We start from the raw sequence: 113,351 nt of genomic DNA, 5'->3' as shown, positions 1-113,351 counted from the left end.
TCAAGTTTTCTCACCGCATGTTACCTTGAATTCTTAAACGTTTTCCTAGAGGCAATTTAAACGTTTTAAACGTTTTCCTAGAGGCAATTTAGAGTCACCCATTAAAGCTAAGCTGCATGTCTTTGGACTGTGGGAGGAAACTGTGTGTATATACACATACAGTTGAAACCAGAAGTTTACATACACTATATAAAAAGACACATGCTTTTTTTCTCACTGTCTGACATGAAATCAGACAATCACCTTTCCTGTTTTAGGTCCGTTAGGATTACCAAAATTATTTGTATTTGCTAAATGCCAAAATAATGAGAGAAGGATTTTTTTAGACAATTTTTTATTACTTTCTTCAAAGTCAGAAGTTTACATACACTAACATTATTATGCCTCGAAACAATTTGGGAAAGCCCAGATGATGCTGTCATGTCTTTGGAAGCTTCTTATAGGTTTATTGACAACATTTGAGTTAATTCGAGACACACCTGTGGATGAAACACACTGCTTCTTTGTGTCAAGTCATGGGAAAGTCAAAAGAAATCAACCAAGATATCAGGAAGAGAATTGTGGACTTGCACAAGTCTGGTTCATCCTTGGGTGCAATTTCCAGATGCCTGAAGGTGCCACATTCATTTGTTCAAATAATTATACCCAAGTATGAACACCATGGGAATGTCCAGCCATCATACCGCTCAGGAAGGAGACGGGTTCTGTGTCCCAGAGATGAACGTGCTTTGGTCCAAAATGTGCATATCAACCCAAGAACAAAAGCAAAAGACCTTGTGAAGATGCTGGCTGAAGCTGGTAAGAGTGTGTCATTATCCAAAGTGAAACGAGTACTGTACCGACATGCGCTGAAAGGCCACTCTGCCAGGAAGAAGACATTACTTCAAAAGAAACATAAAAAAGACAGATTACAGTTTTGTCAGACCAAAAATTAAGGTCTTTGTCCCTGTGTGCATTTGCAAACTGAAATCTGTCGTTTTTATGTTTCTTTTGGAGTAATGGCTTCTTCCTGGCAGAGTGGCCTTTCAGTCCATGTCGGTACAGTCAGCATCTTCACAAGGTCTTTTGCTTTTGTTCTTGGGTTGATATGCACATTTTGGACCAAAGCACGTTCATCTCTGGGACACAGAACCCGTCTCCTTCCTGAGCGGTATGATGGCTGGACATTCCCATGGTGTTTATACTTGGGTATAATTATTTGAACAAATGAATGTGGCACCTTCAGGCATCTGGAAATTGCACCCAAGGATGAACCAGACTTGTGCAAGTCCACAATTCTCTTCCTGATATTTTGGTTGATTTCTTTGGACTTTCCCATGATGTCACACAAAGAAGCAGTGTGTTTCAGGTGTGCCATAAAATACATCCACAGGTGTGTCTCTCATTAACTCTAATGTTGTCAATAAACATATCAGAAGCTTCCAAAGACATGACAGCATCATCTGGGCTTTCCCAAATTGTTTCAAGGCATAATAATGTTAGTGTATGTAAACTTCTGACTTTGAAGAAAGTAATAAAAAATTGTATAAAAAAATCCTTCTCTCATTATTCTGGCATTTAGTAAATAGAAATAATTTTGGTAATCCTAACGGACCTAAAACAGGAAAAGTGACTGATTTCATGTCAGACAGTGAGAAAAAAAGCATATGTGTCTTTTTATATGGTGTATGTAAACTTCTGGTTTCAACTGTAGTTTTAAACCTAAAAGTTCACACCAGGTCAGAGAAACAAGTTTCTCATACTGTACTGCTCAAATTTAAATGCTAGAAACAAAACAACTTGAATTTCACATTATGACATTCAGTTGCTTGTAACATTTGGATTATAATGGCCTTTCTTTACTTACATATACATACATACATATAAGACGAGCAAATATGTAGCCTACTGAGAAACTGTACTATCCTTACAGGGGCATTTCTTTCTATAGAATTGCTTAGAAGTAGCAAAGTAATAAAAAAAAAACACAGTCTGGATACTGACATTTGTATAAGCAAACTATCACCTCTGTGAACTAAACAGAAACGTGCAGTTAAGTGTCAGTGGGGGAACAAGTATTCAGATCCCTTTAAAGTAAAAGTAAAACCGCGTTGTGAAATTACTCCACTATAAGTAAAAAAAAAAAAAAACCTGCTTATTTATTTAAGTAAAGGTGCAAAAGTAGCAGCATCAAAATGTACTTTAACTATTAAAAGTAAAAGTACTCATTATGCAGAATGGCCCCACTTGTTAGTCTAGATTATTATATTTGATGCATTCACATGAGCAGCATTTTACTGTTTAAATACGTAGTATACCTTAGTTGTTTGAATTTATAAAAAATGCGTTTTTAATTGATTGTCTTTTTTCATGTTAAATATTGACCTGAAAAGTAACTAAAGCTGGCAGCTAAATGTTCTGGAGTAAAAGTACAATATTTGCCACCAAAATGTAGTAGAGTAGAAGTATAAAGTTACATAAAATGGAAATACTCAAGTAAAGTACAAGTACTCACTATTGTAATTGTACAGTACTTGAGTAAGTACTTAGTAACATTTCACCACCGTTACTTATGCAGTACCTGTGTGTGCACTGTGCAGGAGTTAATCACTAACGATGAGTAGGCTACTGTGTTCCACTTGCCGGCTCTCTGTTGAGGGTTGGCCCGGGCCCAGCTCGCCTCCTCTGTGGATACGATAAGTCGTAACTCCGCCCCCTGCTCCTCCGTGGAGCTGCAGTCAAGGATGTTGGAAGAGAGAAAGAGGGAAGTAGTGACACACTGGTGGATAGTAGCTGACAGTATTTGGACTTAAACCCTCTGCTAATGAATAACAACCTAGTTATTTCTTCTTGGAGGTGAGTACACCGATACTCTTCACATCTTAACGTTTGTTTCTGGAGCCGTTTAAAGCCGTTAAAAGTTAACTCAAACTGTTTTGAGTCAACGGCCATTATCGAGGTTTTTTTTTTTTTTTTTTAAATTAAAACATGTCAGATATCTCAAAACGACCGCGTATATGTACTCTGATAAAGGAAGTTTTGGTATTATGTGGTTATGTGTGAACTAAAGTATTTTTTAAAGTTAAAAACACATCAAAATGACATTTACAGTGTTAGGCGTTTTCATCCGACGTTAACGTCAGACGCGCCGCTGAAAGCACGTCTCGACAAGCCAGCCCTTTGTTGCTCCAGCCCGCCGGGACAAATATACACGAATACCGTGATTCGTCTCAAATTTCCTCCTGTTAATCCATGTGAAGTTAAGTATAGTCACCATGTGCCGACAAATCCATTTGTTGTTACACCCCTCCCATTTGTTTTTCAAAGAATCTAAGAGGGAGTGTTCACCGACAGGGTGTTTAACGAGGAACCTGACATTATCATCTAGCTATAAATTATGACGTAAATAAATTACACCTTTTTTTTTTTTAGAAGATTACCAGCAAGAAGCGGCACCATTGCTGGTGAAAGTTAAGAAAACATACAGTTTATATGTATTTTTATTTACAATATGGCGTTTACTGTATATAGACATCCCAGTAGTTCATTCAATTGCTGCTTTAAAATTAATGCAGGCACAAAATGTGGGAATAACTTGTTTTAGTAAGTAAGTACATTTTATTTATAAAGCGCTTTTCACAGGAAAAGCAAACCACAACGTGCTTTACAAGGGTATAAAACAACATACAGGCAAACACAGAAAAACACAATACATCAAGAAAACATAGTTAAAGCCTGGACGTCTAGTTGACCAGGTACATACAGTCAACTAACGCCAGTTGTGTCTACACCAAATGCAGATAATTCTGTACTAGTTTCTGTCTACTAGCAGCTCTCAGAGGGGTCTGTGAGGATAAGCCTTATCACAATCTGTCTTTGGTCTCAGTCAGAAATATGTGTAGGAGTCCTCATAAAATTGGCAACCCGTTTTTGCAATCTCGTTACATTGAGGGAATTGTAAGTTAATTTCTAAAACGTGTAAACTGGTTGAAAATGTAGGTCAATGTTAATCTGTGTTTGTGAGTTTACCTCCTTTGCTACCAGCTATTGCAGATGCATTGGCTGGTGGTTTGTAGTTTGTTGCAGTGGAGTGTACTAAGTTCTTTTCAATGGAAATTTAGTACCCTTCCGTTTTTGGTCAACACTGACATATAGATACTTGCTCTGTGCATCACCTCTATTAATAATGTATTGACAAAGTGCTGTAGGCCCTCACAGAGGTAGGCAGAGTGGGCAAAATTTGAATTGCAATACTTATGGCAGCATAACTGCAGTGTTTGTCTTATGATATTTAGTTTTTTCATTATTTTGATTTACAATGATAGCAGTCTTTTATTCTAATTACTCACGACACGGGAACACTGAAGGTGCTGGTAGTCATTGAATACAGCCATGTCTTGTATGATAACTACATCATAGGAAACATTGTATTCAAAGTATAAAAACATTACTGATTTGAGACCTGTTGGCCCTTTCAGTTTGCTGTTATGCTTACTATACTGTTGTGTAAATGAGAAATTCTACTTTAACTAACAGCCAAATGTCAGCCTAAATATTTTGTCATCCCATACATGCAGTGCCCAGGTAAAATTAACCCCTATATGATCTACTGTTTGTGCTCACATCTGTGTACAAGAGGTAGCACTCTTCATTAGCACATCATACTATCTTTGCAGCTGTGAAGGCAATGCAGAAAAAAGAGGAAACATATTGTATAAGTATAGAAGGCAGGGTTTATGTTGTACAGTAACTGACAAACAGCTGCATCTGAATGGTTGAACTGGCATGTCGTTTGCACCACCTGTCACTGAGTTAACAGACCGTGCAAAGGAAAACTGTGACCCAGTGCAAATTATAGGTTTACATTCTGTGTCCATAAGGTAACATGAGTTCAGGCAAAAGGTCATGTCAGAATCAGCAAGCCAGCTCTCTCTCAATTTTAAACAAGCATGTCAAACAGATATAATTGGACACATTTGGAAGTTCTGTTTCAATGACCATTTTTCTAGAAATAAGAATTTTATATTTAACGGAACCTCCATGTCTAAAAAGTGTCCATACAATTCTTTCTAAGGGCAAGCAGAAAGCAACTCTACTGGCTGCAGAAAGAAGTCCAGTTGTATGGAAGTCTATGAGAAAATAACCCTACATCTCACTTATTTTTTATCTGAGCAAACATCAGCTTATGTTCTCAATCGCTAGTTTCAAGTCTTCCTCATACGGCATGATGTTCATTTGGGGAATTATGGTCCCATTTAGAGTAAAATAGACAATAAAGCAGGGTATACATTAGGGTATGGCTAACTTGTGATTGACAAGTTGCTATTAAGTTGGTGCACTGTGTTTTCCTCTTCACACTTTGACCTTGACTTTCACAGTGTGTCTTCAGTTCGTGAAAAATGTCTTGTTCAACATTTGGTTGTACTAAAAGACTCCATAAGAACTTGGCTGATTAATTTTGAATTGCTAACCAAGATAGCTAGCTTGTACTAACTAGCACTTCTGGTTCCAAATCCGAGATGGCGATGGCCAAAATGCCCACCTGCTTCAAATTAGTTGTCCACAAACCAATGGGTGACATCATGGTGGCTTTGTCAACTTCTTCTAAACAGTATGAGTTTAACATGGATCTAAACAAGTGTAGTAGATTCCTACAATGACACAATGATCTTCAGGGTCCTTAAGTAAGATGGTTTACAAGACCGATTGTTGCCTCTTTTGATTAAAGAGAGTGTAGTAGAAGAGACTGAGTCTGTTCAGAGGTTTCGGTTTCTTCCCTGTTATCTCCCCGTCAACACTTTACCACAGTCCATTTAATCTAACGAGAATATGGTGCCTAAGTAATGTTTATCTAGTTTCACTGCTCTTATAAATTAAAGTATGAAAACACATTGGCTTGTCCACTTGAATTCAAGGACAGTCACAGAGTCCCAATCTAATTCTGTCATCACATCCCTCTAGCGGCTTTCCTTCCATGATCTTATCTGTTTTTAGCTGGTACACCATGACACACCCAGAAAACATTTAGCTTTTTCCCTTTTTATAATAACAACCAATCTTCAGTCAGATGAGTATCAAGCTGCTGGCGAGGTTGTTGGAATTTGTTTCCCATACTCCCATGCCAACCTTCGTTCCATGGTGCATGACACATTATCTCAAAATATTGGGACACTCCAGAAAAGCTTTGAAAGCCAAAGACTCATAAACCTTAAAAGGATTTCTGTGGATACTGGCTTTGCTTTAAAGCTCTCAATAGTGCAGAGAGTGGAATGTATTGACCGTTTGCATTTATTGTGGCTCAGAAACTGCTCATTTTCCTCTATGATTCTTGTGAGATCCACAAGGGGACAAAATGTCTTTACTCATGTTCTGTCTAGCGCCACAGCTAATTTGTGAAAATGAGTGAGAGTACACTTCTTTGTCTTTCTCAGTTTTAACAGCCAGGCTGGGCCAGTTGACAGGACTTTCTCTGACAGAGCCCTCAGAGGTTGTTATGGATGACACATTGCAATGTAAACACATGTATGCATGCACTTGTTGCACGAAGGCACATGACCGAGTAGTAATAGGTTGTTTTATGTGTACACACTAGTCACACTGTATGAACACTAGTTATTTAGGTCACATCTTGTGTGAGGAGCTATTGGACTGGGAACAAGGCTGCTGCTCTGGTGTTGCATAGTAGCTCACTGATGTGCAGGTTTGGGCATGCAGACTCTTGGAAAATGTTGCAACGTTTAAAACTATCTCTGGAATGGTTAGGTTGAAGCCAATGCCCTTTTTAAGCTCAATTGCCATAGTGAACTTGAATAACTTTCTTCTAATAGCTTTAAAATGGAACTATTGATTTGTTTGAGCCACCAAAGTGCTATTATGAGCCAAAGATGGGTAATGGGATATGTAAAGAACCACGGTTTTGTTTAGAGTCATCATCAAGAGATATTGTGGTTGGAAGTGAAGAATGAGGGGGCAGTTTCGATTGTTGCTCTGACTGTTATGAAGCACACATACAGGCACCACTGAAACTCACACGCTCTCCTACGCCTTCAGTAGCATTCAACTGATGAATCTCCTGCAGGCATAATGACTGCCTGCTCATTCCTGATGAGTTTGAACCTCAAACTCGTACCAACAGTGCAGGCAGACCAAATAAAGCATGTTGTCCATAATGTTTGTATGTAGATTATCAAGAAGATGTCCTTTTGTTGCTGCCATCAAAGACTTTTATGATCTTAAAAAGGTCTTAAAGCAGACCCTACTCTTTGTTTTCAAGGCATTCTGCCAGCTGACAGCTGGCCCACAGCCATGTAGATGTAAGCTCTTTTATACTCAGTCCTTTCTGGTTTTCCCTTACAGCATGGGACTTTTCCAACAGCTCAGTTTGTTGAGAGGGATAGGAAAAACTCAGTTTGTCAAACATGGAAACAGGAAAGAAAGTCTGCATGGATTAATCTAGAAAGATTTGGACTTTCAAAAAGAGAAGCGTTTTGGGGGATCAAAACCCAGTGTTCAATTTATCTGATTGTTTACTGCAATCATGCAATGTTTTGGGAATTGAAAACTTTATGACTGTTGGAAATGTTGTGAACTTCACTGGAAATGTATGAGCAGACTGAACACACAGTCCTCCCCCTTACTTTTGTTCTCAAGTCAAGAGGTGGCGATTGAAAAAGAGAAATGACATCAGAATGGAAACCACAACTTAAGTCTGCAATATATTATAGCACTTCCTTTTTTTTTAGGACTGTCGGTCAAGTGGAAAATGTTGAACTGACTGTGGTGTAGAAGGACTGACCCGGGGGATGCCAAAATCATCTTAATCTTCTAAATAAAAATTTCACAGATTAACTTTTTTCTGTTTTTATTTTTGAAAGAATTTGCATAGTAGATTTGTTTGCTGTAGGAAATTTTTGCCTATCAGTGTGAATACACAATATCTCATGTTACTATTCTAGCTCAAATTGTTAGTGTGATCAAGTCCCACACACATTAGCACTTGTTGTCCACACACTTAGTAACTGTGTGAGACGTAGTCTGTGTGAACATTGTCTAAACATCACTTGTATTGAATTCAACACTCTGTGCTGTCTTCAGTGTTGATAGTGAATTAATTAAAAATCCCACTGATATTAATCCTCCACTCCTCCTGCACTGGTGCATCATAATTTTAATCACACTTGTTCTGTAAGCCTCTGAGTAATTGCATGTGTGAAGTTATCTTTAATGGATTTTTGGATTGCTGAGTCGATGCATAAATGTTCTCTTCTGGTGTTCTGAGAGACAAGTATTGGTAAACCATAACAGCACTCGGAACATGTGAAAAGCCTAACATGAATCCATGCAGATTAAAATATATGACAAACATTCCATAATGTCTTTTAGCAGATGCTTTTATCCAAAGCGACGTACAAATGAGATTACATGTTGAAGTAGTTTAAAACACTGGTGGTAAACAACAGCTTAGTGTTACACATGCTTTGTATATCTCCTTGTCAGGATCCACAAAGGAAACTTAATGAGTGTTCAGAAGAAGTGATGAGGCCGATTTCTCAAGGTCAGTTCCTCATTTAGCCTCCCAAGAGTTTCAGAATAAGACCATTACAAGCACTGGCCACAATAGCTAATTCTGTTGTGGACATGCACAGTATGATGAGAAACTTGCTCATAATCATGATCTCAAAATGACTCATTCAGTGTTGAATTGTCACTGTACAGTTCACAGTTATGTTCAGGGAAATGTCTGTGATTACTGTAGGTGAAAAGAGTCTGAATAAGGAAAGTGTCATGTTTCTGAGACAAAAGGAAGGATGTTGTGTTGTGCAACTGAGGTCTCTATTATCACGTACACAAGTGTTAAATGCACTAGCATGTAAAATGTCAAACACCACCATTAATGCTTTTATAAAGCTTGAAGATGAAAGCTTCCTTTGTAAGTGCTAACACTTGTCTTAGATCTTGGTTACTGTCACCCATAATGTAGATTTGAAGCTTTCTCAACTACTACAAGTTTCTCTGGCAAGTCATGTAAATGCTTAAAATGGAAAAGTAGAAAAAAGAACTGAGCTTGGCGCACACAACACTTAAGTTCAGGCAGACTCACTCTTTTCTCCACACAGTAAGCTGCATCAACAAGCTTTGTAGTGTGGAGGCGCATAGTGTAGTTTCTCAGCAAGTCCCTGAGCTCAGATGTGAGAAGAATGCCAAAAATATACAGCGAGTGAAAGAGTTTGGTTTCTTTCGAAGTAGGTACAGTTGATGTAATGTTTTAACACAATAAACAGAAAGTATTAAGCTGTAGTTCTACCTAAAGCTTCCATGATAATAGTAGTTTAAATCTGATACAACCCAGTATGAAGTATTGGTCTTTTACAGTCAGCATGTGTTTCTACACTATCAAAAACAATACAACCACATTTAAGACCATTTTATTAAGCTAATGTAGACATGCCTGAAAAAGGGTTGTTTCTTGATGGCAACCCTAGTTTTGCAAAAACTCTCACAAGACTCGCTGCCTGACAGTCAGTGTCCAACTGTAACGATTTCACAGTTAATGCCTAAACTTAACCATTTTGAGAATAATGCCTAAGCATAACCCTTTCAAGGTCAGTGCCTATAACCTAAACCATTCAAGGTCAATACCTAGCCCTAACCATCTCTTGAGTATCACAAATCTAGTTTAATGATCTAGCCTCAACCCTGGAAATGCCCCCTTGTACCCTCGGCATGTTTGTCAGGGGCTGCCTACACTTACAATACAGTAAGTCTCACAAAGTGTGCCTGGCCAATGTGGAGTGGATAAACTGCTGTGTAGTCAGAGTGGAGCGATAAAATGAAATAAAACATGATATCTTCCCTACACCCCTACATACTGCTTGTGTATGGGGTTATTATGCATGGGGGAAATTTGTCCAGACTGCATTTGCAACGTGTTGCATGTTTCCAAAACTATCAGCTCTGAGTGAATGAGCAGAGTCCAGCCGGTCTAAATAGTGAATAATACTGCTGTACATATCGGTCAAATGGGAATACTCACAAACAAACACAGTGATACATGCTCCGGGCAGGCTTCTCTCGGAGGGGAAGAGACTAAACCATGGTGACACACTCTCAGAGGGACACGTGATTTCACCAAACACGTGGTGGTGGTGGTGCTGGTGGTGGGGGTACAGTCTTACTAATAATGGTCAAGTGGTGAACTGTGTAGATGAATCAATGAATTGTCTGGAGCTAAAGAGGCAAACAGACACTTGTTGTGTCATGTGATTTCATTAGCTATGGATGATGTCATTGTGGACATGCCTCTTCCTTGCTCTGACTCATAACTCTTTGGGATCTGAGACCGCAGTGAGTGAGCTGACAGGTTCACTCTACACATTTGATGATGGGGAATCTCTCATTTCAATTGTCTTTCCTGGGATTTTCCATTTTCTTTCGCTTTCAGTTATTGAACTAGAATGAAAATAGACCTTTTCAATGTTGGTTGTGCACAGTTTTATAGACCAATATGACTATGGGAAGGTACTCAGAAAGCTGCTTTCATACAGTCATGGAAAAAATGATTAGACCATTGTTTTCTTCAATTTCTTGTCTTAACCAAAATCATTATCAAGAAAACCATTGAAAATGGCTAGACATGAGCTCAATTAAACTCTTATCAGCTATTTTTGTTATCATTAGATTTACATTCAAACAAATGTACTTTTGTACTAGTTGTACCAGGTATTAAAATGAACAAGAAATAAGAGAAAACAATGGTCCAATCATTTTTTCCATGACCGCATATATACTTATATATTTATACTTTTACTTCTCTTCAAGCTTAAACTGGACTTAATTTGACTTCCATCTTTCAATTCCTGCCATAGTTATAGTAATTCAAGTGGAGCATGACATACCGTATGTAATCTCCCCAGTACTCATTTGTTACATTTGAAAATTAAACATCACATTAGCTTGATGTGGTTAGTACATGAGAGAGATGCTCAGATGGTTAATGATTAGAGGAAAATTATCCATGACATATTAATTTAGCAAATATGCCCTTATGTTGCTACTGCCAGCTGACACACAGACACAGCTGGAGAATATCATAGTCATGGATTTCGTAATGATAACTCATTCTTTACATAGGTTTCCTGCTGCTGATATTTATCAGATCATATGTCAGAACAGGCTTGATGCTCAATACCAGTGTCTCATTCTCAGTTTTCTGCCTGTGTTATGGAGCTGTTTACCATTTTTTTCTCCCATTTGTAGGTGCTGCTGTGGTCAATGAGATAATCAGAATATTAAATTAGCTCATCAAGAATTGGTCCATTAAAAATTATCTCATTACCTGGAGTGTGCCACATAACAACAGATGCCATTTATACACACTCGTGACTGAGTTGCATGCTGTTTATTGGATACATCTCCATGCTCCATGTCGGAGGTTTTAAACTCAATTTTCCTGAAGCCACTGACCATGTTGTTCTCTCCTTGGAGGACCACTTAATTTGATAACACTAAGAAAAACAAATGCATTTTGGTTTTGCTTTGCTTTGCTTGGTTTGTGTTATTCAACAATACATTTTCGTAATAACCACGCTAAGGCTGAGCAATTTATCTTTCCCTCTCTCCTCCCTTGTATATAGCTCTGTATGTTTATCAGACGAATGGCACTCGTCCAGATTGTACTCCTGATTAAGGCCAGCGTTCATGTAAATAAATGTGAAAATTAGAGCCCGACCAATCCAGGATTTTGAGACCGATACAGATTTAGGAGGGGAAAAATTCACTGGTTACCACTATTGCGGCTGATACTGTGACTAAATTAGAATGAAAATAGACCTTTTCAATGTCAATTATGCACTGATTTTATACACCAATATGACTTTGCAAAAGTACTCTGAAAGCTGCTTTCTTAATCAAATAATGTATTAAATAATATTTTTTTTAAATGCATACATTATACATACAATATAGAATAGAATATATCTTTATTGTCTGTTCAACAGAGCAGAAATTTGTCTTTCGACACGGCTATAAAAATTCATGCAAAACACACAACAATTACATGAAGTGAGATAAAACAACAACACTTCAGTAAAAACACAACATCAATAAAAAGAATGATTGTTAACCGATTCCAGAAATGAAAACTTTGAAAATAAAGAATAAAAATAAATACTTAAATAAACATTACTGTTTGTCAAGTATCAGTCAATTACTGACCATTTAAATAAGGAGTTAATGAACATAAATAAATAGCCAAGAGCATTTTGAAATCAGCTGAGTATCAATATTTACATTTGTTGATAAAATCTTAAAAAACAATAATCCCTGTGCCTGGTTATTGCCTTTATGTTCTGTAGGTTTCTATTGCTGTTATCTTCCCTCTGGAGGATACAATTTGTCATCCACTCCCCTTAGTTATGTGTAGTACTGCTTGTCTACATTGATAGGCTATGATCAGCAACAGTCTACCCGCCGCTTGAGCACTCTGTCCATTAGCTAAATTCCTAGCTATTTCATTATCTAAGTGGGTGGGTTCCAGCCCCTGCCCACTACTCCACTAAACCACAGGCTCGATTGCCAGTAGCCTCCTCTCTGTCTCGAGAGGACTGAATCAGGCTTTCTGCCCAAGCTTGAAATATTTATCACACGTAATTGAACAGATCGTTGGAAGGATTGAAATATACACCCCTATTGGCATAAAGGCACTACAAAAAATGCTGTTTTTTGGGGGGGGTTGGGGCAAAGCAAGTGACATGAACAATATGTAAAGCCCTGTCTAACTGTGTCTTAGCTCTGTAGTGGAAACTAGGCTATTGACTGAGCTGGTGTCAGATTTCCCTGCTGCTGCCATTCCTGCCGCAGACACCCAGGGTCTCGCATTGATTTTATAAACCACAACTCCAGGACAACTCCAAGGCTTTCAAGACCGTAATGACATAATGGATGTGTTGGCCAAGGCTTGAGTCATTATAGGTTTATGCCTGCAATGCCTTTGATTTCTCTGGAAATATTCAGTGTAATGCTACAGGACATTCTTAGTTCCAGGAATAGACTGGCCGGTATTTTCGCCGTTGACTCTGATTGGTAAAGACTGCAGGACGGAGATAAGTAAGTTTAACAATATTATTTAGACCCTCAGCTGACAGAGAGACTGGTTATGAACCTTATTACATCAACTGCAGATGTGGTGTATGGGTTATTTTTGTGGTCCAAAGTGTGCAGCAACATGTGACGTAGTCAGTAAATATGACGTTTTGTTTGTAAACACTGACTGTATGGCACGGTGACAATCAATTCGCTTTTTAATAGCTGGGTGTAAAATGTGTTTCGGACATAAACACATTATCTCATTCAACGCAGCTTATAATTAATTTAAAAATAGAAGAAGCTTCAGCTACTCGATCATTATTACTCCAGTATATGCTATCAATAATATAATTGCAAGTCTGTTTTCAGAGGAAAAGGATATAGATTACCATCCACCTTGGGGAGCTCTATTGATTGCTGTCATCTGATGTCATCGGGTGTCATCCCCAACAGCCTAACAGCTGGTGTATCAGTTGCTTTTTCATTAGTGGTCCGAGTGTGTACATTCAGTGCTGCAAAATACATTTCAGATTTATTTAGTTAGCTAAAAAAACATTTCCGTTGAAATATATTTTGAATTTGAAATTGTATTTATTTATTTTTATGTCTCTGGTTGGGTTCCACAGTAGGGATGGGATAATATATGGTTTTATCCTCAATGGCAATAAACAAAACGCGTGCAATAAGTAGATCATGGTGAATTTCCATTATCGGGATAATCATCAACGATCATCAATGAACATGCCGACCTTCCACTTCAAGGTTTGGTATCTCAATCCTATTTAAACAAAAAGGTCCAAAGTTCTCTCTCCAAAGTGAGAGATAATCTATGCCATTTGGACTTTGGTCAGTATTTTGTTTAAGGATGTATTTCTGAAGTCAGCAGTTGTATAGTGATGCAATTGATGAACTTGTTGTCTATACTATAGAGCCTTATTGAAAGAATACAGGGATTATCATTATCCAAAAAATATTATTATTATTTTTTTTAAAAGGTAGAGGATGCAATGTTTTTTCTCTTAACACAATGCCAGGTAAAATGTTTTATTGTTCTTATTAAATTACTTTTAAGCCTATTTTGATGATTATGTGCATAATATTCTCAAACACAATTATTTGGGCCAGGATAATCGTGACATGAAATTTTCATATTGTCCCATCCCTACTCAACAGTACTGTGTGAACAAATATATCATGACATGATCAGTCAGTAGAAATACTTTACTGTACAGTGTTGTGGGTGTATGCCAAATACGTTCTCCCTTTTTAATATTGCTCTGCAGGCAATTCTGCAAATCAGTGAGCAGGACTGCTTTTGGTGTTTTAATTAAATAGTTTTCGCATCAAAGAGATGAAGTACATTGATTTGTCAGGTATTTAATTCACTATATGAGACAAAGTAATACATGTGCATCTGGTTATTTTATAACTTAATGGTTTCTCAAATTAATTTTAAGATAACTCATAATATCACGATTAACATGGCACTATTACAATATAAAATGACAAATGTCATACACATATCTACATCATCCACTCCAGGGTTGGAAACTTCAATATTTTTTATAGACAAATAAATCTTTACAATTCACTTAAAAAGTAAATGTATTTAGTAAGTCTAATTAATTTAATCAAAAGTAAACTACATGTAAATACATCTAAATTAATTAAGGGGCTACATGGAGGTGTAGTGGTTAGCCTCTCGCCCAATGTCTGCTGGGATTGGCTCCAGCCCCCCGCGACCCGAGTGCGGGTAAGCGGATAAGGAGAATGAATGAATTAAAGTACATTTAAATAGTCTTTAGGTCTTTTGTAACCTCTTACACTTTCTTGTTTGTCTTTGCATTGTTGGGAATTACATAAATGTATTATTGTTTAATAATAACACAATTAATACACACCTATGTTTATTTATTCCTTTTTTAGGCGCATATTCATATTGAAACATCCTGGCTGACACATCCCCTTCTTTTTCCTCCCGCCCCTTTCTTTATAATTACATTGACTTAAATCAGTTACCTAAGCACTGTGAAGCAAGACACGGTCTCTATCCTTGATATAACACCATTTCTCATTTGCTGGATGCGAATGCAGAGCCTTTTAAAGATCACTTAAGAAATTGCCTATAAGGGCAATCAAAAAGCAAGGGAAGTTGGCAATGATTTTTGAGCAGATTAAACTGGAGGGGAGCCAGCTGTGTCTTTAGAGACTGTTTGTTTACATAGACTAATAATTTTCTTTTTGAGTGGTATGTGGGTCTATAAAGGAAAGGGTTGGCTCCTCTGGACTGCAAACATTTGGCACAAGAAAGACTTCATGCATTTTTTATTTATTTTATTTATCCTTTATTTATTTTCTCGAGGAATCATTGAGGGCAACCCCTCATTTATAATGCTGTCTAGAGTACAGAAATAAATATTTAAGTTTTAAAAAACATTTTTAGCTCTCTTTAGCTCTCTTTTTTTTCACTCATATTTTCAGTGATCCAGTTTACATTAAAGCATAGAATTCATTACACTATATCAACATATATTTACTAGTAAAGTGTGTTTGCAGTACTCGTCAGTTCATATTTCTTTGCTGAAGCATTTAATTTCATCCCCTATCATCATAATTATAGACATTAGTCACAGATTTTGTTTGCAAACACCAACATGTCTTGTCATGTCTTGGTGGTTAGGAATATATTTTGTCTTATTGTTTTAAAAGTACATTCATTATAATTTTCTTATCGCCAGCACTCTGACAGGATGGCATCACTAGGGGGGGAGGAGCCTCCTCCAAATGGAGGTCAGCCAGATAGCCGTCTAAAGAGCAAGAAGCCGCCCAGCCTTGTAATAGCAATCCCTCCACCTGAGGCCATGACGCACCACGACCCTGCAAAACAGGTAAGCTCACCCTGTCTTTCCCTCCCGGCCAGATTGTCACTTAGAAGATGTGTTATCATGAAGAATAACCACTTCCTGCCATATTGCTGTTGCTATTGCATGTGTTAATAAAAAAGCACTCTTAGCCTCTAATTTCTATCAGTAATCATGAATTAAGAGTTGTTTCTTAATAACATTATAACCCCAAAGAGCAGGATAACAGCTTGCTGCTGACCATGACTGCAATAAAGTTCACCGTTTCTACTGTTTTTACCTCTCAATCCAATGGACATGTTACGTAAACAAAACATCAGCCTTTTGTTTATAGAGTAAGATTTGGAAAAAATGAAGGAGGCATCAAGCAAAAAACAAAGTAATCATCAAAAATGAATCAAGACTCTTTCTTTCACTTCCCCATTGATGTTATAACTGTTGTAAAAATTTGTATTAATCTGGGGTTTTTCCAACGTTTTAATCATATTAAGCAAATATGTCCCTGTCTGCTGCATGTAGAGGCACTGGCTTTGGGTTACATCAGACCAGTGTTTCTGCTAAAGGCTGGCAGGCTAGATAAGGTTAACTATATCAGCTATTCTCAACCTTGGGGTCCCGACCCTAATTGGGGTCGTGAGATGATTTCTGGGGGTCGCCAAATCATTTTGGAAGTCAGCTCTGTCTCCACAGTGTTAAAGTGTTCGTGTGTTAATGTGTTTTATTCCTTTGGTCATTTAATGTATTTTTTTGGTAATTTTGTGTCTTTTTTTTATCATTTTGTGGTCAATTTGTCTTTTTTTTTTATCATTTTGTGGTCAATATGTGTCTTTTTTGGTCATTTTGTGTCTTTTTTTTGTCATTTTGTGTCTTTTTTTAGACAATTTGTGTCTTTTTGATCATTTTGTTTCTTTTTTTGGGCATTTTGTGTCTTTTTTGGTCAATTTGTGTATTTTTGTGGTCATTTTGTGGTCAATTTGAGTCCTTTTTTGCCTAATTGTATGTATTTTTTGGGTCATTTTGTGTCTTTTTTTGATCTGAACTGTGCGCGTGAAATTCTGAGTGAGCGGGGGTCACAGACAACATGCATGTTAAATTGGGGGTCGCGACTCAAAAAGGTTGAGAGTAGGGGTGGGCGATATGGCTCTAAAAGAATATCACGATATTTCAGAGTATTATCGCGATAACGATATTCTTGACGATATCAAAAATACTGAAAAATATATAGAAAATTATTTTGTAGTCCATATAAATAAATAAAAATTGTACAACAAAATAAAATTCAATCATAAATCTAAATGTAGTGTAAATTGCAAATCTCAACAGTTGCCAAATACAAAAAAATTACTTACTTGAGTATTAGTGAATAATAATAAAAAATAACCTTCTAGGGGGTCTGGGGGCCCCCTGGGAGAAAATTTTGTACATTTTATAGTACAATGTGATCAATCTCGTCCACTTTGAGAGCTAAATGTGAGCAAACACCTCACAAACACATCATTGCCTATTTTAATTAATTATTGTAAAGGAGAATAAAGGTTCTTCTATGTTTTATTTAAGGCATCTTATTTTGACAGTCTTCTTGTAATTTCTGTGGTGGATTCTGTGCTCTTATTTTGAAAGCTGCATTTGTGAAGCGACAGGAACTAATAGTAGCTTTTTGTGATTAAAACAACTTTAATTGTTAGCTAATGTTAGCTCGCGGCTAACGAACGGCACAATGCAACAGTGTGTTTGGACCATTTGGACCTCTGACAGGACATGTTGACAGTATTTAGATCGGCTCACGCACACGCAGACGCACAGAGAGAGAGAGAGGGGACGGGACTGATACATTACAGACAGGTAGGTGCTTGTTTTGAAGCGCAGTGGGAGGGCAGCTCGGTATATTCAGTGTGTGTGTGTGAATGCGTGCGCATGTCTTGGAGGAGGACTGAGAGGTGGGTCGGGGTTTAGACTGACTGACGGGTGACAGACACTGCTGAGCAGAGACACAACGCAAAATAACTTTATGTTATGAATAGTGTAGATATACTTTCAGTAGCTTGAAATGTGACGTTAGAGCAGCACAAGAGACTCTGGCGGGCCGCCAAGGTCTAGGTAATTAATAGGAAATCCTTATGCCACTTTGTCAAGAAGTAGGTCATGTTGCCAATATCGTGATATGCATTTTTTTTACCCATAAAAAAAATATACCGGTATTATCGTGAACGATACGATATGGCACACCCCTAGTTGAGAGTCACTGAACTATATGTTAAGATAAAGGGAAGTACACATGACGGGGAGTCAGACACGGGTCAGACGTATTTCTGCTGACCGTACCTTTGACTTTGGGGAACTGAGAATAACAGCATCTGTGTCGGACAGGTCAGCTAGACGTTGGAAACCTCCCACTATAGGAGGTATATAAGCCAATAGTTTTGACTATCATGTGAGCCTTTTTCTCTGTAAACTTACTCGTTGTGTTGCATGATTTAAACGCTCCTCTTGTACAAGACTTTAATTAAATTCAACTTAAACTTTGATACTCTGAATCCAACTGTCTTTATTGAAGGGTCACTCTGAACAATTCCTATAACAATAACTACCAATGATTAAGTGGTCAGTGTAGTGTTGAATATTCAAATAATTGTTAAAAAACTCTAAACCGATCAGTCTTTTTTTTTTTTCATATCAACTGGGGTCTTAATTAACTCAGTATGCCGATTTAAAGTGCAATCAGAAGGTTGAATCTGGATAAAAACATGCTCAGCGGTGATTATACGTCAATTACGTCAATTCAGAAAAAGGCTTTTGATACTTCCTCACAACATGTTAATGCAACTCATTTAGCTCACTCGGTTTGATGGACTCTTTTGAAGGAGAAGCCATACTTACTAATCATTTGACTCAGAGTTTGCATATACATAGGAATGACAAGAAAAGACATGTAGCAGTCCAAGTTCAAAATGTATTAAAACATGTCAATGGGATAGCATGCTCTCATTCTTTTTCTCTGAATTTGCCATTTGTTTTGGACAGCTGCCCTGGAGTTTATGGGCACAAGGCCATTCATTTCCCCCTGTTAACCTCAGGCCTATAGCAGAAGCTATGGCATTTCAGCCACACAAAGTACAAGACCATCAGAGTTAAACTGAGCATGCTGCACTTAAACTGTCTCTAAAGAGCAACGAGTGTTATGAACATGCAAATAAAGTGTGATTTGGGCGTGTGCTGTATAAGAGAGAAAAGAAGAAGCAGAAAGAGGCCCCACACTCAGGCTACTAACCGCAGTGTTTCCATGATGAAGACAAATTTTAATAATACTGTATTTGGAAAGGAAATTGTGAAAGGAAATTTGCAAGGTATAATTCTATGTGTGCTGTTATTGTTAGTTCAACCGGAAAACAAAAAAACTAACACACCATTTATAAAGCCATTAATCTAGGCTCTTTTCTGTCAAGCCTATAGAGAGATTCAAGTGCACAAATCTTGGATAAAATATCAGATCATGGAATTTATATGTGCAATCATTTGTCATCTTGATAACGGCTTTACAGTGGCAGAAACAGTGTTTCCCCCGTATCTCCACAAGTGTAGCCAGAACCTGAACATATGGCTCACTTACAGCTTGCTTCCATTACCTCACAGAATGACAACACAATTAGCCTCACCGACTGCAGAGTCGCTGCAGGTTAAGATAATGGACTCTCACAGGATTCACTGCGGCCAATATTATTGAACAACACTATAAAAAGCATACACAAGTAGGTGTTTAAGAGAGTAGAGCCCTTTTAGCTATCCTCCACCTTGAAAAATATTGACTGGACACATTAAACATTCACTCAATACAAATATCTCAATCCTGAGATTTAGTCTCGCACTGACCTTGAGAATTGCATTCATAACAATAATTACTTAATTACTTTCTTACATGATTAAAAGTACTGTGATTTAATACTAATTTCGTTAGAGGTGCTCCTGGCAGTCCTGCAGTGATAAGTTTAGTTTTTTTCTGATAATTGGCCAGTAAAGTACTGTAGGCGTCCATAACTATCCACACTGCTGCTGCTTTCCTAAGATGATTGTATTGTTCTTACGACTGTTTCCATTCTGTGTAGACACTATTCATTATATCTTGACAAAAAAAGATGTACTGTATTTCTCCTTTCCTTTGGTCAGCCACTACGACCGTCCCTGAAAAAAAGCATGAGTGGTCAAGCAACGGGTTCAGTGTCAGAGAGCATGAGAGATGGAGCAGGAGAGGGAGGCTTCTCCTTCAGAGACAGAAGGGCAAAGTTTGGAAGACAACAGTCGCTGTCACAAAGCATCCGCAGGTAAGATGAAGAGTTTATTATTTTTGTTCATATTGCTACACATTCAGGTTGCTATTGAGAGTCAAGACCACACAGTTAATGGATGAACGTCATGAGCTTGTAAAAAACAACAATCAGCAAAGCACTTTTCACCAGTGATGTTCCCTACATGTCATTCACCCTAAAGCGTCAGATAATCCACTAGTTCCCAATCTGGGGTCCCGACCCTCACTAACGGTCACCAAAATGTCACAGGCGGGTTTCGTCGATTTGATTTTAAGGGGTATAAGAAAACTATCTTTCTATGCATTTCTATATTTGGCCGATAGTCCAGCATTTCATCCATTTCTGTGAAGATAACTAAATTAAACTGTTTTTTGTAAAATTTTAGGTTATTATTAAAGATATAAACATTAGGGAGTCCTAACACAGAATTGTCAAAAACAAGAACCTTATAAGGCATGTATCTAATTAAATAAAATAAGCATAATGCAGATATGGATTTATATCAAAAGTCCCTGAAGATCACAAGAAAACATATCTCTAATACAGTATTCACAGGAAATAACATTTACACAAACTTCCTTCAAAACTGTTCTTGTCAAGTCAAGTCAAGTCAAAGTTTATTTATAGAGCACATTTAAAAACAACCTCAGTTGACCAAAGTGCTGTACAGTTATTAAAATAGAATAAATCATACACAACTGGGTATAAATAAAAACCAATAAAAGAATAAAATACTAAAAACAGTAAAAACAATAAAATAAAATAGTAATAAAAACTCAATCCAAAACAGAGTTAGAGATACAAAAGACAAATATTATGTTCACTATCTGGGTTAATTCTGTTTGTCAGTTGTTTTGTACTGGTTTCATAAGCAAAATGTCCCAAAAGTGTCATGAACAGATGCTTTTTATTTGTTTTCTGTGATACTGAGGCCACCTTCTTCTTTCTGTACCTGAAGGAATACAGCCCAGTGGTTTGGGGTGGGGGAAGACTGTGAGACCAAGCAGCAGCTATGGCACAGGAAGAGCCTGCGTCATTGCAGCCAGCGCTACGGCAAGCTGAAGCCCCAGTATAGAGAGCCTGACACGGCCTCCAGCATCGACCAGGGCCCCAACTCACCAGCCACAGCTAAGATGCCCAAGGTACTCTGCTTTCAAGAGAGGTGTACAGTTACTGCAACCTCCAATCCATCCATTCATTCACATCCTGATTAAGGTTTTATTCAACACAATTTATTTAGAAACATCTTTACTATCCTTATCCTATTGCATGAATAGATTACAATATCCTACCATGTACATATATAAGTAACGCAGACAGCAAAAAGAAACAGGATGAGACTTAGCAGGTTCTGAGTTATGTGATGTTTTTACTTTCCACTCAATTTCATAACCGGCCAACTTATATTAGTATTAATGATTTAAAGTTTTGACACTGAAAGGTTTTTTTGGAAGGACAGGAGGAAAAATCAATGGTAAGAGAAGGAGATTGTGAGCAGAGAAGGAAAAATGTTTCTGGCTTTAATAAAGTAGAGTGCTGCTGTACGGGCCATCTGTGCCGCAGATGAATCCTGTCCCTCCATTCAGTCCCCGCCAGACAGATTTACTCATCTACTCATCATCCGTTGTTTAATTTTTCTTTCGTTCTTTATCTTGAGCCAACACATTTGCTCATAATCTGAAGACCAAGGGGAATTTCCATTGACCAGCATTGGGTTTTTTTTCATTCTCATTTTGCACTACATACATGTTCATTCAGACATACATGCACAAGAGCAAGTCTTTCTTTTATTTTCAACCCATTAAAGATATCCTTTTTATTTTATTTATTTTTATTTTTATTTTATTTTATTTTATTTTTAGGCCAGAGTTGAACGGGTGACCCTCTTGCTGTGAGGCAAGAGTGCTACCACCACCACCACTGTGTAGCCCCATTTACAATGCAATCATTTTTAAAAACTTGGGGAAGGAGTGATTGCATTTGTCCTCAAACATCAGAGAAAACAAATCATTATAAAGCAGCTCTTTCTCAACTTGTCACACTCAGAAGTCTAGTAGGTTTTTGCCAATGTTATACTAATGCCATGGTAAAGATTAAGAATTTGACCAAAGGATTACCTTAATTTCTGTTTTCTTTAGATTGTGGATCCCCTGGCACGTGGGCGAGCCTTTCGCTGCCCAGATGAGATGGACGGTCGCTCCCCCAGGACGCCCCACACTGCTCAGGGAGGTCCGGTCACGCCGGGCGTTACCTCCCTCAGCTCCTTCACCAGCCAGCGCTCCGGGTACAGCCGCTTCCCCAGGCGTAAGAGGGAGTCCGTTGCTCGCATGAGCATCCGAGCTGCATCCAACCTGATCAGGGTGAGTGGGGTACCAGGAAACCTGTGTGGGTGTGGGTGTGGGTGTATTCCAGATAGGGAAGTTTGACTTATTCTACAGCAACTTTAATTACACAACATACCTTTAATGTTTAAATTATTATTACCGTATTTCTAAGTAGAGTTCATCTGAGATTGTGCACGTGTAAAATGACTCGGTGCATATGTTTTTCAGGGTCACGGCGGCTTGACAGGCTCCCAAACAGGTCGCAGTTTCCCCAAGAGGAGCTTTGTCAGGCCCAGCTGGATGGATGAGGACACCGTGGACTCTGCAGATGCATCAGAATCGCTCTTCTTCAGCAAGGTCAGCAGCCACTCTTTCTCTATCTTCCTGTCTGCACCTTGTCAGCCATTCTCTCTTTGCTGCAACTTTATTCAGCTTTTTTTCAATTCTTACTTCCTTCCCTTCCTGTTTGTCACAGTCACAATTCCCCTTCCACTGTGTTCTACTTTCACTGCTAATCTCTCAGCTGTCTCCTGTTAACGGCATCCACACTTTTCTTCTGTTTTTACCCTTCTTTTCTTCCTCACATCAATATCTAATAAACTAATATTCACCTTTATATAACCTTTTATATGTAAAAACCTATTAGAAAACAAAATGTCTGTAGCTCAGAAGCTGCTCATCATCTCAGATGTCCTGTATTTCCTCCTTGATTCTGCTACAAAAGGAACAGGACTCTATTGTCTAAACACATATGAGGCTGGGCTGCGAATTAATTTCATCCTGCACTTTCTCTTCCTTTTCTCTGACTTCTATTACCTCTCACAGGTTGATGCCCATGATGAGATGTACTCTATGGCTGATGACGTATTTGAATCGCCTCCCATGTCTGCAGCTTTTGGTCCCATCGAGCCTGACCAGAAGTTTCCAAGCCTGTGAGTAAATCCAACTGAAAGTCAATGAGCTGGTGTCACTGATGCTCTTATAGTCCTAGAGTGTAAGAATAGTCAGTAATTCTTACTTACGCACACTCAAATGCTTTGTTCCAGCTATTAACCTCCTGAACTCCTAGTCGCCTCAGGGCATTTTTGTTACCAGACACATTTTACTCTGTGGCCTCATTTTTCACTGCAGTTACCCACACCTTTGTGAAAATCATGGCTAGAAGCAGGTATCACTCAAAATGGCTTTTATGAAGTATAACACAATTATAAAGCCATAAATACAATTATAATTTATTTTAAGTGTTACTTATACTGGCAACAACACACTATACATATTGATCTATTTACATTTTTGCAACCACTACTTGCTACCTGTCTCATCCTGTCCTATAATGTGTAATATTTATGAAATATTCATATTTTAAGCATATATTTGGTTACTTTTCCTGACGGTCACACATGAGTATTTCAAGGACAGTAGGACATTTTAAATCCAGCAATATTTTTGTTTTTTTACAGTTTCTGGCTATGATAAATGGTGTCATTTTGGCAATTTTCAAAAGCCTTTAAAACCAGCTTGTGTGTTGTGGAGTCATCAAAATGTTATTGAATATGAAGATTAAGGTCTGCCAAAAGGGTATGGCTTTAGAGATCAAGATTAAGATTCCCTTATCGGTCAACTACATTACAACTTCTCTATGCAAACTGTAGCAGAATCGACAAGTTATAGTCATGCACAAACTATTTTACTTGCTTTCTCTTTTAAATGCAATCGTCTGATATCTACTGCTTTATCTTTCCACCTTTCTGCTCCCTCCACCACTCTTGTCCGACCCCAGTAAGGACGTATCACGAACGCCCAGGACACCAACAGCTGCCCAGGAAAAGAGTCATCCTCGTCGAGGTGGTCGCATCGCCTCCCAAGTAAAGCACTTTGCTTTTGACAAACACAAGCGTCAGTACGGCATGGGCGTCGTGGGGAAGTGGCTGAACCGAAACTACCGACGCAGCCTCAGCAGCAACGTCCAGAAGCAGCTGGACGACTTCCCCAGCCACAGGTTGGGAATGAGTAGTTGCTTTTTGTGTGTCACTATCAGTCGGTGAGAGAAAACTAATCAGTAAAATCAGCTAGTTGTCTGTTCCATTTCATTTTTGGGGGCACTGTTAACAATAAAACGACGTGAAACTATAGTTATCTTTAGGGGTATAATGTAGAGTGGCTTTAGGAAGATATGTATGATTGAAGACATATTTCTACCCTGTAATATGATGTTTGACACCAGGACTGACAGTATGTGTGGTGTAGTCTTGATTTTCACCTGATTAAAAGTGATGCGCTGCTGTGTATTTTAGGCCCTACTTTTCCTACTGGATCACATTTGTCCATATTGTCATCACTCTGTTGGCCTGTTGTACATACGGTTTCGCCCCTGTGGGGTTTGCACAACATTCTACATCTGAACTGGTGAGTGAAGCTCAAAACTTTTATGTTAATTTGCCGTTTTTTGACATGATTGCTTGCATTTTGCTTCCAAGATGACATTAAAAAAAAACTTGCCAGTGGCTGGTTATTTTTTTGTTTTTTTTGTGCGGGAATCTATGCTATCTGTGTGCACTTACATAACCTGCTCAATCAATACATGTCTGAAAGCATTAAATATTTAAACGCCTTATCCAAGTAAACAATTCATTAAAAACAAGATGCATTTCAGAGACTTAATGTTTTTTCTTTCTCAGAAATCTTAAATGAATATTGACCCGTGAACTTTAAATGTTTTGGTACTTAAATGTTAGCAGATAATTTACCAACTGTGTCCCTCTGTCGTCCTCTGTAGGTGCTGAAGAACAAAGGCATTTATGAGAGTGTCAAATTTATCCAACAGGAGAACTTTTGGATTGGTCCGAGCTCCGTGAGTCACCTACGAATCTCAGTTTAGCTGCTGTGTTACACAATATGTTTATCTATATATCTACCGAGATGGATATAGAATGCAATTTATGCCAATAGTAAAAATAAAATAAAAAACATTAAAAACATTATAAAATAATTCTCTTGAAATAAATGCATGAGATGACAAATATACAAAAAATAAATATATGAATAAGTACAAATAGTTATATAAATTAACTGGTTTTATTTAAAAAGAATACTTATATTTCTATTTCATTATTCCACATTTATTCACAGTTTCACAGTGTGTTGTATCAGTGGGTGACCAGACTATTTTTGCCTCGCTGATGCATGGTTATACCGTCATTATTTTGCGATTTTATCAGCTACTGCATTTCCTGCCACATACCGTTACTTTCATCAAGCTCTAACCGCCTCTTGCCCCACACTGTTTTATCAGTTACTCTTTGCTTTGGCCTAGCAAGTTACTTCTCTAAAAAAGAGTTTGTTTCCTGTGTGAGGTTTGGCTTGACAATGAAATAATGTGGAAATATGTTGACAACTTGTTCTGAGACAGAGAAACATAACCAACATCCAGAAATAACACATGTAAGAAATAGAGAGAGTTTTTTCTCTCCGTAGATCACCTCACTATATGTAGATTGTCAAGTTTGTGCATCTTTGCAATTATGTACTTATACTCCACTTCAGGAGGACCTGATCCACCTGGGGGCCAAGTTCTCACCGTGCATCCGAAAGGACACACAGATAGTCAGTCTGATCCAGAGAGCCAAAGACCTGGAGAAAGAGTCTGGCTGCTGCGTTCAGAACGATAACTCTGGATGTGTGCAGACGCGCAGCTCCGACTGCTCGGTCAGTGGCTTTCTCCTGCACCTTCATACTTTTTTGTTTATTTGTTTATTAACTTGTCAGTAAAATAAACTTTGCTTGCAAACAAAGTCAAGCAAATATACATTTAATAAATATGCACAGTAAATTATAAAAGAAACACTCAAAAGGTAATTCAATGTGCTTAAGGTACACACAACTATAGCCACAAAATAGAGAAAGCATACATTCTCAAACACACACATAAGTTGCAACCATTTGCAAAAAATCCCTGATAACAGCCATTCTTAAAATGAATTAACAGCCATTTGATTGATTTTCCCTTGAGTAAACAATAAACATTTTGGATATGAATTAGAATTTTTTTTTTTTAAGTTTCTCATCGGAAAGAAACCCAATTTGAATATTCTCTGGATTGCACCAAAAATAATCTAAATGAAGATACATTTTGAACCCTTCATAGAATGACCATTCTTTCCGTACTTCTTCACAATTTTTGCCATTACTGTAATTCATCAGTCTAGAAAGAGTTTTAAATGTAAGTGCAACATTATTTAAAAGAAACGGATCCCTTTTTTCTCAATAAAAAGATATGTTGCTTATGGATATCTTGTTAGGTAGATTAACATTTCTTAAGGATTTAAATTGTGAACTGATATCTTCATATTGAGTTTTGGGTGTTTTAAGATGCCATACCATGGATATACACAATTATTACTCTTCTGTTTATTATTTAATTATTTCCTTTTTCTGTGAAATAAAAAAAATGACTGTATATGCAGGAGACGCTGGCCACCTTCATTAAATGGTCAAATGAGCAGGTGGACGTTCCCAGGTCCTCTGGTTCTGTCTGTCACCAGGATCCCAGGTGAGAATATGTATGTGTTCGTTGTGCCACATATGTCACGTAGAACAATAATAAAAATCAAATGAAAGTTGTCTTTGTGGATTTGTAAGTAAATTGGCAGCATTTGTTCATAATTTCAAGTCTTCTTCTGTCCTTGTGTGTTGCATGTTGTGCACAGAGTGTGTGAAGAGCCTGCCTCTGCGGCGCCTCATACATGGCCAGATGACATCACCCAGTGGCCGGTAAGGGGAAATTCATTTTTTATCCAAGTTTTTTTTTATATATATATATATATATATATATATATATATATATATATATATATATGATATATATGATATATATATATATATTGATATATATGATATATATGATATATATATATATATATTGATATATATGATATATATATATATATATTGATATATATGATATATATGATATATATATTTATATATCATATATATATATTTATATATGATATATATATTTATATATGATACATATATATATATGATATATATATATATATTATATATATATTTTATTTTTATATATATATTTTATATATATATATATATATTTGATATATAATAAGCAGGTGTGAAAAAAATGCTGTAAAATTAGAAAGCTTTCAAAAATGTTAATGTTAATAGTTTTTTATCAATTAACAAAATGCAAAGTGGATGAACAGAAGAGAAATCTAAATCTTATCAGTATTTGGTGTGACCACCCTTGCCTTCAAACCAGCATCAGCATCTTCTGGGAATTTTTTCACATCTGCCTAAGACTTTTGCACATTACTCTAAATCCACTATAGCTATCCAACATCTTAGAATCAAGCGGGGACAAGCTTTTAAGTTTTACTCAAACGAGAAGACGTAACTATATAACACATGTATATACACACATATTTTGGAACATTTCTCCATAAGGGAGAGACCATGGACACATTCCCATACTGTATTCTACAGTATGTCTATGTAACGACTCATTGTGTGTCATTTCTCCAGGTGTGCACATATCCCAAGAAGTGGAACCACACAGGCTACAGACACATGGACTGTAACATCAAGGGACGGCCGTGCTGCATAGGAACTAAGGGCAGGTGAGACGTGTGTTTTTTAGGGGCTTCAAGGTCTGCAGATATCATCGTGATCTTCTGTCCCACTTCTTAATCAGCTGCGTTGCCAGGTCATGTGGAGAAAATATGAATTGCATTTTTCTTGTCCCTCCTGTAGATGTGAGATCGCGACCAGAGAGTATTGCTCTTTCATGCACGGTTACTTCCACGAGGATGCCACGCTCTGCTCACAGGTAGTGTGTGCGCTTGTGATATGTGCGTGTGTGTCTGTGTGTTGGTATTTTATTACATTTCTGAACCCACACACTTCTGTCGTGCAGGTCCACTGTCTGGATGATGTATGCGGCTTGTTGCCCTTCCTCAACCCTGATGTTCCTGATCAGTTCTATCGTCTCTGGCTGTCGCTCTTCCTCCACGCTGGGTACGCGCCGCACACCTCACAAACCTCTGCAGACAGAGATTTATTTCTTTTCAAGTAAACTTTCTTGAACACATTTAGATGGGGCTCTTAAAGGAGCAGTGTGTAGGATTTAGGGGGATCTCTTAGCAGAAATTAGATAAAGCAATATTCATTAATATGTTTTCATTAGTGTATAATCAAACAAAAGTAAGAATTGCATGTTTCCATTATCTTAAAATTAGCCTTTCTTATCTACATAGGGACTGGGTCCGCCATGTTGCATAGCCATGCCTCTATAGTAGCTGAAAACAGAAAAATAGAGAGGACCTTTATCTCATTTTTACGAAACATTGCTATGGTGGCAATCGGCAACCTCACCACTCGATGCCATTAAATCCAACGCACAGGTCTTTTCTAATTCCTATTTTGTTAATTCATTTCTTGTGTACAGCTGAGTCAGCCACTCAGTATGTAGTCACTGCAAAAACTGTATAAGTGCTCAATAGCATTGAAAGAATGTTTAATATGCCTTGACAAAGTGTTAAGCCGATTACACTGAGTCAATGAGCCGTTTTAGTCGCTTGCTATGAATAATTACAAAGTGCGCTCTCATTGTCACACATCCTTCAGGATTCAAACTTAATGAAATATTTCTAAATGAGGCCCCAGTGCTTCTGAGCTGCTCACTCACATGTATACTGATACTTAGTGCTAATACTCCGCACGTGGGAAATCCCTTGGGTCGGCTTTTACAACAGGCAAACAAACAAGCCAGTGGAGCTTAATGTAAAAGGTGAAGATGTTTGAAGCATATGTCAAAATGCATGTTTGATATAAATACCAGCAGACTGCATAGATGTTTAATCCTCTGACGTGTGTCTGTGTGTCTGTGTCTGTGTGTGTCTGTCTGTGTGTGTGTGTGTATGTGTGTGTGTGTGTGTGTAGGCTCTTTCACTGCCTGGTGTCGGTGGTGTTCCAGATGACCATACTGAGAGACCTGGAGAAGCTGGCAGGTTGGGTCCGTATCTCCATCATTTATATCCTCAGTGGTATCACTGGAAACCTCGCCTCCGCCCTGTTTCTGCCCTACAGAGCTGAGGTGAGTTCTTCACACGAATACACACATAAATAAAGTGTACATATAATATATAATAGACTCTAAAAAACCTGCAGGTGGTAACATGGGGCAAGGTAAGGTTTGGGCATAGAGGCTGGAGCAGTGCAGTTTCCGTTTTTTGTAATCTTTTTTTTTTTTTTTAATACCTGTGTGTGTTTATAAAAGTCAACCAAAAGGTTACATTCAGTTATGTAAAATATTTGGGTGTGCTACAAGTGTACAGTAAGGCCCCAATAGTAAAAACACCATGAAGAAAGTCTGTGGGAATCAACTGAGGAAGACCCTCTTTTTCATTGATGCCCACCATGCATAAAGACATCAAACCAAAAAATCATTAAGCAAACCAGTTAAAATAAAATTCTAATCATATAAAACAACAAACAATATCTGTTAAAACCGTTAAAGGTAGATAATGGACAGTTATAGAGTATCCCAAATCCAAGCAATGTAAGAGTATTCAGTTTTAGGTCATGTTGTAGGAGGTTCCAATACCAAAAGCAGTCTTTCTAAGATCAGTCCTGGCACAAGGTACCTGAAGAACCAGCACACATATGTAATATACAACTCTATGATGGTAATTTACTGGCCAGAGCTTTGAAGATTTAAAGATATTAGTGATTATCACATCACTTAATCAAAGAAGAGCAATCTAAATTTTATAGAATACAGTGGTGAATATTAAAACACAATCTACAGGTTCAAATGTGGAGACAGCAGCACAGCCCTAGAATAGTTGATTCAACAATTTTGTTCCTACGTATCATAGGAAAGTAAACATTAAATCTGCTGTAACCTTCCAGGTGCACAAACTCAGAGAAAAAAGGTGAAAAACAGCTTTTCTTGCCAAGAGATTTTCAAGAGAAGCTGATTTACTTCCATTAATTAAGCACTCTCACTCAATACATGCTGATATGCACAAGCACGTATTCACACAGTGAAATACACGTTATAATGATCTCTGACAATTTGGTGAGGGCTGCAGCTTTGGCTCCATATTTCACATCTTAACATCCCAGACATTTAAACCAGCTCAGACTGTTATACACGATGCATTTATCTTTTTTCCCTCCTCTGTGTCACCTCTGCAGTATTTTTAGACCTAATAGCTGGTCTTTCTGTGCCACATGAACATAATCAGCCTTTTACCGCTCATGCTGTAACAGTTACAAAATTGAAAGCTAAAAACAATTCACACATTTCTCATGTAACTACTGTGTGTTTTCCTGCTGTCTCCACTCAGTGGCTTAGCACAGCTTACCTTGGCTCACTTACTGGAAGGGAGTTTCTCGAACTGGGGATTATTAGAGCAGACCTGACTGCCCCCTTCTAGAGAGCTCTGGGGGGGCACAGGAATCACCTCGCTGTGTATTGCCTGGACGAACTAAGCTTAAGTGGATAACACATTATTAGACTATTGTTTTTACTGTAGTTGGGTTATTCCTGTGAAGAAAGCAGTGCCAACAAGTCTTTAACTATCTCTTAAAAGAACAACCTGTGCTGATATGTACCAACACAGACCACAACTGTAAAAGGTTAATGAATACAGGTTAAGTTTAGGTTAGTTTTAAGTCTGTGTTTCATTTTTAATGTTAGAGACAACACACACAATGATCTATGCTGACATACACCTGCCTGTACACCTGCAGGATGAAGTTGTACTGTTTTTCTATGTTTTATTTGGAGACTGCTACCTTAATTAATCCACTCTATAACGTCCTGTCGGATGTGCTGATGGAAAGCTGAAGCAATCCTCTCGTCACACAAGATTAAGTTGGTGTGAGTCTGTGAGAGACGGTTGCTGAGTCAACTAATAAGGTGAAGGCTGTTCACACCTTTAAATCGCTCTGACCGGTCGATGCACCTCTGTGTTCTGTCATCTGTCAGGGAGAAAACATAATACTGAACCAGGAGATCCACTGATATCTGAAACAAATAATTGTGTATTAACCGTGACGTCCGGAACTGCAACAATGCCTTTTTTTGTTACTCCACCTCGTATAAAAGTTACTAATTCAAAAGTATAATCTTTGCAAAAAACAACATGTTGATCTCTACAAATCTCTGAGGGTGAAAAGAACACAGCCTGGATTACCTACTTTTTACTGGCACGTCTGTTCTCCTCAGTGTGTCTTAGTAAAGCTCACTTTCCCCTTTAACAGATTAGTCTAATGCCATTGTGTGGGCAAACAAAGGCCACTGCTACAGTTCTTCGTGAATGGGACCACGTTTTCTCTTTTAAACAAAAGGGATTGTTGCAAAGAATAGACTTGTCTGGTGAAGCTTCTGGTCTGTACACCAATATGAACACAAAAGGCTCCTCCTAGCACACCTGTGAAAGAGTTCATGATGAATAATCGTCATGGATGAGTAAACAATGACAGATTTTATTTTGCTTCTTGGCCTTTGTATTTGTGTTTTGATGTCATCGACACATCTTTCATCTCCTTCATAAGCCGTCACCAGTTGATTGATAGATGGATGGATAGATGGATGGATGGATGGATAGATAGATCGATCGATCGATAGATCGATATAGATCAATAACAAATAATAGCCTGGTTCATTACATACTGTCTATGCACTTTATGTGTTCTTTATGCACACTGTTCATTGCACCTTATTTGTTTCATAGCACCAACATTTTTATACTGTATATTCATATTTATTCTGCACTGGAATTCTATTCTACTCCTTCTTTAGACACTTTATATTTTATTTTATTTTTATATTTTATTGCTTGAAGTATGCCTAGGTTGTTCTTTTTATTTAATTTAAAAGTATATCTATCGATCGATATACTTTATTTATCCCAAGCTGGGAAATTACAGTGTAGCAGCAGCATTACACACATAGACAATGACAACACAATTAAATAAAAAGAACAACCTAGGCATACTTCAAGCAATAAAATATAAAAATACAATAAAATATAAAGTGTCTAAAGAAGGAGTAGAATAGAATTCCAGTGCAGAATAAATATGAATATACAGTATAAAAATGTTGGTGCTATGAAACAAAAAAGGTGCAATGAACAGTGTGCATAAAGAACACATAAAGTGCATAGACAGTATGTAATGAACCAGGCTATTATTTGTTATTGTACAGTGTGATGGCATGTGGAAGGAAAGATTTTTTATATCTGTCCCTATGACAGCGGAGCTGGAGCAGCCTGTGAGAGAAGGTGCTCCGCTGTCTTTCTACTGTGTGATGGAGAGGGTGCTGATCATTGTCCATGATGGCCAGCAGTTTGTTCAGTGTTCTCCTCTCCACCACAGTCCCAAAAGTCTCCAGCCTGAGACCGAGTACAGGTCTCTACAGTTGTTCTTGTCAGATATTTGCGTGATGTGACATGAGGTGGCTCTCTCAGTATGACGTACCTTGACGTGTGAGCCAGAAATCCCACCATCCAGCTCTGCTTAGCAGTGACCAGCTCACACCAGGAATAACCAGAGGAAGCACATGCAAATAAAACATGGGGCGGTCAAGGCGCTTAAGGAGGCAGTTTAAGTGGATTATCCTTTTAACTGTTGAGTTAAGGGGACCCTGCGGCAGCTGTGACTGGAATAATGACAATTCTCACAAGTAAAGCAGATCTGAGACAAGCAGATCCACATCAAATCTTATTATTAGATCAGCTGACTCAAAAATCTCTTTCCTGAACACAAAACATGAAGCTGAAATCTGTAATTGTTTTAAATCAGGGCTGTACCAGTTTTAATATTCACAGTAAAAATTTCAAGTCATCTGTCTGCACTAGATTTTTCAGTTTTGAGGCCAACTAAATAACTATCTGTTGAGATAACTTATCATTTATATGTAATATAACTTGTACTAAAAATTTCAAATAAAGGAAGTTCATTCATTCACTATCCTTAACCGCTTATCAGAACTCGGGTCGCGAGGGGCTGGAGCTGATCCAAGCTGATATTGGGCGAGAGGCAGACACATCGACCCTCTTGCTGTGAGGCGAAGATGCTGCATACGTAGAATGTGTGTTATTCAATTTAACAAGTGTGAGTTCTACCCAGACAGATTTAGCATCACACTGTAAGCAACATATGCTGAGGTGGGTACAACAAGCAGATTGGTGTGTGAGACAGTCACACGATGACGGGTACAGTTAAAACGCAGAAGCTGGAAGATCCACTTGCTGGTGACCGGTGAGCTACAACGGCACATCCAACATGCTAATGCACATTCAGGTGTAGTGACCTCCGGTGTGATAAATGTTTGGGCACTTTGAATGTTTTAACGTGACGATTTTTGGCAGCCAATCGCAATGCTGACACAAGCATAAAAATGATATGACGCTACTAACAGGTGGCCAAAATAAACTAACTGTTTTGAGACTTGAAAATTGTTGGTACACAATGCAACATCAAATAAATCATAGCTCTTGTTGTTTTTAGACATTTTAATGTGGATAAGTTTTGGGGTGGGTGAGTATGTGCAGAAAAAATATTTTACAAATTACAAATATTCCTTATATTAATTGGGTTATTGAAGAAACAAACGATGGATACACAATAGTTTAGTTTGATTAATGTGCAGCAGTAAGTGACTCCTAATGGGCTAAGTTAGCAGAGGTGTCCCTCGGGTCACTACTCCAACCTTTAACATTTGTTGAAATACTTTCTAAGTCAGCCAACGGTGAGTGACCACAGCGCGTGTTAGGAACGTGGCAGCCTGCGTGAGAGCGTGGGTGCTGTTGTGGTAGTTAAACATCTTCACAGATTAGCCATCTGCCTCTGACCAGGCCAAGCCTCCAAACTCAGCCCTGACGTCACTCTAATCTGATCACCTTTACTGCCTGACCCAGAGCTCAGACTGCGGTTCTTCCACAGCGTGGAAAGAGACTGCGTGTCGCTACTCCTAAAATACTGTCTCTGTAGGCTGTTTTTGTCCTTTGTTGCGTGAAATTTAAGACCAACACATATAAACTGAAATCTTCAGTATGACCCACTTGTATGACCATGTGTTGACTACCACATAAGTGGAGAATACACTCACTGTTCAGAAGACAAATTGCTGACATTGAAACAAATATAAATGGTCAATGCTATCAAGGTCACTTAAAGCTCTGTGTCAACAGTAAGCAGGATGTATGCATTTTATCTCCACAACGTCAGAGATGATGTGTGTGTCCACTGCTCAGTCATACGCGTGAGTCTGTACGCATTGTGAGAGGTATTTTATACGTAAGTGGGAATCCCTCCTTTGTTAAGTTGGTGTTAAAGGCATACTATGCAGGAAATTTTGCTAACTGTTACATTCAAACCTGTTCCCTCCTCCCCTGCTCAACGGAAACTGAATACAGTATCAGGATTATTTTCCAGGACAGTGTCTAGCATTTCTGTAGTTTTGTGCCCAGAAATGTCCCAATGGCAGCAAAACGAAAAGAGAAAATAGACAGTGTAGTGCAGTGTCTCTGCAGATTCAGACACCACGACACACCCTCTAGTGGGTCACAAGTAATGATTGGGAGGGATATTTTTGTTTTAACTCTGTTATTTGGGTAAATCCTGCTTATTATATCTTATAATTGAACTGTGGCATCTTGTGTTTTCTCCCTGCAGGTGGGTCCAGCAGGCTCTCAGTTTGGACTCCTGGCTTGCCTGTTTGTTGAGCTGTTTCAAGGTTGGCAGATAATGGAGAAGCCATGGAAAGCCTTTCTTAAGCTGCTGGGCATCGTCCTCTTCCTCTTCATGTGCGGCCTCCTGCCGTGGATCGACAACATCGCCCACATATTTGGTTTCCTCAGCGGCTTGCTGCTCTCCTTTGCCTTCCTGCCCTACATCACCTTCGGGACCTTCGACAAGTACCGGAAACGTATCCTCATTGTCGTCTCGATGTTGGCCTACATCGGGCTATTCTCTTCACTCATCGTTTGGTTTTATATTTACCCGATTAACTGGCACTGGCTGGAGCATCTCACCTGCCTGCCCTTAACGAACAAGTTCTGTGAAAAGTACGACATAGACCATAACATTAACGATGTGGTGCACTAGTCTCCACTGAAGACCTGACTGTGCTACTGATCCACTATCCTACAGCCAATGACCTGGTCAGCTGTTACCAGGTCAACTCTGTGGCCTTTTAAGAATGTGGCAATCATGTTTTTATTATTCGAGCACCTGATCAAAGTCAATGTGGATGGAAGTGTCATCAGTCTCTTCTCCTCAGCCAGCTGACACTTTTTTAATCCTGTGTCAAGTCTGGCACCGCCTGGTATGTTAATTTGCTAATGGGCTAGCAGATCCTAGGAATCGAGGACAGGAAAAGATACTCAGGACGTCAAAACTGCATATTGCTGGATGGAACCAAAGGAAAAGACCCACAGAGCGAAAGACTGACTGTCTGTCTGGTTCCTTCAGTTCAAAGTCAGTCTAAATAAGCCAAATGAATCACCTCTGACCTACAATCACTTTCCCCTTTAACTCTGCAGACGACAAACAGCTGAGATAAAAAGGAATTGAGGTGAACTGAGATGCATCAGAGGCCTCCTGCCACTTATTCATGTTTTCAGTAACACTGGGTTTTACACTACAAACGCTGTCCTTCAGTCCTGCTGCTTCTGTATGTTTTAACAGCTGTGAAACGCTTTCTTTTATCTTTGCTTTTTTTTGTATGGATGCAGTTGGCATGTCAATATTCTGTGAAATGTGCTAAAGGTAACAAGGTGTTCCAGGTATAAACTGTGCAGCTGGAATAGTTAAAGTGAAATATCAGTGGTCAACTAAGGTGAGATTTCTATCTAAAACCACTGGCTGCCTTAAACAGACTATGCCATTTTGCAAAGATGCCTCATTTGATGTTTTTTAATTCTGCACACATTTCTGACCCGAAACCTACCAAAGCAACTGTACATGCTGCTTCTCTATATATGCATGTTGTTTTTAAACAATCACTCAGGCTACGTTCAGACTGCAGGCATATCCAATTAGTATATCAAATCAGTAGGGCTGTACATGTTTTTAATGGTATTCAGTTTAAATAGAGGCAATCATTTTCATGGTTTTGAGAGGGTGGGGATTTCAAAATTGAAAAACAAATACCTACACAATGAATGAATATTCACATTGTAGAATATTCGAGTCCAACACTACAAATCACATCTTTAAGATAGAGTGTATGCACTGTGGTAACAATGTAGGCGTCCACTACGCAAGTACATTGGGGACTTTCTAAAATCAATCTGGATACAATCTGAATATGCAAAAAAAAAAAAAATTTGGGCTGGCAGTCTGTACAAGGCCTTAATTTTCTGTACGTCACTGCCACAAACACAAGCTCTCAGTCAAACTTGACTTATAATGTCTCATTATTTTCATATGTGTGCGCTAACACAGTGGTGCCTGAACCATTTTGTAGATTTGCTCGGAAAATAAATGAAGAACACAATATTTATTCCAGGAGTAATTATGTAAACAGGCATTTTTGTTAGATCAGAGAAAGTTTTGTACTGTATTTTTTGACTCACGTGAAAGCAAACCAGTCATAGGATCACAAGATGTCATTTATGTTTCACCAGAGGCTTAATATGTTACTGAAATTACCGTAAAAGGCTTCGTTTTTACCACTTACACACTAGATTATTAACAGTAGTGTTGCTGCAGATATAGGATTTTACTCGGACAAATCCAGACTAAACCTGGACAAAGTCTTGACCCCGTGTAAACACTTTCTCACTTTTTTCTTTCTGTCTGGACGCCAGCTGCCAATTGCTCGGGTTGCAGGCCAAAACCCGCAGTACATTGTTGCTGTTGTGATCAGTCCCTGATGATGTCATGAGTGTTTTTTGAGAAGTTGTAAACACCTGAAGTGAAAGAGATTTCTCCCATGGGATGTTATTTGTTGTTGTTTGGTTTCTGGCATGTGTTAACCCCAGCTGTTAAAGCCTCCGTAATGACTGTTGTGTGGAGGATTATGTGAGTTACTAAGTGAGTTATGAGATTATGTGAGTTTGTCTGTGGAGCTGACTCACTGATCATCTGGTGTTGTTGAGAGCATGAGCTGTTAAATGCAAAATTGGGCGTATGTTGGACAAAAAGTTTCAACTAGGGATGGGAAATTATGCTGTTATGTCTTCTACTTGTAGGTCCGATTCTTAATTGATATCCTTATTGATTCCTGTTCAAATTTCTGTGTGGAAAAAAAAAACAGTTTTTCAGCTTCAAAACCACACAAGATTTCTTAGTCAAATAAAAATCTACTTAGCCTGCCTGCGTGGCAGCAAAGTTTTAATAACCCAGGGTTATTTATCCTTGGTGATGGATGTGCTGCGCGGTTGGGAAGCCGTAGCACTTGATCGTATCCATTATCAAATACATGACATTCCTGGAATTTAAGCCTGTGTGGCGTAGAAATATTTTTCAGCATATTGTTGGTGTTTCCACATTTACTTTAAGCAATCATTTTACTAACATTTCAAGCATCAGTGTTTTCATCTTTCTTCTTGAAACGAAGTCACACATTGGACTGTTTCGTTCTCTCTGCCTTGACTCCTTCTTGTTGCAAGTTTCCAGCAGCATAGATGCAGAATTTGACTGTCAGAAAAACATAGATAAAAGGAATCCATAAGCTCGAAGGCAGAGGAGTTCTCAATTCCCATCCCTAGTTTCAACACCTCTATGTTAAGATTGTAAAGGCCATCTGTTAAAAACATAGGACTCCACTTTCTAATGTGTGAACAATCCACTTATTTTAGGAAAAACTCTTCATTGTGCCTTGTGACATGTAAGAGTTTGATCTGAACCGGCACAACCCACATCGTCAGTCACGACTGTCTGCAGCAGGTACACTGCTGTGTTTGCTTTGGGACCAAATAGTTTCACCCTTTTTCAAATTTTATTTAGAGGAATAAAAAGGGAAAGTTTTAAATACATTTCAGGTCATGGTGAAGGTACTGCTGTTTTGTTCTGCTTCAGTTTTATATGTGAAGATTTATGTGTGCTAACACAGTCATGTCAAAATAAATGTCACTTATGTAATAATGAGGTTGTGTGTGTTGTTGTTCTCTTAGTAACAAAAGTTACCCACTGAACATTTAGTTTGTTTCTGTCATCAATTTATCTAGGAGGAGAAAAAAAATCATCCCATGCAAGGAAACTTGCACTTTTATTGCAAGGGAAACATATTTTCTCACGGATTATTATTTTTATTTATTTTTTATTTGGTTCATGCATTACAAATGCATTTCTAATCAAAGCCCACAACTCCACACAGACTGGAGTCCGTGGTGCATTGATTGGTCAAACACAACGTTTGACTGAGGTTATGTAACAAGCAAACTCATTTTAGCCCAAACATCGATCTTTTCCTAAACCTAACCAAGTAGTTTTGTTTAAAATTCACAACGTTATCCAAATGTTTAAAACTGCGACTGTAATCCAGGAGAAATTATGTTCACTCAAAACTTAATAAAAAATATAGTTTCGTGGTAGAAATGTAACTTAGAACTTCCTAGATTTAAATTAATGCATATTTAACAAAAGGCACAAATTTATAACTACTCAAATCGTACGACATGTTCAAATATGAAGAGCTCCTTTACAGCCTCGGTGGTGAGAGACCACAGAGTAATTATCGGTATCCGCTGAAGAAAGTCCATATCCATATCCATATCCCTTAAACAAAAAAGAGCTGAAACATACATGCTAGAAAATAGAATCTTTATTATTTGAAGAACAAAACAGTATTTAAAAAAAAAAGAGAAACCACACACAAAATAACATTTGTCTTGATTCAAGACTTTGGGAGGCAGAGGTGGTGATGGTCTACAGGAGGAAAGGTGAGAGGAGACTTTAGAGAGGAATATTGAAGTATACATTAAATATAATTAAATATTTTTTACGTATATACAACAGATAATGATGGAGACAGACAGGACCACTCATCTTAATATAATACAACATGTTCAAGGTAATTCATAAACATATTATCTGATGTTTGATTGCTGATATCCCTTCCTTTGTATTTGTAACACAGACATCTTGAAGGTTAGCTGTTTACTTTGGCATATTACTTTATAGTTGTACCCATATTAATGCATTAATAATGGGTCAATACTGCTCTTATTGACTAAAAATATTGTCCTTTTAGGTTTCTGGCTCTCTAGAATGTTAGATTAGTTAAATAACCAATATTTTAAAAAAAGAGGGCAGAGAAAGAAGAAAGGCAGCTGCGTTCTATTCAATACAGTGACACTTTTCAAAATAAAATAGCTTTTTACATAAAAAATGTAATACATTCTTTCAGGACTTTGCTCTAAAGATATGCTTTTTTTACACTGAAATTAAACTACAGAACAATATATTTGTAGTTTCCCAACACTTTTACCAACAGCTGTTGCTGGCAGCTGGATTGCGGCTCTTTGTTCTCGTCTGCCTGCAGACTTACAGTGAGAACAAACACCTCGCCGCCTGCTGAAAGGGTCTCACACACAGTGATGATCACAAACACTGCGCAGGGCGCTGGCATGCAGACAAACTGCTCAGATGTCCCCACATCTGTTTCCAACAGGGAGAGTCCACTTTAAGTCCTTCTGTCCTCAACAACCACTGTTACGACGCATGAAGGCGTGGCCCCGAACTGGATACATCATCTCGATGAAGGCGAGTGGCCCCACCGTGATTTCACTGGGTCCCTGCACCTTGAAACCCGACTTCCTGTAGAAGGGGACCAGGAAGTCTTCGCACATGAGCACGGCGCGGCGGACGTAGGGCAGGCAGCGCAGATACTGCAGGTAGCGCCACATCAGGATGGAGCCTTTGCCCTGCTGGCGGAAGGTCCGGTGGACAGCCAGGACGTGGATGTGGACGGTTGTCCCGTGAGGTTTGTGGAGGGTGAGGGCGTCCTGGAAACAGAGAAGGGGAGAGGGGTTAGAACAGGTCACCTCTTAATGTTATGCCCCCTTTTATAGAGGCAGGGGGCAGAGGATATTTAGGGGGACATAGCAGGTCAACAGTAGATGTACACTATGTGAAAGATGAGAACCTGAAGATTAATTTGAGATGCAGCTCAATCAGTGAGTCTATAAAGGTTCAGAACATTATGGTGTTCTATTTAAAGTCCATTCTCAATAATGTCTCATAGGTTGTAGCAGCAATTCTTCAATTTTTTGATAGTGTTTGTTACACATATTTGGTGCTAAATGTTTGTTTTTTTTCACTCTAGAATTGACTTTAAAAAAGGTAAAAAATTCCCATCTTCTCTAGTTTGTGGTCGTAAAGTTTCGCAAGGCTGTGATTATTATAGAGGTAAAAAAATGGTCTCAGCCTTCCAGTGACACCAGATTCAGGCAATTCACAGTGTTTAGGGACTACAGTGTGCAGAAATATTTAAATACGATAGGCAAGAATAACACAATTGTACAGCATAGGAAAACTGCACATTTTTTGCCCATCACTGTATGAGATTATCATAAAATAGGCATGTCTGAAAAGGGGAGACTTGTGGGTAAACAAAGAACCCATTTATATTCATATATCTTGAGGTCAGAGGTCAAGGGACACCTTTGAAAATGGGCATGCCAGTGTTTCCCATCTTTGATCTTTGATGCTTCAAAATGACATCAAAATATAGTTTAAAAAGTTGTCCCGTGTATCCTTTACACTCTTAAGGACATTTCAAATTTCCTGTCCAGCAAATACGAAATATCATTGTACAGTTTGCCATACGACTGTGACATTTAGATTTGTATATGCAGAAACATTTCCACCACATTTTAATACTTAATTACATCTATTTGTAGTATTTTATCCTAATATGTTTTGCATTTCTAATCGTCATTATTATTCTTTCTTGGACAAACGCCTCAAGAGTACGCTACCCTGCATTTCACTGCACATTGAATGACCGTATGATTTTTTTTTAACCATTTCAGAACAGTACGTTTTTTCAAAGTGAAGCTCTGGATCTTTCGACTGTAATAATGCTGACGCTTACTCCCACACATCAGGCAGATCTGTGGGACATTCTGGTATAAATGTGCCCTTAAATCCTCTAAAATATCTTCTGTTGATCTGTTTTGAACCTTGTCTTGCATTTTCCTTTGCCCTGAGGCAAAAGGTGTCCAGGTGTCCTTCGCTCTTACCGTGGTAAGCCTCTCCTGGTCCCACAGTGAGCCGATGATGAAAGCCACCAGACGTCCCTCCTCGAACCAGCCAAGAGACAGCTCAGGACACAGGGTGAGGAAGTGACGCACCTCGTCCAGGTGGAGAGGACACTCACCGGACACTGAGATGAAGGCTGTGGGCACAAATTAGACATGAATCAACTTGGATGGCAGAGAAGTGGGCATAATGTCCCCTTCTGTCATAAATAAACTGGATCACAGTCAGAGATGTAAAGACACCTGAACTTTTTAGGATAGTGTCCCACGCATCATAGTGAGTAAATGTAAAATATAACAACTGGAAGAAGATAAATGTGTTTTTTTGTAAATGGGGCTAATTTGTGTTAATAATGGAGTTGTTAATATAACAGATATCTTTTTTACATGAGTGAAAACATACATTGTTGAATGTTTGTTTCCCTTTTAGAGGAAATAAATTGTTGCTATGTGCATGAAACAACTGCCCTGTGGAATGTAACTAAGTACATTTATGTTGTATTCAAGTATTTAATACTTAAATCCAGTTCAAGGTACTAGTTCATTGCTTGAGTATTTCCATTTTCAGAGGTTAATATTTGTTCTTTTTACTGCTCTACATCTGTCTGGTAGCTCTACTTTTACAAATTGGGTTTTTTACTCACAAAAAAAGAGCTGAGTTTAATAAAATATTTTGTTTTGTTTTAATTAAATGTCCCAACAGAGTGAAGCTTAAACTAGGTGGTAACCATTTTGATGTTTGAATTCACATTTTATGTAAAAACTTTTCATGGTTCCAGCTTCACAAATGCAAATATTAATTTTTAATTATTTTAATGATTTATTGTCAGAGAGCTTTTAGTTATTTGTTAGTTAATTTATTCTTTATATTTTGTATCAGGCTAAGCCACCAAGCAGTGTATAAAAAATAAAATGTGTTCCACCTTAAAACACAATAAAACACAAACAGTAAATGCATCAGTTTTAATAATATAATATTTTTCATTCTGAAACTAACCATTCTACATAATAAGATTTTTTAACTTCCGGTGTATTTTTATTATAACACTTTAACAGTAGTGAAATGAAATAAGTACGTTAACTCAAGTACTGCAGTTATTATTTGAGTGTTTCCGTATATGTAACTTTATACTTCTACTCCACAACATTTTAGTGGGAAATATTGTACTTTTTACTTAATTACATTTAGCTGCCAGCTTTAGTTACTTTTCAGGTCGAGATGTAACATGAAAAAATACAATCAATATAATATTATTATGCATGTTTATAAATTCAACCACATAACAGTATATTGTTAAAATTAACCCTACATTGACAGCATTAAAATGCTGCTTACTTAAATGCATCAATAATAATAATAATGATTTATTTGGAATATATTTAAAATAATCTGAGTGGGACATTCTGCATAATAAGTAGCCTACTTTTAGTTTTGATACTTTAAGTACATTTTGATTTTGTAATTTTACATAAGTAAGTTTTGAATGAAAGACTTTTACTTCTAATTGAGTACTTTCGCAGTAATTTTTCTTAAGGGATTTGAATACTTCTTCCACCACTTTAAGTAAGTTTTGAACGCAGGTAACAGATTATTTCTACACTATTATTACCACTTAAATAATACTAGTAAAGGAATAGTAATACTAATAAAGGAAAAGGAGCCTGCTCACCTTCTCTCTCGATCTCGAACACGCTGATGGCGTCCTCCGGGCTCAGGGAGCGGAACTCGCTGGCCGGCAGCGTGTGGCGGCGGCCCTGCGGCACCGGGGAGCGCATGTGGAGCGGCCTCATGAACGGTACCGCGCTCACCACCGACATGCTCTTAACCGTTTCTTACACTAAAAAGAATAAGAATAAGTTTTAAAGTAAAACGGACTGTTTGGCTTTCCTGCTACTCTCTTCTGTAACTCTTCGTCTTAAAGCCTGATCCGTGCGTAACAGGACTGCGCGTGGAGACTGAGCAGAAAGCTGCGCGCCTCCAGTATTTATGCCCTCTGTGCGCGCGCAGGGGTGGCCGGTTATAATCCTGAAGTGAGCTGGATGACCAATGAGCAATTCCCCGCGAGGTAGCTGAACAATTAAGCCGGGGTCAGGGGGGATATCGTTGTGATGATCCCCGTCATGCCACCATCAGACCTTTTGGATTTCGCCGATCATGTGTTTGGAGGTCACACAGCAGAAAGCGACCATCACCAGAGCACTCTCAGGAGCAACTATCGATAAAGTATCTCACCTGTGTGATCTGAGTGGAAGACATCTCGTGCTAGATAGATTTAGAAAGGCAGGAGCTATTCTGATTGGATATTTAGTCAGTGTCGTTTAATGTTAGGAGATTGGGTGATGGTGTTGCCTAACTGGACCATCTTAAGGACTCGACTTACCACTCCTCATGTGATTTCTCTGAGGGAGACTTTCCATCCCTGTGTTAGGTCGAGTTCACGATTTTTTTCCACGCTTTGTTTTTCCACGTTCTGTAAGAGGATTACAGAACGTGTAGGAGTTTGTTTGTCACCTCGTCAGTGTTGAATAAGCTGCATATGTGAGGAATTTACTTCACAAAACTTTCCCACAGATGTTACCCAATTGTTATCATCTGGAGAGGATAGCAGCAGAGCTTTTACTGCATGTTTTCCAATTATCACAAACTGACACCAAGAGCAGGTGAACTCCTTGTAAGGGGAAATAATCTCCATCTCCAGGTAAACACTTAAATGTGTAGAGCTTCACACTCACTTTCACACTGTATTTTTAGATATTAGAAGGTTTCACATATTCTAAATTAGGACCAGTAAGTGTCAAAGTCTTTGTCAGGTTTCTCTAACAAGATGCCCTGAACAATTGTAGTTGTAGTAGTCATTTATTTTAATCTTTATGGTCAGTCTCAGTCTATGGTCTTAATGTTCATTTACTAGTCAACTGATTAACCTTCCTGCGATGCTGATTTTTTTAAACAAAAAATAAATAAATAAAAAATAGTTGTGAACTCATACACATTTTATTTTGTTGGTGGGGTCTATTGTAAATTCTACAATTTCACTGTTGTTTTTCATGCACTGGTCAGTTTTGAGATTTTGGTTTATTTTGCTTCCATAACATGTCCTATTTCAGACTAGTGGAAAGAACACATCCAAAATACACATTTAGGTGTTAATTTTTCTACATTTTGTCTATTTGCATCTGTAGCTGTTTGTCAAAAGTCAACATCAGAGAATGCCTAACTTGCATATTTTAAAAGAACATTTCTGAAAATGTGTTATGCAAAAAATACTCTGAGTAATTAATACAAAGATCTCACATACACCAAACTTTGTAGTTTCATTCCTACTTATATTTGGATGGTTTGATTTACAGATTTAAACCTGGTTTTGTTCATATATCATTCATAGCCTGATTGATTGAACCTGGACTTTTTCCCCCCTGAAAAATGCCAAAAAATGTATTGTTTTTTAAGAGACATTTACAGTGCCTACTGATTAATATTTGATGTTATTGTATTTTCTGATTTATTTGATATTAACTAAACAATATGTTGTTGTTTTTTAAAAACCCAACTTTAGAATAACAACTCTTTATAACACATTTTATGTACCTATACTCTTTAGTTGTGGTTAGCATTATTATTATTATTATTATTATTATTATTATTATTATTATTATTATTATTATTATTACGAAGTGTTTTACAATAACAGAATACATTCATAACTGGAAAATTATAAGCAAGAAAAAAAAATAAAATTAACAGGCAGTTTAGATAGTCATGATAAGCTTTCTGGTGAAGGTATGAAACATAATATTAAGGGATCTATCATAAGTTAAATAGTTTTGTTTTAAAGACATTATTTAGTAGAAAACTTAAACTTACCTGAACCAGTGCATCACAGATTGAGGACCACAGCGCCGCTCAGTGGTCAGGGCGTTTATTACGTAATGACGTGCTCATACTGCGCTAGTTACGCAGCACTCCGTAGCGACGTAAACACGTGCACCTCGCTGCTTCCAGGTTACCGTTTTTTTCAGTCCACCGTCATCCTCGCGCTCCAGCATCACTCCCTGACAACAGCAGCGATGGCGGAGCCCGCAGCATCGGATGCGGCGGCAGAAACAGCAGCATCCACGACCCCGGGTCTCTCTCCCGCAGCCAGCCCGGGCTCGGAGCCTCCATCCATGGCTCTGTCTCCCACCGCGGACGGCTCCCAGCGGCTGCTCTTCTCCCACGACCTGGTCTCCGGGCGGTATCGCGGCTCAGTCCGGTTTGGCCTCGTACGGATGATCCACGGCGAGGAGGACTTTGACTCAGACTCGGACCTCGATGATGGCGGAGGGAGAGGCGGTGGTGGTGGCGGCGGAGGAGGAGGTGGCGGAGGAGGAGGAGGAGGACGAGTCCCGTGTGGTTCGGACACTGAGAGCGCTGTGGACACTCCGAGTCGGCCTCTCTGTAGGGGATTTGTTCGCGTCCAGTGGTACCCTGAAGGAGGGAAGCAGGACATCAGGGAGACAAAGGTAGAGCTCACCAGCTAATGTGTTTACACTTAGCCTGACACGAGGGCTGCTTTTAATTGCCTGTTGTGGCTTTTTGAAAGACATGAGTCGACTTGCTCGCCTGTTAGGGATCAGGTCCACTTAATCCATCTGCCCTAAAACGCAGAATCTAGCTCGCTAGCTGGCTAGCATTCAACCTCACATGCTAAGCTAGCAGTTTAGCTCCCAGGCTCATGTCACTCAGCTGGTGCTGGCAGGCTGAACAGGGCTGTTCCACCTGACTGCACCCAGCCGCTCATACATCAAATACACCCAGGGTGCAGCTATATGTCTCTGGTGGTGTACCTACAGGTTTTTTGGCAGGTGCAGGACCCTGAGAGGAACCTTACACCTATTGATTAGCTCATCCATGACTCCGTGTAGCTCCTCAGGGTGTGACTTGGCCTGGGACCAAGCATTGTCAAACAACACAGTTGATAGAGAGGCTGTTAGTTTTTACAAAATGACTACACCTGCATGTTAAATCCGTCATCTTCAGTAACGGACAGCTAACTGCATAGATGAAGAGAAATAAAGCCCTCATCTGATGTGATATGTTGACAGTTTTACTAGTAATGTCCACCTTTTTGCAGCTAAAATCACCCACATTTGAGCTAAAAACAGTAAATTAATTAATTGATCAATTAGCCAAAAAGAAAGACCAGCAACTATTTTGATAATTGATTCATCTGCTTTTGGGCTGTTTATCAGACAAAACAAGATTTCAAGATGAAATTTGAATAATTAGTTGCAGCCCTGATCAACAGAATCTCCTAACTCTGTCCCCAATAAATGCCATTTTTTATATTTTCTACTGTTGCAAGTAATTCTTATATTCGTTATAAAATGAATCTGCCCCAATATTTTCTTGATCAATTATTTGGTATAGGGCTGGGCAATATGGGCAAAATACTCAGCAGTGACAAGGGTAATTGCATATCTCAATACCGATATATATCCCAATACAGTGTGTTTTCTGGTAATTCAGTAATAAAAAACGTAACCCCATGGTAAAGCCTATGTTTATATACTCCATGTTAACAATGTAGCAACTCTGTTGTTCGCTTCAGTCTCGCTCCCAGGTGCAAGAATCCTAACGTAAAGTGTCATCCAGATGATGTAAATATTGCAGCAACACAGTTTGGCTGCTGGTTTTCCAGCTTTGCAATAGACAGGATATATATATATAAAAAATTGATTGTTTTGACCATACATATCATGATGTCAACCTGCAAAAAGGTGATAAAATTACCCAAGCCAAAGGTGACATCTTCACCTCCAACCAACAATCCAAAATCAAAACATATTTTTTTTACTGTACAGCAGACTTGTGAAACCAGTGAATATTCACATTTAGGAATCTGAAACCAGGTGATGATGATCATACATTTGGGCTGAAAGTGATTCACACACAGGAATAGTCAAAGCCTTCTACAGTAATAAACTTTTCTGAATCATTAAGGTAGAGATATTATGTTAAAATACTAATTCAGTGTTTTACTTTATAATAGAGATACATTAACTTAGTTAACCTGCTTCTTGGATCAAATGTAGCACTTCATTTCGGTCAAAATGCTGTTGTTTTGCCTGTCCAATCTTGGCAACTTTGATTTAATTAATCACTGAACATGATGGGCATCAAAAACTAAGACTGAATACCAGCGTCAGAATTTCAGGCTATTTGCCTGTTAAACACAGCATCGTCATGCCTTGTTTTACTTTGAGACGAAGGGTGTTCAGCTATTGTCACACAGAGTTTTATCTTCTTTCTTTTTTTCATTCTACAACCATTTAAATTTATTGGTAAAGAAATGGGAAATCTGCTGCCATCTGTATTCTCCAGAGCTTCTCTAGATTTCTCCTGGGCTTTGTGGAAAAGGGGTCACAGGACGGGTCTGGAAAAAGCTCACAGAAGCTTGTTTTAGAGACACAGGACGGGACCAGAAGAAACCAGTTTTAGGGCCCACTGTGGCCTTGCTTTGTCTTTTGTGCTAAATGAGTAAAGTTCTGGTCCGAGTGTCATTCAATCTCTGTCACAACAAAGGCGCCGTTAAACAATGACGCCGATGTTTACACGCCTCGTGGACTGTTAACACTGTGCCATTCCTAGTCCTCAAAAGATCCAGTGTGTGCTGGTGTACACATGCATGGAATCATTCTGTAGTTTTCTCTGTTTTTATTATGTAGGTTGGTTGTGGGGTATGTGTTTGTGATTTTTTCATTTGCTTATCTGCGTGCACCACATGCCCTGTCTCAGCAGGCTCCGTCCTGGTTGCATACTGTATATCCTGAGAGCCTGGTGAAGACTCTAATCAATAATTCATGACTACTTCCTGCAGTATGCAAACTTGAACATCTTCAAGATGATACTACAACATTTCAACTTATATTTATTCAGCATGCACACCTCAAACCTTTTCTCTCAGGAGCAATCAGTGGAGGAAAAAATCTGTTGCATTCTTCAGGCTTTCTCCTGGAGTCAATAAAACCAGATTTTTCGCAGCAAAACTTCGTTTTATTTAATGCATGAACATTGAGGCATTCTGAGTTAAAATGGGTCCTTTGCTTCTATCATTTATCTGACCAGAACATGCCTTTGTATTTTATATCAAACTGAATGGTGCACCGGGTTTTCTAGAACAACAATAAACGAAGTATAATACTTTTCTTGCAAGTCGATTTTCTTGTGAGCCGATTTAAAACATGTGTGACCAACTGTGGCTGACAAGGAAGATTAGACTCTAAAAACACTTCAGTACATCATTTGTTGTGTTGGCATCAACAAATTTCTCTGCGCATTTCGAAGATTCAATTGAGAAAAGCTTGATGGAAACACCCAAATTTGATCAAACTTTCGAAAATGTGCTTAAAAAATGTTACGTTTGCTTGAGGAAGTTTTTTAGTTTTTTGGAAAAATAGTTAATGTGCTAAACAGGAGATGGAATCGCTTTTTCCAAATAAGTTGTGACAAAGCCAACATTTAACTTACATGACTGATCAGCTATTTCCGCTCTGCCGGTCAAGACTAGCTGACATGAAAAAACAATTATACAATTATAATTATCTATCTCGCTCAATCTCTACTGTTAACCGATGGATTCCCCTACAGCAATACATTACACTATCATCTTTTGACCAAAGAATGTTTATGCAGCTTTGTTTATTCGCTCTAAATCAGTTGATGGAAACATCCCTAATTCAAATTTTCTTGAATGCAACATTCCAAAATTGTGCTTCAGATTTGCTTTACCTTTAATGGAAACATGATTTATCACACAACTACCACATGAGACGGACACCCTTTACAGGTGGTCAGTAAAGAGCAGAGACGGCAGCGCTGATATTGTTCTGTAATGTGTGATATTAAAGTTGTAATATCTCATGACTCTTTTAAATGGAAAATATAATTTCATGTGTTAACAAATGGGTCACAAAGTTACAGGAAAACTGTTCACTAAAATGCATTTCTAAAAACATTTTAGGTGACAAATGGGCAATGCAGTAACGGTTGTGAGTTGTGTTGGATGACAGTCATTCTATCAGACCCGCTGGTTGGCCTGGCCTGTGCCACAGCCGGTGGAATCCGTCTGAATGGGAGAATAACCAGACTGATCTGCCAAAGCCATCAGAAAATGAGCTCAGCAGATTCGTCTGGTTCCCTGGCTAGAAATTACCTATATCTGGATAAATTTTGGCCACGTTGCCAAGCCCCAATCTCTACAAGTATCTGTCGACAGTGGGACAAGATTTTGGTACTGGAAACCAATCACTCTTGAACAGGCTTTGGTTGCATGTAGGTGGACAGTCCATGTGGAGAGCGAAAGAGGCAGACGGTATTGGCCGAAATGCAGTCTCAGAACCCACTGGCTATTGTCTACTGACAATTAAGCTTTCTTTTTCCTTTTTTTTAAGCTTTTTAAAAATGTATTTATATGCCGATCTCATCTTTTTATAGAGATTAGTCTAAATGTTGCCAGGACCTAAAACATCTACAAATAGTCCTGATGAATTTGCTAATCAGACTGTACCGGATAACCAGAAAATAAAAGACCTAATCCGGATATCTGTTATCTTGATGTCCGCAACCTACACTTGATCCCAAAAGATATTGGCGGTGGCCTTCATTGTTATCTGATGTTCAGAGATTGCTTTCTAAGGATCTAAGTCACTGCCTCTCAGACTAGCTTGTATGAGCAGCCTCTGAAGTGTGATAGGCTGAAGTTCCACCAGTAGCCTTGAAATGGGAGCATGTCTGCAACATCTCGGTTTTTTTTTGCACCCTATGAAATCTTAATAACTATCTCCAGAGAAGGTGATGGGGCTTAGATCTCTATCTCGGTGCAGGTATGAATGGGGACTCCTCAGTTGTTGTCAGCTGCACTGCTTGCAATTTCTCTGTGAGTCACTCAGGAACATGTCTGATTTAATTTCATCGCCAGCAAGGCTTCAAAGTGTTACCGTAGAGGGCCTGAACAAGCATACAGAGTGATTCCCCTGTCTTTTTCATAGAGAGCTATACCTTATAGTATTATTGTCTGATATTGGATGGTGTAGTAATCGTTTGACAACTTTTTGCTCACGTCACTTCTCGAGGGGTCTGTCAATCAAAAGGATAACAAAAGACCTTGGTGATGTGGTGAAGTAGTGTAGGATCATGGGAGTTGTTGCTTCTCCCAATTGGAATTCCTTTAATTTTCATTGTTCAGGAGGTTTAAAAAAATAACTGAATTATCGACATATTGACGTTGGCTCAGCTTGTGTCAATGACAGCTTCTGGTAGACACCCACAACGCTGACACTTTCACAGAGTGGATATGATGCAATTGACAGGATACCAAATGAAACTGACCATTACTTTTATTAAATTAGGGATTTCGCTGGCTTTGACCATTGTTGTTGTAAATACAATACACAACTCAAAGAGTTGCGACTTTCAGATGTTTCACCTTAACTTGCGGCTGCAAAAGCACACAGGACCAGATGCTCAATGCTCATTTGAACCTCTTTTCAGAAGGTACAGGAATAGATGCACAATCCTCTAAGGACACTGTCTTTGCTTGATCAGCAGTTCAGTACTTTGGTTGTGTATTATATTATATGTACTATTTTCCTCACTGACCTCAAAACAATACTCACAGTATTGTTACTGTGAGTTACTCAGTACATTTACATGACACTTGGAAAAAAACGAATTATTGCCTTAAACTGACTATACCTGGACAACTGAAGTGCATGTAAACGTGTTAGTCCAACAAATGTCAGAGTTCTCCAACTCTGATTGAGACACCCAGATAATGCGATTGGAATAGGATTTTTGGCGGCATGTATGACAAGACAACGCATGTGCGCATGCTCCTCCCCCTGCGCTGGCATACGACCCCGGAACAAAAACATTCAAGAAAGCCAGTCACATTAGCCGTTCGCAGTAGCCCATCACATTAGTTATTATCAGTAGCGACGGCACAAAGTGTCAAACTGAGGTCAACCGGAAAGGGGGCCATATTATCCCACTGAAACGACGCATATTGCCACCTAGTGTTGAGGAGGAGGACAGAAGTCCGATAAGATGCCAAAATAGATTTTTAAGCATAGCTCGACTGTTGTCCACTCCACACTGACCCCAATTTACTCCTTTTTGTAGGCTAACATGACATTTAACAGCTAAAGGTGTTGGTGAACTGCATTTTGACAGTGTGGCGTGGTGCGTTTGTGCTGTATGCTGCTGTGAAGGAGGTATGAGTTCTTTAACATGCAGCCTGTGTAGTGTGGCACCCGATTAGATATATTTTTTCCACCAACTGGTGATTATTTTCGCAAAAGGTATATTTTAAGTGATTTCTTTTTCTTAAGGTGTAGTTTTGTTATTCATTGTGGAGACAGTATATAGCGTTTTAAAAATACATTTCTAAATGTGGTTTGAAGAAAAACTCTTTTACTTCGCCACCTGCTTTGGGCCTGCCACAGTCCCCAGTCAACATTGCCAAACACACAGAGCCCTGTTGCTGCAGCACAACCTTGAATTTTCCATCCAAGGACAGAAGTGCACTGCAGCAGCAGGTAGCTAGCGATGGGATGCACCGAGGGAACAGCAGTGCAGCGGGTGTCTGAGATGACCCTGAATCAATCATTTGGTGACTTAAAACAGTCAGGAACGCTTTGCTGGGACCTCCAGAACTATTATAATGCAACTCCTGGCATGATAAGGTGATGCAGCAATCCTTTGCTGCTGGTTGGTTTGTGCATTAATTAAGGCTCTGAGAAGATCGGCATGAGGGCGGAGGGGTCGAGGTGAGCTGTGACGCCCTGACCATAGGCTCCTCCCTGGAAGCAGCAGCCTTTGCGACTGTGGGGGTGGAGCAGGTGGAGTGAAGGGAGGAGGCTGGTAGCGTAATAATGATGACAGGGAGGGTGCAGCAGGACTGACTGCTGCTGCTGACTACTGCAGAGACACAGTGGATAGAGGAAAAAAATAAGTGAGAACTGTAAAGTGGATGGAAACGATGTGCAGTAAGCAACTATTGAATACCAATTTAAATGTCACCTGGGTCTCAAAGCCAGGAGGAGAAAGTTAAATTATTAATAAAATAAAAAATCTTGACTGGAAAGGATGTGAGGGGACAGGCGGGCCGTTTGGCACCAGATGGCTGTTATGGTAATGTGAAGGCTTTTAGTCCTTTTAATGGTAAGGTCCCACCTTCTGCTTGCTGAGCCATTTTAAATTCCCAGCGTCCTCTGTCGTGCTGTCTGAGGCAGAGCAGCAAAACTATTTCCTCCTGTCACAAGTCAAGTTGGCAGCACTATGGTACAGTCCCAAAGCTGCACTTTCCTGAATGCTGCCTCCATCAGATTGCTGTGATTTATGCTTAATACATCCCTCTTGGGTCCATAATCCAACTGACACATTTGAAAAAACATCAACATTTTATTGCCTTTTTACACTGTAATCATTCAGTTTTACTGACACAGGAAGTCCCGGACAGTCATGTTTATTTATTTTAAAAATGGTGTAAAAGATTATAGCTCTACCGATATGGGTTTTTTGACAATATACTATTTTAGAGGTGAAAAAATCACTTATTACTGATATTGTGGATGGAAAAAACAGACCTATATGGATTGTGCACCAATTTTTCACCAATATGACTCTGCAAAGGTACTCGCAAGGCTGCTTTGTTAAAAACATTACTTTATTAGAGAATATTTAACATAATTTTGCATTATACATACAATTTATTGCATTGTCAATACAACAAATGGTAAACACCATTTCTAAGTCTCCCCACACATCATTTTCTGTATTATATATTCTGAAAAAAGTATCACCTCCTATTGGATGGCATATATGCTGATACCAAAAGATAGGCCAATATCATCTGATAATAAAAATATGGATGTGAACACTGACCTCCACCAAGGCCGATGGTGTATTCACATGCTCCTCAGATGGTCCCACATCCTAATTTGGAAAGTCGTTTTTGTGTTTTTTTGCTTGAAAAATACATTAATAGCTGTTTTAAGTATGACAATCAAGAGCAAAGGATACAAATCAGATGAGCCATGACATGTGGTTACAATATTCATTTTTCCAATTATTCCAACACCACCTGAATGCAGCACAAAAATCAAAAGCGAAAAATAATGAATGTATCTGCCACATATCATTCCTTTCTTTCTACAAATTTGAATGGGTTTAATGAAAATCAGGTCTGTAATTTTTCAGTAATCATGCTGACAAACAAACAAATAGACAAACTGCACAAAAAACCTCCTCAGTGGTAATAAAACCCACTGAGTGTAATGCTTTTTGACGTGAACAAGGAGACTCCTGGGGGTTTTATTGCTTTTATCTTCTTATTGTGCTGATAAGTCTTTGATTCTCTTTTAGAGACCTCAGCTGCTCACTTAGTCAGATTGTAACAGCATCCACAGTCACTCTGTCCTTCTAGAGAAGCTTGTATTTATATACAGTATGTGTGAGCAGCCAAAGAAGACATTTCATGTCCGTGGCATGTTTGTTGACAGCTGTAGTAGCAGAAGGGTTTCAGGCATTGTTGTGTGGCCTCCGCCCTCTGTCCTGCAATCCCAACATGGAAAACATGATGTCATCCATGAGCCATCAATCTCTTTGGCACTTTTTAAATCAGAGGCAAATCTTTGTGTGGATTTAGACAATTCAGCACAACATTATTGCTAATGTAACAATGTGCAGTGCGAATTTCACTGTTTGTAAATCAGTTAGTCTGTTTTCCCTGATTTCAATGTCTGCTGAAAATAAGTCGGAGCCTGTGGTGCAGGTGGTGGATGCTCTGACCTAAGGGTGACTCCCATCTGTCAACCTGGCCCTGCCCCTGCCCTCATCCATCCAGCTACAGAAGTCTGGTCACACCCCCGCTGACCTACACAATAGAAACATCTCTGTCCTAAAAGGGCTGACGGCTGAATTACATTCAAGTCACTTTACTGCACAGATTTCCTTCAGCTCCCATCCATCTTCAACTCGCGATCACAGACATTGTTTTATTTCCTATCCAGACGTCTCTAAACACGTTTCAGTTGCAAGACTGCCGAGCACTTGGAAAGAGATCGTCTTACTGCTGAAATGCTTTTAAGATACAAATGGTGACATTATTGGTTCTCGAAGGCATGGAGTTTGCCTAAAAGCATCATATGGATAGGAGCAATATTTCTAGGCTGTTAAATGCATCTTTCAGTTCAACAGAAATGTTTGTCATTAGCCTCTATCCTGTAGCTCTTTATCTTCATATATTCTTACCATGTGGAGCTTCTAAATGAGCATACACAGTTAGTGTGTGGTTTAAAATGGCTTTCAGCAGTGTGCAGAAGCTGCAGCAGCTCTCTACTGAGCAGACCGAAGTGATCAAATTTAGATATTTCTATTTATTTAGTTTAAGCACGCTAATTTCCTTAGCACCTAAGCCATTTATTCTGTCTGATTCAATCTGCACAATGTTCTCTTTCAAATAATTGTATTAATCCTTTATATACTTGTGTTAACCTTCCACATTGCTAATGCCATTTGATTAGAAATTATTCCTGAAATGCTTTTGTGAATTTAGCTGCAGTGGCAGTAAGGTTATGGCTTTTGAAGCTGACCTAGTGGCTAAAAGTAGATCACCCATAGCTATTTAAAACTGTACATTCTGCTCCATATTTGCCGCATCAACACCCTCGGATGAGCTTATGATTATCGATATGTCATCCTTCAGAGCTGTTTGCTCAGGTGCCGTCTGCAGGTGCTCGAGGTAGGCTGGCAGACATTGATGTAATCTGGGACACGAGGCTGCTGCCAAGGCCCACCCAACAGTGCTTTGGAGTGCAGAGCCTTAGTTATGGTTTTGAGCAGGTGCCAGGCAGGCACAGGAACACACAGGCAAACCAGTTTTGTCATCAGACTTTGAGGTTTCGTATGCTTCATTTTAAACAGGAAAAGCAGCTCTGCATTGCTACTGTTTTATCTGATCTGATGGAAACCTTACAGCCCAGACATTGTCAAAGTCTTGACAGATATTTTATACAGTCCTTGTCATGTGGTGCACTGAAATGATTTGCCATATTTAAAGCCTTTCAACTGCAACGACTTTTGTAGAAGCCCATTAGTGAATAAAAGATATCAGCATATATTTTGACTGAGACTCTCCGGTCTAGTTTTAGTTTCTGGGCTGTGGTTCCCTCTTTCTGAATAAGTAAAGAAAAGGTAAAGCTTCTATTCCTGCTGTTAAAACCCCACAAGTCCTAACATGTCATTATAATTAAAACTACTATTGTTGGAAGTCGTGTGGATTATTCAAACTAATAAACACATACTGTCGTATCCTGATCCTTGTTTCTGGTGTACACAATGTCAGACATACAGTAAAGGGTCTCAGGAGGTGGGCCCCAGCCTGGAGCTCTGCAGCTGGACCCGTCTTGCAGAAGCGCATGTTCACTTTATTATTGTGGATACTGATTACAGGTCACTGGTTATCTTCAGGTTGTTGACAGTGGAATTTGTGCCGCGTTGGCCACTTGTCTTGATTGATGCACATCTGTGGCTTCATGTTGAACAAATCCAAACCTGCAAATAAATTCCCAGTGGTACCGCTTCTAGTTACGGCCCAGAGGACGATGTCAGCAGCTTGTATTTACAGTATAAATCTGATCTGATGGGGACACAACATGACCGCCCCTCCCCGCCCTTTTAACTCTCATCTCCTCCAATCCTTCTTATATTTCTTTCTTTCTCTTGACTCCACCCCCCCCCCCCCACCCCCGCCACACACACACACACACACACACACACACTCATTCCTCCCCTCCTAACCCACGCTGTTAACCTCCCCCTCCTCCCCCCACTGTGTTCACTCCTTCCTCTCCTCCCTCAGTGTCCCAGCAGACCAGTGTGTTGGAGAATGTTGACGTAATGTGCTGCTAACTGGATGGTTGTCCAGCTCCTGCCCTGAGATAATGGATCTCATTTGATCCACTCTTTCTCTGCATAGAACACACACACACACACACACACACACACACACACACACACACACACACACTCACAGGAATAGACAGACTCTGAAGTGACTTGCCTATAGCTGCTGGAGCCTGCATCCATCCCACCAGCCCTCCTTCCTCCTGTCTCTTCTTTCTCTCCCTCCCTCATCTTCTCATCCTCCCTTTTTCCTCTGCAGTATTGAGCCCTGCCCAGTGGGGAGACTGTCTGCTCTCCCTCCCTCTCTCACTCTTTCTCTACCCTTCCTACTTCCTCCCCATTTTTTCTATCTCACTATCTGCTGTGTTTGCTGTGCTGTAGTCTATTTCTGGCTCCTGCTTTTCTTGTTTCCTCACTCTTTCTGTCTCTCTCCGGGGATCCGTCTCGATCACCCACTTGTTGGGCTGGCTGCTGCCTCCTCTGTGCCTTGTTCAGTGCTCATCTTCATTTTCTCCCCCGTCACACCCTGCCTACCCCTCCTCTCACCCCCCAGCCATCTCCTCCACCCGACTTTTTCCATCTATTTCTTCATCTCCGTGATTGACTCTTGAGTATTCTCCATCCCCATCCTTCATCTCCCACTCTCTGTCTCCATCTTATATTCTCAGCATCTCTGTGGCTGTGTCTTTATCTCCCTTCTCCTCTTCATTTCATATTCTGCTTGTTTATGCTGATTTCCTTCCTTCTAATGTACAGTTCTCTGTGTCCTGCAGCCCTTAGTGCCTTTCTCCAGCTTTATTATCTTCTTGCTTTGGTTCTTTTTCATTTAATCTCTGAAACTACACTGTACGAAGATTGCTCTATAACAGATACTGTGTGCTATTAGTCCGCTTGTCATTCCCTTGCGGTCTCTGTGGGTAAAAGGGCCTGTACCTGCTCTCTTTTTAATAGAGCTGTGCACCCTTCCTGTGTATCTGAATCAATAGTCTTCGGTCCGGCTGCAGCCAGGAGACTGCATCAGGGTGTGAGGTTTGATCGATTATTCAGTTCTTATTGTTGTATCAATTCAGTTCTTATTTTGGTGTTTTTGACTCATCCCTTTAAAGCAAATATTATTTTCTTGTATTTTTTGGTCAAATTCAGATGGAAATGTAACAAGACAGCAAATTTTATTAATATTTTTGTTAAATAAACAAAATAAAAAAAAGTCACAAATATCTCTATCCCTGCTAAGTTAGAGTGTAGTGTGACGACTCGCGCTTCATTTTGTTTAGGAAGTGTTGCTTGAGGTCCACCAATGAGGAAACTGTGACAGAGCAGTTCTCCTGACCAATGGTGCTCTAACGCATGCAAACAGCTTGAGCTGTGAATATGTAATGAAATGACAGCACAGTGTATCAACATATTTCTTTGAATGTGTGGAGCGTAGAGAGCATAAAGATGGACAGCAGATAACTTGATTGCTTTGCAGTATTCATATACAAGTAGGCATGTGTTCGATTAGTTGACTCATCATTTGAATATTGCTGTTGCTATTGCTGAAATGATTTTATTATTGTACACATTTCAATTACACATTGACATGCTGTCTCATCTGTGGAAAGTAATTGGGGTTGTATAACAAGCTGCAGCAATTATAAAAACAACCCACATAATAGTCATGACACTATGTCCTATTTTCAGGGCTGAATGTGGGGCAAAAAAACACTCACGTCACTGTATCTTTACACCTTCATCATTCCCATTAAGTTTGATTACTTAATTTTTTTTCCGATCAACTTCAGCCTGAGCAAAGGTTTAACCAGTCACAATCTAACACCTGTGTGTGTGTGTGTGTGTGTATGTGTGTGTGTGTGTGTGTGTGTGTGTGTGTGTAGAGCCTTTTAAAAGGCTGGATGAATGCATTCTTAAGCACATTGTCAAAAAAAAATAATGCTCTATATTGTTCTATTATTAGGCGATGTATTTTATTAGATTAGATTATTATTAGCTGTAACTGCTTGGATTATCTGATGATTTCCTGGAACTGGTCCTGGCCTAAAAATAGTTCTGAAAATGTAAAGTGCAAACTAGCAATAGCATTTAAATTGGTGAGCTTTAGAGCAGCTGAGTCTGGCTGCTGTTTCCACTCGTCTCCAGTCTTTATGCTCCAGCTACATCTTTATCACACAGCCACATGAGTACATATCAATCTTTTTATCTGACTCTCGGCAAGAAAGCAAATATGTGCCAAAACAGAATTTAGGGTGAGGATCCAGAAGGCCTTTTTTGAAGAGAATCTGATCTCCTCCTGCTGGTGAACAGTAAATTACATCAAACTCTCCGAAACTCTAATGATGTAGCAGAATCATGATTTGCCTGAGGCTGAAGGCTGATGTGTAGGATGTAGATGACTGCACTTTTGTTTTCACAGATCGATATTTAACCGAATCTGTGGGTGGAATTTCACTACAGGCAGATGTTTTTGTATCTGTGTGTGTGGAGAGAAATACAGTATGTGCACCTGTTACTACTCAACCCGCTGTGTTTATTTGACTTCCTGTTGTGTTTTGTGGATCAGTTTGCTTGTTAGTATGGAGCTGAAACTGAAAGATGAGCAAGCCGTGCATAGAAAACTGTCTGTCAGAGTGGAGAACAGGCGTGGCCCCGAGCTGCAGTCCTCTGCAGTGTCTCTTCCTCCTCCTCGCACGGCACCTGAATAATGACTTGTGTTAATTAGGCCGGGAAGTCAAAGCAAATACTGCCCTCCATCGATCCCTGTAATCAATCTGGTCTCTTCTACCTTATCAGCCTGGATTGAGAGGCGGCAAAGATTCTCTTCTATTCAGAGCTACATGCCATACACGCATAGAAACACACGCATATATATCCTTTTGTGCAAATGAGCATGTTGTTTCCTTTTGTTGTCTGCTTCTGTGTCCAGCACCACCTTCCCGCCCCACTGCTCATCATCACTACAAGAGCCATAGCAACAGTCAGCCGCTTTGTTGTAACCTAGCTGTCTGGTTTTAATGCTGTGAGTATCTGCGACTCAGTATGTATGTGAAATGAAAAGGGAAAGTGTTTAGGTCCCGTTTTAATGAGCGATATACACTGTATGCATGTGCCCGAAGCCAAGAAAATGCATAAATCAATACTGCAGCTGTTAAGGTTAGGCTGATGGACAATGCCATTGTCCACTGAGCAGCATTGTGCCCCGCCCGTCATCCACAACTACACCTGGGTGTGTGTTTGCGGTGGCAATTATTCAGTGCTTAAAAATTCAGATTAATTTAATGGTGCACAGACTGATTTCACCAGTGCAACTGATGGTGCACATTCAAGCTGTCACATCAACCAATCTGAAGTAGGAGAGAATAAATTAGAACGTTCAAGAATGCAGTTATGTTTACCGTCATTACGTGCACTCATTTTGTGGCCGTGGCTCAGTTGGTAGAGAGGTTGTCTTCTGATCAGAAGGTTGGTGGTTCGATCCCTGACCATGGCAGCCTAAATGTTGAAGTATCCTTGAGCAAGATACTGAACCCCAAATGTCTCCCGATGCTCTGTTCATCAGTGTGTGAATGAATTCCCAATGGTGGCAGGTGGCACCAGTGTGCCCTGGTAGCCTCGGCCACCGGTATGAATGTGTGTGTGAATGAACGTAGTGTGTAGTGTAAAGCGCTTTGGATAAAAGCTATATAAGTGCACTCCATTTACCATTTCTGGTGAAAGAATTAATAAGATGATGATGATTATTAGTGGTGGATATAGTCCCTGTAGTGGGTTTTGTCCATGTGATTTGATCAGTTTGGATGACTTGCGCTAACAATATCATCATCCATTGTGATTTTCAGTTTCACTGTGGACATCGTCATATGCCAGTTTTGTAGACATTGCTCAACCCTATCAGCTATACAGTCTGTAGGTATGTGTGTGTTTGTGTGTGTGTTATTTTTGAAGGAACTAATATGTTTCACAGAACTGCCTTTCAAAGCTGCTTCCAGTGTCGTGTACTTTAGGTGAGCAACATAAGGTAGACACCCTCCTCTGCAGATTTTACATAGTGATAGTTTTGAGTGATGACTTTAAATGAAATTTTGTAAAAGAGAATAAAGGTTCTTTTATTTTATTTAAGGCATCTTATTTTGACAGTCTTCTTGTAAATTCTGTAGTGGATTCTGTTAACACACTGTGCTCTTATTTTGAAATGTGTTTAGTGACAGGGAGTAAGTAGCTTTTTGTGATTAAAACAACTTTAACCACTACATCAAGAAGTAGGAGTGTTGCCAATATCATGATATGCATTTTGTTTTAACCATAAAAAAAATACAGATTTTATCGTGAACTATACGATATGGCACACCCCTACCTGTAATCAAACAGAAAGAGAAAATGGAGAGGTAAAAGAAAAGGAATCGGGGGATTTGGGGGGGCGGCCGATCGGGAAAACTTAGTCAGAGGGGAAGGCAAGGAATCAGGTGTTCTATAGTAGCCTACTTCTGTGTGGAAGTGGGGTGTGTTTGAGGGGTGGTCTTTGTTCCCTGAACCTAGTTTTTTTCTTTTAAATGTCGCCAAAAATACATTCATGGGGGAAAAAACTGACATTATCTTCAAGTTTCCCTATTTCTTCCACTTCATTTAAAATGTTGCCATTAATAAACCTTTTGCACTAACAAGATCTTAACACTGTGAAAGTAAATTGTTTGTTGCTCACATCTCTGCTTATCAGATGATGAAGACAAATCGGTCAGAGTGATGAATACTCTGGTAAATTAACTAAACCAGAGAAATTGAGTGTGTTTCATTCATTAATTACAGACTCCACTCGGTTACTAAATGAGAAACGAACACAGGGGGAGTACACATTACCAGGAGTAATGCAAACACATAAACAAGGAACCCTGTCTGTTTGTCTGGTTATGTTAAAATTGTGTATGCACTGATATGAATAGACTGATACATTTCTGATATCTCAAATATGATCAAAGTGTTCGACTACAGCAGGATGCTGCATGTAACCACACTCACAGCAGCCACTTGTTAAAGCAGCATGAGTGCTGTCATCTCAGGGAAATACCTCTCTATAATAAGCCGTGATGGAGGTAAAAAAATATTACTTTTCCTCTGCTTCAGATTCATGTCACTATGATCAATGAGACAGCACTATCCTCCCTCCTCTCTTTAATGTCTTCCTGGAGAAAAATCACTCCCACTGCAGACACTTTCTGCTCTGTAGCAGAATTTAGGAACAGATGTGTCTATTATTATATTATATTTTGAATTAAAGATGCACTTATTAAGAGGGTTATCAGCTGTTTCTTAACAGATGGTTGGACATAAAAGTCACATACTGGTCATAATTCATAATGGGAGCAAAGCTGTGGTCTACAGTGGTCCGGGTCAGTGTGACCTGAGGTGCTGTACTGCTCTATCTTACACTGAGGCAAACAGTATTGATTTTAAACACAGTGTATTTGAAGTGGTGACGAAATCAGTTACTACGGCAGCGCACTGCAGCATGATGCACTGAAAGAATATTAATGAAGATGAGCTGTGTGTGTGTCTGTCTAAGAAAAAGAAATTGTTTTTGTTCTTCTAAGCTTCTCTCAGCTAAAAGGTTTAGACAAGAGTGTGTGTGTGCATGCGCCGTTGAATGTAATGTAACCCCCAGCAGCAGATACACAGGGAGCCGACAGGCTGCTGTTTAATAGATTACAAGAGTACATGGCGACCCATCGATCGTATCCCCCCCCCCCCACACACACACACACACACACACACTCACTTAATGCCAAGAAACCTAGAGTGTGTGTGTTTGAGTTTACATTTGTTGATGTTCTTCTGCTTGGACATCTTTACACATAGATAAAAAATAAAATCATCATAAAAATAAATTATATTTACAGGTTCCATTTCTAGATTTGATAGTGTTTTTGATATGTGTATATATATTGTGTTGTTTTGGTTTATTGTGGCTAATTTGTGCCATGTTAACACTGCACTCACCACCTCTGTTGCCTTGGAAGTAGATCTCTATGCAGTTAGCTACAGTAGCTAATCTCTGTTTACTTTGATCTGAAGCATTGTGCTGTAATGAATATTATTTTTCTGCTGTCTTGCTTACTGGATTTCTACAATGGTGGTGTATGAATGAATGAATGAATGAAAGTGAGTCCGAAAATTTTAACTGGAACACTCACTGAAGTCGTTTCAGTCGTTCGACAGTAGTAAAGCCGTGTGTCCACCAAGGTGTTTTTTCCTGAGGCCAGAATGATTTTTAAATTCTTCGCAATGGGAGCGCTGCCTTCTAAAATATGCCAGCAGCGTGACAAGGCGCTAGGCGATTGGTGATTTTTTTTTTTCTGGGCGCTGAGAGTTGAAATCTTTTGGTTTAACATGATGCTCACCCCCTTCACTTTTACCAGGAGGTCTAACTACAGTGTAGGAATGGCGGACCACAAAGACCAACCGTTATATCCTATGTATAAGCTTCAAGTGCTATGTCTATAGCAGATGGACCAGTGAGTCTGTCCTTTCTCCCTACATGCTTCAGCTTTCCCTTCCTCCAGAGCAAGTGATGTACTCTAACTTGTGCCGACATTTTAAATTTTTTAGAACGTGTCAGAAGTGACGTCAATGCCAGCTCTGATTTCTTGCTTCTTAGGTAAATGGAATGCAGTCTTATACCAAGCATAAAAAATAAATCAATATTCCTTTAAACCAAAGGTTTAGATATATAATATTTTAGATCTTTTTCAAATACTGTAAAGTGACTTGAATTAATTGCCTTCCCAAGTATAGCAAGCAATAGTTTATGTACTCAGGAATGTGTTCACACATGGGTGTGACAGCTACTCTCCCTCCAGTCATTACTTAACATGCAGCAGACCTCCGTGTTTTTAATTTCATCGCTCTCTTTACTCCTAATTACATTTTCCTCCTCTACTTCCATCTGTCTCTGCCTAAACTCAGAGGCTCTGGCTGGCGGTTCGCTGCCACTTTGTGTGTACTCACTGCCAGTTGAGCAGCTTGTGCTGCAGCTTGTAGAGTCAAAGCCGCAGGTAGCTTTTTTTTATAAGCTATTTCATGTGTTTTTAAACTATTATATACCACACAGACCTGTGGTTGCTTCATTTTAGATCTGCAAATATAACATATAGAAACACTAGAATTAGCTGATTTGGCATTTTGTCTGTTTGGTGATGCTTTCTCACTTCACAGTAAATGTTTCTGTAGAGGAAGTCAGTTTCTGCAAGTGGTGGTGTTTTTGTCTGTTTAGCTTTGGTTTGAAAAGCAGCAACTTTTGTCTAAAAAAAGCCCCCAAAGTAACTTTCACAACATTTTCCTCCATTAAAAGTAAAAAAAAAAATTAAAATTAAAAAATAAACCCACCCACACACTGTCATGCTTTCTGCTGGTCTGTTAATTCGGCAAATGTTCATAAACGTCTCAGTAATTTTCTACCACACTTGTGAATCAACAGTGTAGATAATGAAGGCTGAGGAGCTGCAGAGATGCTGCGAGGAATATAGAGCAGAAGCTACTTGTTCTGAATAATAAATGGATTATATTGGTGCAAATGTTGGGTGAATGACTGTTGTTGTGTCTCATAAAACTTTAAGCTGTTTTTGGAAAGGAGAAACCAAATAAAATCATATTCGGCTTAGACCCCCAGCTCAATTTTGTGCTGAAATGTATTGTTAGAGAAGTGGTGTGAAATTCTGCCCCCCTCACTCCGTTTTTATTTCAGGTAAAGTAGATGGACTATTGCCACAATGCAATGTGATGTCATTTAGCAAGGCACTGCACAGAACTACCTCGTAGTTAAGGTTGATTGCTTTGTAACGTTATCACAGATTTTTTTAGGTTTCCCTGGGGATTGTTGCAGTGGTGCGTGATAGGGGCGGGAATCACCGAGTAAAATTTGATACGATAATAAAACGATACATTTCCCACTAGGGATGGGAATAATTTATCGATGATCGATTAATGGTCGTTACGAATTTGGTTGATCACTTGGAATTTTTAATCAATCTTTGTTTTTTTGTATTTTTTTTTTATTTTCTCTATGACTGCATATCAGTACTCACTGAACTGAAACACGGCCTAGCGTTCAGTTCTGAACTGCAACCATAAATAAAGGGCATCGATTTTCGAAAAATCGAATAATAGTCATTAAATTACAAAAAATGGAATAGTTCATCATATCTGGAAGAAAAAAAGTTTGACAACATTTGATGATACAGTGTGGCGGGCTAGATGCCAAGCTGTAGAAGAAGAAACAAACAGGGGAGAGGGTTTTCCACGGCAGTCTATGGGCGGGACAAGTTAACCCCCAGAGGGATTTAGAGACTCTGGAGGTGACGTTTGTTTCTTTTGCCGTTGTTAACTGTGCACAACGTCAGCAGCATGGCTAATTATGCATTATGAGTCTCCGCTGATCATAAACATAGTGATCATGGATTAACCGGGATGCTAACTGTACACAGAGTGTCCGGTGCTTGTTGTAAACAAACAGAGATCGCTAAGTGAACACCTGCTGTAGCAGCAGCACATACACACTGTACTGCTACAGAGCTAACTGCCGCTAACAGCGGCTCTTCTTAACGAGCCGGCCTCCGAAGAGTAAGAAGGAGTCGCTGGATTTGTCTCCAGTCCCTTTCTTGAAAAATATTTGCTAAGGGGGGGTCTGAAAAGTTGCTAAATTTAGCAACAAAGTTGGGAGCACTGCTTCGCCGGTGAGGGGTTATTATCTAAGTAGATAAGATCGCTAGATAAGATCGGTTTGACGTAAAGGAATCGGCCGATCGCTGATTCCGCAAAATGAAGGAAATCGGCGCCGATTGATCGGTGCACCCCTAATATATAAATATAAATATATATATATATATATATTATTTTTCCCATGTATGCATGCAGCAATTAATTGATCGTTAACATTATAGACAATCATGTCGGCAGGTTTCTTCCAAATGCCCATCCTTATTTCCCATGATAACGATGCTTTCGGGGCTTTCTGTGATACTTGATACATTGCATTCACATCGTCTATTATGCATCATGATATCTGTGCAGATGAAGAAGAAAAAGTAACTCTAAGATAAAATAATATATTGGCATTCCAAAATGAGTTGGAAAATATCAGATATCTCCAAAAATCTAGATTGTTGCAATGGAGGATAACTAATACATTCTCAGAGTTGTGTCTTATACTGTAGTTATAAAATACTGTTCAGTGTTTTGCTGGCTGATGAGTCTCCAGACTCACGGATCTGTTGCTCAAAGTGGCCGTCCTGGATCGTATGAAATCATCTCACTGGTACCTGAAGCAACGTGGCCCCACCATTAACACTTTAATGCTGGGCTGTTTTTGGTCTGGATGACCATTAATAGGCGTAGTGACACAGCAAAACTTCACTCGCGAGAACAAGGTTTCTTACTGCGACTCTGAGCTTGCGCAGACTTTATCCTAGTGGCTGCTGTTTTCTAGCCTCTGTCTCACGGGGCTCGCAGCTCTTCATCAATGCTGTTTTGGCTCCAATCTGTCTATCAGTCCTGTAGTTGTAAATCATGTTGTTTTACAGGTCCTATTTTTATTCCAGTGTGTTGATTAATAATTGATGGTGACAGTATGTTTGCTGATTCCTTTAGTGTTCTCACACTCGAGGCTTAAGCTGGCCAGCTCAGTGAAATGTGTCTCTCCGTTTGGATGGCAAAATAATTTTATCTGCTCTCGGGGGGCGGTGCAGCTCTGCTGACTGTGCATGTTGCGGTCTTCATGGTCTGTGAACGAGGACACGACAGGGCCATGACAAATCATATCAATAATGTTGCCATGGTCTAAGTGTGAATGTGATTTATGTGTAGTTGGTTCACTTCAAAGTTCTTCTGTGGGGTTCACCACAGGGTTGTTGTGAAGTTATCATGAGAAATTGATGATCCAATTTCACTGACCAACACTTAGTGCAAGATTTCTGAAAGATGAGTTGATTTAGCCACCATTTTCTAAATTTGTTTTCTCTTTCTTTCACAGCTGAAACTTGAAGATCGATCAATCGTCATTAGAGATATCGTGCGACGAAACAATTCCAACGTAAGTGGAGGTTTTTAGCTTCGTCTATCCTCTGCCTTTTGACTTCACCTCTCTCATTCTGTGTCGTTACTTCTCGCTTTCTTTCAATCAAGTCTGTCTCTTTGTCAGTCATGTCACTGTTCACCGATCTGTTCCATTTGCTGCATCAGACATGACTGGAATATTACTGTGGGTCGACACTTACAAAGGTCTCAGAGGCAACTTTCTGTGTTAACACAGTGCAACGACTCCCAATCTGAATACAAATACAAAACTGTTTTCTTTTGCTTGTTGTCTTGTTCACAAACACTCAATCCAGTGAAGCTAAAAATCTTATCAACAGGAACACTTGGGTGGTGTTTGTGAGCAGCATACTGTATCAGTGATGATAACTTAACTGATGATGTACTGAAATTGTTTCTGTTGCATTACAGGACAACCAGTGTGGTATCGTGACCAACATTGACATCGAGTGTGCAGTGAAACTAGTGGGAACAAACTGCGTTCTGTATCCAGTTAACAGCAAAGACCTGCAGCACATCTGGGTGAGAGATCTGGGCTTCATTTATTACAGACTTGTAATTTCTTGAAAAGAACACTGTCATTTAGAACTAGCTAAAAAGAAATTACAAGCGTTTCACATTCAACATAAAAATGAACATGGAAGTATAAATATAGGTAATAAAAAGTGTAGAGAAACTTTACAATTACAAGTACTTTTTTTTCTCTGTGTTACCGTCCTGATGAACACAAATTCAAAGACTGGTCTTGTCGAATCTAAATTAATTCTACAATAATTCACCCCAGAAAGTCTTCCCATGGGTTGGACTCACAGTTGCTCCATCTGTGCTGAGTTACAGTATAAAACTGGCATAAATAAATGTGATGTAAACTGCGCACAAAGCAGGGAGTCTGTCTCACCACTGAGCTTTAAAAAGGATGTGGATGAGAAAAATCTGACATACAGGACGCCATTGAAGCTATTGAACGATGTCCTATACGACATAATGTTACTAACATTATATGTCACTTACTTTTTTTGCCCAGAAGTTAAACATTGTGCTGTTTCAACAGTTGATCCGGTATGATTTTGAACTCTTTTTGCGAGCTAAATATATACGTAGTGATAAATCCAACAATTAATGTAATGTGTGAGAAGCCATCCAATTTTTCGTGTTAAACAGTTGAGAGTTAGCCAGTTAGTGAGTTAGTTTTTAACCGTTTATTTGATAGTATCAATCAGTGTTTCAGGGACCTGAAAGAGTGCCATGACTACAGATACAATTCAGTGTTGGGCTATCAGTCATGTAGAAAATGACACTTACCTGCAAATGATTACTGTGCTCCTTCATAATTAGTTTCACAGGTAATACTTTGATGAAATGTAAAAATTGATATTTTCTTTAATTGTTAATGTGTTTTCTAGTCTTTTATGTATGGTGACTACATCGCCTACGACTTCTGGCTGGGGAAAGTGTACGACCTGACTAATCACATCATCCTCAAGCTCTCCAACGGAGCCAGGTAGACTGTGTGTGTCTGTGTGTCTGTGCGTGATTAAACAGTGTGCACTGTGACCATGTTGTCTGTTGGCGTGTCTGCACGCTGGCACATATTCGTCAGTGCCAAATCCTGTGAGTGTCAACCGTTCGTCTCTTTCTCTCCCCCTCCAGGTGCTCCATGAGTGTGGAGGACGGTGCCAAGCTTTACGACGTCTGTCCACATGTCAGTGACTCGGTACGTAGCCACAAGCTCTAATCTGTCACCTCAGGTACATCCGCCTTGAACACAGCAGCTGTTAGTCAGGAGTCAGTTCCCCTTATGAAAAACTGGTTCGTACACAGTAAAACACACAATCTTATTTGATATATTCTATTGGTAGATAATTACAATTTTGGTTCTCAGACTGAATGTAATGTCTTTCCCCTGTGTTAGTCATCCATAGTTTGATCAGTATCTGTATCATCATCTGTAGACGTTTGCCCCTTTTCTAGAAAAGTTTTTTACAATTTAAGAAAGACTAAAAAATGCTCTCTGTTAAGACCCACAGATCAGTTAATTGTATTTATAACTCTCTTTTCTTCCCAGAGGGTTTTCATGTTTACTTTGTTACATTTATGGGATGAACATTCCTTGAAACACAAAAACAAAACAACTTCAGCCAATAAACATCCATTGCATCAAAGTATTACTTTATTACTGCTTACAAAAATAGATCATATTGCACATAAATCAATGTAGTTATTGCAGTAACATACATGTAATTGTTGTAATAAAATAAATTAAATCATTGCACTTAAATGTAATAGTTGTGTTAAAATAAATGTAATTACTGCACTACAATAAGTGTAAATATTTCCTGACAAATGTATTTTTTGCCCTAAAATAATGTTAATATTGTGCTACAATAAATTTAATTATTATGCTAAAATAAATGTAATTATTGCATTAAAGTAAGTGTAATTATTGCATTAATATTATTGTAATTATTGAACTACAATAAATTGAATTATTTCACTAAAATAAATTTAATAATTGTGCTAAAATAAATTAATTATTGCGTTAAAATTAATGTAGTTATTGCACAAGATGAATTGCACTTGTAATTATTGCCCTTGAAAGACGGTCATCCTATTGCATTTGAGTGGTCTTTGCAGTTCATATAGGCCAATATGTGTCTTACTTAACTTCAATGACAATGTGGTGTCGTTTTACATGTTGAATGTAATGCATCCAGTTTGTTTCAACCGTGATAAATCATCAACATCATGTTCTCAGTTCTACACTCATATTGTGTCTTTGTTCTTCAGGGTCTCTTCTTCGACGAGGCGTATGGTTTCTACCCGGGCCAGGTCCTGATTGGTCCGGCCAAAGTCTTCTCTAATGTACAGTGGCTGTCAGGAGTCAAACCTGTCCTCAGCAGGAAGTGCAAGTTCAGGGTGGTGGTTGAAGAGGTGAGACAAGATGATGACCCGCCTTTCTTTTTTCCATTTTTATTCTTGAATAAACTTTTACATGTGTGTACATGAGGCTCCATTGGTAGAGTGGCCACCCGCCGATCGGATGGTTGGTGGTTCGATCCCTGACCATGGCAGCCTACATGTCGAAGTATCCTTGAGCAGGATACTGAACCCCAAATTTGTCCCGATTCTGCGTTCATCTGTGTGTGAATGAATTCCCAATGGTGGCAGGTGGCACCGTTTAGGGTAGCCTCTGCCACCAGTATGAATGTGTGTGAATGAGTAAATGAGCGCAGTCTGTAGTGTAAAGCGCTTTGAGTGGTCGCAAAGCGACTAGAAAATCGATATATAACTGCAGGTCTATTTACCATTTACATGTAGTTATGTATCTTAAATTGTGTTTATGGTCACTGTGTTCTGCTCAGGTGAAAGTGGTCGAACTGAAGGTGACGTGGATCACAAAGAGCTACTCTCCCAAAGGTTCGGACAGCGTCTATCCTCCTCCCTCCACCATCACACAGGAAAATCTTTGCAGGTCAGTCTGAATATTGATCTCAGTGTCCTCACAGATACATGTGCATCTCAATACATTAGAATATCATGGAAAAGTCAAATAGCCCCAACCAAGCATTGAGTGCATTTAGATGGACATACTTTTCAGAGGCCAACATTTCCGTTTTTTTGTAATATTAAAACATTTTTTGAGACACTGAATTTTTAGGTCTTCATTAAATGTAAGCCATAATCATTATAATTAGAAGAAATTAAACAAATTAAGACTTGACATGTTTCATTCTGTGTGTAAAGGATCTATATAATGTGTTATTTCCTCTTTTTGAATTGAATTACTGACATAAATAAACTTTTCTATGATATTCTAATTTATTGAGATGCACCTGTATATGTGTGCAGAACTGACACACACTGGAGCTGTATCTTGTTGTAACGTTATTGTGTTGATTGTGGTTAGGGTGAAGCGCCTAGGATACTACGACCACACCCAGAGGCAGCTGGGAGAGAGGGCCCTGTATGTTTTCCCCGCTAAGGGGGACGCCACGCGCATCACCTGTGAAGGACCCGAGGGTGTCCCTGTCCTGCCCGAAGACCCTGTGGCCAGAAATGTGAGGATATATTTGTGTTTTGTTTTCTTTACTCACATAGCTATAGATTTAATTGTGCTCTATTACACTACATAATGGATTTGTTGGCTGTTATCCCCTCAGGAGCATATTTACACTTAAATTCACCTGTTTTACACGACATGGTAATGAACAGGAGATTATCAAAGTACCAAGAAAGTTGTCTCAGAACGTTGGATACCCGGTGGAATTACAGATACTGTCAGAACTTGGAAACGGCAAGATTCTTTTTGATTATCTACAAACTCTTACTGTGTGTGTGTGTCTGTGTGTCTGTGTGTCTGTGTGTGTGTGTGTGTGTGTGTGTGTGTGTGTGTGTGTGTGTGTGTGTGTGTGTGTGTGTGTGTGTGTGTGTGTGTGTGTGTGTGTGTGTGTGTGTGTGTGTGTGTGTGTGTGTGTGTGTCTCCTGCAGTTGAAAAGGATGTTCAAGAAGGAATTGAGGAAGAAGACAGAAAACGCCGACGCACAAGGTACCAAACAACACAAACACACACACACACACACACACACACACACACAGACTCTTTGCTCTCTAATATTGTCAGTGTTGCCTCTGTTATGAACTCAGCAAGACTCTAATGTTGAATTTTACTTATCTAAAAATAGATGTGCAAATAAGAAATCAAATAACACTACAATAAGAATTGCCATTTTATGATCCATACAACATAGTCTTGGAAGATATTAATCATATTAATGTTAATCCTGCTTATCACATAGTGAAAAGTAACTGTGGGCGGTCTCACAGTATTATTTACACTTTTGTCTCCGTTTCTTTAACATTTCTGCTAATAAATGACACCTTTTTTCCCCTTACTCCTGCCCACCATTTTAAGGCATTTTTTAAATTAAATTTCTTTGAGTTGACATAGTTAATGTTTGAAAAAAGTGTTCCTTAGCTGAAAGAATGAAAAGAAACAAAGGACTGGTAAGATGTTTTTTCAACTATTAAAAACTATATTTGTTCATTACACAGGAATGCTGACACGTAACACTTATTGTTAATCTTATATTTGCTTTTAGTTTTATGTTTATTTTTCAAATGTGAAATTTCTCACTTTGCACACCACTCATCAATTATTATATAAACAACAAACCTTTCATACAATTTTTAAGGGATCTTTTATCAAAAATGTTTTGAAAATTATGTCAACCAATATTTTATCAGATCTTTTTTGGTTCAGATTCTTTTAGCTTTTAAGTTTTCAGCATCTGCTTCAAAAATCTTGTCGCAGTCGGGTACTTTGAGCTGATTTGATCTTGAAAATCTTTCTGATCCGACTAATCTAATCTCTGCGAATGCTGCTGAAGTCGGCATTAGTCAAAAACGTGATCATTTCATGCTTCTGCAAGCAATCAGTCAGAGATTTTACTCATTGCAGCAGGAGTGAGATCGAGTGCAGATGAATTGGGGTCTTAAATGAATAATAAATGTAAACTATAAGCGTATAAGAAGGCAGTATTTTAGTAGATTTTCTCCTCTCTCACAGGAGCACATACACACAAACATGCTTGATCATTTTTCATTGTCAGAAAACTGAACATTATTTTTTTTGCTTACATCTTCTCTTAAGTAATGAAGAACTGAGTCTCTCTGTGCAAAGTCAGAATGATTTAAAGTTCCTGTGAGACATCAGGCAGTCCTCTCAACACAAACAGTGCTCAGTTCAGAGGGAACAGACTAATTAGAAATGTGCTGAAGTGCAGCTCAGAAACACTGCATCTGTCTGCATGATCCAGGAAAACAGAGGAACTCTCTCTCTCTCTCTCTCTCTCTCTCTCTCTCTCTGTCTCTGTTTCTGTCTCTCTCTCTCTCTCTCTCTCTCTCTCTCTCTCTCTCTCTCTCTCTCTCTCTCTCTCTCTCTCTCTCTCTCTCTCTCTCTCTCTCTCTCTCTCAGAAGTCAGAATATGAGCTTATTTGTGCTTTAATATGAGCTATAAGTTACAACAAAGACTGAAAAACAAATATAATATAGTTCTCACTACTGTGTTATTTTGTGTTATACATATAGACCATTTAATCTCATGTTTTCAAAGATTATCTATCCATCCCTTTCATTGGAACCCTAATGTGTACTCCTCTGTTTTATCTCTCACCAGGGGAGCATAAATCAGAGCAGACAGACTCCTCTCATCCCAACAACAACAACGGGCCCGTGGTTCCCATCCAGAACCCTCCGGACTCCCAGAACACCAACGACACCTCGGCTGAACACGGGGAGCAGGACGCTGACGACGAGGCTGCAGAGGACACTGACGACACCAGGTCTGTAAATATTTAGTTAGTTAGTTTAGAGAGAACTTTTCCTGGCAGTGATGAGCTTATTCAGCTTTGTGTGACCTATTTTGCCAAAGGCTTGATTGTAACGGATGTTTAAAAAATTCATTCATAACTGATGTGGAGGCTGATAAAATAGATTTTTGAGCTGGAATGGAAATCCTTTTTTTTTGCTGATTGTGCAACGATTTTTCACCACTCTGAAATGTACAGAGAGAGCTACTTTCTCGAATATAAATTTGTTGTTATGTTGATGTTGTGATGTTATGTTAATATTTGACATTGTTATGCATTATTATACAATAAATAAACAATGTGTTACATTGTCAACCAATGATAACTGAGAAAATAGCTAAATAAACATCATTACTGTTAAGTTTCAGTCAGTTGCTGACAATTAAAAAAAAATAAAACATAAATAGCCACCGCCATTTCTAAATCATGCCAAGCAACATTTTCTGCATTATATATATTTTTTAATGTTTTATAACGGCACATATTGGACAGCATGTACACCGATATCAATAGGCCTTTGATAAACCGATATTGGGCTGTCAACCACTATATCTGTCAGGCTCTATTTATTAATATGTAAAAGTCACACACTCCAGCTTTAAGTGCAGGTTTCAGCTTTCCCTTAGATGACAGAAAACTAATCAGAAACAATCTGATAATTGCGGAAGGTTTTTTTTTTCAGCAGAATTGCTTTAAATTCTCTGGTTTTAGCTTCTCAAAGGTTAATATTTGGTTAAGTTAATATCTTGTGTTTTGATCTATAAATTGGTCATTCAAATTGGTAAAAAAAAGTATTTTTTCACTTTTTTTCTTTTGTGGACCAATCTATCAGAGGCTTAGTATGTGTGTGTATGTATGTATGTATATGTGTAGAGTTTTTAATGATTAAATGAGAGCCGTGACTGTAATCCTGGTTGCAGCTCTCTGACGTCATCGGCCAGCTCCACAGCCTCCTCTCAGAGCGGCGGCCTGGGAACCAACCGTAAGAAGAGCATCCCGCTCTCCATCCGTAACCTGAAGAGGAAGCACAAGAAGAAGAGGACCAAGTTTTCCCGCGAGTTCAAGCCTGGAGACCGGTACGTTAACAGCACCGATCTAAACGCCAGCATTTATGTTTTCTTTCCTCCTCCACTGTCTTTGCTGCTTTGTTCTTTTCTTTATTTCTTTATTCCCTTCTGTTTCATCTAGTCATTACACCATCAGTTCCTTTCCTTTTCATTTCTTACTGCCAGTGTGTTTGTCCGACTGGGGATGTAGAGACTCATCAGACCTCAGCGGTGACCGTGTTTCTCAGAAGTGAGCGGAGATCGATCAGTGCCTTTTATTAGAGTCTTGGAAACACCTGAAGTGTTTTGACATTTGGCCGATCTATAAGGCTGATGGATCTGGTGACGGTGCTGGCTACGCATTTAGTTCCCCGTCACGACTGTATCGGGAATTTGGTGTGAAAATGGCACCAATGACGTCAGCTGTTGCCAACTGTTAAAATACCTCGGGAAAACAAAGGGCTCATGTCTGGATCTGTCTGACAGCGACACTGGAGCTCGACAGTAGACCTCACACAAATAAAGTCTTTCAGTGCAGACGAATGATGGTGTCATTTCCTCAACCACACACACTGCTGCACTCATCCTCAGTTTACAAAACAGATTTCACACTCTCTTCTTTCTCTTGCTTGTTTTACTTCACCAAACAAACCACACCACTGCAGATGTTCACACCGTTTTTATTTCTTTGCCAATTAGTTGCTGGTAGGTTTCAAGTTTCCAAAATAAAAACTTTGAAGTTTAAGACAACCTTCATATAAATCTGTGTAGACTCACTAAATTTGTGTCTATGCACAAAGACAGAGTTATGCAGACTTATTTGTTTCATCATATTTATAAAGATAAACACGTCTAATACAGTTTTATAAGTATCAATCATTTTGAACTGGCATCACGTGCACAAGCCTCATTTTCTCTGCTACAGTTCACCATTAATGGATGTAGAAAGGCCCCTATAAATCTGTTTGCAAATCTGACAGTGTGGCCACTTGATCACACATTGGACCTGTCGATGGAACTACAGCAAAGAATTTCATAAATTTTTGTTGTCTAACAGCAGCTGTCATTACGTACCACTGTGGCTATTTATAGTGTCCATACCGCTATTTTGCTCACGTTTCTGCAAACCGTCATCGCTGTAAAATCCCCATTATTGTTAAACGTCAGAAGGATTATTAATGATTAATTCATAGCACTCATGTTTAAACTGACTTTAAAAACTGCTTCACAGTTCAGGATAAACATAAATGATCAATAACAGGGAGATGATGCTCAAATGTAAATAAAAAGAAAAGTAAATCATAAATAGCTTCAAAATGAAGTATATAATTGCAGCTTTGATTGACATTTTACAGAATATTGTAAAAGCTGCAAAAAAAATAGGCTAGCCCAATCAGTGAAATTAGCAGACAAGCCAAAAAACAAAGTTGACTGTCTCTCAACTTAAATTCAGTCTCCTCCTTATCATCTCACCCGCAGCTTTCTTAGATAAAGTTGTGTGTACACCTGGCCTAACCCGTCTCCGTGACATGTGCACATTATATCCGCACTTCGTAAATACTAGATAACAGTTTTGGAAAAGGTGCATGTTTGTTTTCATTGCATTGAATCCGTGACAGCAGCGGAATTGGCGACTCTAACTTTGGCATTCATTCTTTGCTAAATAACAGTTAAGTTTTCCATTAAAGAAAACTTATCTACTAACAGGACAGCCAATTTATTTGTTACTGGAGCATTATTCTGTGTTTTGTATTTAATTGCAAGATGTTTGAATTATGTTTTTATTAACCAGCACTGTTCCTCCGTTCAGGGAGCTGGATGGCAGTGAGGCACGGTGTGAGGAAGAACTGAGAACGAGAGAAAAGAGAGAATGAGAGAGAAGATTAAGGTCCCAACATGGGAGGAGGGGAGATGAATGTAGTGGTTCAGGGAAGATAAATTATACAACAGATAAGAGGGCAGGATAGGAAGAGGCGCAGAGTAGTAGCAGAATCCAGATATCCTTCTGTACAGTAGATTTCTTTTTGTGATGAGTGAAAGTAGGTAACCAAAAGAGAAAAATTGTCTTCTGTATGATAAAATACACAGCATGCCGTGTTGAGATTTACCTTTGTGTGTTTGTACAGGGTTGCAGTGGAAGTTGTATCCACAAAGACGACAGCTGATGTGATGTGGAAGGACGGGCGGGTGGAAAAAGGGATCAGATCGAATGACCTCATCCCCATCCAGCACCTCGACAGCCACGAGTTTTGTCCCGGGGACTTCGTAGTGGACAAGAGACGTAAGGAAATTTTGTCTGATCTCAGCATTTTTAATGATGAATGTTGTTGTTTTATTTTACTTTGTTCTATTCCACTTCACCAGACCAGAGAAGACACAGTGTGTGTCACATTTTTGTCCCTGTGGACTGCGATGAGAGTTTTTATATAGGCCACCTCGTACCTACAGTATCTAGGTCAATTCCTGAAACTGTGCCAAGTTTGTGTGTCTGTGAAATGGACTGAAAATACAGGGACGTACCTTAAGGCTGTGATGTTGCAGCCAAAAAAAAGTTTCTATTTTCTTTCATAAAAATCCATGTGTGCTATAAATCATTCAGTTTAGAGGTTTGAAGTGTATTTATTATTATTAGTTTATTTAAAAGGGGACAGTGCAATTTCATAAAACACATGATTGTACACGGTTAAAAAAGCCAGAGTTAGCCAGAAGGCTAGTTTTGATCTGTAGTCCCCTTGCCATGATGTAAAAAAGCAGAGAATTATGAAACAAAAACAAAAACAAGAAAAAAACACGTACAATATACAAAATACATATACAAACACTTACGATACAATTATGAAAAAATACAACATCACATACAACATCACAACATAACATTTTATTATCACATCAAAACAACACAACATACTTTTAGTGTATTTATATATATGTAGTCTTTTTTGTTTGCTCTCTAAACTCTTTGAATGTTTGTGTGCGTGTGTGTACCTCTCAGCCCAAGCCCTCCAGGACCCGGGGGTGTACGGTGTGATCCAGTCTGGTGATCACAAGGGCAGAACATGTGTCGTCAAGTGGATCAAACTCAACTCCAGCAGCGACGATGTTGAGGTCAGTCAGAAAAACAAGAAATCAGTGCTTGTATTTTAACCCTCTGAACTCCAACTACACTTACTTGTTTTTAACGTGGAGCTACTTTTTGCCCCTGTAACATTTTTACTCACTGTGGCTTTGTTTTTCACTGCAATATAAAAGTCCTGCACCTTTATGTTAACAGCACACTCATAGGGCTGCAAATAAGGAGACAAAAAAGTTATATCGCCATTATTAATCATAAAAAAAAACTTAATTTCTGTGCTAATTACATTTTTTAGAATCCCAACAAGTGTTACAAATATTGGCACAAAAATAGGGCTCCACATGCTATGTATAATGAACTATTTACATTTTTACAATCTCTCATTTGACTGAATTGCGGCTGTTTATACAGAGCAGAGGAGAACAAAGTTTTTTTTGTCGCATATTGTTGGTGTCAGTGGAGAATTCAATGTTTTTTACCGGATCAAGTTAGAGCAAATGGGTTACTTTTGGTGAAATTTTAAATGAGACATAACAAGAATAAAGTCAATTTATGTCATAAAGAAATATCAATATTTAAAGCTTTGATTTGGATAATATTCCTGATGGAAGCATTCATCAAACATGATTAATTCATGAGCTTTCTAACATTTTGATACATGATGATAATTTCTGGTAGGTTGTTGTGTTTACAGGGTTAAAACTGGAGTGCAGCACCTTAAATGAACATCGGTGACATTCAAGCCATCGCCTAACCAGTTCACACATTGTTGATGAATCTTGTTGTCAGCAGGGAAAGCATTCAGGCTTTAATGCAGTTATGGAAAGCTGTATGTGTTAACCACAGAAACCTGTCTGCACTCCTTCACTGCTACTGTTTACATTTGTTTATATATTGTAATATCTGGCTGCTGTTCCTGACTCTTCAATTTTAGTAGAAATTATATAGGCCCTCTATTAATTCTCTGCTTTGTTCCAGGTTTTCGGTATGGAGGAGGATGTCAGCGTGTATGACATCGCAGATCACCCAGATTTCCACTTCCGCACCACTGACATCGTCATCAGAATATGGAACTCTGAGAACGGACACGACTGCGAAAATGAGGTGAGAACAATTAAAAACATCCCCTTACCCGTCTGTCTTTCATATACTTTGAAGTTCTTATGTAGCAGTAGAACGCTTACTGCATCCAGTAGCGTCATATTATGGAGAAACTAGAAGGACACTGAGACACAATGAAAAATAATTTGTTTTTCTGACATGACAGGCTTTCCACTCTCTTCTTTACAATCTTCTTTCTTGTTGTATAACTTGTTGGTCGTTTATAATGTCTCTACCTCCATCTTCCCGCAGACGTCTGTCGGCCAGGTGTCCAGGGTGGATGTGAGCAGCAAAGTGGAGGTGGTGTGGGCGGATAACTCCATGACCATCGTCCTGCCACAGGTCAGCGTTTATCCTTAATCAAACTCAGTTATTTTTGAAATTATAAGTAACCTTTGTCACATACACACACACATACACACACACACACACTGTAGATGCAGTTTCTTCCCAAAATATTGAGTGTTTCTCTGAAGAAAAAATGCAGCGAGCCGCTGTGATCAATCAAAGCCTTTAGTTACATGCAGCACGGAGAGAGAGTTCTCAGCAATCTCTCTCGACAGAAGAAACTTTCCATACTTTTATACAGTGCCTCAGTCTTACATGATCAAAAGACAGGAGGTTGTTACAGGTGAAGTCGCGTCTTAATGTAATTAACATACATTGCAAAGTAGTGAGAGAAAACTTCAAAGAAACAATAGAAACGTGGCTTGGGAACCAGTTCAGGTACTTGCCATGCAATACACATTGTAATCCCATTTGTCTATGAGACATGATTTAATTAAATGTTTATTGTTTAAATATCAAGAATCTAATACTATTTCTCCACAACACACACACACACACACAGCACCTGTACAATGTGGAGTCTGAGATTGAGGAGACAGACTATGACTCCGTGGAGGAGACCAGCAGTGTCCTGTCCACTGAGGAGTGGGAGGACGAGAGCGACAGCTGGGAGACAGATAACGGCCTCACCACGGAGGACGACAGCCATGTCAACAATGCAGATGCCACCGACACGGCGACCCCGACCCCCACGCCGACCAGCTCCGCAACGTTCATCATCCCCCCTCACGAGGGCAGCAAAGCCGGGGTCACCAGCCCGACGAAAGGAGCCCCCGGAGAGGAGGGAGAGGCGTCTGCAGCTGCTGCCAGTCCTGCTTCTGGAGGAGGTGAGGAGCTGACTTTTATATTGTTTATTTCATATAGTGTTTCATTTCAATAGTGTCTAATCCACCATAAAAAAAAACACAAATTATTCTCCTTGAATCTCGTGTGGCTCCTCGAGAGAATAAGAACTTTTGGTAACGCTTTATAATAAGGTCCTTAATAACCATTAATTAACAAGTAATAAGGCATTGTTCTCGCTTTAGATCCGGTAGTTGCAAAAACCATAGTTAACTTATAGTAGATGAGCAATAAAGTATATTTTAATATCAATAAGCAAACAAAATAAGATTAATAAAGGCATGGCAAAGACATAATGGGTGGCTCATGGGTGTTTGTAATGCCATTATTAACACTTATATAAGCTTATAAACACACAATAATGTTAATAAGCATCTTGTAAGGACTTACAAGGGCCTTATTACTTGTTAATTAATGGTTATTACAAGGACCTTAATATAAAGCGTTACCGAACTTTTTGATCTGCATACAACTGTTGCGTTTTATTAAAGTATTACAAACATTTCTAGTGAAATCTTTATCCTTAGGCAAGGACATTTTAATTATATAGCACAGTTGAATAGAGTTAAATTCAAAGTGTATCAAATTTTATACAGCAACAAGACAAGGCAAGTTTATTTGTGTAGCACCTTTCAACAACAGAGCAGTTCAAAGTGCTTTACACAAAGCATTAAAAGCGTTTAAAAGAGACCTATATAAAATGACATTCAAATATAAAAATGTAAGACTGAAAACGGCCAGATAAAATATTTAGGAAAAAATATAAAAGTACAAATTTAAAAGTAAAAAGTAACAAAAAAAGTAAATTGAAAGGGAGCTGATTAAAAAATAAATAAATAAATAAAATTATCAAATGAATAAAAGTTACAGTGCAGTGAAGGCGGATGCAAACAGAAATATTTTTAGTCTTGATTTAAAAGAGATGAGAGTTGCAGCAGATCTGCAGTTTTCTGGGAGTTTGTTCCAGATATGTGGTGCATAAAAAATAAACGCTGCCTCTCCATGTTTCGTTCTGACTCTGGGAACACAGAGCAGACATGTCCGAGGTGAACTAAGAGTTCTGCATGATTCGTAGCTAAGCAGAAGATCAGAAATGTATTTCGGCCCTAAATCATTCAGTGCTTTGTAGACCAACAATAGTATTTTGAAATCAATTCTTTGACAGAAGAACTGGAGTAAGATCTGGAGTAATATGATCTGAACTGGAGTAATATGATCTACTTTTTACGGATCATATTACTGACACTTGTCACTTTTCTCATTACATTTGTGTATAACTATACTGTCACCTACTTGTATACATAATCCTCATTTTAATAACTCTATAGTTCCATATTGTATTTTCTTTAGGTCATCCCCTTTTTTCTTACATTTGTTTCCATTGTATCTTATTGTGACAAGTACTCTTGTTGCTCGTCAAGTACACTTTATTATACCGTTGACCCTGTTAACCACATACGACTAATAAAGTAAAACTGAACTGAACTACATTTTACAGATGAAAGTAAGATAATGCAGCAACTCCAAAAGAAGGAAAAAAGGCAGTTAACATCTACCCAAAGACACAGATTCACACAGTAACTGATACTGAGAAAATAGAAACATTTCTAGTCATTATAAACACCTTATTCTTTAACATTTTAATGGATTGTTTTGGTGATATCCTATTTTTTTTAATGTCAACAAATCCCATGATAAAAAGACAGTGAGTTGATTCTACCAACAAGTTTTGCCTGTGTATCCAAAACCCAATAATGACTCTTCTTCTCCTCTTCCCTTCAGGAATTTATTACACACTAATGAATTCTGCCTGTTTAGGAACGACTCCAGGAGCCGTCAACGGAGCCGAGAAGCCCAGTAAGGACGGTGCTTCTCGGGGCTTCAGGGAGTTAAAAGAGGCCCTGAAGATCCTGGAGAGCCTGAAGAACATGACTGTGGAGCAGCTCTGGACTGGCGGATCTCCAACATCCCCGACCTCTGCTGAACCCGCGTCTGCAACTAATGTAGCAAGTTCGGTGACGCCCACTGCCCCGGAGAAGCCGACCAAGGAGAAGCGCTTCCTGGACGACATCAAGAAGCTGCAGGAGAACCTGAGGAAGACGCTGGACAACGTGGCCATCGTGGAGGAGGAGAAGATGGAGGCTGTGGTGGAGGCAGGAGGGAGTGCAGGAGCAGGGACAGAGGTAGGTGTTCAATGAATCTACAACATGTAAGACTTGATTTAGTCCTAGTCCACAAGTATTTTTTTATATTAATTAAAATATTATTTTCTATTAAATGTAGCTTTTTCTAGGCATTTTGACCTTTCGTCCACCTTAGTTAAAAATGCACATTATGTAAAACTTTGTCTAGGGTTGAGATTTTCAGAAACTAATTTTCAGTGTAAACATGGAGAAACTTGAGTTTTGTGCTTATTAGGAATGGGCGTTTGGAAGAAACCTGCCAACTCGATTATCTACAACGTTAACGATCAATTAACTGATTAATTGCTGCATTCATACATGATATATATACAGCACTATGCAAAAGGCAGTTTTGATATTGGATACTTTTATTTTGAAAGGATGAAAAGAGATTTGATCCTGTCCATCGTAAAACTAACTCAACTGAGATCATACTGTAAAGATAACGTCAAGGAGTTCACTGTTTTATGTTTTAGCCCCAAAGAGGCATGAGGTTAGTTTTCACGGTGATCTTGCATATTTAAATGTTTTTTGTGTTTACATACGTTTTGGATGAAATTAAACTTTATAATTGTTATTGCAACTTTCAGTTTGCTAACTGTAACTTTATCCAACTTAATTCTCAGCTCATTGGCCACAGAACTGAACACTCAGCCGTGTGTCATTCAGTGAATACTGAATTGCAGTCATAGATAAGATTTAAATTCAAAAATACAAAGATCAATTAAAAATTCCACGTGATCTACCAAATTCTTAACGACTAAATCGATCATCGATTAATTATTCCTATAATTATCCCCAGTGCTCATAACATCAGTGTCATTATCTTCTTTGTTTATTGTTGTATCACTGCCTCTTGGTTTGACAGCACTTGTGTTTTTGTTGTGTTTATGCATTTTTATTTGAACAAAGATTTGTTTTTAAACCATCCTTGTCTTGACAGGTTATTTCCCATTTAGATCAAAAAAAGGAAAACCCCTGGACTAGGCCTTAGTTTGTGGACAGATTTGCGAGTGCATTTCAAATGAATAAGTGCAGCCTCAGATTGTTCCCTGCCTCCTGTCTGACTGTTCAGGTAGAGAGAGTTGGAGAGGAGAAGCCCCAGCAGGAGCCGCAGACTCCGGTGGGTGGATGGCCCAGCGAATGGTCCAGCGAGTTTCTCAGTGACACGCCGGTGCTGTGCCAACAGAGCGGGGGCAAACCTGGCGTCACCTTCACCAGCGCCAAGGGAGAGGTGTTCTCTGTGCTGGAGTGGGCACCAGGTGAGAAACGGAGAGACATTTTTTTTCACACAGAAACAATTGTAACATTTAGTGACACTTTGTTGGTGAAATGTGAATAAAAAATGTGATTTATTGTCAATATATCTTTTTATGTTTCAAAAGAAATTTACCTTATATATATCTTGTAAATTTCTCATGTTTGAAATCTTGAGAATATCTCACCTGTCTGTCCTCTTCTCTCTAATTTTTTTTTTTGTAGACACACACTCATTTAATAAAATGGAGTTTCAGCCAGCCGAGGCAAAGAAGTTCTTCAGCACAGTGAGGAAGGAAATGGCTCTCCTTGCAACGTCACTGCCGGACGGCATCATGGTCAAAACATTCGAAGATCGCATGGTGGGTTTCCTATCATTAAGGTCATGTTATCCAGTAGCACCATTGTCAGGATTTTGAAATAAATCTTCCCTAAATTGTTTTTTAAGATTAGTTTTCTTACCATAAGAAATACTGACAGGTTATGATGTTTTAAAAACTAAAATAAAAACATTTTCTTTGGTTTTATTTAAAAGTTTTTAAATATCATGGCCTGAATACGTAGCCGATTTTGGCAATGTGGAAGAAGCCACAGGAAATCTATTTGAGCGAGACATGGACACAAAACAGACTGGATCAAGCGAAAGATAAAGAAAACTATTTAATAATAAAATAACAATCTGAGTGGCAAAACCAACATTTTTAGTGGACGTACAATGACGCGGTGCAATTGAAAGATTTGAAAGATTACATGCAGCCTGTGTCACTGCTGCACTCTCACTCAATACTGGACCAATATCAATTAGTCACTTAGACACAAATGTGGTAAAATAAGGCCCAGGTTGAAAAATACTGAAGTTTCCCTTTTAAAGAGAGAAGCTTCCAGTCCTGATCTCATTATTTCTGTCTCTTATCTGATCAAATTCTCCGAAAGTAACCCCACTGGGCCACATCAAACATTGCTTGCATCCTAAAACATGTCTTTGCTCTCTCCGACACAGGACCTGTTCTCAGCTCTGATCAAGGGGCCGACTCGCACGCCCTACGAAGATGGTCTGTTCCTGTTTGATATCCAGCTGCCAAACATCTACCCAGCTGTGCCGCCTCTGTTTCGCTACCTGTCGCAGTGCAGCGGCCGCCTCAATCCAAACCTCTACGACAACGGCAAGGTCTGCGTGAGCCTGCTGGGCACCTGGATCGGCAAGGTGAGTGCTGTTTTACAGTTTAATGTACGTTTCTTCAGGTACGATTGACTTCAGTTTTGAGTAGATCGTGTGACAAAATGGTGTGTCAAGCTACATAAACCAGTTAAAATCTGCTCTTTTGAACAATAACTGATGGATTTGAGATGTCCTGAACTCAAATTGATCAGTCAATATCATTATTAAGGTGGAAACCTCTTTTTCTTTTTTCTTTTCTCAAAAGTTGCTGCTAATTTGTTTTTTGTGGTGATTTGATCCGCAGGGCACTGAGAGATGGACCAGCAAGTCCAGTCTGCTGCAAGTCCTCATCTCCATACAAGGTTAGAACACACACACACACACACACACACACACACACACACACACACACACACACACACACTCCTCAATCCCCCATCTCTTCTCTGCAGCACAGAAATGTTTTATTCATATGTTCATTTGCTCAGAAGGGCTCTGAGTGGAGCGTCGCACACAGTCATTCGACTGACTGTCTCTGCCTCACATTCAGTCATTATACCACTTCCAGAAACCTCATCTGCAATCTGGCCTGATGTAGCTGTGATGCAAGAGACAACGACAGCCGTCTTGTTCTCCAGCCTAAACCCCGCATGATTGGCTATAAAGAGGTCACAAGAGAAGAAATGAGTAAACATAGATGTAGGTTCATATCGTGAAATTAATTAAAATGAGGCACAGAATACAGTTGGGTTGATTTCCATCAGCAACCTGTGCTGACTGCATTACGGTGCTGAATCCAACTTTTATTACATTAGTATTACAGCTGCTCTCCACACAGACTATACCTGGATGGGCCGCCAAGGTATATTTACGGCCATTAAAAATAAATCTGGCACATATTAGCATTTTAAAAAATCTTTTTTAAATTTCATAATCTGCGATTGATTATCTTCCATCGCTCTATCACATGTGCTTTTGGATTTGCTTCGTCTTATTCTTCTGTTTATTGGTAGCAAACCAGCTTAGGGGTGCATATAGTGGACTGGAGTCGCTACACCCTTTATTTAAATGCTGCTGAGTCAAGTGCCACAACTATTGGTAGAATCTACTAGTCCGGTCCGATCCTGTGTTTGGTTCAAACTGTTTAAATTTTTCGCACCATCCCAACTGTAGCGTGGACTGAAACCAACAACTAACTGTAAACATCACAAAATGGTTACATTATTGTACATTATGGCACTTTTGGCATGCCAAAGATTGTACATCGTAAAGATGCCCAAGTTATCCTACAAGTACACTGAATGCTGGTATTCACCACACTGGGCCTACTGGTGCTATTTGACTTTTTAATGAACATGAACTCATATTTTGCACACACGTGTCTCTCTGCAGGCCTTATCCTCGTCAATGAGCCTTACTATAACGAGGCAGGCTTCGACAGTGACCGAGGCCTACAGGAAGGATACGAGAACAGCCGCTGCTACAATGAGATGGCTCTGATCAAGATGGTCCAGTCTATGACGCAGCTCCTCCAGAACCCTGTCGAGGTCTTCAAACAGGAGATCCAGGAGCACTTCGTCTCGAACGGCTGGCGGCTTGTCTACCGTCTGGAGGCGTGGCTTGAGCTGAACGACGGAGCTGAGAGGGGTCAGGCAGCACACAGGGCTCACCACTCAAAAGACCGACCTTCATCTGTGGAACCTCTGGACGAGCAGGGGCCTGTGGCGGTGGCTCACAGCAGCCCCAGCAAGTCTGGGGAGGAGGGGGTGACAGGAGCAGGAGTTAGCAGTATTATGGAGGAGGAGCTGGAGGATTCAGGGCTGAGTCCCTCCACGACAGCGGCCTCTCAGCAGGAGCTGAGCCAGAACTCAGACTGCGACAGCACCCAGGGGAGCACCTCTCTGGGTGGTGAGAACAGGGGCGGCTCCACGGTCTCTGTAGTCCGCAGCGGGACGTCAGAATCAGGTGCAGCCACAGTTGGCGGGGGAGGAGCGGGCGTTGGCTCCACAGGAAGCCAGCCAGTGGTGCGACCAAAGAAACGGAGAAAGAGCTACCGGAGTTTCCTCCCAGAGGGCAGCGGCTACCCGGACATCGGCTTCCCACTCTTCCCGCTCTCTAAGGGGTTTGTGAAGAGCGTTCGTGGTGTGCTGCTGCAGTACAGAGCTGCGCTGGCCGCCGCTGCCATCACTGAGCACATAGAGGACAAGTAAGTGCCTCCTCGCCGTTCCCCCGACACACCTCTGCACTGTTTCCTGCTCTTTTTCCTCCTTCTCTTCCTTTTCATCCGCCTCACGCTGTAGAGGAGGATCCATTACTTGTTGTCTGGGGGGGAGGGGCTGCAATTTCCAATCGTCTGTACCCCTGTCCAGAGCTGCACTGTGCCCCCAGCACTGCCCACATTTTTGTCCTCCATTTCTCAGTCTGTACTGCTCCTGCTGCCCCAAACTCCACAATGTTCTGCCTTTTTTTTTTTGTCCTCCCATAATCTCTCTGGATCAAACCACGACTGCAGGAGAACAGCACCTTTTGATCAGGAGAGTGAGCAGGTTCAGGTTTGGATCTGACTTGATAATGTCTTTGTTCTCCTTCAGTGTCTCTACAGATGAGTGTGATGAATAAAGAGGGGGTGGACCTCACATGCGCTCGCCCGTTTGCACAAACCTATGGGAGCAACCCCGTCACACAGGAACCCTCATCATGGACGCAGGTAAACACGCGGAGCTTTTACTGCAGGCTGTCAGAGCAGGACTTCAGTGGAGGTCGTCTGGATGCAAGAAAAGGACTGACTGAGATGAAAAATCAGTGCCATGAACCCTCCTCCACCTGCAGCATCCAACGTACGGGTGGGGATTTGTTGGATAAACCACTCCGCCGTCTCAATCAGCCTGAAAAATGTAAAACAGACTTGTGATCGTCGCTGCGTTTTTGCGTACGAGTTCATGGCTGAAGAAACTCCAAAGCCTGGCTCTCCTGGTCGCTGGGCCTGACTGCGGCTATCTGTAGCACTACTGATGATATTATCGTTGTACCATCCTGCACTACTACAAACGAATGGACAATCTGGTCTGGGAGACGTGACGCCGTATAAATACACCGACCAGGAGGATTCTTTTTAAATCACTGGTTGTCTGCTTTCTGCCAAATTCTCTTCACAAACACACACACACACACACACACACACACACAGAATATTCAAGTACTGAATGTCAGTTAAACTGCCAACCACAAAAGCTTCACCACTTCTTCCACTTTACTGTACTTGCTGGTATTTTCCTTCGCCAATCACTCGCACTGAAACATGCAGCAAACACCGAGTGACAAAGTTTACATAGGAATCACCTCTGGAAGGTTAGACTGCTGTAGCTGTTTGGTGCGTAGAGAAGCCAGCCAGGCACATGACGACAGTTAAATGAAAGTGTGTGTGTGTGTGTGTGTGTGTGTGTGTGTGCTCTAGTCAAAGCTTAACACAGCTGCAGCCTCTACATACAAAAGTTCCATTCACTTTCTGTAGAATTTAGCAAAAGTTGTTCGATCACCAAAATGGAACTCGTGCTTTTGGTGTTTTGATGCATTTTAAGTCGTATTACTCACGGAGGCTGAAGTGTAGGTTTTCAGAGCGGTGGAGCTTTACCCACAATGCTCCACGGAGGTAAAGCCACATTACATGCAAATGACACAATTTAAAGAATAAATAGAAGAGAGAAAAACATCCATTCCTTCATCTCATGTCAACATGTTGCCTTACTTGAATTGTTCTTAATAATCTCAGATCATTGTGTACAGAGCTGCTTGTATCATGCTTTAGACATTAACCTATACAGGCCTAGACGCACACTAAAAACCACTAAAACCCCGTTCCAGTGTTTTCCTGCTTAATAGTGCAGATCTCTGATCAGTTTATCAGTTCTTTAAACATTCTCACACTGCGGCCATCGCTGTATTCTGATTTCTCCTCTCCAAATTGCACGTACAGTTTATTAATATCCAAATACAAACTACAGTTAGTGTGATGCTGGAGGTTTAATATTGGCTTCTTTACCTTTTTTTGCTTGATTGTTTGTTATTCCGTATCTTCTCCGACTTGAATCTTATCCCATGAAGACGACTTCTGACCCCACTGACAAGAAATTTGCACAAATTTCAGCATGCAAGCAAAATGTAAGGTGATAGGTTGGATTTTTTTAGTGGCATTGTATGAGGTTCTTATCAAAAGGCAGTGTATTACCTACCTACGACTAACTATGGCTAATAACCCCATACAACCCCACTTTGAAAAAATCCGAACTATCCCTTTGAACTACTATCACTCGTCTGTAATCTTCTTTTCTTTCTCTTCATTGCCTATATTCAGTCTGGATGAAAGAAATCAGGATTTTATTCACAAACAAACAAGGTTTTATTTGCCATAGAGTGCACTGCAATTAACTGTGAAACAAACTCACCTTTGGGTCCAATCGTGCTTCCTGGGAAAATCAGAGCAGTCTTTGTTTACATCTTTTTTTTAAATAACTGCACCCCACCCTTAACATAATGCTCTTTTTTATTTCAAGGTGATTCTCATTGTAATAATTATTATTATTATGATTATAATACAGGTCAGACAAACCCCTTGTGCTTGCTATATTCTGTGAAATAAACAAGAGAGCTGGCTGCTCTGTATTTTACTTGAAAAAAGATGCTGAAGAGTGTTTCTGAATGAGAGAGCACATTGTGCCATTGTGAGACTATTATGAGTGATTGCTGGGAGAGGATAAAACCAAGAGCCAAGAGTTGTTGCATTTTTAAGAGATTCAAGAAAATAAAGCTCATTAATGAGGGTATTTTGTTTGCTTTGTCTTCCATCCACCCCACGACTCTTAAACCCGGCATTCCTGCACCAGATGTGCAGCATTTTGGCCTCTTCCTTGTATTTGACTTCATTATTTCGTTGCCTTTAATGTCACAGAGGAGGATTTGTTTTCTTCTTCACTGGCTGCTGTAGCATGTAGCCTTTTTTGCCCCCCCACCCCCCTCCACTTGCTGCTGTTTGTAAAATGTCACCTTCACAATTCTTCGAGTGTTTTCAACAGTTACAGCTCAGTCTGTAAACATAAAGAGTATGGATTACTGAGTTAGGAGGTGACATTACTGCTCCATCTTCCTCATTTGTCATCGGTCACAGAAACAGAAAATGTGAAGCTATCTCGCTAGATCTCGAAGCAAAAATCTGGCAGGATATGAAGCACATGATGTATAATTTTCTGTGTATGTGTATATTATTCAAATTTAAACCATTATTATTATTATTATTATTATTATTACTATTGTAATTACTGCGAGAAGTTTGTTTTACAGCCAAAGCATGTAACATGTTGCTTTAAGCCTTTTGAACGGGCTACACACAAGACTTGACTGTACGATGTCTACATTTCCACAGTGGCCTGTTATTGATATATTAAAAAAAAGAACTAATAAAGTTATGATTTGTAGCCTGATTCCCTCTGTACAGATGTCATGACTATACTGATATATATATAAATACATACAGTATATATTTAACACAAACCTGAGTTCTAACAAGTCACGTGGATGCTTGGGGCATATATGTACAAAATGCTGAGTGTGTATTGTACTTATGATTTTTCATTTTTTTAATGGTTTACTTTTGTTGCGTTACAACAACTGTATAGTGATGTATTAAACTTTGCAAGCAGTACCATAGTAACATTGTGGCTTACGTTTATTTGGATCCCTGTTAACAGTTGTATCGACTGCACATAAGCCCGTTTTTTGAGACGCAACTTATTTTAAATGCTATTTTTTTTCCCCTTTTTTTTTTAAACATAGCGGCAACCTCCTGGCCAATGCAGAAGTGCCTTTAATCTGCATTCTTTATAATCGCCAACAGGGGGCGACTTCACTAATTGCAAAACGAAGTCTTTTTGTATGTCACAGTCACTGACAACTATTTTAATACAGTACCAACCGTAGCGATGAGGTAATGCATTTATTAGTGACTTTGTGAGATTAATAACTTATATGACGATGGTGAAACAAAGTAAACTATGTGAGACATGGTTTTACATCAATACACTAATTTACGTAGCTAAAACTATTTCATAAATTTAAAAAAACATTAAATACCTGTCTATGAGGAAGAGGGCCAATTCATGTCCTCATACCTAAATGTAATAATTGCATTCATTTTAAACATGTGGTAAATGTTGTCAAGCAGTCGCAGGTTGTTTAACTTTAGGCACAAAAAGAGTTAGAAGGAGGTGCTGTGGCTTAGCATATTGCGTAGCATTTGGAAAAAAAACGTAATTATATATTAATGTATAGAAAAAAGGGGGGGGGGGGCTGCAGTTTCATCAAATTTAGGCTACAAAACCACTGATTTAGGTTTTGGTCAAAACATTTCCTAGTAAGGCATTAATAGAAGACAGTTCAAACTGTAAATACATGCTGGAAGTGAAGTAGTTACAAGGTCAACTTGACTACTGGAAGTAGTGCTGAAAGAATATGAATACAGGTGTGCTTTGAGATATTGGCTTGTAAACCACTGATATTGATGCATCAGTATAAAAGTTATTTTATAACCAGTTAAAATCACCTTGCAGTTGCTTTAACAACTGAGAGCAGCAACTAACATTGAAAGTAGTCCCTGTGCAGCCACACAAAAAACTGTAGTTCATTATTTGGCCTGCAGGTACAAACACTTGTTAGTGGACCAAATGTGTATTAATCCACAGCTAAAAATAGTCCCCAACAAATACACCATTTACTTTTCTTTGAGTTACATTGAATAACAAAACTATGGAGCCAAGCTGTTTACACACATATGCAATGTACTGATATAATAAAGGCTGCAAACAGTTATCAGTTATCTGTTTTAAAAACACCTGCACATGAATTTTTAAAACTGTCCTGCTGTGAGGCACAGGGACATGTTTATATTATTAATTATTTACGTCTGGTTATATATTGATTGTGAATGTATTAATATCCCAGAATACCATTATGATGTCCTTTTGAGCACTTAAAATTATTTATTAGGCTAAATGTTTCAGGGAAAATATAAATGATGTAACTGATATCAAACCTCACGCTCAGAAATGACCAGCCTCTCGTTACTGAAAATGACGATAGAGGCTAAAACAAATTAAGTGTTTCTGGCTGACAGACAGTATCCATAATTTGTTATGGATACTATTTATTGAGTAAATAATAGATCGGGAAGAGGGAAAAAACTTTCCACTAATTTATTAGAATTATTTTTCTTTTAAATTATTATGAATAAGTAAAGTTGTCTTTGTTTTTTTGTTGTTCAGACCTGCAATTAAGCAAGTGCCACACATGAGGTAGGAAAGTCCTAAGAGAGGTCAACAGCGAGGTGAAAATCCCATTCATATTCTGAACCAGGATTTTGATTATATTAGCCATAATGTCTTCTCCATCAAAGGTAGACTTACTACGAGCTATGAGGTTAAAATTATTATTATTGGAAGTTCCCAATGGTTTATGAGGAGAGTAGTTCCTTCACTATTAAAATATGTACACAGTCTTTGCCATTTCTTTTTCCATTCTCCAATATATCATTTTTGCTCCAAAATTAAAAATGTAACCTTTAACAACTCATCTCTTAGCTGGATGGCTTGTTTCCACACTTAAACTCTTTTTATAATATATAAATTATATATAAGGGTATACTGAATTGTTTAAAAAAAAAATTTTTTTTAATTTTGACTATGAGTATATATATAAATAACAATACAATATCAAGATAATTGAAAAATAAAATAGAATAAAATTCAACTTGGGTCCGTTAAGGGGTTGGAATAAATTTGAAAAGGCTTAGTTATCTTATTGTTTCTGTCAATTTACGTTTTTCTGAATTTTCCATGGAGAAAAATAACGAATACGAATCAATGAATGCGGCACTACTTTATTTAAGACTATTCTTATTGGTTGCTGGCTATGTGCGTCATGATGATGACGATGAAAGGTCAGATGACCGGGAGATTTATTGACGGTTGAACTTTTTCCTTTAACAAACTGCAAAAAAGTGAGAGCTCATTTTCCAACATGGCGAGGATTAAAACTGAACATAGATGAATCAACAACGCCCAAACTCTACCAAAACTGGCAAAAGGGTCTGAACTGAACTTTATGGATGTGGTGGAGCAGTTTTCCGGGGAGAAAGTGCAGAAAGGGGACCGTCCCTTAAGGCAGCCATTCTCAACCTTGGGGTCCCGACCCCAATTGGGGTCGAGAGATGATTTCTGGGGGTTGGCAAATCATGGATGACAACATGCATGTTAAATTAGGGGTGGCGACTCAAAAAGGTGGAGTGATGTTTTGGCCTTGCTTCCACAGGATTTGGCAAAAGCCTAATCTACCAACTAGCCCCGCTACCGCTCGCTGCTGTAACGCCGGTGATCTCGCTACGAGCCGGGGGACAGCGGAGCCGCCAAGAGACCCGCAGCAGCTCGTCTATTGACCATAAAATCAGTGGATGTGTGTGGCTGAATGACATGAGGGGGGAATAAGGCGTGAAAATAAATAATCTTGCAGAAAGCGAGAACTGGAGAAGCAAAGCAGCAAGCAAACACTCTCTCACAGACACACACACACACACACACACACACACACACACACACCAACACTGCTGGTAGACTGTGAGCAGCCAGAGCCAGAACATGCTGCAGAAAAACGTTGCAGAAGCAGAATTGAGCATTTTAGTCTCAAAGTAGAGATGGGCTAGTCTGGATATGTAAACCATAGATAAATTCTGTCGCTCTACTACGTCATCTGGTATAACTGATACGATTGGCTAAGAGCTACGTACAGACGCTTATGATAGACATTCTTAGCGCCCAAAAACGGCTCCGGAGGATCGTAAACCACGCCTCCTCTATGGAGAAATGAATGGCTGGTTTCCAGACTAATCTCATTTGTGATTAGTCTGGTGTTAGTCAGGCTAGTTGTTTATATGGTTTTCATGACTTTATGGGTGATTGACGTCCTGTCATTGTTCCAGCCGATCTTCCTCCAAGTAGAGCATGGGTCTCAATCTTGCGGCCCTCTTAACGATATTTTGTGGCCCTCACCTTGATATGAAAGTTTAATGTTAGTTTTATATGAATGGCACTTTACCGTGTTGTGTGTGGAAGGTCCCTTTATTGAGCAAGCTGGAGCTTTGTTTCACTTGTTTCTATGACGACGTTAACAACAACAACAGCAGGCCGGCTAATGAAGAGCCCGGTCTTTTTTTTGGTAATTCTGTGTCTTTTTTGGTAATTTTGTGTCCTTTTTTTTAGTAATTTTGTGTCTTTTTGGTCATTTTGTGTCTTTTTTAAGTAATTTAGTGATTTTTCCGTCATTTTGTGTCTTTTTTTAGTAATTTTGTCTTTTTAGTAATTTTGTGTCTTTTTAGTAATTTTGTGTCTTTTTAGTAATTTTGTGTCTTTTTTTGTCCAGTTTGAGTTTGAGACCCCTGAAGTAGAGAGCTCAGTGGTGTCATGTAACTGCAACATAAAACTCTTAAGTAGCTGCTGCATATAACAGAAACACTATAGGCTTTTTAGTCTCACACTGTGGCCTGTCTATTTATTCTTGTCTCCAAGGTGTTGTTTATACAGTGAGAGATATGATACCTTTATTAGTCCCACAATGGAGAAATTATAGCACAAAGAATGATCAGTATAAACAAGGGTAGTATAAAAATAGCATAAATATAACAAATATAGAAGATGTAACACGTTACGCAGACTGTTATTATTTGCTAAAGGTCTACCTACGCAGAGCCAGTATGAATTGAGCTGTGTGTGTGTGTGTGTGTGAGAGAGAGAGAGGAGAGAGAGAGAGAGAGAGGAGAGAGAGAGAGAGAGAGAGAGAGAGAGAGAGAGAGAGAGAGAGAGAGAGAGAGAGAGAGAGAGAGAGAGAGAGAGAGAGAGAGAGGAGAGAGAGAGTGAGAGAGTGAGTGTTAAATTTAATAACAGTAGCAGTATCAGCCATTGTATGATAAGTTGATGTTGTATATATATATTATATATGTGTATATATACATATATATATATATATATATATATATACATATACATATACACACACACACACACACACATATATATATAATCACCAACACCAGTTAAACCTATATTCCCTGGCTTGTACTATTTGTTCCACAACTTTCCCAAAATCAAATGCAGCCAGAAATTTACAAACCAAATCACAGACAAATTGTTCATCATCATTTATTTTATTATTTCCAATCAAAAACACTCCAGCAGAATGTTTGATTCAATTATAGAAAAATTACAGACATTTGTCTAAATGGAAAAATAGAGCTCTCTGTGATAAAGAATTAATCATTCAATCTTCAGTGTGCAAGAACAAAAAAATAAAAAAAAAGCTATTTCCCTTCACCATAAACATTAAAACACACAACACGACAACAGTTGAGAAGCAGCAGGTAAAGACTTAAACGACAAATCAACAATTTGTTTCATCTGTCTTCAGAACGAACATCAGATCCTTCATCATCTGAAACTTTATCTGTCTGATTTTACTCATTCTGATTTTCAATCGCACTGACCTTCAGAGAGAAATTGGATTCTGGACGAAGGCTATCGCTCCAATTTCTCCTCAGTAATAAAAAGCTCAGATCTCCCCAGTAGTAATTGATGAGGAAGTGGAACCATTGCAACAGCATTAACAGTTTCTAAAGTCACCATATCACGACTACACTTATTTTTCTGACATAGGGACAGATGATCTTCAGTTTGTCAAATGTGTATCAGTTACTGTATTTAAAAAAATATGGTGATGAGAGAAGTTGGAAGTCAGTGAATGCACCACCGTATTCAAACCACCAGGAGGCAGCACAATCAAGGCACATCAGACAGTTAAAAGGACCACTGCATCATCACTCACAAGAAACCTGACTTTGCATAGAAAATAAAATGAATGAAGGTGGTCTGGGTAAGCAGCACTCTGGTGTTCTAGTTATGGACATTTAATATCCCAACCAAGAAAAATGGAGGGGTCAGAAGTAAACAGAAAAATATATTTCTTATGCACAATATTATGTTTCTATTTTTACATTTTTGTCTCATTCATTTCTGGATAAATGTACAACTTAAGGCCCTTAATTTTTTCAGATGAATCTCTCTTTGGTTTAACTTACAAGTAGACATACAAGCTTCATTTTAAGAGGTTACACTTCCTCTTTTAACAGTCAGTAACCTAACCTCAGGTTCTGGTGCTGCAGACCACATTTGTCCCCTTAAACGTATGAAAAACTAAAGTGGAATAAGCGCATCTTCAAGTACTGATTCCATGTGCTTCTACCTCGAGTCCTTCATGCGTAAACAATTCAAACCAACTAAATTACAGAAAACTGACCTTAATGTCCAATGAAGGCTTCAAACCGGCGTTGGCAACAAACTTACATTGTGCAAAAATTTAAAAAATATTATTCTCTTTAAAATAAATTAATTTTAGTCTTTCACAAATCCTTTACAGTGTCAAACGTATCTTGTTGATTCAAATAAAAGCATCTTTAAAATGACAAGCGACGGCCAGTAAAATGGTTTGATTATATAGATGTTTTAGTGTTACTGTGTGTGTGCTCGCCTCAAAGTGAACAGAACTGAAACCCGTCCTCCTCTCTTTCTCTCAGCATCAGGACAGTTTGCTAATGCTCCCAAATGATTTCTTGTGGTGAGGAGAAAGAATAAGGGCGCCTTGTCAAGAACAGAACGCCGCCTGCCTCATGCAGCATTTAACAAGTCGATATCTCCCCCCACCCCCCTCTCTCCTCCTCCTCCTTTTCCTCCTCCCCACTCCCCACTGTGCTGTTTTAACCAGCTTCAACCCCGTCTTGTTTAAGGCCACTCAGAGTTCATCTCACTTTGACTCAAAGAAAACACACGTGTCCACATGTGATTTGTATAAAACTGCAGGACTGAAAGCAGCAGACAGATGGATGGATTGAAGCAGAGGAGAAAGAAGAAGAAGAGTGGTAGGTTGGGATGGAGGGATGCAACCTTGGAGCACACTGAGGCACTAAAACACATCAATCAGCCTGTTTAGGACCAGAGTGCTGCAGGAACACTTTCACACTGCTGTCATCAGTCTGTGATGTTCAGCAGGTTCCAGGACGCACAAGTTCAGTGTTTTAATTTGCTTTTTTCCGGAGCATCACTTTCCTGCCACGTCAGTTTGTGATTTCTCAACTTATTAACAGTAAACTCTGAGGTGATTTAGTTATTGACATGAAGGGAATAAATCAGCACCAAACATAAAACGGCTGGATTAAAGAGTCAGTTCGCCCGGTTTTGGTTCTGACTAGGACTACATGAATGATGGAGATATCATTGTAAATGTATTTTTCGAATATGTTTTGTTGTCACTGTTATCATTTATTTTGACCAAATCTCTTCTTGCTTCATATTTATTATCATTATTTATTCGTTATATTTACTGATGTTTCATGCTTATGACCTTAATTAAGTGTTTGAGCTCTCTGTATCCAATAAACAGTTACAAAATAGCAAGATTGAACCCGGCTTCCTCACACACACACACACACACACACACACACACACACACACACACACACACAGTCTCTAACGTGCTGCAGAGGAGCCATAAAGGCATAAATCGAATCGAACCCTGTGCTGTTGCAGAAGATGCTGTAATTCAGGTGGATATGTCCGCTTCAGCACAGAGAAGAAATGAGACCGGATGAGATACTGGAAGCCAAAGATGGATTTACTTTCCATCAAACCTGAACACACACGTCATCATGAGATGATGAAACTTGTGTCTCTGTGTTAATCGATGTAGACATATCTACAGTAAGCTCAACCGTGGCTGTAGTGTTAAGAAGTGTTCAGTATTAAATAAATAGAGGGAATGGAATGGTAAACAGTGCGTTATTGTGAAATTTTACAGTGTCTTTTCACAATAACGTCAATAACATTTGTCTGTATTTATTTATATGATTATTAATTCCATTAACTTTTTACCCGTTAATTTATTACTGAACACTTTTAGACTTCATACATGACACTGGTTTGTCGTAATATCGCATAATTTCCTGCTGAAACCAGGGTTTTGTGTGTACCGGCTAATGTTGCAGATAACAGTGAATGAGTCGTACATCCATTGCTTTGCTCCTGTACCTGGACATTTCTGATTTAAAATGCTTAAATATGTTAATTGGGCCTTTAAAAGCAGAGTTGTTTGTTCATCCAGTGATTAATCTCGCCAGGCCTCTGTGTACCTCGGCCTGCAGCGGCCCATATTCCACCACCTCTCCATCCACTGTTATTATCCCTTTGGGTGAATATGGCTGCAGCCTCAGCGCCCGCACTTTAGCGTGCACTAAATGTTGACAGTTAGTAGCCAGATGTGCACCCTTCTCCATCGCTAGGAACAGCTTCAGCAGCGCGGCACGGGATATCCCCGCTCTGACGTAGAACAGATGGATGACGCCATCGTCTGAGGTGGCGTCTGGTGCTGCCAGCAGGTCCTCCGCCAGGTGGGACTGGTACATGGCCAGCATGAGGACAAAGTCTTCCTCCTGCACCACCACCCAATCGCTGGGCAGCTGCTGGTCCAGAGGCAGCAGCAGGGAGTCAGGCGGGCCAGCGAGGGCTTTGGTGTCGCTTCGAGAAGGCGTGCTCTCCGTTCTCCTCACTTTGAGGGAGTTGTTGGAGTGGCAGGAGTTGTGGAAGGTGTTTTGACAGGGAGAGTCTCTGGACGGAGCCAAGGAGGAAGACTGATTGTTGCAATGCAGCGTCATGTTATTACCTAAACCCACCTCCTTGCTGTAGTCCTCGGTGGCGGGCAGGTAAGCCAGCTTGCCCTTGTAGACGCGGAGAGAAGCCAGCCTCACCAGCGTGCCGACGGTGAACCGTGCGGCTCCAACATGACGGTACTTCTCGCTCTCGATGTCGACGTCTGCCACAAAGCCCCAGGCTAGTGAGAGGAAGGAGAAAAGACGAGGGCCGGTGGAGAGGTGGATAGAGACCAGGTCCATGCGGGCCACGAGTCCTTGACAGAGCAGGAAGCCACAGCTGACCAGAAGCTCCTCGCTGGACACTGGCGATGATCTTCAGGAACAAAGGAGGAAAGAGTTAGTCACAACAGGCAGAGCTAAACGCCTAACCACAGCGATCATCTTATAAACAAACTATATTCACCATGGTCACATGACTTTAATGTCCCCAGTGCTAAGCTGATGAAGATGTTTAATGTCCCCTGTGCAGCCTCATTTAGCTAGCTGTTGGTAACAACTTGTTTTAAAAAAAGTAAAAGCTTCCAATTTCCGTGTGGGTTATTTATTATTTGATGTCGTAGAATAAAATCTATTTAGCTTTTGTGAACCACAGAGCTTATTTCAGGCATCCAACCAAAAAACTTGTTGACTTCAAGACACACTGACTTCAAGACAAAGTTAAAAAATGCTGACTCATTTCCAGGCTTTTAGGACTCATTGGAAGTTGTGTTCATAGCACGAACAACAAGCATTCAAACATGTTTGATCAAAAATACAATTGTTTTAAATGATTGGGGTTCTATTTTTCATGACTTTAGGGCTGCTGCATGTTGCAAATGAATGTGTTTGTGTTATATATGCTTAGTACTCAGGTCTGTCTTGTTAGAGAGATCATTTATTTTAAGAGACTCTGGAATGACATAGAAGGGCACTTTGATACACCTGCCAAGGTATCTTGCAATGTTAATTGCAATACTTAACAAAAATGGACAAAACCTCGATAAATGTTGATATTAGAATTATTGTGGCAGGCCTACAGCAGTCCTTTAGAGACACACTTTAGCTCTAAAAATAAGATGCAGATACCAAAATAAAAACAGGAAAGTGCACTTAATATTTTTGGGTTAGGAAGTGGGTCGAGGTGTCGTGTTTGTTTTGGAGTTAACCCACTATTATATAAGTCTCCTCTATAAGAGGAGAGTTATATAATAGCAGGTTAACTGTGACCTTATTGTGTAATCGTAAAAACACAGAGAGGAGGGAGATAAGGAGGATGGAGGCCCGTGAAGCTATAGAGGGAAGTGGGGGTGAGGGTTGGGGAGTCGGGTGAGTCAGTGGGGGAGGTTCAATAAAACAGGAGGCTCGGGGGCAAATGTTGGAGGTGGGACAGAATCAGCTTATGGGCCTTAAGACATGACAGGCCAGTCAGACAACAAAGACAATCCCATCTGGAAGAACGGAGACAGAGGTGGAAGGTCACGATAACACCCTTAAAACACACACACACACACACACACACACACACACACACACACACACACACACACACACAGAGAGAGAGAGAGATTTGCCTGCTGTTACCACCCACAGTCAATTACAATGATGACTGGATGTCTCAGTGGAGTTCAGTGGCAATGGCCCTGCAGATATCTCCATATTCATCATCCTGAATTTATTCACCAGTCTGTCCCTCCAAACTGTCTCATCTACATTTCCACGGCTCTGTTTCGTTCTAATCATTGTCTGGTGAAAAGGTCAAGAAATAAGATATACATCTCACCACTGCTTCACGCCCGCATTTTCACTTTATGCTACTTTATCCTTTTACTCCACTACATTTCAAGATGAAATATTGTACTTTTCACTCCACTAATAATTAATTTGACAGCTGTAGTTACTCATTACTTTTCATAGGTAAAGGTATACTGCCATGCTAGCAGCTCTTTAAGCTAAACAGTAACATCAGCAGCCATAAATGTGTAGCATTATTTCTTTCTTTTGTCTTTTCCCTCTTTAATACCATATTAATCCTCTAACAACCCCTCAGATTAATCTTGAGAGCCTTTGGAGGGAGCCTGACCCTTAGATTGGATAGCACTGGAATAAATTGAGTAACTGTATATAAAGTAGTTAAAACTCTGCAAAGGCCAATGGTGCATTTACATGTTCCTCCGATTGTTGTTCCTGCTTGAAGGGGAGTTTGCATGAATTTCCTCATTCTGAAAAATAATCAATGTACCTGTCCTGTGATTTGATTTGCTTCTAATTATTTTTCCTTCTCTTTACCGATGCACCGCTCCGCCAAGTTTTTTTCAAATTAGGCCAGTAGTTTTTACATAATCCTGCTGACGAACAGACATCAAGCCAACAAAATTGAACTGTAAACCCCTTGGCGGGGATAACAACATATCAGCCAGCGCCAGTTTGCAGCTGAATGAGTACTTTTTTTTTTTTTTTTTTAACTTGGACACTATTTCAGCAAAAAATGATAATAATAACCTTCATGGTTGAAGGTTTGGAGATTGGATTTACTGCAGGACTGTTGCGTTAGACTGCATTAGTTTTAGCTGCTGTAGGTGTACCTCATAAAGGGGCAACTGAGTTTAAATAAGTTCCTCACATTGCCTGATCCATATATTTTAAGCTGTTTATGCAGTAACTGTGAACCACCAGGGGAGGGAGACTCTCGCTCACATCAAAGTGTCAGATCTGTCTCTTCAGAAACCGTCAGCGTTCAGATGACGTTCCAGCTCGTGCTCATTATGTTTGTGTACAGAAACACATTAAACCCTCACTCAGCGAACCTGTTCACTGCATTGCATAATACCAGATACATTCTAGCTGTCACTCGTTTGATCCACGTAGCCTCAGTGAACCCTACATTCAGCTAGGAATAATACCAAATACACCCTGGCCAGGGCCACTGCAGGACAGCCTGCAGCAACCAGAGAGAGAGAGATTTTCTGGATGCCCCGTGAGTGTGAGAGGAGAGTAAACAATGCAGAGTCTGGTCCCTTCCTCTCATTGTTGCTGCCGCTCTGCCCGCAAGACCATTGTTTGATGAGAAGCTGATTGGCAGATGCAGTTAAAGTGACGAATGAATGCGGCTCTTTGGAGAAGACAGAACCGTCAGTATAAGGTGTTTTGTTATAATTAATTTTATTGTGACTTTATTTAATTTATGCTTTATAAAGTGAGAAATCCCACTTAGTAAACAAAAACTGCGGCACAATGGCTTACATAAGTGTTGCTACCAAGCAAAACACAAATACACTCAAGATACAAAATGACAGATTACAAAATAAATAAAATAGTAAAAGGGCAAGAAAAAGCCCAACGTGACCTCCAAACAGTAGGAGCAGCTTAAATAGAAAGTGCCTCAAAGCATTTAAAGTCCCCCACCTAACACCAGGTGACTTCAGTGGAAAGGGCAAACAACAGAAAATATTCAAATGTTTGTAGCCAGTCTTACAAGAAGAGATGTTTTTTTAATAAACTATACAAAATACCTACATTGGACTACTGGGAGAGAAGATCTGTGTGCAGTGAAATAATATTTAATTAAATAGTTTCAGCACAGAAAATTTTGTGCACTACGAAAAGCTATCATGGGTCTCACAGCTGAAAGATATCGGTAAAGAGACTTTGGGATATAAAACATTTGAAGTCTCTTAAAACTCTTTGGCCTTTTGGGCTGTCTGTTTCCGTTTAGACACATTTCAAGGAATTTTCATTCGTATACAATGAATGACTTCTGTAATCTCTTGTGAAAATGCAGATGAGGACATTGCTGTGTTGCTCATGTAAATATGGTGAAAGTAAAGTAATGTTCATTTTTATTCAGTGTTAATCCAACTTTCAAGTAAGTAAACGAACTGGCTGGTATTTTGGCAGCCGACAAAACCGTCAAACGTTGGCAGTAAAGCTTTGTTTAATTGAAACAACAGCAGTTGTGTTCGATTTGAAACGCTACCATGTTGAAATGCACGCACTAAAGGGAAGTATCTGAATTAAGACATCAGATCTTGCAAGGCTGGTGTCATTCATTTTTGGCATTGCTTGACTCAGTGATCATTTAGAGTACAAAGCACATTTTAGTTTAATTACACATAAGTGATTGACATGTCATTTCACTGCTCACTATGAAGTGAACTTAAGTGGGAGTGATTTTTGGATGCAGCAGGAGTCTCTCCACCTCTGATTCTGATCAGCTGCTGTTATGGTTCACTTGATCTTTCCTTCTTTCTTTCTGTCCTTTAACTTCTCCTTTCTGTTCTTTGTTCTGGCTAAATGAACTCCAAACAATGACTCAAATGAGCAAATCATTAATAATTCATAGATGAGATAAGTGCATTTTACACTGAAAAGCACCAGAAGGCATGTGTCTGAGGCCCAGTTATACAAAAGGACACTTTAACTATACAAAAATACACTAAGCACTAAATCAATTTTTTCACACAGTAGCAGTTATGTGCTTCAGCTGTACATTCTGCACATGAAATAAAAGTCAACCTGTTGCCTGATGGAAAATAAGCTGCTTTTTTTAAACACTGATTGCATTGTTTGTTCTGAAACGACTCATTGCATCATCTGATTTAAACTGGATTTTTTTTTTGCATATGGTTTTTACAATGTGTACGATCTTTACACACACATGAAACTCAGCACCGCACCTGGATGAATGGATTGTAATTATGTAAATATGTAACCTAACTGGTTTGGCTGGTTTCTGAGGAGCTCTAAGTTGTGGGTTAGTCATGATGGAGTGATAATGCTACAATGTGGCGGGTTTTTTTTTCATAAGCATCAACACTTAATGTTCTTTACTACAGTCAAGAGCTGTAGCTACTCATTATTTTTGTTACTGATTAATCTGCCAATTATTTTCTCAATTAAATAATTAATTAATAAATCATTAAGTATATATAATGACAGATGTCCTGCTTTACTCAGCAAACTGAGTAATTTATTTTCATGCATGACCAAAATAATCCCAAAGCATGTAGCATGTAGCACAAACCAGCAATTTTTTGCTTGAAAAGGACTTAAATTATTATCAAAATATTTTCAGCTTCAAGTGAAGCTTTACTACAGTAAATTAATTGTCACTTCACACAGACATTACAATATTACAACCACGGCAACTTTTTTCTACAGTGTGAGGTGGATCCTCACACCGATGAACGCAGGTCAGGGATCGAACCACCAACCCTCCAATCAATGGGCAACCCGCTCTACCAACTGAGCCACAGCCACCCCTTTATGTAGGAAGGTCATGTGTCTCACCCAGAATAGTGATGTATGGATGCAGCCAAGGCGTTGCCTGATCCACTAGGAAGGATACCCAGCGGGGTGCGGATGGCCTCCTCCCAGTCTGGTCTCTCCAGCAGACCATTTATCACCTGACAGACACAGGAAATACATATAACCAGTTGGACAGAAAGACATGATCCCTTTTGGCGTTCCCATGGCCCAGCCGGTTGCATTTAGGAGTTTTTATTTATTTTGAACAATTGGATGGTGAGCACTTATGTTCTTAATACTGCTAAGAAATCCCCTTATTGTGAATACATGGGAAGCCATACGTCCTCTGAATGCTCTAGGTCTCTAGTTTGTGGTTGTAAAGTTTCATGAGGCTGTGATTATCCCAGAGGTAACAACAGGTCATTTTATACAGTGAAGTCAAGTTTGTTTTTTGAAAAAAAATGCTCACTACAATGAAATGGCTACTATGAGGACTCATTTAATCCACAAGAGTCTCAGCTTTCCAGTGATATCAAATTCATGCAATTCATTGACTGTTTAGGGACCCCAGTATGCAGAAATATAAATTAAAAAAACAGATTCAATGCACAAGGAAAAAGTCTTTGCCCAAAACTGCATGATATCAACCGAAGTGGGCATGTCTGCAAATAAAAGCCTTGTGGGTACCCATGGACCCATTTTCATTCAGAGATCTGCTGCTGCATTAAAACTGAGACTACTAAAGCCTCTGGAAGTAAAAAGTCTGCAAAAGTAACGCTAAGTGGTTAATCAATTATTAAAATAGTGGCAGATTAATTTTCAGACCATCCACTAATCAATGAAATGTTTCAGCTCTGTTTATATGTATGCAATTCTTTCTCCAGATGGTAAGTAATGTAAATCTTTAGTTTAATGAGACATATTTTAGAACTACACCTGGACTCACCAGTTATCAAATTAATCAATGATGTCAAGACTGCTTGAGCTCAGTAAGGACGTAACACGATCAGAGACCAGAAGAATTCATTTAAAGATGTCTCATTAGGTGTCTGAGCTTTTCTAATTCGGAAACATTTTACATGCTATATAATGTTCATCTTGATACAGTCTGTAATGCTGACTTAAAGTGCCCTCCACTAATGTAAAGCCACACAGTGAATGTAATGTAAATATAGTCAGTATAGTGTCTATCATTACCTCAAAAAGAAGTCCATCCCCGGACATGATGACTAAAGCGCCCCACTGCGAAAGGTCAGCCTCCTTCACCAGCTCTCGGGCGTGGTTCTGTCGTTCTGTAAAACACACACACACACACACACATAAATATGTAGGTGTGTCTTTCCTGTATAAGAAATCTAGAAAGTAAGAGAGAAAATTGCCCTGTCAGCTTCCCCCCTCCACAGAGGGGTCAAAGGTCATGGTCGACTCTAATGGAGACGTCTTGTCGAGCTGTGTTTCGCTATCAGCAGCTAAAGTTACACGTGACACTGATATGTACATCTTATTCAGTCATGACTGGGCATTAAGATGTCAGGTAACTGAAGAGTCCACCTAATACTATTTCCTTTTCCCCATCAGTTGCCAAATTAAAGTATCTCCGTGGGAGGGAAAGCTGATATACGGTCTTAAATGAAGCGTCTGCCACGCTGCCAATTAGATCGGAAAAACTAAATTACCCAGGAGCACTCCGTCAAATTAATCTGGGGCTTAATGACCTGATGAAGTGGGGCCTTGGTAACACAGCTTCTTCTAATGGTGGACGGCACAAGAAAAACCTGTAGAAGGATAGTCTGTACCACCATCAGTGTGTATGAGAAAAACGTATAAGGTGAACTCAAAATACAGAAAAATTCATGTGAATGTGTTGTATTCTAGCAGACCTAATGATTAACATTTCTTCTACATTTTCTTGGTGTCATGGCTTTTTCATTAATGCTTAATTTTACGGTTCTGTAATTTCCTAGAAGTTTCCTGGAAGTAATTTGGTACTTTTTATTCAGACGTTCTGTAATTAGTACAGTTTCAGTTAATTAATTCCAATTAATTGCTTATTTAATCAAGAGAGTCTTCTGCTCAGTGGACAGCAGGTTAGCTGAACATACAAAAACATTTACTGTATATAGAATTAGGTATCCCATTATAAAGGAATAATGAAAGAACATTTTCCTTATTTTAAATAAAAGCTTTATTCCATGAATTGCATAGTTTCTTACTAAATTATTAGGAAATTACAGGTCCATAAAATAAAGTGTTAGCAAGTTAACTGTAGTGAAACCTTCTAAAGGATGAATGAGGGATCCAAGACTGCACTTGAATACAATAAAAACTACCAAGGACATTGAACACAGGACTAAGATTAAATAAAAATCAAAAAAATGAACACAGAGAAAACATTTTGACTAAAATGTAAGGACTTTTCATCAACCAAAACTGGTTCAAACATTTTGAATTGTCATTGACTAAAACTAAAAATGACTAAAACGCACTAAAGGGAATGAGCATTTTCATCTAAAGATTAAGACTAAATCTGAAATAGCTGCCAAAATGAACACTGCATATGAGACATTCTGTCATCATAACACTCATCTCTGGAGTCAGGTTTTTAAATATCGCCATCTGTTTTGAGTGTGTAGAGGGATGCATCTCTCTCTGTCTGTGTCTGTCTCTCAGTATCCCGTCCTCTGTCTGCAGGTGAAAGGGCAGGAGGAGTGCTGTGAGGTGTGAAGCAAAGTCAGTCAAGTGTACCACACTGTCACAACTTCAGTCACAGCTCTCTCCTTTCTTTCACCTGCTGAGGCTGCAGGGTAAAAATAAAACCAAACACCATAGAGCCTTTAATGCATATACTTAAAGACATAAACAGATCTACAGGGATGCTACCACAGCCTGTATGAAAATGAGAAAAAAGGGACCATAAAGTACTTGATTATTGGCTGTAAAGCTGCGGCAAGTGGAATGTGTCCCCTAATATTAGGTCTGCAGCAAATGATTATTTTCATTACTGATTAATTTGCCGAATATTGTCTTGATTAAAAATGTGCATCCCAGTTTCTCAAAGTCCAGTGTTCTGTCTTTAAATCTATTGTTTTGTCAGTCCAAAACCCAAAGATATTCAGTTTAATATGATTTATTAAAAAACTGAAAAGCTGTAATTCTCCATATTTGAGATGCAGAAAACAGCATTTTCTGCATGAAAAATGACATGATTTTTTTTTTGTCAGCTAGGCTACTTATTTGTCGACTAATCGCTGCAGCTCAGCCTAATAACATTTGTTTATCTCAGCACAGAAAAGTCAGTAGAGCCCCTCTTCCTCTTCCTTTGTAAGGATAGCAGAAAACATCCAACAGAGTTGTTTTTCATGCAGTATGTATGAATTTTATTTTTGTCCAATGGTCGCTTGAACCACAATCTAAGTTGACTAGATATTCCTGCTGCTGATATTTTTGACTAGACTGAGCTGGAACATCGTGCTTTCAGACAGGGAATTTGTTAAAGTTTGAGCAACAACAACTTTTAGACTAACAGTGTCCTGATGGACAGCTGAACTATCATAACACAGTGAGACAGCAGGGAAACATACAGGATGTCTTCCTGATTTTTCCAGGGAACAAATACATATCGTCTACAGCAACAGTTAATAACGGAAACGGAAAGATACAGTGGCTACGAAGGCAGCCATTAGCTGCAGTAGGTTACAAATCAATTCAATTCACAGCTACTTCAAATGTCACCACATTTCACATTTCAAGTTGCATTTAAAACAATATCCTGTTGTCTCACAAGTTTATCATACAGTTACAAGTTATCACAACAGATCATTTTCTACTTGAAAAAATGCTCTCACTGCAATGAAATGGCTACTATGGGGACAAACATCATCACACCTGAATAAAAAGGAATCCACAAGATTCTCAGCTTTCCAGTGATACGTTATGCACTTCAAGGACTGTTTAGAGACCACAGTATGCAGAAATATTAAAATAGTTGAAATTTAGTTTCCTTTATTTTATTTGTCTGTAATTTCCTGTGAAGAGACTCCTGGAGTTTGCTGCATTTCCAAAATCTCTCTTAGCTTCTTTAGTCTAAGAAATAAGCAAAGTGAACTCACAAAATGTCAAAAAAGGAAATAGTCTTGCATTTATTTCCCTTAATAAGCAGAAAAATACAACAGCACACCTTCTGGATTTAAGTTTCTCTCTCTCGCTGAATTAAGATTACCGTAACTGCGATAACTCATCGTAAAACCCACTTTATTCAAATCTTACAGAAACAAAATCCCCAAAGGAGCAGGACATTTTGATAAAATTCTGATTAATTATTCAGCCCTGGTATGTGATAGTATTTTATTACTTTTTCTAATCTTTTATTTTTCATTTTATTTTGGAAATATTCTACATTTTTACAGACCCACAAATCATCAAGTTTTTCCCAGACTTTTCAGGGACCTGAAAATAAGTCGTCCTCTTTTGTGTCCCTTTCTAGTAATGACCTTGTTCTTTCCTTTAATGCTGCTATTGTGTTAATGTCTTTACCCAACAAGATAACAGCTAAGATATCCCTATACAAACACACACACACACACACACACACAAACACACACACACACACACACACACACACACACACTCCTCTAGAGAGGGATCTAATTTCTCAGCTTCTCTTCTTCCCTTCCCTTCCCTAAACTCTGCAGAATAAAGGAATCAATTCCTCCTTATCAGTCCAGTCACATCACATTTCCTTATCTATGCAGGGGCTGTAAACTAAAAAGGATTGAAATGCCCCAATCAGCAACAAAGCTGTGGAGCAGGGACTCTGCAGTGAGGTAGGAGGAGAGCTTTTAGTATGCAGCTACCCTCGTCAGACAGATTGATAATGGCAAAACGACGCAGTGAGGGAAAACAAATATCAGGGCCGGAGATAAGTCTTATGGTGCTTGTGATGATTTTTATGGTCATGTTGCAGAGGTAGAAAATGAGGAGAGGAGTGCGGTAGAGCGTCACTCTGAGCAGAGAGTGCATTGTGACTAACTCAGTACAGTCATGCAGATCTCCGCTGGCCTCTGGTCACAGCCGAGAGAGAATGTGGTGCACATTTTCATAATGTCCTCAGAAGGATACAAAGATGAGTAAGATCCTGTGAGGATGAGTAAAACTGCAACTCAGTGTTTTTGATTATGGTATTTCTTCCAACGCACATGAATCACAGACTGTATAACAGAAGCGGACATAGTCACCGGGCTGTACAAAGTGTGATGGATATGCATTGCTACTCAGTGTGACAGCAACTCAATCTCAAGGTAGCCATGGTCTTGAACATACCCTGCTTCATTGTCTATTTTACTCAAAATGTGACCATTATTGGCAAAAAAGGAACATCATGCTGTCTTGAAGAAGACTTGGAACAAATGATTGAGAGCATTTACTCATTAGGAAAATTAGGAAAACTAAGTTAATAAGAGGAAGTCAAATAAGAAGGCTATATACAATTTTGCGCAAGTTAAACATTTTCGGCACTCGAACGTTACTATATTGATAATGTTGAATTTATATTACCATCTCGTGAACAAGTGTTGAACATTTTAGCTAAAACAATTAGTTTGATTACTAAACACTAAATAACTGCTTTACCTTACCATCAGACCACTTTTTCCAACAGTAAATTGAAGAAATTATATCTATCAAAGCCACCAGACTCCCTTGACAAAAACAGTAATTTAAGCTAAAAAAAAAACAAACCCACAGGAGTTGCTGACATGATACATTGGTTGGTTTGTAACCCTTTTAATACACCAAAATCACGCAATAACACAAACTAACTAAACGATTGAACCGGTGGTAGATCAGAAGATCTTGTGATTTGGAGGTAAAATTACTGCTTTTGTCAAAAGAGTCTGGTGGCTTTGGAGAGAGCACAGATAACTGCTTCAGTTTCATGTCGGAAAGGGCAGTATTATGGCCAGTTAAAGCGGGGAAAACTGTTCATTTTATTTTCTAGGTGGCTGCTGCTCCCACTCACAGCACTACATTGCTTAGCTTCTGTGCTGGTACTCCTGCCGGCATCTCTAAACTGGGGGCATGCAGATGGTCATCTACCATAGCTAATACACTGACTGTGGATAAGCACATCATACAACCCCACTTTACATAAAATCTGCACTATCCCTTTAATTGAGCTACCTAAGACTTAGATGCAGATTTTGTTTCCCATCTCTTACACAAGTAATCAATGCACAGTCAGCATGGAGAGGAGTAGCTATCATAGTGACTAGTGACTCTTTTAATGTATAAATAAGCTTGTTTATTTTGTTTAAACTTGAAACAAAAAAAAAATGTTGGCCACCTGGGGGCCGGAACAAGTTGCAACATGATTATTTATTTGAATGAACTGAAACTCACTGTGATGCTCTAAACAGCCAAGGGGAGTTGCAGATTCATAACTATCAATGCTACCATCATGATCGTTATAAGTGCATGTGAGGCAACTAGAAGCTCTGTCATCATGCTTATCTTGTACGGTCCCACTAAAGGCAGCTCCAGATGACTCCCCACCCTACTGTCACGCACATAGCGACTGCAGCTCTTCTCAAGCAGCACTACCTAATAACTGCAGAACTACCTCCACCTTAATGACAGCAGGTGGTGACAATTAAACAGCACCACCTTTTGAATTTGTGTGCGTGTGGGTGTGTGAGCTGTTATAGCAGTATAAATACTGTGACAGCTCACTCAGCTGCCAGGAGGTGCCTGCAGGCGTAGCCACACAGATAAACACACACATTTGTACATGCATGCACACAGACAAACACACTCTACCTTTTCAGTGTCGCTCTCTTATACAAACTCCAGGGAGTGCCTCAGGTGGGATGTGCTAAATTTTTTATCCAGATTTTTAATGAATATTTTTTGCCAGTGTGTCACAATTGTAGCTGAGATCTGAAGCTGATGTCTTTGAGAGTGTACAACAGGTAAACAACAGATTACATTAAACAGACTTAGACTGGTCGTAGTTGCTATGTTTGCGGAGCCAAAATGGTTGGTTTATAGCATGTAAATGTGTTTGACCACCACAGTGTACACAAGACCAGTCACACTTGCACATGTTTTCACAGACTCATTTCCCTGATTAACAGTCTTATTAAGTTTACTCTAACAGCACATGCCACTAAAAATCACCATGAAAGGACATCTGCAACTTTCACCCCGCTGTCCTAAAACGTGACAAAAGTTTTATTTTTTTCCAAGTGTGAAGTAAGACAGGCAGTGGTAGAAACACACCTCATCACAACTCCACAGAGACTGAAATGGGCAGAACCGATGGTTACAGGCGCTGATGGACGCTTCCTCAGCCACGCCTGAACCATCATCAGCTAACAAACATGGGAAAACTTTTGTGGTCTGCCAGTGGGGAAAAAAAAGTACTAAACTGAGGGACAATCAAGATATAGTTCAACTTGAGAAAGTATATTTACACCAAGCAGCAATTATATGAAGTGGTAAAAACCACATTAGACAAGTTAAATCCTGGAAATGATTGCTTTTGGTTTACAGAGTCATGGTGGAAAGACTTGACTACGCAGTAAAGAGCCGGCTCTCAAAATCCACAAGTGATTCACTTATAAAAAGTTACACTGGAGCAAGACTTTAATGTGAGAATAAACGGATGCTGTGCATCAGCTAAAAAATAGACAGGCTGTTCGTCTTTTCTGGCTATTTCCAATCACATGGAGTAAGAAACCAAAACTTTTACAGCAAAATGAAAATGTCATAGAACAGGACAAAACAAATATGTCAACGGAATTGTACTGCAAATGGAAAAAGCCAAACAAATATTGCAGATAGCAAGTAAATATATTAACAGAAAAACAATTCAAATACAAAGGCAATGCAAAGTCAAAATCACACTTTGCACTGCAAACCCCAAAACAAATGCAAGAGAAAAACACTGCTACAGAGGTTCTCCAGGCATCCAGGGCTGCTCCGGTGAGTGTGAGCTAATCGCCACTTCCACTAGCTCTGTAAGTACCATTAGCATGGCTAGCAGTGCCTGCTGCCATTTCAGCTCAGCAACCTCCACATTTGCTTGTGACGTGAGGCGAAAGTTGGTGCAGCCAATAGCAATCCATGTATCATTCGTTCTTTCCATTTTCAATTGGCAATCAAAAATCAAATAAGGAAAAATTTACTGGTTATTTTGTTATTTGTTTTTTAATATAACCAGGAATTAAATTGATTTGAATATTTAATTGGTCAGGTTTACGTGACCCGGAAGTTTGAGTGCGTCAAGTGAGCCGTCATTCTCTTCTCCGTAGTCAAACCAGCCGCCCCTATATAATGTAGTGCCTCCGTATTGTGATATTTATGGTAAATGAATTGAAACTGCTCAGTGTGAGCTGACATGAAGGATAAACACTTACTGTCATTGTTTCTCACTTTTTTTCAGTATAAAACTCTTACCCGCAGAGAGGAGATGAAGTATTAACTTTACATGAACACACCACGTGAAATAATTAAATTGCGTCGCGCCGAAGATGTATTCCACGTGCGGTCTTCAGTTTTCAGAATCAAGTGTTACACAACCAGGTCCAAATACCAAATAAATATGGAAATAAGATTAATTGCATGATATTCACAGGACTGTTCACTGTGGATTTTTTTTTTAAATAGCGCCTTTGGATATAGACTGTACAATAAAATATTACAGTATTGCAGTCTCAATTAATTTACCATGAATATCACAATACGGGCGCACTACATATATAGTTTGACTACGGAGAAGCGAATGACAGCTCACTGGGCCGCAGTCAAACTTCCTGGTCACGTAAACCTGACCAATAATTTTCCATTTCGTATTTTTGATCTGAGCCTAAGATTGAAATATGAAAAAACAAGCATTTTTTTCGTTTTGCGTTTTTTAATAGACAACAAATAATAATAATGGGCCGGTAATAATACCGGCCCATACTCTGGGTCAATCAAACTGGAGAGAGTCAAGTGGATTTCATTCTGTATGTCATATGCAGTAACTTTATGTTCTGTTACAAGATTTCTGTCATTTTAAGGTCAAATGCCTCAAAAAATAGTGTTCTCTACAACTTTGAGTCACCACTGTAATTACAAGTTGTCTTAGGAGGCATTCACACCTGAGCTGTTTGGCTGCTTGAGATGAATTCTGGTACATTTTGTCGCATAGTCCATTTGGTTTTCCATGGTATGAAAGAACCGAACTCCGGTCCGCTAAAAAAATGGAGGTCAGTGCACCACAGTTCTGTTTGCTGCAGTTGAGAATACAGTCCGAACCGAAGGAAGCGAACCAAAACACATCGTATTCTGTGTTGAATTTGGGTCTAATGATGAAGTAAGGCACTTATCAATATATGGTCAGACGGTCACATTACACAGTTGCTTGTGGCTGCACACAAAAACAACAAAGTCTTCGAATCATTTAGCAACAGGATGGTGGCTAACAGATTCAATCACACAGCGGATCAATGCTGCATAAAAGTGCAAAAAACTCATCAATACATTAAGTCTGTAACTTGCCTCCAAAAAATGGCAGCTCTGTTCCTCACATATTCTGTCCAATAGACGAAGGACAGCGTCGACAGCGTGACATTTCTTTACCATGCTTGGTGCACTTGAAAGCACAGTGTGAAAACAAACCAAACCAAATAAAAATGTCCACAATCCTCCAGACTTGTATGTGTCACTTATATGTGAAAGCAACCTTAAATTCATATATTTATTTGAAGCTTCTTTTCCTCATTTGTAGGATTTATGATATTTCAAGGATGCCTGTACTCCTTGTTCGTACATTTGTTTTATTTGCATTCTCATGTGGCTCGATGGCACAACAAAGAGCAAAGAGACAGCATTGTGTACGTTCTTAAATGAGCCATGATATTCTTCAACAGAGCAACCATCCGGGTTGCCGTAAGAGAAAGAACAAAAGACTGAGACGGAAATAAAGGAGCAGCACAGAGGTTGTTCGAGGGGATAACTGTCTCCTCTGGTAAATATTGCTAATTTGTATCGAGCAGATGAGAGGAAGATGAGCCATGTTGCTGTCGTTTAATTAACACTGTGTGACAGACATCTTAGGATGCCTGAGCAGCGAAGAGACCGCCGGAGAGGAATCAGTGTGCCATCT

The 113,351-nt window shown here is 39.2% G+C and overlaps 4 protein-coding genes across 6 annotated transcripts in view; 2 read left to right on the top strand and 2 right to left on the bottom strand.

Moving 5' to 3' along the window:
• Positions 1-2,687: 2,687 nt before the first annotated feature.
• On the top strand, positions 2,688-37,276 carry LOC131977102 (inactive rhomboid protein 2-like). Of its 2 annotated transcripts, XM_059340313.1 has the most exons (19): positions 2,743-2,835; positions 8,476-8,533; positions 15,801-15,950; positions 20,085-20,239; positions 21,183-21,366; positions 22,363-22,584; positions 22,777-22,905; positions 23,374-23,480; positions 24,329-24,547; positions 24,843-24,954; positions 25,325-25,399; positions 26,092-26,253; positions 27,012-27,097; positions 27,255-27,318; positions 28,090-28,184; positions 28,318-28,393; positions 28,481-28,581; positions 29,506-29,659; positions 35,254-37,276. In XM_059340313.1, the coding sequence occupies exons 3-19, from the start codon at positions 15,813-15,815 to the stop codon at positions 35,683-35,685; spliced, it is 2,511 nt and encodes an 836-aa protein (XP_059196296.1). In that variant the 5' UTR covers positions 2,743-2,835; positions 8,476-8,533; positions 15,801-15,812; the 3' UTR covers positions 35,686-37,276. The 2 variants fall into 2 exon arrangements, with proteins under 2 accessions (XP_059196295.1, XP_059196296.1); XM_059340312.1 differs by lacking the exon at positions 8,476-8,533 and having other exon boundaries at positions 2,688-2,835.
• A 2,055-nt stretch (positions 37,277-39,331) lies between these two features.
• aanat1 (arylalkylamine N-acetyltransferase 1) lies at positions 39,332-43,610 on the bottom strand. Of its 2 annotated transcripts, XR_009394768.1 has the most exons (4): positions 43,460-43,607; positions 41,772-41,926; positions 40,076-40,532; positions 39,332-39,453 (listed from the first exon to the last, which is right to left on the bottom strand). XR_009394768.1 is itself a non-coding variant. In XM_059338666.1 (3 exons), the coding sequence occupies exons 1-3, from the start codon at positions 43,605-43,607 to the stop codon at positions 40,227-40,229; spliced, it is 609 nt and encodes a 202-aa protein (XP_059194649.1). In that variant the 5' UTR covers positions 43,608-43,610; the 3' UTR covers positions 39,332-40,226. The 2 variants fall into 2 exon arrangements, 1 of the variants encoding a protein (XP_059194649.1); XM_059338666.1 differs by having other exon boundaries at positions 39,332-40,532; positions 43,460-43,610.
• A 2,227-nt stretch (positions 43,611-45,837) lies between these two features.
• ube2o (ubiquitin-conjugating enzyme E2O) lies at positions 45,838-89,892 on the top strand. The gene is made up of 23 exons (XM_059340311.1): positions 45,838-46,292; positions 66,752-66,811; positions 67,225-67,335; positions 68,217-68,314; positions 68,464-68,527; positions 69,601-69,744; positions 70,176-70,285; positions 70,721-70,871; positions 71,302-71,359; positions 72,990-73,155; positions 74,103-74,258; positions 76,355-76,509; positions 77,221-77,333; positions 78,280-78,405; positions 78,655-78,744; positions 79,253-79,577; positions 81,412-81,780; positions 82,856-83,038; positions 83,259-83,395; positions 84,034-84,237; positions 84,497-84,554; positions 85,585-86,398; positions 86,784-89,892. Exons 1-23 carry the CDS (start codon positions 45,858-45,860, stop codon positions 86,809-86,811), a joined length of 4,155 nt encoding a protein of 1,384 aa, XP_059196294.1. The 5' UTR covers positions 45,838-45,857; the 3' UTR covers positions 86,812-89,892.
• A 6,927-nt stretch (positions 89,893-96,819) lies between these two features.
• Positions 96,820-113,351, bottom strand: part of LOC131971313 (sphingosine kinase 2-like) — a 38,024-nt gene continuing 21,492 nt past the window's right edge. Inside the window, exons 3-6 of the mRNA XM_059332702.1 lie at positions 104,402-104,496; positions 103,247-103,362; positions 98,003-98,294; positions 96,820-97,864 (exon numbers count right to left, since the gene is read on the bottom strand). Coding sequence (XP_059188685.1) covers positions 97,427-97,864; positions 98,003-98,294; positions 103,247-103,362; positions 104,402-104,496 — 941 coding nt within the window. The 3' untranslated portion in view covers positions 96,820-97,426. The remainder of the gene's footprint in view (positions 97,865-98,002; positions 98,295-103,246; positions 103,363-104,401; positions 104,497-113,351) is intronic.

Source organism: Centropristis striata, chromosome 1 (genome assembly GCF_030273125.1).
Source record: "Centropristis striata isolate RG_2023a ecotype Rhode Island chromosome 1, C.striata_1.0, whole genome shotgun sequence".
Lineage (NCBI taxonomy): Eukaryota > Metazoa > Chordata > Actinopteri > Perciformes > Serranidae > Centropristis > Centropristis striata.
This window is presented reverse-complemented; position numbering and strand designations above follow the sequence as displayed.

What these genes read in the sequence shown, in the direction of transcription:
- ube2o (XM_059340311.1), top strand. Translation starts at nt 45,858, where the DNA reads ATGGCGGAGCCCGCAGCATCGGATGCGGCGGCAGAAACAGCAGCATCC. An exon ending in CCAGCAGCGACGATGTTGAG is followed by an intron (nt 77,334 to 78,279) that starts GTCAGTCAGAAA and finishes GCTTTGTTCCAG; the next exon opens with GTTTTCGGTATGGAGGAGGA. An exon ending in GACACGACTGCGAAAATGAG is followed by an intron (nt 78,406 to 78,654) that starts GTGAGAACAATT and finishes ATCTTCCCGCAG; the next exon opens with ACGTCTGTCGGCCAGGTGTC.
- LOC131977102 (XM_059340312.1), top strand. Translation starts at nt 15,813, where the DNA reads ATGGCATCACTAGGGGGGGAGGAGCCTCCTCCAAATGGAGGTCAGCCA. An exon ending in ACCACGACCCTGCAAAACAG is followed by an intron (nt 15,951 to 20,084) that starts GTAAGCTCACCC and finishes TCCTTTGGTCAG; the next exon opens with CCACTACGACCGTCCCTGAA. An exon ending in ATGCCACGCTCTGCTCACAG is followed by an intron (nt 28,394 to 28,480) that starts GTAGTGTGTGCG and finishes TCTGTCGTGCAG; the next exon opens with GTCCACTGTCTGGATGATGT.
- aanat1 (XM_059338666.1), bottom strand. Translation starts at nt 43,607, where the DNA reads ATGTCGGTGGTGAGCGCGGTACCGTTCATGAGGCCGCTCCACATGCGC. An exon ending in GTTCGAGATCGAGAGAGAAG is followed by an intron (nt 41,927 to 43,459) that starts GTGAGCAGGCTC and finishes TTGTGCCCACAG; the next exon opens with CCTTCATCTCAGTGTCCGGT. An exon ending in ACCAGGAGAGGCTTACCACG is followed by an intron (nt 40,533 to 41,771) that starts GTAAGAGCGAAG and finishes CTCTGTTTCCAG; the next exon opens with GACGCCCTCACCCTCCACAA.